We start from the raw sequence: 121,896 nt of genomic DNA on the forward strand, positions 1-121,896 counted from the left end.
CCCATGGCTGCAAAAACAGTAACTGGGAGGGTGGCATTACTTGGGGTGCCCATGATCACCTGTGACTGTCTGGAGTACTGACCATGCAAGATGTGTCCACCCAGGAACTGCAAGGAGCAACCGAACCTCTCTGTGTGCTTGAGCATCGCTGGGGGGAGCGCGGGGTCTGCACCATCCTCTGCAACGCCAGGGCAGAGGGAGTCCTTTGCCACAGGGAGGAAAAGTCAACTTGTCTGTTCCTTTTAGACACCAGAGCATTACGATACACTGTGATTTAACGGGCAGATGGCAGACCTCTGCTCCCTGTGAGAAGAGTGCAGCCATCAGCTCCGTGACAGGCAGCGCTGGCCTGTCAACGGCAAATACCACTGTATTTTGCTATTTTTAAGCTTGACCGCACAGCTAAAGGGGCTGACAAACCTGTCCTCCTCCAAAATCACCATCGGGCAGAGGAGACCTCCTTGGATGCCCTGAATGCCACCAGAGCCACTCTTGGGGTTGGTGCGAGCAGGAAGGCGGACAGGATTAGTGCTTTGCGAGTCCAGAGCCATAGGGAGGTGCTGAGGAGCTCCTGCCAGCTGCAGGAGGGGCTGGCTCCTACTTTCAGCTGGATAACCAGGGGGTATTATGCCTTTTAAACAACCTGCAGCACATCCATACCGTCACTCTTCAAGCAAGAGCATCAGTAGAGTTACTAGGAGCCACCACAGGGCTCCTCACAGCCCTGCCACATCTTGCAGGGAAGGAAACTATCATTTGAGGTCCATTTGAATGCTGTAAGGCCACATGAGAATTACGGTCACCACAAGGTCTTATTTCTTCATATAAATATTTGAGATATAAATATTCTCTCTGAATTTCCTTTCATGTTTAGCAGTGAATGTCACATGTATGTAGCCGGCTCCCTTGCTCCCAGTTATGGCTTAAATATACATAAATATGAAAATGTGGGCAAATATTTACAGACAATAAATGCTAGGGTGTTTTAATTAACTAGTGTTTCATATGCTTACAAAACAAAACACAACATTTTAGCAATAACTAAACCCAGGAAAATTACAACTCATCTCCCTTACTCTTCTCACACCTAGCAACTTATTTTGGGGCCAATTAAGAAGTGGCAAATCCAGGAATGGGAGAAGGAAAAACTTTTTCTCCCACAGTACATAATGAAACTGTGGCTTTTACTGCCACAATGAACTGCAGATGCCAAAAATGCAGCGATGTTGACAGGGCGTGGGTATTTCTACGGACAGTAAGAATGGCCAGAGCTATAATAGTTATGAATGACAGGAATTTTGGAAGAGAGGAGGACCTCCAGCTGCGGTTGCAAACCAATCTTTATTAGGGATTAAGAAAAGACCTAAGGTGACAGTCAGGTTATCTGCTTACAAGGGAGCTGCATATAACTTTCCACCTTCCACCCAGCACTGGAGAGACCAGCTGCAATAACTGGACATAGGAGCTGATTCAATTTTTTTTTTCTTTGTCAGTTTTTGTGAGCTAATCCCAGCTCAGCTGCTCACATGAGTAACGCTCACCCGTGTGTGCAGTGCCTGAGCATATGAAACATCAGCCTTACTTAGCAGAAAAAAAAGCCAACCATCCTTTCGTTGCTAAACAAGGCATGCTAAGAATAAACAGCATACCGCAGCTCTGGAGCACACTGCCCAAGAAATATAGCTGGGGACAAGATTCAAAAGAAAAATATGCAAGAGGCCTAAAAGTGTCTGTCATAAAAAAAGACCTAATTAATAGGTCTCTGAGCAAACACAAAGGCCAACAGGCAAATAATATAAACACTGCTGCAAAAGATCTACGTGCAGCTCTCTGCAAAGCATCAAAGCAATTCCTTATTGCGCAATCAATACAAAAGTGATTGCAACTCAAAAAAAAAGAAACAGAAGACAACAAAAAAAAGACTGCTCCTAAAGAAACAAAAGAGCTGCCCAACTTAAAACACAGATTCTCCTTTATTTCATTATGAAGAACTGGAACTACAAGCCAATGACTTAAATGAAGGGCAAAAACATCAGAATCAACATAACAAGTATTAGCATTTATCAAAAATGCAGCAGACAATGCTTCCTTCCAGCAAACTTCTAAATAATTCACACCGGATATAAAGAAGCCAATCTTGGGAATACACTGTGCCAAAACAGCCAAGGGAACAGTTTCTCCCATGACCTAGACAAAAAACGCAACCCCAAAATAGAGGCACTGGCAAGAAGCATCGTGTTTAAAACCCAATTCCAGCAAAAGCCATCATTTAAAACCAAAAACTGCCTGGAGGAGTTCAGCCGGGCAAGCGTGGTCCAGGCTGGGCTGGCTGGGATCCTGCATCCCACAGGACAGCCCTGGGCACCCAAAAATGCCCTTTGCTGGGAGCCAAGTGCCCTGTGCCTGTCCCACCGCCCGGCTCGGGCGTCCCCACTCCCCCAGCACTACCCGGGCAGGGGAACAACCCAACAGCCAGCACTGCAACAACCACAGCTGGCTGTGTTTTGCTCCAAAAGCACCAACTATATTTTTATCTTACTACAAATGACACAGATGCAAGGGAAAACAGGGGCTGACACTTACAGTGTCTTATAGGATAAAAAGGGGCTTTGACTTAGGGTAGCACGCGGGGCTGAACCTTAACAACTCCCCACGCAGAAATCCACAAAGACACATACGCTGCTGCGCCCACATGCCCCATCTATAAAATTTGGCACAGCTAATTCGCAGGCAGCCCCCGGTGGGCAGGACCAGGGCTGATGGTGTGGGGTGATGCTCGGGGACCACCCGACCCCGCTGCTGCCCACCCACCCACCTCGGCCCACCACCGCCAAGGGAGAGGGCACTGGCTAGGAACGTGCTCCAGCCCCCGGTACCGGCAATGTGTGTTGCATGGGGTCAGAAAAGATGGAACCAAAGTTATTTAATAAAGAGATGGAGAAACGTTGAGAAAAGCTAAATGATAAGTACGTGGGAACGTGGGCCAGGTGTCGGGGTGATGCTCCCCCACCCAACCCGTATGAGATATAATCGAAACACGGGGATTTAAAGCCCTTTTTATTTGCTTTCTGAGCCACAGGCGTGCTTTCGGGTAACATATTCCACCTTTTTTTCTGCAACTACGAAGGCTACAAACCTACTTCTCCCCCCCCCCCCAGCAGAAGCTGAAATCCCTTTTAGGCCTCTCCCCCCGCCTTGTGTTCAAAGCCTCGAACACCCAAAAAGTCACTCTGACCCAGCGGAGGGAGCAGCACACACCGGAGCTGAGAGGAACCGGAGGACGAGTGGGCCCCGAGCACACGGTGGAACCCCCGGGGGCCTGTGAGGAACCCCCGGGGGCCTGTGAGGAACCCCCGGGGGCCTGTGAGGAACCCCCGGGGGCCTGTGAGGAACCCCCGGGGGCCTGTGAGGAACCCCCGGGGGCCTGTGAGGAACCCCCGGGGGCCTGTGAGGAACCCCCGGGCAGGGAGAACTGCGGCCGGGGGGGGGGGGGGCGGGCAGCGCGCTGTGCAGCTCCCTCCCCTACAGCCTGCGCCGTGTGTGCCCAGCCCCTATAGCCCACACTGGGCGCCTGCAGTGCCCACAGACCCGCACCCACTCAGCCCTCCCAGAGCCCACCCGCTGCCCACCCGCCTAAACCCACGGCCGGCACACCCCCCCGCATCGCGCAAGCCTAGTCCCTGCGGGCCGCTACTGCGCATGCGCGCCCCCCTCACAGCGCACACCTCCTCTCCCCCCCCCGCACAGACTCGCAGGCACGGCCCTGCGCATGCGCGCCCGCCCCCCAGCACCGCCAGACCTCCGGCCCGGTAGGGGTCGCTGTGAGGCGGAAGTGCGCTGCCGTTTCCGCCCGTCGCGGCTGAGTCACTGGGCCGCGCCGCCGCCCGCCCGCCGCCGCCGCCCGGAGCCGAGTTGCCCCGTCCCGTCCCGTCCCGTCCCGCCGCCATGCCGCTGGAGAACCTGGAGGAGGAGGGGCTGCCCAAGAACCCCGACCTCCGCATCGCCCAGCTCCGCTTCCTCCTCAGCCTCCGGCCCCGCGCGCCGGACCCCGCCGCTCGCGACGAGCTGATGGCGGCCGTGCGGCTCCACAGTGAGTGCGGCCTGGTGCGGGGAGAGGGGGGTCTGTCCGTCTGCGGGGTGCGGGGGAGACTCTCCCTCCTCCCGTGGAGGTGGGGCGGCTCTGTCTGTCTGTCTGTCCGGAGCCGGCCTGACTGTCTCTGTTCATGTATCCCAGGGGCCGTTGGCGGGGGGGGTGGGGGGCGTTTACACGTCTCCCAGCTGGAGGGCTTCAGTCTGTCCCTGGGGAACGAACAGTCCGGGAGCAACGGGGAGGGGGAGCGGGGGTTTGGACATACCAGCGTGGTGCCTTGTCCCCAGCTCTGGCCGCTGTTAGCATCATACGGGTGTGTTAAAAGGCCGGAGCGGAGCACTAGGGTCCACTGTGCTCGGGGTCGGATAAGTAGTAAGGAAAGCGCAAGTGGGAGAGGTGTAAAGAGAGCAGTGGTAGAAAAGAGTCGGCAAAAAGAAGTGTGACAGGCAAGGCCTGCTGAAACGCTGGCTCTATCATGTCTGGATTTAATAGGTACCTGATCATAGAAAGGATGTAGCCAGCACTGGCAATCAGTTGTGTTGTCCTTCAGTGCTCTGCTCTAGAAACACGCACGCACTTGTTGCAGCAGTTAACAGCAGAAGCCTTCCTGCTTTTTGTTCAGATATGGCCCCGTATTATGAAGCGCTCTGCAAGTCTCTGGAGTGGCAGATAGACACGGATCTGTTGAACAAAATGAAGAAAGCTAACGAGGAAGAATTGAAACGTCTTGACAATGAATTAGAAGATGCAGAAAAGATCTTGGGGGAGAGTGAAATCCGAGATGCAATGATGGCCAAAGCTGAGTACCTGTGCAGGATCGGGGACAAGGTTGGTTCATGGCAGAGGCTGTATGGACTCATGTTAAAAACACTGCATCGTAATCCTCTTAGCTAGGCAGGTTCCAGTGAGCACTGGGTGACTTACAGGGCATTTTCTCTATGGCACAACTCAGACATGTATGGGAGATAGGGAAGGGTGTTACTGAAATATTTAAATTACCTAGAAAAAAACCAAGTAGCCCTTGAAAGAAAACATTTTTTTCCTTGAAAAGGGGAAAAGTTATTTTCCATTTGCAGATGTTATTTTTCACTTCCCTTGTGTCTTTAGACTTTTCTAAGCTATTTACATAGTGCAACTTAATTTCAAGTTACAGAGTAGATTTTCATAGTCCTTAGATTTAAAAGATATATGGGGAACAGCTCTTTTAACTTGATTTAAACTTTGATTCTTTAAGATTATTCAGAATGCATAATGTTAGAGTTCTGTGGGAAACTAAGAATGTCACGGCTATGAGCAGAAGGCAAGGCATGTACTTACAACAGATGTTTTGTAAATATTCTAGGTACTTTTAACGTTCTTACAGTAGAAAATACTATCTTGTTAGGAGGGAGCTTTGACTGCCTTCCGCAAGACTTATGACAAAACTGTGGCACTGGGACATCGACTGGATATCGTGTTCTATCTTCTGAGGATTGGCTTGTTTTACATGGATAACGACCTCATCACACGGAACATTGAAAAGGCAAAAAGGTACTGCTTGGGTTGTTTGAGTGTACTAAAGCACTTTTGAGACAAACTGTAACAAAAGAAATGGAAGATAAATACCTTGCTATCAAGAAATGACTAAGACTGGTTGTGAGACAGAATCATAGTGATGGGTGGGTGTTACCTCATACTAGAGAGCTTCCTATTCCTGGATTATTTTTTTTATGAGGGGGAAGAGAAAAGAAAGATTTATATTTTGTGTCAGCTATTTTCTAGCAGCTGACTTGATTTTAATTTGTAACCCACCCTCCCACCCCCCCCACTTTTCTGTCACTGTTAGAAGACAAATAACTTTGGGTGCGGTTAGATTGTACGATAAAGTGCAGTGCAGGATTGCCAGCTGAATCAAGCTGCTGCCAGTACCACCTAGCTGGCTCTATGAAGTAGCAGCGTGTCCTCTAGAAGCAAGAGCCCAGTGTCAGCACAGTGTGCTTTGGTGCAGTTGTCCTTCCCGTCTTTCCTCTGCTAGCTTCAGTGTCTCCGTGCTCCCAACATTTCGAACTTCAGTGGTTCCTGTCGCAAGCTGCGGTTTCCAATCTCTTTGCTGGTGCTGTGAGACACCAAGGCAAGGGGTCTTCCCAGTTATCACGTTCCTTGAGCAATGATCTTTTGTGTTGCCTTCTTAGCAGATTTTGTCTCAGCCTGTGCTCCTGCTTGTAGCCACATCAGTTTTGTGTTAATGTGATTCTTGAAAAGTGGCACCTTTTAGATTTTTTCTATGCTGCTAGTTGGACAACTCTGATTTTAGCAGCATAGGCAGCGGAAATATGTTGCCACAGCTGAGGTTGACAGTACTATTTACCTGCACATCTCAAAAGACTGTTGTCACAACTTTAGAGGCTATAAACTTTTCCTTTCAGTTGAAACTTGCACTGCACAAAAGTGTCTGGCCTCTCCTGTCCCAAAGAAGCCACTTTCCTACCCCTGTCAGGTGTACAAAGCCTGGACTGTTTCAACAAGCTGTAACATAAAACAAGTTATTCTTTCTGTAATCACATGGTATCAGTTGATTTACTGTACTTGTTTCATATAACTTAATACATTTACATAAGTAAATATTTCTTTTTGTTCTATTTTAAGTCTAATAGAAGAAGGAGGAGACTGGGACAGGAGAAACCGTCTCAAAGTGTACCAGGGCCTTTACTGTGTAGCTATTCGAGATTTCAAACAAGCAGCAGAGCTCTTCCTTGATACAGTTTCAACATTTACATCCTATGAACTTATGGATTACAAAACATTTGTAACATACACCGTCTATGTCAGCATGATTGCATTAGACAGGCCTGACCTTAGGGAAAAGGTAAGGAAAGCAGATGTAAACACTGGTTCAAACAGACACGGTCCTTCTTTAACCTGTTTATCTCCAGGCTGAGAGTGATGGTATTTAAACATGTTTCTTTGTTTTCAGGTTATTAAAGGAGCAGAGATTCTGGAAGTGTTACACAGTTTGCCAGCTGTACGACAGTATCTCTTTTCTCTTTATGAATGCCGTTATGCAGCCTTTTTCCAGTCATTAGGTAAGGCTCTGTTTTTTCCTACAACACTATTTCAGGTGCTTCAGTTATTTGTTTCAGATCACCCACAACTTTTGTGGAGTAGCTACAGTCTAGAACTAGAGCTATTTTATGCAGGAAAAAAAAAAGTTTTGTTTTTTTAAAGAGTGACCTAAAATTTGCTGCTCTTTGATTTTTTTCAAACCAACCAACCTTTGCATACAGTGAGCTTTTTGAAATGTCCCTTCTGATTAAGTGGAAAAGCATTTTGAAAGTGGCTATGGAGCACTGTCTTAGCTGAAGAGCCGGGTCAGATGGGAGAGATTTCATCTCTGAAAGTTATAGGACTTGTAGTCTAAAGGCCCTGAAATCTCAACCTGTGAAAGAAATTACACAGAATGTTCTCATTGTTATTACCATTGGCTTTCTGCTCTGGTTTCTATGTAAAAGCGTGACACTGAAGAAAAGCTTTTAAAAAACCTCATTCTTGCCAGTTCTCAGACTGCTTGTTTTCCTTCTGTGAGATTTAGAATACAAGAAAATAAGATACTTAGAAAAAGAAAAAAAAAAGAACCCTTCATTTTGTGGAGGACTAGGCCTGATGAGATTAAAAGCTAAGGGCAACATTTTTCTATTGATAGCCTTATCACTAGCTGAGAACTAAAACTGTCAGGAGAAAAAGTCACTTCAGTGCCTGGAAATCCTTGTAATTAATTTAAGAGCTAGTACCAGAAAGTTAATCTTGCTTCCATACCCAGCTTTGGGTAACAACGTTTCTTCAAATAGTTAGGTACCAAGTACTGCTTGTTTCCCAGCACCACGCTGCTCCTGTGTGACAAGCAGATTCTGGCACTTGCCTTCTGTGCGGTGGTCCTCACGCAGCAGAGGGGAGACGAGCTCACATCCTGAAAGAAGGATTCTCTGCTGACAAACAGAGCCTCATTCGCTTTGCCACAATATTGTTTGTGTGTTATTACTGCTTCTGCTTCTAGAACTGATACGGATTACACAAATGTACTTCTCTATAGTGTAGAATACCTTTCATATTCTGAAATATGCAAGAATACAGTATAGTTACATTCACACTGATTACTTATTAACTGGTGTTATGTGTTTTATTTGCATAACTGATATTTCACATTTCTTAGAGATTACTGACACATTTTCTTTCTTCTTTTCTTTTCTTTTTTTTTTCCTTTTCAGCTATTGTAGAGCAAGAGATGAAAAAAGATTGGCTGTTTGCACCTCACTATCGATACTATGTACGGGAAATGAGAATTCACGCATACAGCCAGCTCCTAGAGTCTTACCGGTCATTGACGTTAGGATACATGGCAGAAGCATTTGGAGTCAGTGTAGAATTCATTGATCAGTAAGTTATTTGGCTTTTTAAGTTCATAAAGATCTCACTTTACATCTTTTAATTATTTATAATGATCCCATTATGAATAAAAATCTTTATTCTACTTTGATTCTAAAAATGCAAAGTTATGTTGCTATGGAAGAGCTTGGCTAAATGTAAGCAAATCTTATGTTTCAGCAAAGAAAAGAATTTGATTACAATCTGTCATGACAACTTTTCCAGAATTTCATTCACTCTAAATGCTGTATGAGAAACTAGTCTTTTATTAATAACTTTGTTCTTTATACTGCTACATCTATTGACCTCCATCTGCTATGAAACTTAAGATGTTAGAGGATGCCTTAGTTCACAACTATGCGAAAACTTAACAGCTACAACTTCAGGGATCTGCACATTTTATGTGCCCTACAAGTCTCCTTATGTAGTTTTACTTGCATTCTGGTATGTGGACAGGATCTGATATTTTTCACTTAAATCAAACATACCCTGCAGTCTCAGTTTGCAATTCTTTTCTAGTGTAAAACCAACAGATTTAGATAATGATGAAAACTAACTAATGTGAGGTGAGAAATTGACTTCGACTCTATGTATGTGAAACATGTACATAAAACACTGTGTTTCAAATGCCTTCACACAAGTCATTCTTCTTTCATAGAGAAGTTTCAGATTTCCTAACATAGAAAAGCGTTACAGAAATATGCAGAATACAGAAAATATGCATGAAATATTCAGACATTAATTAATAGGTGTTTCAAGAGAAACCAAATACCATTCAATTCAAAGGTAAATGTTTTAAAGTCATACTAGTTCTTATGCTTCCCAGTAATTTATTACTAGTTGTAACTTGTCTTACTGTTGATCGCAGGAATATTTTTTTCTACCATCAGTCATGTGCTATAGATCAACAGTGGTTTAAGCAAAATAATAATAATAAAGCAGCCTATTTAGAGGTACTAGAGAGTAGGGAACTATTAAGAGACTTTTCTAATGAATCGACTGACATCGAGATATTTACCTCAGGATAAATTCTGAATATGCACACTACATGACTGTTACCTTTGAATTTGAAGAGTAGTTGATGCTAAGCTAAGTGATAAATTTCATTAATTCAAGTATGACACTTTGGCCTGAGAAGAAAGTACTAAGACATTTTGCATTCAGATCACTAGAATAATTATTCTTGTGTGTAATATCTTATGCATCCTCATCTTATTAAAGCTTGGATACCTTAGGAAAATATATAGGCTGTTGCTTCAGAAACATAGTGTGGTGATACTGTTGTTTTGTAATAGCAGGTTCAGTGCTGTTAGGTCTACAAGTCCTTGGTGAAACATGATTTAACCAACTTGTGTTTTTTTCTTTACTTAGGGAGCTTTCAAGATTTATTGCAGCTGGGCGATTACACTGCAAAATAGACAAAGTAAATGAGATTGTAGAAACTAACAGGTATGCCAACAATTCCTAGAAATCATCTTTGACAGCTCAGTTGAATTCTATACATTTTGATGACACTTATTACATAAATGTAAGTGGCTTGGTATAAAACATGTTCTCACTTCTAAACTTTTTTTTTTTCTCACAATTCCTAGGCCTGATAGCAAGAATTGGCAGTACCAAGAAACCATCAAGAAAGGAGATTTGCTGCTAAACAGGGTTCAGAAACTTTCCAGAGTAATTAATATGTAATTTTTTAATGCAAGGGAATGCAAAATTTAGATGTTCAAAACATTTTGGAAGTAACCTATAAATATATTGTATAACTTGGTATACTGTAGGTAAAAAAATTACTAGTGAGAGAGGTAGTGCTTTTACTTTCCACTTCATTATGTAAACAATGTTCTGTTTTGGTGTATGGATCCCAGTTCATTTATTAAATGTATGATACAGTTGGTCATCACTTGTAATATACTTTGTTCCTTTACTTGACTGTGTATACAGCATTCAATATTTAATAGCAAAGCAGGGTCAAGATCCGTGAACAGAGAGAACTAATGGTGACTCTACACTTGCTCTTTTAAGACTTCTGTATTTGAATCAAAAGTGGAAAGAATCAGTTGCATAATAGTAAAGCAGCCAAAAATTTTAGCTGAGGTGGTGCACTGTCCAGACAGGACGAACTCTTGTTACGAGAGGATTACAGCTTAAGGGAGAAGGAATAGGGATGAAAATGACTGCGGTGAAGCAACAATACAACCACGAAAACTGTAAGGACTATAACTTTGGGTACATCTTTAACTGAAGTAGCCTCTCCCTTAAAATGTCATTTTTGCTAGCTGTTGAAAAGAAAGTCAGCACATAAGCAAAGCATTAACAGTTGTAATTACTTCCTCTGTTAGATTTGCAGATGTCAAAATTATGATAGGATCAGTGGAAGATGCTGTTGTAGTCTGACACAACTGATCAAATACCATAAGGGGTTATGATTTCTTTCTTCACAGCTGCTGAGGAATAAATGTTTCAAGCAGGCTGCTGCCATCCTGATGACACGTGGTTTCTGGCCGTAACAGAGCCTACAGTGGCAGCTGTTTAGCCTGCTGGCTTGGCTTGGCTTGTGGTTTCTTTTTTCCTCCCAAAGAAAGTCTGTGACTTAGTTCTGTTAGCTGTTTGATGCCATTGCACTTAGCAGCAGAATCCATTTACTGTCTGTATTCATTGCGGCTTTTATCCTTGAAGTAACACCAACAGGTAGATACACCCACAGAATGATCCTGATGTTTGGAAGCTACTGTGCAACAGCTAGGACAGCATGGAATTTTACATGCCCGCTCCTCTTACTGCAAGATCATAGAGGATCGCCCGTCTTTGAATCACTGTCACCTGCCCAAGGTTAGACTCCTCAGCTGCATTAATAGGGTCCATTAATATTCTCTGTTGCACTGTTCTGAAATCCAAAATACGATCTAGTGATTTTTGGTTTTCTTTCTCTACTTACTAGAAGCTAGTAGAAGGTATTTTTGTTTTGTTTTATTTCCAAGTAGCAGCTATTTAGCTGGAGTTTAAAGATTTAAATTTCAGACAATATTGATTAGAAGAAAATTCTGATCTTCACTTTCTTTAGAATAGTGAGAGTAATAAAGGAGAACCCTAGTTTGTTTACCATGTGGTCAGCTATTTGATTCTGTATTTTGTGTATGAACACACATATCACTTCTTACAGAGTTTTAATTAATTTAGGCCAATATTCAGACTTCTCAGATTATTGCAGTGCTCTCTGTTTTTCTAGATCTGTTCCATATCAGATAAAGTACAGCTAGCTAGGAGTTCTGGCTGCCTTTTGGTAACAACTTTTCCACCTTCCAGACATGCAAATGTTAAGCTTGTCAGTAAACCATACAATACTACAGAGGGTATGGGCTGTAGGCTTCATTGAATTGAGGGATTTCATTTCTGGTGCAGGGATGGATTTTCCTTTCCAATATCTTGTACTTGAACTGGCCTTTATTAACTAACTATATTAATGCTTTGCAAAATAAATCTCAGGACTTCCATTCAGCTTATGTATTACAACATATACTTTTAGCTGTGAGTTGAAGGGAATAGAAACTTACTAGGCTAACATAGGCTTCATTCACTCAAGAGAAATCTTGCTGCTCTTTTAGTGTAGGTAAAAGCAACAGAAAGAAAAAAAGAGAAATGTCTACTTTGTGAGGAAAATAAAAGTATTACTAAAGATTCTTAGTGTGCTGTAAAATATTTGCAGAGCTTTCACTTTTTATTTTGTACTAACCATCACTATCACCTTGTGGGAGCCAAGCATTTCAGGATCTGATGTTCTCTGCTGAGGTAGATGAAAAATCAGAATGTTCAAAACACAAGTACACATAACCTACCAGAGCAAAGTGAGAATTCATTTTCGGTGTGCCTCCAAGAAATTAATTTTATTGAGAACCTTTGTCAAGATGTCAGCATTATCTAGAAAAATGCTAATTGTACAAGAGACAATTTTTGAAGACCTCCTTTAAAGATCCCAACTTGCCTTGTTCATTTTCTGACCTCAGCCTATGTCCTGTGAAGGAGGAACCTGCAGAACTTCTTGACAAAGCTTTTTGGGCCAAGGCCTGGCAAGAAAGTCATGGCAATTTTACCTGAACAGGTTTAAGGCTTTCAGCAGCAGTTCAGCCTCTCAGCTGTGCCAAATAGTGGGATAAAATTCTGGACAGTTGTAGGGAAAAGCAATGCCTCCTGAGGTCCATAGCTGGATGCAGAGAGCATAGTCAGAGCAGCATTTACATTGCTCTCCTGAAAAAAGCAATCATCTGGTATGTAGTCTTTTTCCAAAGAGGGGTCCAGGGTGGTCAAGCCTTGTGCTGATCAAGGACATAATTTTTTTCTGTTCTATCATTTTTGACTGCCTACTTCCAATTTCCATGTCAAATCAGAAGCAGTAGGATTTCTGCTTCTTTTAAACCCTGAAGTAACTTCAAGTTACCTTTCACTGACCTTTGGTCCTGTTAGTTTTACCTTTGGTTTATTTCATCTCATGATTCCCATTTAACTCTGATATTGTGAGTGGTGCTCCAGACACAGCCATTCATGCCTCAGTCTTGACACTCTTCCACAGATTTATAGTCCACATGCCAAAGTTGTACATTCTCTCTCGTAATTTAAGCTTGTGCAGTTCCTTCAACTAATGCCATTCTCCAATTTCGCTTCGGAAGGCTGACTTCATACGAGCAACAAGATGATAGCCAGAATCAGACGCAGATTTCAAGGTGCAGCCACACCACAGAAACACTTTCCACCTTGCTCTGCAATACGTTCACTGCCATTAAGCTGTGGGAACGCAGGAGGGAAGGACAGGAGATGGGGTGTTGTAGGGTTTGTTAGTAAAGCTCTGCTACAAAGTGGTTGAAATCTAGTCTGTGCAAACATTCTTTGGCTCGCCTGTCTCTGCTGACCTGCCAACAGCTCCATTTCTTCTCTCACTGAACATTGGGCTCTAGAGTTTAAGGTCTAGCCTTGCAGACAAGAGACACGGCACTCGCTTTTGGAAAAAGTCACCTGTTGTGGACAGGAAGGGATGCAGGTGAAAGGAGCTCAACTGCAAAATGGAGGACAAAGAAAACTTCCAGCACTGTCAGAGAGCACCTAAACTGAGCAGCAACGCACTGTCCCTGCTGATGCTGAAGAAAGCTTTCCTAACAATTTGGCTACAGATGTCAACTCCAGCCATTTCTCATGTGCTTGGACAAAGCTTTTTGACTGCATTTCTCAGGCCAGTTTTTGTCCTTTGCAATAAAGTTTGAATCCAGGTTAGTTTGAACAACTTCAGAAAAGGTTTCTCGAGATTCCCCTGAAGGTTGGTGGGCCAGAAAAAACATAACAAGCATATGCCGCTTTTCCGCGACAAAGATCCCATGCTGCTTGTTAGGAACAAATCCAGCAGCTAACACAGTTCTGAGCCAAAGCACTGAGAAAAGCATTCAGTCAAATTAAGAGTCCCATGGTGGATCCTACAAGCCACGTGTGTTTGATTATTTGTTGCAGCAGAACGTGATAATAATGAACCAACAGGAATTTGCATTTAAATACAGCCAGTTGCAAGCCCTTATATCGGTTGTTTCAGTAGTTGGCATAAGTCACAGCGGCCACGGAGCCCTTCAGCCTACAAAGGCAACGGGGGCCAGGGCTGTTCGCTGTCGACTGGGCTGTACGCAGCGAGGGCACGGGGCCAGCTTCGCACCCCTGCCTCCAGCGCTGCACATGCTGCGGGTGCAGGGCCAGGATTTAGGAGATTTTCTAGCAAACGCAGGTTGTAGCCTTTGAGCCCAACACGTCTCCACCAGGAGAAGGCTGACACGTTTGGGTCCGAAGGATACATCACCAACTTCCATTTTAAATGCAAAGGGCATCCATGATAAGCACATGTGCACAAAACCATGCACACAGGGAGCCGCTGACATTTGGATTTGCATTGCACGCACTATCAGGCTCAAACTGCTACATCACCAAGCAACTCTTCCTGGATAGAAACCGGAATATTTTCCTATGAGACAATCAGTGACAGAATAGAAACTGCTTTCTACCCACTTCGGGGAAGTCTGTTTACAGGGCTCTACTCCAGCCCCTGTTCAGAAGGCATTTTCATGACAAACCCCTTTACTGAACTGATCAGTCACTGGGAGAAGCGATAATTCCCCGAGCAGCTCTGCGCTCTGCTCAAGGTCAGGGCTCCCCGGCACTGCGCCGCAGGGTGCTGGCAGTGGTGCCCAGCACAGCAAAGGGACAGGGAGGACACTCCAAACCTGCACAGCTCCGGGTTACACGGGATAAACACACCTTTTTTCCTTTTTCTTCAGCTTACCAGTTTTAGAGGATACAGGACTCTCTTTGAAATGCAGTTAAATGCAGAATTAATCCTTCGATTCCGAAGCAGACGCAGACAGCCGAGTCACAAACTTGCCTGAACGCGATGACAAGCGGAGAGCTCGGCTCCGCTCTGCGAGCTCCTGTCTCCTGCACGCCCCGTGCTGCCGTCACTTGCACAGCCCAGCACAACCAACTTCAGTGCCAACAGCTTATACACGATGGTGCAGACATTAGAAATTCATACTGGAAAAGAAAGGTATTTGCAGGAAGGCGAGACAAAAAAGAAATTAAAATCTTCAATCAACACAAAAGGTAAATGTAGAACTATAAGTACTACTCATTATAAAAAGACAAAGCAAAACCTGCTTGTCGCCTGAACCCCATTTATATCTTGTAGCATTTATTCCAAATATTAAGGAAAACTTTGTTCTGTCATAAGAGGGGAAAAAAAAAAAACCCAAGCCCAAAAAACAACAGAAGAAGAGGAGTAGGGAGAGAGAGAAAATGAAGGAAGCACTGCCACGGAGGTAACTATGAATTCCCACTGCACTAACAGGGGGTTTTACAAACCGCTCCTCAGCACATGCTAGTCCTGAGTCACATGCAGAGAAAAACACTGCAGGAGTATTTAACCCATTGAATTGACACACTGGATCTTTAAACTGTGAAAATAAAGAAGATACTTTTTTGGAAGTAAAAGAAAAAAAAAAAAAAGGAAATATGACCATTCAACATACCGCATTGGGGTTGTAAATGCTGCTGCTCATTATTCTATTTAGAAAACAATATAAAGCATGAACTTTAAGTAACAAAACGTCCTTTGCATGGGAAAAACACTGAGGAGTTGATACAGGCACCTCTCAAAAACAGGTACCAGAAACCCTGTAGGATGTAAAGATCCAATCCTACTAGGCTGGCTCTGTAACCGCTCTCGCGATGCTGACATACAGTGACAGAATTTGACTACATCCAAGTCTCCGAAATTAGTTCACATAGGCACCGATACAGATAATGTTTTCCTTTAATGGTGAATGATTTTATAATGAAGCAGAAACATATAATGTATTCCATGCAACCAACCTCATTTATTGAAAAGTCCTAATTTTATTGCCTTGTTTAGTAACATGTTTGTTCAACAAACTAATCTTTTTCAGGAAGCAAAGCACAACTTTTTCTTATAAATAGTATAAATTATTTTATTTACAGAAACTTGTTACAAAACAAATAGACTATATATTTATTTTTCTTTTAAATATCCAAAGTAATTTTTCTATCCCATGACATTTGTTCATGTACTATACAGCAGCCAACACAGAGTTCAGCTGATCAGATGCTCTTGATTATGTATACAAATTATCAAACTATTCACACATTTTACACAGGAGATTGCTTTTAGAACCAGGCTCAACACCGAGCAAGATGCTTTCAAGGCCTACATTCACATTGACATTATGTAGTGCTCATTTTAAAATTATCTTTAAAACGTAAAATATCTTGCACAAAAGGTAAAAATGATTATTTTCTGCGGAACAGTGAAACATTTAAGAATCTTTCTAAGCCCAATTCCCTCCTCCAGGACAGAATGAGTGAAAGACGAGAGAGAGATTCCTTGGCAAGAGAACTCTTACAGGAAGACAACTGCCTTAGAAATGTCATTTGGAAATCACTTTTTTTTTTTTTTTAATGGTTTTAAGAGGTACTTACTTGTTTTTTGTTTTGTTTTCCTGGAATATCAACTGTTTTGAACATTTCTAAATTATTTCATCTATGAATACCACCCCCCTCCCTGCCTCCCTTCCCAAAATGAGACAGTTAAATAAACTGCTGGTTAAAACCATATTTCAAACCCTTGGCATTATATTAAATATGAGTTATCAATGGGATTGTTCCAACACAAGGTATTCTAATTAAAAGATTTTACAAAAGTTACCAGCATCATTCGCTTTCTTTTGTCAACCCATCTCATTAATTTCAGAAAAAATACCTATATATGTATGTGTATATATATACACGCACACATACATATATATACGCACACATATATTATATATAGGTGGAAAAAGCAAGCTCCAAAATTTCAACTGAACATTCAAGTCTTTTAAGGAGAAGCTGTCTAAACAGTCCAAGCTTAAAACTAGTTATATCAGGCACTTTCAGTTTTTCCGTTAGTTTTAAACCACATGAGACCCACACAAATGCGCACGCACACACACGCACACAAACACTAAAAAAAGAGAAGCAGTGTGTCACTTAACTAAATGTAGTCTTCTGGGAATCAGGCAACTGATAAGCAATGCCGTATCGACCATTTCGGCTCCAGTCCTGCGCTCGGGTTCCCGCGGCAGAACCCGACCGCAGGACCCGGGCAATAGTTTGCATGTATCCACTCCCAAGACATGAAAAGGGACACAGCTTTCACAAAACGGAGGCATCCCTTAAGTTGCGAAGTAGGCATGTTAACTATTGGCTTGGCAGTGAACCACTTCAAATTATAAAAAGGTATTTGCTTTTTTTTTTTTAATTAATTAATAAATAAATACTAGATGATCTCAATTGTACCAAAACTGGATATAAGAAAAAAAGACCTGTGCAAAAATACATATTTAAATATGTACAATCAATTAACAAAATATGTCTTCTGAAATAGGGATACTTCAATATTTATAATAGAACAAGAAATTCCAAAATAAAGATACAAAAGTATGCTTTTTTTTCTTGTATAATTCTTTGTTCATCATTGCAGCAATTTTTTAGGTTAAGAAAACTGCAGGAGTCATAACGAGAAGTTGGAAAGACTATAAAAACTGTATCTCTTAAATTAATACCAAAATCTGTCTAGAAACAACCCAGCCACTGCAAATTCAATTTTGCAAGGAAAATTAATTTTAAGCTTCCTTAATTATTTACAGTAAGAACTATGTGACAATAAAAGCTTCAGGTCAGGAACAATGTTCTGCTTATAACCAAGATCTAAAACATAATATTGAAGCAGGTCTATGCTCAAGGGCAGACAGAATTTACGGTGTTCTAACTCTTTACTCCCAGTGGCTTAAACCCACACGACGCAGGTGACTGCAGACGCTGACTCTGTACGAGCAGCGACCAGGAATTCACTTTTTAACACGTCTGCATGCTATCGAAGGAGCACGAATTTGCCCTCATGCTTTCAGATCAACAGAACCTTAAAAAAACAGAGGAGAGTTCAATCACAGACTTGCTAGTGTTCAATCTTGCCAAATTTTTGTTTCCTTTACCTTTGTGTCTATCAAGAGTCAAATTGCACTTGTGACTGATGCTATCCTGAAGTGGAAGCTCTGCCCCAGGGACTTCATCAGAGCGTGGATTTCACTCCAAATGTGCAGGATTTAATACGCTTTGATTTCTCTTTGTGGCATATCACTTTGGTTCCTTTTACGTTAAACCAATTGCAGTTCTAACAATCCTTTCAACAAGGGCATCTTATTAAATTCGAATCCTTTTGTTCCTGAAAAGTTGTCTATTTTTTTTTTAAAGTTTGCATAAGAAGTGTCTCTAGTACGTTGCTTTCTCAATGTGATCTTTTGTATCAATTCAAAGTGTCTGCATAGAGGCTTCTTGTTGTTCTGCTGTGTAACAATGATTTCATAGCAAGTTCAGGTTAAACTGAAAGCATCGTTAGGTAAACAACTAAGCAACTGCTACTCAGAGTGGCTTTGGATTCCCTGATGTACTACTTGCCACCAGAACTGGGGAGAAGGCTGGGCTACGCGAACAATTGGACAGGCTCAGATTGTCTCTTCTCAGCAATAGCTGGTGCCCCTTTAAGGCAGAAAAAATATCTTCTTGGTTAGGAATTTGTTTTCCTTTGCTTTGCCCCCTTAATAAAAGTTTAGTCAGTTTTGAGACTTTACCTGATGTTTAAACACTTAACGAAAACATCCAGACGAATCAAATCATAATACAATAAGCCCTTTAGCGGAATTCACTTTTGAGGTGTTTTGAAGCAAGACAAACTATTTCATAAAAATTGACTGGACTATATAAAACTGTGTAAAGCCCCCTTTATTCATAAAGCCTGGGTAGGCGTGGGATGACTGTGATGCACACTTCTGCGCTTTACGGTGAACTCTGCTGTCAAATTGGCATTTATTCCAGAATTTTGAAAAAAATCTGAGTGGTTGAAAGCATAACATGTTAACGATTTAGTTCGACAAACAAGGCATAAAGAAACTGACTTTTATGGTTTTTTTAGAAAATATTTAAATACTTTAAATACTTATTTTTAAAAGGGCTATTTTTACCCGCTGGAAGGCAAATCCAGCCTAATTTAACCAATACAGTTGTTATTTTTTTTAAATAACAAAGGCCTATGGTATACAGTATAGGTCAATAAATACGTTCTTTGGGCATATAGTTTTAGAGGTTATTTGCCTTTGTCTGTTTGATGGTTTGGGATTTTTTTAAAAACAAAATTATCTTACTTTCTTCTGCAATCAAATCTTATTCAAAAGAATAGAAAACAGGTTTTGTATCATGCAAGTATGACATTTTTATACTTGTTTTCTGTTTTCTGATGGCCTCAAACAAGTTTTTCTGTTTTTTGTTGGGTTTGTTTTGTTGGTTTGGTTTTTTTTTTTTTTAAACTCCTGATAGCTTCTTATCCCAAATTACTTGCAAAAGGCTGGGCAAAACACAGACTATTTTTTGAATTGTGCTATTGTTATATTCCATTAAAGGAACATTGCTATAAAAACACTAAAGCCATATTCCCTTCTTGAGGGCTTCTTTCCATTGTGCCTCACACATTCTTCCCCCTTGTCACGGGGTCCTCGCCATTGAGGGTGTCTGTCTGGTTAGCTATCACCTACAAAAGACACCATCAGTATAAAAATAAGTCCACAGTAACGTTTATTTCCCCCCAGAAAACATTCGTTTGCCCAGCCAATCTATGTCAAATAGTGGCAAGATGATGTACTCCTGTAAGTAAAATCTCACAGATTTGTAGCAAACAGTCCAGACCACCGTTAACACTGATAAGAGCAATTATGTGGCTGAACTTCATCCAGTGTCCATTTCTAGTATATTCGCTGCTACAGACATGGCTTCAGGGAAATTCCTTGTTTAAGTGACAGTCCAGTAGATTTCCACACCTGAGGACCATGGGAAGTTGGGAAAACTCAAGGCATCTTGGAGTCCAGAAATCCAAATGGAGGTTTTGCTTGTAGTGAAAATTGTCCAGTTCGTTTCTCACCACGGTGCATTCAGCTATCAGGGACGTGCCTTTGGCTTTTGAGCAAGCAAAAGAAAGAGAAGGGTGAGTGAGCCAGGCTGTTATAGCAGATGCCCTTAGACATTTTTTGGATAACGAGATATTTTGGGGAGAATCAGCAGGCACAATGCGACACCACTAACATGCGGTTGCCTTCTCTGAGACTTGACAATTCTCAAGCTAAAGCTCTTTAAAGTTACAATGGTTTCAGACATGATTTCCTTCCTTAATTCACTCAAATTACGTTTCTCCTTTATTTATATTGCATAGTTGAAATAGTAGCTATGAGAAAGGTCCAAATGAATTCAGCCATCTGAAGGCTTTTTTTTGTTACAGTAAACAAAACATTATGGTGAAAATCTTCCTCTATGGCTGAAACTGAAAATTAAGAAACCATTCTGAAAAAGCTCTTACTGACCTCCTAACTCTCCAGGTACACAGATTTCAGGTTATTAGCACCAGAGGCAACAAAAAGTTTCTTTGGTTCTCAGTCTTGAAAAATCTAGTTCTAAAGCTACTCTCTAAAATTCCACATTCTACACTCTCCTCCAGCTGTATCAAATTATTTTTACCCCTCCAAATGATCCTCCAAGTCAATTTGAACAGTATTATTAAGAAGTCTGAGCTACCAGTTTCTAAATTATCTCTCATCCTAACTTATCAAGAACTTTCTCTTCCAACACACTACTTTTCCACTGCAATTTGTTTAAAAAATCAAAACCCCAAACTCATTTTTAAAATGGGATCTTACATATTCATGAGATCTGCTTCCTTTATAGTAAATCTGTTTGCTTTACCGACTCAAAAGGTTTCTATCTTATTTATAACATTTAATCTCATTATTACTACGAACTTAGCCAATGACACCTTGGGATAATAAGCTTATTTTATCACAGTATCACAGTTCTGTTATCAGCATCATTATGTTCCACTTTGTAGAATGTTTATTAGTGACACAGAAACAAGAAGTCAGGCTGAGACATGCAGCTCAGTTACCTGGCTGGCTGGCAAGATTTACTTTTAAAATTATTTTTTTTAAAGTGTGAGGACTGAATTTCATCTGAGAGCAATTCACAGGCAACATCTAAGGAACTTGGAATGTCATATTTAAGGTTACTTTAAAAAAAAAAAAAAAAAAAAAGAGCTACACTTTATGAGAGAGTTTATAAAAATCTTGTGTAAATGTACTATTAAAACACTGAATAGTGGACAAATAAGAGAACTATCTTTTACTTGAATAAGACCTGGATTTGGCTAGCTAATGATGAAGAGAACACATGTAATACAAGCATGTGAAGAGGCATGTTCATATTGGCTTAGTTCGAGACAAAATTTCATACCTGATGAAAAAGAGAATTGTTCATCAGTCCTTGCGTCCCTGGGATTGCACCAGTGTGTTTTGCATGAACATTGTTCACCGACGTCAATTTGGCAACTTTGTTTGATTTGCTGCTGCTGCTGCTGCTGTTTATGCTGCTTGAACCAGGTGAGCACTTTCTTTTCTTTCCTATTAATTTGTCAAGGGAAGTATGCGAATGTGAAAAACTGCTGTGTGAATTTACAGTCAGCTCGCTGGACTGATGAACAAACGGCCCCAAGGAGAGCGTGGAGTCGCTGCTGTTCATCATCACACTCATTCTCTTTATCGATTCTGCAGGGCTTCCAGTCGGAGGACCCCTCCCTGATTGGTCATGTTTGAGGCTAACAGAGTTAGCTTTGCTAGTCATACAGTTGAGGCCAACGCTGTGGGACGAAGCTGTCACCGATGGATGATAGGAGGTCCCAGAGTTTCCAGAGTTAACCACACAGTTTTTTCTGAAGGACTCTGTGGAATGAGAAGGTGCTAGCAGTGCGGAACTGTTTTTACGCTTCTTTCCTGAGCCGCTGCTGCTACTGACGCTGCCGGTACTGTTACAGGTGCCACTGCCAGCAGAAGATTCCTTAGGTTTAAAAGATTTGCTGGATTTCATTTTTTGAGGTTTGCTGGGCATAGGTGAAGGTACAGAGGAAAGCACTGTAGGTGTTGAAGGGGATGAAGACACTTGTCTTGATTGCATACTGCAGACAGGATCCACTGCACCCAAAGTAGCAGGATTGGCATTTAGTGTCGTTCCATGTGATGGTACCGATTTATTATTCAGAGACACACAGGAAGGAGATACCAATGCTGGCGATGACATAACCGTGGTGGGTAAGAGGAAACCTGCTGCACTGACACCGTACTGCGAAGCAGGCGTCGAGTTTGTCCGATGTGGTGCACGAATTGATGCTGTGTTACTAGATGCTGGAGGAATTTTCCTGCAGGTGAACAGAAAAACAAACAAAAACCTACGTAGCTACCATTCTTCAGAATAATACCCAGTCTAATAATGCTACATTGAAGTGATTGTATCTCGAGGTTGATTAATGCCACCAAAATATTTTATTAAATTGTTAGTTGTTGCAAAAAATGTAAATCATAGACTACCAACTTTTGATCCAATTAACCTGAACACACAATTACTGTTCTTTAACTAGAATCACAGGCTTCATGTATGTCTACAAATACCAAGAAGAATAAGAACTCTTCTGCTTCTACTCACTTCCACATCTGTGAATTAAGATGCTTCTCCAACATGAAGTCAAGTGCACATCGAATATGGTTCCACCGCTTGTCAAACACGTAATAACCTCTTCCAATTTGCCGACTACCAAATGTGCAAAACTGAAAAGACAGATTTTTATTGGTGTTTTCTACATTCAGTAACAACTCTCTGAATAAAAACGCACTTGTTTATAAATAAATATTGCTAAATGAATATGCTTTTACATGTTTAAATCAAGGATAAAAAAATATAAATTAGAATTTTTATTTCCCTGGTATAACAACTATTTTAAATTTCTGGCATTGGTATATTGGGATCATTTTCTTTCCATCTGATACTCCCATACGTATGCCCAAAAGCAGCGGTCAAACTTGAGTCCCTCCGACTAAACAGGGAAAGACAGTAGTGTGTGTTTGTGTGTGTGTATAAAAACCATAACATAAATATGTAACATCTACTTCTGAGAAGCTATCAGCTATCTGCTTATAGTCTCGTTTTTAAAAATAGGAGATAATATGATATACAGGCTAGGCAATAAAGCTTGTGCTTTTAGTTACTCACTAGCTTTTGTCCAGAATTAAATATTAGAACAACACACTACTGCTACCGTTACTGTGATGACTGACACCTTGTGTAAAAAATGGGGGGAGGGGGGTCCAATAACAAAATCTCACCAAAAAGGCACTGTTTACATGTCCTTATTCTAAAACCACAGCCCTTTAGAGCAGTTACCAATTTCATCTTCAGTATTTTGGCATTTTGATTTCTATTGGATTGGGGAAGTGAGCTCCAAACATATTTCTTTAGCACGTTTAATTTGCAACTACAGTTAAACCTTCACTGCCTAGTAGGCAACAAAATAATTTTCTTAAGATCTAAGAAAAAAAATAAAAATCACATACCCAATAGAAAACCACCCTTAAAACCCCCAAAGTAATTTGTTTACAAGTTCAGAGCCAGTGAGAGACCAAGGTTAACTTTTACTTAAAACGTACAGCGGCTGGTTGAGGATGATGACCTGAATAATGACAATCCAGTTTTTCAACAGGCTCTTCTTTTTCATCACATTCTCCCTCATCACTGGATAACCGAGATGCTGGCTCAGCTGCAGGCAAGGGAGGGTGAGGGGACTCGTGGACAGAAGGAGACTCGCTAGGGGCATTTCCACTGTGCTGGGCTGGACAGCCTGGAGGCCTGGGCAAAGCAAGCGGTAGAGGTGTTATGGAACTAAGTCTAGTTAAAATTTACAAGCTTAAGTACTTACTATTATTGACAGAAGGAAATCTATGTTAACAGACTTCTGATATTTCCCACAGTCTCATAACACATGAACTGAGAGGAAGAACAGGAGGTATGGTACCCCTGGAAAAGCTGCATTGCCCAATCGTTGCTGAACTGCTTTCAGTGATGCAAGTCAACTTTTACTATTTCAAACACCAAACCCTCCTCGCTAGGAGTTACAGCTCAGCATGTAATTGCTACTTGCAGTCACCAGGGCTAGAGCAATAATACTGCCCAGTCCAACAGATCCATATCACTCTTTCAAAATCCACCTGATGAAGCTGCCAGTATTAACTTCATACCATAGATCTGCAGATTCTTCCTTACCTTGGAAGACTGGGGGGGTGAGGTTTGGGTTTATTAGGTAATAAAGGCTTTGATTCTGTAAGAGTAACTCCATGAGAATTTTGGTGCAGCTCCTGGGAAGTTTTAGTAGGTGAGGGATGTGGTTCCCTGAGAGGGGGCATCTGCTGATGATGATCCGAATGTCGAAGAAGTTCCTTTTCCCTGGTTTTGCTTTTGTGCTCAGCTAGTAACAAATCAAATCGTTTTCTTCGACCCTGTACAGCCCTCCGCTGGGTTAAGGAATGTGTCTGCAAAACCATGAATAAATCATTAATCCTAGGGTATTAGATTTGTGGAAATCAAACACTCAAAACATGTGTCCAGAGCTCTAAAACAGAGAAAATCATCACACTCATGGTTTAGCAAACAAATGGAAGAATGACTTCGAAAAACTTTAACATTGTTTGGTGGATGGTTATATCCCCGTCTGATACAATATAAAAAAAACCCAGAAACTGAATAAAAGGCTGCTTTCAAATTTCTTTAAAAAAAAAAAAAAACTGCCAAATTTCTTATAAGGTTAAGCCTAGAATTGAAAAACCTTTTTTACATTGGTATTTTAATTGCCAACTAGTGCACAACCAAAAATACTAAATATTTACTATCACTTATGAAAATATTTAACACAATAATGTTTAAAATCAGACTTCTGATGCACACATGAAAAATATTTATAAAAATACTTTGCTTCCTTCTATATACTAATATATTCCTTGAAAATACCTATTTGATTACATTAGTTAAGGAATGAAAAAAAAAAAATACAGCAGAATCCAGAGTCAGACAGAAGTCAAGGTCCTTTGAGTGTCCCAAATGCTACACATAGTAAGATGTATATGTGTATATATATGGCACAAATTCTAGGTAAAGTGAAATAGATGGAAGTTATTTTTCTGAACTGTTAAAGTCACATACAACAATACCTTTTTTTCATATGGCATAAAAGGTTTGATTTGGTTTATTTTAGTAGGTAAAAATTATTATCACATAATTCAGACACAAATAGCAATTCCAAAAAGTATTTTATGAGTAGGTATAATACAAGGAATTGCTGAGAAATGTTTTTACTTTCTTTCTCTTTTACACTTTTGATTTGCCTACTTCTCTCATAAAATCTTGAAGCTTTTCCCTCCTCTATTAGCAAAACAATTGCCTCCCCCCTGTAATTCCAAAAGGGCAATGTGTTCAAGTTCAGTTCCTCTGGGTCATTAGTACCAGTTTCACTTACCTTTGTTCTGCAGGTGGTTTATTTACCAGATGCTTCCCCTACTGACAGTTTAGCTGCTTTGCAGGAAAGTAGCTGAATATTACACAATTGCAGGGGATCTGGATTTTTGGTTCCTCTATCACTATCACAAGTGCTCCTCTATCACAAAGTGATACCCCTCTGTCCCCCAAGATTTTTGAGCCAAAGGACACATTTCATCTGACTGAAAGTTTTTATGGATTGTTTCATTTAGTGTTTGACCTCTAGGCATACTCCGTGGCTTTTTCAGAAGAGTCATTTCTGAGTTGGCTGTAGTTGTACATCAAGCAGCACTAGCATCTACACAAATAATCTGCTAAGTAACTGCTGCAGACTCTGCTGGGGGGAAAGGGGAGGCTGTGAGAGGGGAGGAGCTCGATTTATTTAAATCCTGCATAAACAAATAATATTTTAAATGCTTATGAGGAATTTTAAAATTCATGATCTATGACCCAAAGGTTATCCCCCAAAAGAAGAACATGCTGGCCCCCTACTACCTACACGTGGAGTTACATAATCTGTCCCACGTCAACATCAATGTTTAAAGGGTTTACACAAAAATACAAATCTCCAGGTTACTTTAAGAAATATGTTTTTGAATAAATAATTACCTTAACTCAGAAAACAATTCATTCTTGGTTCTGGGCAACATGTTTTGAGAGGTACCATTTACAGTAGTAGTTACTGATGGCAAAAATTTGTAATTTTCTGTTTTCTGTCATATTCCTTAGGAAATTGAATTAAAACTTTACATAATCTTATTCTGATTAAGATATCCTACCTTGCATGTCAAAGACCTAGTACAAGGTTTCCTGGTTTCCACATCAATGACACCACAGTATATATCAGGATCAAATTCTCTCTCTGCCAAAGGTACACAGTATTGAAAAGTTATCAAAAGACATTTTGAAACACTAACATTTATTTTCATTATAAAAATTAACCATATTGGAAACTGTTTTCAAATGTAACACTGGCAAAGGTATAAATAAAAATACACAGTAAAATTGTACATATAAAGTCTTCTACACTTTCAGCAATTTTATGGTGTGCTGAAATACAGATCTCAAGTCTACAAACAGAATGGAGAAATTTACAGCTGTAAGGGACCCCAAAGCAGGAGTAAATCTTGCATGTTAGGATTAGAGGTCACCACCAATATGAACTGTGACAAACAAATGGTGTTTTTTTGGTGTTGGTTTTGGTGTTAAGAACTTTTCTACCATTCTACTAACACTCAAAGTTACCATGTTTAAAAAGTGTGAAGAACAGACTGGATTTACATTTCTTAGTTTATGAGGTGCTAGTTGTTCCATTTTCTATGTACATTTGGACCTTCCATATAGAAAGAAGGAAAAGAAAATATTTGAAGATAGTAAAAGAGCATAACTTTAAAACTGTAAGAACTGACAGGCCTCTCAGGTCTGTATGGTTTCTGAAAGCAACAGCTACATGTCAAGTTGTTTGCGTCTTTAAGAGCATGTCAAGTTATAGATTTAAATTCTAATATATAAAACATACCTAATTACAAGTTACAGTGTTATAGAAGTGTTTAATTTACTTCTGATACTTATTTTTATATATTCTATTTATGTATTTCTATAGATACACTCCTAAGAGGAATACAGCAAATAATAATTAAGAACAATTACCTGACAATCTTTTATGTAAAAATTTCCTATTATTTGTATTTTCTTCAGGTTTCTTTTCCAAAAATGGAGGCACAGAGAGAAGACCTTTACCATTCAGTATCTGTCCAGGGGAAGGCAAGGGTGGCTTTGGTATTGAGGGACAATTAAGGCCAGTCTTTATTGAGGAACTCACAGTAGTAGAACAAGTTGGACCAACAGCAGCTTTCAGTTGGGCACCATCTATCTTTGGATGAATCTTTTCCACTTTGACAGATGGAGTCATACTATTATTTATGAAAAACAAGGAGGGGGGGGAATTGAAAATTATAGTCATAAATCATAAAAAGTACTTAAAATATGTTATTACTCAACAATACTCTGATCTAGTCACAATGCAAATGTAGATCTGCCTCCTTTACTACCAGTTTTCTTATTCTTTTTTATTTTCACATCTTTTATGACGTCCATAATCTCCTCTGTCCTTTTTTCCCCATTTCCTTGTAAGTATTCCAGCAAGTCATCAGGGAGTTCAGAAACCGTTATTTGGATTCACAGATATAGTGTATCACCAAAGCAACTGGAATGGGCCTGTTACATCCAGTGAGAAATTCCCCATTCTGCTACAGGGAATTATATTCTCAGTTCTGCAATCTCACACATGCAGGTCAAAAATCACCTGAATCAGAGCTAAATCTCCCTTATGAGCAAAGTATGCAGACTAGATCAAAGAATTAAGAGCCCTTAGTAAAACGACCTTTATTTATAGTTATTTAAGACACAGCTTTTCTTGTTCAACATAGTCATGTGTATTTTCTATAACGTTAGACTAGGCTGCTGGACAAGATCTGGAGGAGTTTAGAGTCATTATCTCTTAAACCAAAAACCCTCTGAAACAAAAGGAAATTCTATTGATATAGCAGTGTCTATGCAACTATTAACATTTAATTCTCTGTCAAAACGCATACTCACATTTTATCATGGGGAACTTTGCTATGCTGTACCGAATGCATTAACCTGTTGTTTCCGCTGATCTGCAGCTTGTCTTTGGGTGATTTCAACAACTTGGAATTTGATGATGATGCACTAGTACCTCCACTGGATGAACGGTTGCTCCCACTTCCACTGCTACCTTTGTTTTTTGAAGGGAAAGATGAAATGAGGGAAAATACTGAAGAGGAGGGAGGAGTCAAAGGCGGCTTGCTGGAGGAGCTGTGTCTTCTTTCTGAAACGGAGGAAAAAAAAAGGGGGGGTTTTAAGCTCCCATAAAGAAACAATTCTTAAATACTTCATGTTGTCATTTACTCCATTAACATTTTTCCTTTATTGGCTTGGGAGGTCCCCTGCCACACACAGAGCACAGAGGATTCAAGCCTCACTGCAGTCCATGAGGCTCCACTCATTGCGGGTCCCCAGTCAGTTATGGGAATCTCTTTTAACTTTGGGAGCTACATTCCTCAGCCACTAAAGCTTAGCTTTTCATTACACTTCCCGCTCTCTCTCCATCTTAAAGAACAAGAAAAAGTGAGAATCAAACCTAGACCTCAGGCACACAAAGCAGAGAGACACCTATCCTGAGGCCAAGCAAGCTTAAATATCAGATTTCCTCAAAGAATAACAATTATCTCTAGGTATGTCCCCTAATGGTCAAAATTACATCGGAGCCAACATTTTAACTTTCACTCCATGACAACCTTTTGGTATGGTCTACTAGACCTTCAGTGTGGAATAACCCTGAGAACAGCAGCTCAAGTATTGACCTACATTGGGTTTTGGGCTGTTATGGCTTTTTTTGGTTTTGTTTTCCTCTTATTAACCCTACTAAATTTTTTCATAGTATGACCAGTTTAGGGAGGATTTCTATTTAGGAACAACATCAAAAGGAGCAACAGATATTATTCCACCAAAAAAAAAAAAATAAAAAAATCTGAACATTTGAATTAAGAGCGGCCAGGTTCCATCAATGAATGTGTTGGAAAAGAAAATATTTAATCAACATTAAACCATTAACATTAATATATTGCTAGCACCATTTCGGTTAAAATAGTGTATATTATAAAGGTAGTTCTTTGGAACAATGAATTCTCAGACACAACACACCTGATAGCTTCAAGGAGTACCCAGCTCTGCCTACACATGGACATGTTAATTGACCATTTGCTGGACTGATACTGGGACACCTGTGATTCCTCGATGACCTGGGTAATCAACACCTGCTTAGGAGACATGCCTGGCAATCAAGTATATGCAAACCACAGATCTAAGAGAGAACCAAGAATTAACAGGTCCACCAAGGGGGTGGAAAGGCACCTTTCTCTTTGGCAGTGGTAACACCTCTTTCTCAGTCACGTATTGCTAAAGGTCCCCAAATCCACCACTAATCAATCCCAGGATCAGTTTACAAATTTTGACTTAAGTTTAATTAAGCTGTGAAAGAAGCAGGCTACTCAGTAAGTTACAACTACAGCCAAGAGTGAAAGTCAAGTCCAGTGCAACCTGTATGGCAGTCCATAATGCTCTGGAAAATGTAAATTAATACATCTGTGTTCTGCTTATATGACCTATTCTCCCCCCAATCCTAAATACAGCCATCATATGCCACTCAGCTGCTGACCAACCAGGACTCCATTCGTAGCTGGAAGCCATCACCAAGACAGCACCAACCCCGCACCAGCGTGGTCAGGCACATCACCCGCTGCACGGCTCCTGCCAGCAAGACTGTAAGAGAGTGCAACAGCAATAACCAGGGGCAAAAAGTTAAGCCGCTCCAGCAGTGCAAGAGGAAGACATAGGAGTCTAACATCTGGCAAGCTACTTTCTTACAGAGGTGGGGAAGCAGCAGTTCAAATATGTTCATTAGCTTGGGAAAAAAAAAAACCAACACACACGCACAAAAAAAAACCCCAATCCCCCCAAACCCAACGCACAGACCTTAGACTAGGAAAGTCCAGTCAAGAATTATCTCTGAGACTGAGGCAAGTGATGTGTGTTTCTCTGTTTAACTGCAAAATGGGTACAAACCACCTAACAAACCTTCTGCAAGAGAGTCATCACTTAATTAGTATTCACCAAAAAGCTCTGAGAGGTCAGGTGAAATGCTCAACAGAAATATGTAACAAATGCCACAACTTATCACCCATCTTAAATAACTGCTTTAAAATTATAGTATTTAGAGCAACTAGTTATCTGTGATGTTCAAAATCATCTACTTAGTTTTCTAGAACCAGATGCCACTGAAGAGTTTGTAGTGAAGTATGCTGGCATATCTATGTTCTAATAAATGGCTGTGCTTCTAATATGACATACTGCTTATTGCCAAATGTCTTTTTATAGCAATGGCAAGAATCCCTGAGCAGCTCTGATAAGTTACTATTTGAGGGCCATTAGTTCAGCAATGCTACACCCTGTGAGATTACTCTGTGAGATAATGAGAAAAATGGCTCAATACTCTTCCACCTCCTGTATATTTAGAAAATTCAAAGTCCAAGCTCTTATCACAGTTACAAATAATCTCCAATAAACCAGCGGATGACTAATGCAATCTTTGGGAGTTTGTTTTGATTTTTTTATATTTTTTTTTTAAATTAAAAGAGAGTGTTACTTCCTTGGAGAAACCTGGCAGATGAGAAGAGAAAGAACTAGAATAAGATCGAGTACCTCCTTGTGTCTCATCATTAGGAATAAACTAGACAAAATATTAACTTTAACTGATAATGATACTGTTCTCATACTAAACTGAGATGTTATTGACTACTATTTGCGTGAATGTTTCATAGCACCAGTCTCAAATAAGCGAGTTAATATAAAAAGAAAGTGTTTTAAACTGCTGATAATCAAAAAAATTGACCTAAGAGAACTAAGGCTAATGGCTGATCACACACCAAGACTACAGTCTACCTGTCAGAAAGAATTTCCATTCTACAGACAGATGTATAATTTTGAACACACACACAGGCACAGACAAGAAAAAGCCAAACAAGTTTTTTCTAGAATTTTGGGACAATTTCTGAAAGACATATTATAACATTGTGAATATGTGAAACCTTCACTCGCTCCTTCCGTATGTAACCACGACTTGTGCAGTTTATTAACAAAATGAGAAGACTTTTCAGCTAATTTTTTCATAACCTGCCTGGACCTGTTTCATGTTGACTTATGTCTAAGTAGAGGTAGGGCTGCTAGTAGGATTTGCTTATATTTAATGTTTCAGTCTTTTTGTAAAATTCATGTTTTTAAGTGAAATCTGCTTAACATCTGTTTTGTAAACCATCTCAATACTACTGATGTCTTGTCTTATTGGAGAAAGATAGTATTATTTTTGAGACCAGACATGTTTTAAGCATGGCATACTTGATCTAATGAATGTATTTATTGACAGACTGACATAGTCTTTTAATGGAAAAATTACTATACAAACTGTCACTGAATAATAAGGACCACCATGCTTATTATGCTAAGCACATGATAATGATAAATTCTACTAATCATCTGCCAATCTAATACGGTTCCCATTTGCCACTAACTCTGACTCAGCCTGAAAACATTTAAAAATATAATTATCTCCAGGTGTTCAGTTTTCAAATTTTAAAAGTTAGCACTCGCATCCCTTCCCTTCACATAACTACTGAAAGAAAAACAATTTTTTAATGTCATGATTGCTTTTACAACACATCAAAGTGATATTTCAAATACTTCGCCTGTGTAACATGGTTCTAAACTCTAAAATTTGGGAGGAGGATTTGGGGAGGCGTAAGGGTTGTTTTTTAACTATCAGAAATGCGCAAATTTGGGCTTTGGACAAAGAACCTGAAAGTCTTCCTTGATCCCACAGCACTGGGTAGAATCTGCCCTAAAATGAAAGCTGCATTCAACACTAAACCTTAACAGATAAGATCTTCCCTAAGTATCTTGGCATTTATATAACATATTTGTGATCCTAAGGAGAAGGGCTGTACAGAGAGTTTGAAAGCTGTGAAAAGAGATGGCATCCCAGTAAAGGCTGTCTCTGCTCGGTGACTGGGATAGCTGTTAACTACCAGTTTGGAAAAATGTGGTGATAAGTTTGTGTGCTACTGGACTTACAGCTGAGCAAGAATGATATATGCATACTGCCAAAGCATACAGGACTTCCAGATAAAATGGATATTGACAATTTAAATCTCTTCAAGAGCTTTTAATAAACGAAATAAAACACCAAAATTATTAAACAGCTTCACTTAGCCCTTAGTCTGGCTGTCAGTTTTCTTGGGTTTAAAATCTTATTTTCCATTGTATATTTCCTACTCAACATGCATTAATTTCTGACAAAAGTAACCTGGAAAAGAAAGAAAAAGGGGGGGGGGGGGGGCAGGGGGAGAAGAGAGCTTCTCATCATGTTTCGCCACTACTACTTATTCTTCCAATGGGTAAACACTTAGACCTGCTGTGATCTATAACTTTATTTCTATATTAAAATAAAAGAAGATACCCTTTTACAGAGAAAAATATTGTGCTTCTCATAAAATGCTACTTTCTTTGCTCTACGCTTAACAAGAAAAAAAATTAAGAGTAACAATACCTTTAAAATTTTTCAAAATGTTCCTCCCAGGTCTAGTTCCCAAAAATCTAGGAAGTGTTTTGTGCTGCTGTTCATTCTCTCTGGGCACCAATTAATAGCTTCGGGCAGCAAATACAAGTTGTACAGATCAAATTTCATAAACCCATTTTTTATACTGACTTCTTAAGTACGGGGCAAAAAGTCAAACTGACCTGTGTCGGTGCTAGCAGAGCCATCATAAAAAATGATGCACACCCATTCAAACACACACAAGTTTAGTTCAGTGAAACGTGTTGCAACTTCAGTTAACGTTCAGAAAGACAGTTTTAACATAGGTTAGCCTAGGTGTAAGAGTATCATTTAGACTATAGAATTAAATGTTACCTTTATGCTTTTTTTCAATATACACTTTATGTTTAAGTATTTATTATTCCATTTATCTGTCACACCTAAAGTATAAGCATGATAAAAGTGCAACTTAAAGCAAACTTATCTTTTTTTCCATCATACTGATCTACTGTTTGACTTGTCATTTGAGAAATTATTTAGTACTGCCATCTTAAAACAAACATCTTTTACCTGAGGATAAATTTTTTTTTCTGAAAGTATGACTATTACATTTCTAGAGGAATTGTGGAGACCTCATTTACTTGATCTTCTAATTTCTCTAGAAGGATCAGATCCATGACATGACAGGAGAGCACAGACTGGGACACTGCTATGGAAGGGCACCTCACCATAGCTCCAGATTTTAGTCAGCAACCAACTAAAATCCCTTTTGCAGCTCTGCCCCAAATGCCTGTGTTAGGCTCCGATCCACCATCACTCTGACCTCACCATGACAAAGAAAAAAGAAAAAAGATAAAAATTAGATCCATCAGGATTTTGCAGGGGAAACTCAGGAGCTAAAACAATCACGGGCATAGCAAGCAAATTACTCTTCTTTTGATGCCACCGTGGCAGGGTGCAGCTGCTTGGGAGCAATCGCCTGTGCGGGATCTTGATCTGCTGCTCACTCACTTATTGCTGCTTCATTATCCCGCTCTAATCACGGGGCCTAGATACCAAGGATTCTGCCTTAATCTTCCACTGATGTCCCTTTAATCATCCCATCAGTTCTGTTTGCACTGTAAATCAGGATGAGGTCACTCCATCTTCCATTGTGTGGTGTTTAAACTTACACTCTTAGCTGAACAGACAGCATCTAAACAAAGTTCTATTTTTCACTCCAGCAAGAAAGTTACAGAAAAGAATATTTATGGAGTCCAAGCTATCAGTATGACAGACTGCCAAGGCTTGATTGGCACTAGTACAATCTGTCAAGTCTCTAGAGAGAATTCTTCTTACTATTTCATAAAAAAAACATTGCTTTGCAACTGGCAGCTGATATTATTGTTTATCACTCAGTGTTAGCAAAACCACGAAGAGAATCTGACTGATACTCATGTATGCTTATGGCACTCCATTCACAGAAAAATAACACTTCAGCAGAAGAGAAAGAAAAAAAAGAAAGGAAGTCTATAATTTACATTGCAGCATACAAAATGCAAGTCAGGGTGGCACATACGTAAACATTACATTGGTTTATGTACTTACATCACTTACCACAATGGTCTTCCTTATCTTGATCAGAGTTCTTCAATAATATAAATAAATAGTAATAGGTATAAACTATTTACCTGAGAAATAGGTTTATATAATATCTTTTATACAGACTATGGCCAAGTTAGCAACCTTATGTCCTGTGCTTCCTCACTTTAAAAACATTCAGCGCAATTGCAGGACAGAATGTTTCTATTGCCTGTGTAGATACCACCATGTGAAGAGGCAGTTAAGCTACAATGATAAAACTTTACTTAAAATGTGTCTCTTCTCAAAAATCCATTAAGATGCAATACCTAGCCAATTTTGAAGAGTATATTTTAAAACCCACAGTTTACCTCCACAATTTGATATGTTAACAGGTTTGCTTTGCCTAGCAGAGATTTAAAACGTGCTGGTTTATATGTTTTTACATTACACGTTCACCACATACATCCTACAGCATTGTCCAAAGACAGTCTTACATTTACATTGAGATAGTTAATACCCAAGAAGATAAAATCACCTTCTTAGGACCAAAAGATAGAATTCAAGTTGGAGCCACACATTACAAAGCGAAACAGAACTACAGAGATCGCGATTTTTAAAATTCCCTTTAAAATGTTCTTTCATATTAAAGCAATCTGTGGAGGCTTCAGCTTGGTAAGTGCCATGAAACATCTACACTCTCCCACAAGAACTCAGAAAATTATCTTCCTCCGAGAAAACCCTTTGTTGAAGCCAACCGACAAATAAAGCAAATACATCAAGACCTTTCTAATTGCTGATTGGGTATGCTCCAACATTGTATGTCAGTTCCTAGGACGTTTTTACTTCTCAAATGAGGGCTGTATCACCACTAAGTTTTACATGTCATCTGTTTTCTGCATCTTTGTTTAACTGCAGCATTGATGCATTTACTTCCCGCTCTGCTGTCCAGCACTGCTCGTCAGGGCAAAGGTCCCATTGTTCCAGGTACAAATTCCTGCACCATTCCCTTGTCAATCACCTCCAAAACACACACTAAAAGTCTCCCTAAAAAGCATATAAAATCTGGCTACGCTTTAACTTGGGTGCACTGATTTCTTACAAAAACTCATAATTACAGAGAACACTTTTTTTTTTTTTAATACACTTTGGTTACAAATGCTCAATTTAGAACCCAAAGCTCTCATATATACAAATATTCATGTTTCAGTGTATCATTCCGGTTCCAAAATCCTTCCATAGTAATTCACACTGATTTAAGATATGTAAATAAAACATATCTGAATGTTTACAATGGTCCAGCACAATTAACTAATCTTCCTCATGAAATCCAAACTTCAATGCAACCAAAAGCCACTGATTGTTTTGAATGATGTGTTTGTAACAGCTACTTTAACTGAAAGTTTCATGTAAGCTACTTCCTACCAGTCCAGACATCCTAGACTGACAGATTTTAGCTTGACTTTCACTTCGGTTTGTTTTTAAAAGCAGGTTTACCAGAGCACTTAGCATAGGAAACACGAACAAAGTTGGGAATTGGAAAACATCCTCTGAGAAGTATTCTGGCTTTTGTCTTCTCCAGCCTCACTGCGTTGCATTAGGTGTGCCACTTCAACCCTCTGAAGTTTCCCAACATTTATATTTAGATATTTGCAAATTATTTACTCAACTCCCAAGAGGTGTTGTGACGGTTAGTTAGTTAACCACATCCCTTTGAACAGAAACAGAACACAAACGTTAGCTATTATTTTGTTCATTTCATTACAGTAGTTATAGAGAAGCACTGGCTACTTCTAAAACTGTAAAACCAATTACTCGACTTCTGAATTCTAAATACTTGTTTATAATTTTCCTAGAGATTTACTTTTGAGAACTGAAATCCACTCACAAGTGATCAGTGTGCAGAATACATTAGATAAAGGAGCGTGAAATTCTGCGTAAGCAGGGTCACAGTTTTCTTGCTGTCATTGAAGAAAACAGAAGGAGGAGTAGAAGATCATTTTCACTAGTAAGATTCTGAATGCCAGCTTCAATGCTTTAAAACCATATTTCAAAAACGAGACGATCCTGTGACTATAATTTAGGGTATTTAAATGATGCTCTTAAAAATGGTACAACTACAGCGTCACCAGGATGGTCTTGTAATTCTCTAATAGCACAACGCTAACTGGGCAGGAATGGCCATCTCCACTATGGTAACTGCTGCAAAACAGCCCCAAACCCAGCACACCTCCCCTGATCTCCAAGATTACCACCACAGAGAGGAGAGCAAGGAACAGATTGCAAACAGTTATTAAGAACGTAGCAAAAAATAGCAACGCTAAAATGTTTTAAAATAAATAACCTTCCAGTACATCCCTTTCTCCACTGCTGCCTCTCAACAACTGTCTGTACATTACTAAAGCTAGTTTTTCCATTTTTCCGTATTTGTTACTAATCCTTTCAAAACCCCTTGTATTCAGCGCACATGAGTTCTGTAATCAATTTCTACAGGATTTAAAATTCCTCTTTAAAATACACAGGGTTTGCCCCTGAGAGATGTAAAATAACCTTTGAAGCATCAGCCAATACATACTGCCATCCCAAGCCTGCGGACAGACTAGAGTTTTACTGTGTCATGCAGTGGCAAACTGGAATTAGGGACGCTCCCGTCAGGTTTGTTTCAGCTATTCAGAGTCCCATGGAGACCAGTAAAACCCTCAAGTGCAACGTGGGAAAAACTGATAGAGGCAGGACATCAAATTATTCATGGAGCAGAACCACAAGCAAAATGAAGCCAGGGAGACTGACTGTTGGGAGGTCCCCCTTCATCACCCTGAGAAGGATGTTTTCCCCATCCTTCTCCATTCCCCTCTTTGCTCAGGTAAACCCAAACACAAGGGCTTTAACATCTCAAAAAGACTCTGGCATAATATCCAAGATCAAACTTCTGGTACGCTTTCCCGACCAACTTGCCAAGAGGTGGCGGAAAGGACAGATTTCTCTCCTGGGAACTGGCCCTGGCCCTTTCGGTCAGTAGCTGTCTTGTAAATCTGTCAAACGCTGGAATATAGATATTGCAAAGTTATTACAGAAGGACACTAGAGTGTCTTAGATGGTAATCGGGCCATGGAGAGATTATAATGTCCACATTATGAGCACTAATCTCTGTGTAGCCTGTTGATGACATGACAATACCTGCACTGTCTGATTAAAAAGCAGGTATTGAATAAATAATTCTCTTGCTATTAAAAAAAATGTTATTGGGAATAAACTTCAGAAAAGCCACAGTGATAATAAACAAAAGCATTCAAACAGGCAAAGGTAACCAGTACAGATCAGCAGCATGCCAAGATGCGGTACGGGTCAGCTTCCTCAAAAATACAGCTGGAAACTGTTGTCTCATATCTGCTTACCCTGAATGATATTAAAGAAAAGCTTCAGTTTTTCAAAACAAGTGTAAGCAAATTAAAAATAATAATTTAAAAAAACCCCATTATTCTAAAGTTTAATAAAAAGTTGAGTAAACAGAAGTTTAATAAAGGACTGTGTGTCGAAAGCACAGGAATAGAGAACTAAGGGAAGAACCACCACTTGATTTCTAATTTTCTCTCTCTCTGCCCATTTTCTACCCAGAAACCAGGTTTACACCTTTAACACCATGTTCTTTCCCTTCAGCATTAACAACACTCCTTACAAGACCTTATCACATAGTATTATAATATTGTGTAATGTGTTCAGATGAGTTCACATATCCAAATGCCTGTCTAGGTTTCATCTTGCTAATGCTTTCTATTCACACCACAATCAGGAATTTTAATGTTTTCCCCTGTAGCTATTTCTTTACATGCAGCAAACTTTAATCGTTGTATGTTGACTGTCAGACTCAGCTCCGCTACAAAAAAATATGCTGACATTGAAAACTTGCTTAAAAGCTGTTAGTGAGCCAAAATACAAAGGGGGTTACAGGCTAAGTGATAAAGTTCTGGAGGTGGGAGGAAAAAAAAAGAGGAAAAAAAAAAAAGCCTTGAAATGGAAAGCTCTCCTTGTGAAAGAGATCAAGAAGAATAAATTGACTTTGTTTTGAGCAGGGGAATAAGAGAAAATATCACAGGATATACACAAAAATAGCAGTGACAGCTAAGTAAATCACATTCTTTGATTTTGTCATTAAGAAACTACAGGATAAAAAGACATCGAGCACAAATATTTCTCTTACATACTGCACGACTAACTAGTGACATCCACTGCCACACGACATGAAAGCTTTGTAAGAGTAAAAAAAAAAAAAAGATAAACATGTGCATGGCTACTTAGAACTAGCCAACTACAACAGCCCCTCCTCTCCCCGAGGTGTTGCTGCTTCACAGCGGAGATGAGGAAACGCTGACCGATGGAGCTGAGAAGGAAGCTCCCGTCGCTATCTCTGACGTTACCCATCTCTCACCTCTGTCCCCGTGTACAGCGCCGACCACGCACACCCTATGGATGCGACAACTCATCCGCTTCCCTACGGCAAACGGGACAAAAGCGTTACTGAGCCTCTATACTTACGGGCAGCGTCCACTTGCAGGAAAACCTTGCAGAGAAATGCGAACAGTATGAGGGATCCAGGCTGGGGTTCTGCCTGCATGGCTAACACCCCGTGTTCTGTTCTGAGGTTTTAAACACAAAATTTTTAACTTTTTCAAGATGCAAAAGGAAGATAGGAAGCAAACTTGTGGTAGGGTGAATTGCAATATTTTTAAAAGATGTTTCAACAGCCAAATAACTTTCCAAATTTTGAAATCTCTTGGAACATAAATACTCAATTTGCAACACCAATGGAAAACAGAGAATAAATAATTTGTTTCTTGTTTTAAGTCAGATCCTTACATTATTTTACCCTGATTTAACATTTTTAGGCATTAGTCATTTTTCAATTATAAAAAAGGTTCCCTACAGCTTATTTCATTAACACTAGTCAATCAAAATTGGTGTGAAACAACCGTTTTCATGTTTAAAAACACTGACCACGTTAACTATACACTAATTAAAATTTTACTGCAGCATTAGCACAGCAAAGTCTCAGAGAAATAACTAATATAGTTAAATGAGGGCACGAACCTACCGTGCTTGCACAATAATGTCTTTCAAATTAAATAAACCAGCCTTTTCACATTTCACTTTGAAAGAATGGAGCAATGCTGTAATTAGGATGTGCTACCTAAAATGTTTGTGCAGGTTTAACCTTTTAAATAAAAACACAACCGCACTTGACACATCCAGGCTGCGCCTGTGTTTCCCGTTTCCTCCACAGACGAGATATAGCGGCACAGACCATCCTGCCCGCGGCCAGCCATCCGCAGAGCCGTAACAAGGAATATATCTGCCCTCTGATTTATAAATTACACGGATGAGCGCGCCTAGGAAAACAAGCTAAAACGAACATGCTCTTAATGGTTTCTTTCTGTAATTAACACTTTGATTAACAGCTGCCAATTTACCTAGAGGCCCGACAGCACTGCAGTTGGCTGTCGACGCTTTTATTACCATTTTCTCCCCTTGCACTCTCCCCACCGGAGCTGTGGCTTCAGAGCGCTTTTGGGGGATTTTCAAGTTTCTGCGGGGAAACGACCAGGGAGCCGAGGCTGCCCCCCGCGTCCCCCCGGTCGGGTACTCCTAGAGCCGAGCTCCGGGGAAAAGCGGCAGAAAAGCGGCAGCTCCCAGTGCCCAGTCTGGAGGCACCAGTATCCCCAGAGCTGCAGCTCCTTGGGCTGTCGGTGGCCGGGAGGGGATGGCCCCTGCCACCCCGGCACCGCACCCGAGGACACTCCGGTGAGCTTCTCCAGCAGCAAAAATTCATTCTAGTATTTACTGTTCTGAACTTCCAGGTAGGTCTCGACATCCTACATTTCCAGACTCTGAGGTCTGAACGTCAAGGTCTGATTTCCACCCAAAGTCAGCGCATGGATACTAAAAATTTAATTTTTACCAAATTACCAATTTCTGGTCTATTTCCTAAGTAATCACGCATAAGAATTACAGTGTATCTGCTGATAAAAAAAGAACAGGAAGAAACAGCTTGTGGCTTCTGCTCGTTTTAAATTACCATAATCAAAGCTGAAATTTCTGGTCTTTCCTCACTTATCGAATTACTCCCCAATTCATCTTTAAAACCAAGCAAATCACTTTTTCCACTAAAATAAACAGTTTGCCAAGAGGAAAGACAGTTGGCTTGTACAAACGCCTTTGTGTATTAGTATCGATGTGCTAGCATATTACTTTCTTTTCATTAAGAAGAGTTAAACAGAAGCAGGGAGCACCATTTCAGCAGACTGGGTTTTGTTTGGGTTGTTTTTTTTCAAGTAACATACAGAAACCAGGAGACTACTGTTTCCACCAACAAGCTTAAAAATGAATACTAAATCCTAAACCACAAATGCTAAATACTAACCTTCCCATGTCTATGCACTCAGAATATGAAACAGCAACCAGGTCTTGCTCTGAATTTCAAGAGAAGTTGACAGCTCAAGTCACCTACCCATTAATTGTTACGGACAACTCAGGAATACAAAGGCATTTCCTTGGATTATGCTGTTTTTTAAAACACATCTCCTTCCATTGCTAAAATTAGTACCAGAGGCATGCATGTTTTTGGAGGAGTTGTTTCTACTGTACGCTCTTCTACTTGACACCCATAATTAAAACTGGGTAAGTCTCCAACAGATTTTAGTGGTTCACAAAATTCTTGACTTTAAACTACCATGTGGGGAACGAGCACTGATGTATTTGTTGTCTTAAAAACTAGAGTTTATCCTTCTTTAGTCTTTGATTTGGCCTACTCTCATTCTAGGACCAAGAGGGCAAGTAACTTCTGTTTTGTTGCTTGTTCCACAAATAAACGGACCAAGACCAGGCACTTCAGTTCCCACATGGAACAATACAGAAAGCTGTCTTCCTTCTGAGTAAGAGTGAGGACAAAGAACCCAACCAGTAAGAAACCCCAGCAGCTGGGCATCAAGGCAGGAGCTGGAATGGAAAGGAGAGGCATGACGGTACATTCACACAGGGAGAAAATGACAACAGCCCACAGGAAGGCACACAATGGCAGAGAGAGAATGCAATGGGATTTTATGCTTGCTTATGTTATAGTAGTAGCATATATGCCAACTGTCTCAATCTGTGCGTTTGTTTTTATTTACTCTTTTCCAGCGACTAAAGGCTTCTAAGTAACTTTATACAGTCAATATTCATGGGGTTTCACCTTGAAAGGGATTGTGCATGTGCCACAGTTAAATCATATGCTGCAAGTGCACTCTGACAAATACAGAAGTAATTTTACTTAATACAGTAAAAACAACCCATTATATAAGGCAATGAAATGATGAAATTCTTTTCCTGGGACTAAATATCACAAGAGGTTTTAAGTTTTATTTTCTATCAACACTACTTAAAGTCATTTAAAAAAAAAAAAATCCCCACAACACTAACATCGTTAGATTCAATATAAACACTTATACCATCAGTTAATACCCGAGTTCAGAGGCCTAAAATTAGCCCTGCAAGCTGTGATAATACTTCGTGCAGATACATACACAAAGGGACATACACCTGCACACACTGCTCGCTCCCAGGGAATGAGGCTGGAGTGACGACACTCCTGCTCTAACATCAGAAGGACAGCGCAGGCAGGGCAGAAGGGAGAGAAGCAGTTCAATGCGAATCACTGCAGAGAACCTAATTTCCAGGTCTTTGGTGTTGCCAGAGCATCCAAGACAGACACCTTGACTTGTGTTGAAACCATTGCAATGGAAGAAAGTTTGCTTCCTGCTACTCAAGATAACGTAAAGAACAGCATCAACCCTGTCCTTTCTTTGTTTCCTCACTGAACACACGTAACATGAAAAGATACTTACACCATTTGTGATGCTACCACTATGCACACACATACAGTAGCTCCCTAGTATGAACGAGTACTGCAGAATGTTAAGAAATGGCGGGGGATCATTGTACAACCTGAAGTATTCCGCATATTTTGCATTGCCAAGAAAATTGTTTTTAAGATTGGCTAGAGAATTTTTAATCTTTTACTTACATTATACTTTCTTGTCTGGTTTTGTGAAGTGAGATAAATGCAGCTCTACCATGTCTCCTTCCACTTGTCTAAATTTTAGTATTAGCACAGAACTTCTGTATTTTGTAATTAGGTTCATTTTAAGAAAACTGAAGAGCTGGATTTGAGATGGTGTGCCCTCCCACCCCCCTGCTGAGAAAGGTTCTAAAGATACTGGGGTTTATCATTAGCCTTAAAATCAGGATTCAGACAGCAAAGGTGGGACCTCTCAGTGCTCTTACAGAAGGAAGGCAGCAAGATCTTCATTGGCCGATCATCATGTGCACACTCCAGCCTAGCTGTGGCATGCATATGTCTTATTAAACTGGAAGGCAAATTAAAAAAGGCAAAACATGACACAAAACCTGAAGCTATGTACGTGCACAGAGCAGGAGGTGCTGCAACAGGAGGGAGAGAGATGGCAAAACACACAGGACAAAGCCACAGACGACCAGGCTTCATTATCTCCACTGCACATGAAATAACTCATTTATCCTTTCTCAAAATTCAGCAATCTCAGGCACCAATTTCACAATCACTGCAAGCTGGCTGGTACGAGCTAATACTGCCACAGCAAAAAGCGTTCCTGCCCTCTCCCCCAATCCTGACCGCTCAGTTCAAGCCTTCGCACCATCTGCTCTCTCTGTAACAAAGAGCAAACCCATCCGTCCAAAGACCTGACAGTCTCACAAACCACATGCCTTCTTGTGCCAAAGCTAGCAATTAACAGAGCGAGGACTAGCAAGAATTAAAGTGTGACTTGATCCCAGGGAACAGGCTGGAGGCCTAAGCAACTGGGGATGACAAAGAAGGGGGTTGTGAGCTGCAGTCATGATTAGTCTGCCACTTCCTAGAAGTTTTGAGGGGTACGTAAGAAAATTTAGACTTCCACGGAATTTCATCTGATTGATATCAACACTGCATAAGCTGGGCTTGCTTACACTGCAGCCTGCTTATGTTTACATTTAGTACTGCCTAAGATGGTTTTGTTGTAAATATTATGCTTTAAAGGGATTGTTTGGTTACTGGCTACTATTATTATTCTTCCTGGAAGGAAGAGAATGAAGGGCTTTGAGTCAACACCAAACTTCTCAAAGCTGATCAACTGAGAACTCCAGTGTGGTTACTTGGAAAACCGACTTTGCTGCTATGGGGGGTGCACAGAAAGAACCCTGCAGTGTGCTATGTGACACCACGAAACCAGCCTTAGTGAAGGGAGCAGCAAAATCGTATAAAAAGTAGTGCTACTGACTTGTATTTAAGGCCGTGGGTGTCTTTTTTACCAAAGCTGGAAACGAGTGCTCTGAAGTACCATCATGAATTAAATTCCCTGAACCTCCAGAACCACAGGGCAATGGATTTCAAAATCAGTGGATTTTTCTCTCTAGCAGCTGCCACTTTGGAGAGTGTCTTATATTTGTGTTTTCTGTAACACATATCAGGCAAGACTTCTGGTTTTGGCGTTTTCTTTTCGAAGTGGGCATGCTTAGAAGTTCCTCTGGTTTCAGAAGAGTGGAGCAAGCCCAAAATAAAATGGATGACTGAGTACAGAGGAACAACTTGACGGGCTTGTTGGTGCACATTCAAGTGACTGCATTTTATGCCTTAGTATCAACTCCACTTACACAATGTGCTTGTTTATACCAGAAATACAAAATATAACTGCTACCCATATAGCACATGTGTACACACAGAGTGCGAAGGTGTCTATATAGACTTATGCCATTTTCAGGGACTTAAAAACAGAAAGACATTTAAGTACATTAGATTTCAAGCGTGCAGCCACAGCTATTGTGGACCACTGCCACGTGGACAACTGTAGGAGGGCAGAGGAAACAGCAAGCAGCCCAGGAGCTCATCAGGGCTTTCAGCACGTCCTAACTATCTGCCAAGCCTCCAGCCTCCCTGGGTACATTCTTGTGATCACAAAGGTGATAGGTATGGTTCTAAAGGTCAGTACTCATCCTCATTCTGAACACTGACTGATCCTATGGGGGGTTGGGCTGAGAAAGGAACTGGTCACTACCAAATTTAAGTGACGCTGGCTGTCATTCTCAATGCATGACAATCAAGATGTGAGCATCAAGTCTTGCAATATGACACACATATATAAGTTTATATCATTTCTATGGCTATCAAAGCAGTCACAGGTATTTTTAGAAGCTGGCTGGTGGATAGCTTTGTGACCCACATGATGACCTTTGGTCAAAGAGTAGCTGGCACTATAACGGGGAAGGGACTGAACTGTAGCAGTTTAAAAACCTTTCCTTTGACCTTAGAGGCCAGGAGAGGGCCAACATGGCACGCTTCCAGGCATATACATGGTTACATGTGGCTTGTCAGAGGCTGTAAGCCAAAATGAAACTGAAGAAAATGAGTGCTAGCTAGGCCCATGCCAATGATGAGAAGGGTCAGAACCTTACAAAGTACTGTAAGGCTTCTCATTATGATCTAGAAAAGTGAAAAAAAAAAAAAAAGAAAACAATTACTTCACTAAGTCTACCCTAAAACAGCAGAACATCAAAATACTTAGCCTACACACTCAAATGAAGACTTCAGCCACATAGTAACAAAGGAGACAGCCAATTTTCCTCTTAGCAAGGAGAGGAGCCATGAATTCCATATGATTATCTATGGACAGTAATGAACAGCTCTTAAAACTATCAAAGTATAACACACAAAACTTCTGATCAGCTCAAGTCCAGCTCTGGAAATAATCCACAAACATCTGAAAATTTCAGGTTCAAAGGTAGAAGGGCACACTGAAAGGGGTACACCTTCCACCTAACCCACAGAATTAGCCGCAACGCACCACAGAAACTAGGGCTTTTCCTACCGCCAGACACGACAAACAGGTTCTTTGCAGCCAGCGGGGTCACACATAGAGGACATGGCACAATACTTCTGCCTGGTGGAGGAAGAAAATCTTATGGGGTAAAAACATAAGAAGGTGATCAGGCTAAAAGAAGAGGCCTCCTTTCAAAAAGCTACTCTATATAGAATTGTGAGTTAAAGATTTTCTGACAACCTTGCCAAACAATGAGGAAAAACTCAGTTATGTAGGAACTGCTTCAACTCTCCAGGAGCCTGGTCTAATTGCATCCTTTACAAAGCAGTGTAAAGAGTGAGAGTTTCATACCAACATGGGCAACTCATTATCTGGGGAACAGAAGACAGAAAAGAGAACAAGAATCTCTTGATGATGGCTCTTCTTTCTCTAATACAACCTGGGGAAACAAAATGTAATTGCAATCTTGGCAGCCAGCAGTGCTCTCAGACGTTGCAGAACTTGTATGAGGCAGCAGAATAGGCAAAGTTTATCTGGAGTTTACATATTAGACACACTGATGGCTTTTTCTCCTACATCACTTTGCTGTTGTTCAAAGAATTAACCTGTTGCCCTGCTGCATGACAAACTGGAGGAACGTCTACATAAATTATAGAGTAAAAATATTGATTTTCTATACAAACACTACTTTATGGCTTTGTTTCATCAACAGCAGATAACAGGGTTTGGAAGTATTTTGGATGTTAGTGCCCAAGATAGCTGATGATGGCCTATTTAGTCAATAATAGTATCACAGACTTATGTAAAATTTCTTACCAAATTTATCTATTTGTTTGTTATTTTCTACATTTTTAAAATATATTTGTAACTGTTTTCCAGTTTCAGACTGTTATGGAGCTCTTACAGAGCTGGGTACTGCAAGAGCTAATCCAAGACTGCTATTGGAAAGCTGTTTGAATCTTTCTTATGGGTAGACACAACAGAACATTTAGGAATATGAATTGACTTCAAGGCCATTTACATTACTTGGACATAATTATTTAGTGCTAAACTGAATTAAGCCTAATGAGGAGCTTAAAAAGTTGGCATTAATTATGCTCTTTTGAAAGTGAATTTCAGCATGCAATTTTTTTCTTAACTTGTTATGTAAATCACATGGTTATTGATTGCTATTCATCAGTAAACTTAAGGTTTCATTGTATACAAAGTGTTATACACTCCCTCTTCTGGCAATATCTTAAAAAACACACGTTTCTAGACTTGATGTGTATCACATTAGATTTTAAGAGTATCATATTGCATGGAAGAAAAAAAAAAACCAAAGCAGTATCATGTCAATGCCTGCAAGTTTGTTTTTAAAAAGCCAGCAAACTGTTGAGCAAAAATGAGTAAATAAGTAACAGGTGAAAATTACTTGACATAATGCCAAGTAAACTAGGTATCAGCTACTTTGTAGCTGTGCCTAAAAACAAAGTGTTATTGATTTCTTCTAATTTGGCATAAGAATAATATTGTCTCAAGTTTTTCCAAAAGCACAACACTCACACACCTGGTTACCATTTGGTGCACTATTGCTCTAGGTGAGAATATAGCTTTCATAATGCTGCCTACCTTTCCTGAGGCAGCAGATGAAGAAGTTCCTACAAAACACTGCTTTTATGTAGGTCCAGCATGGATAACTTTCTTCTGTCTAGTACACTACCTCCTTTTTTCTCCACTTGTAGAGAGCTGGTGGGCATTCCTCTTACTGCAAAGGCTGCTGAAAGCTACACGTACATCCTACTCTCTAAAAAAATACTATTTAGAGTACAGAAAATGAGAATTTTAAAGAAGTGTAAGTAGTCTAGCAAGAAACAGTAAAAGGGATGTATAAGAAAACAAAATAAGATGACCTACTAATAAGTGCACATGCATGCACATATTCATCTCTTTCCTTGATGGTCAGTGCCCGATAAAGCCAGGAAAGGTGTCTCAAGTAGGACACACTGCTGTTCCCCCCACCCTCCACCAAAATGTGCAAAATCCAGGAATGTCATGTTGTTACACAAACCACACTAGCAGCATTGCAGCCAAAACACTACGAGGAAGAATTAGTGAAAAAGCTTTTGTCTGTTTTGCCCTGTTAAATGTCTCCTCCTTTCTTCCACTTTTCCCCCTCTGTACAGAGTAATAAAACCAGCACCGTACCTACTTCGTTCTCCCCCCACAAGGTCATTTTCTCCTACATTCCTATTTAGCTTCCTCCTTATTGTCTTCATCTATTTCTTTTTATACGTATTTTACTTAAGTTCTTCATTTTACATTTCCCTTTTTAGCTACTCCCCCGCATCCTCTCTTTCCCCTCCTTGGACACACACCCACCAAGACTGCAAACCACTTAATTCTAGCTGCGCTGAACCAGCCCTGCCAAAGCTGACACCCTCCTGCCTGCGCTAGCTGGCCACTGCTGCCCCAGCCAGGTGCTGCACAGCTCTGTGCTGGGAGCCGTGGTATCTTGGCAAAAAAAAATTAACGTAACTGATGGTTACTGATGAGATTTCCTACCTGACCTTTATAGCTGTGCTTGCAGAGAAAAAGAGACTATGTGCAAATCCTCTCTCTTCCAAATGCGGCAGTTCGAGTCGGCTGGTGGGATGAGAGGGTACAGTCTGTGCAACTTGAAACTATGTGCTTCCATGAAAAAAAAAAAAAAAGCAACAAAAGCCAACCCAAACTATTTTCTTCGTGACAGTTCAATACTCAACATTGTTTTACAAGCTTCCCAGAATACTCCTCCCTGGAATAATGAAGTGCTGTGGTGTTCATCTGAGGTTTGCAGTTCTTGGAATAATCTATACAGTTCATCAGAACACATACTTCTCCCCCCAAAATAAATGAGGAAGTCCTTATAAATAATTGATTTGCATATGGTTAGCTTTTGAAATTAAACCACTTCTAAACCCCACCTTCCAACACCCAAGTTCACACCTCGATGGCTCTGACACATTCCCAACTCTCCTCCTCAATGGCAGAAATCCTGCCCTTTTTTACTCCGGTTCAGGCTTCTTTCACCTCCCCAGCTCTTAAACAGGTTGCAGCTTCATTCTTCTGCACTCAGCTTAGGGCTGCGTGCCAAACCCTGCGTGCCCACGGCCTGCCCTCCCGATGTGTGCCACCTCCTCTGGCTGAGCTCCAGCTTGAAGGAGTGGCTTAGGCATTAGAAAGAGCCCTTTTAACTGTGAAGGAAACCTTCCAAGGATGTGGAGCACGTAAGCTGATGCAGAACCGCCTTCCCTGAACCTGCACAAAATCTGAAACGATGATTATGACAGCTGTGTTCTGCTCCACGTGCCATTTGATCATTCAAAATGAGTTCTGAATGGTGAAACTTAACATTGACTTTTAGACCGCTTAACTCTCCCATTGTCAATCACTTTTAATTGTAGACCTGATGTGACTACCCCAGCTGGCTTCTTCCAAATACACTCAACAGCTACTTTTTATTAGAACTATTTGTTCTCTTCAGATCTTACTTCAATCCATTCATCAACGTACTAACTTTCTCCCTCTTGCTGAACAACTATTTCTGTAAGCCACAGTGAACGCAGCACTGATTCCTGTTTTCCCACAAAGATAAATATCTTTGTTTTTCTTTCTTTCCACTTGTTCTTCCCCTGTCAATGTTTACCTTGAAAAGGGAGCAGTCAGTCCCCATCTCCAAGTACCTAGCAAGGAGATCACTATAAAGGAACAGGGTTTTCATGGAACCCTTGTATAATTTTGTATGTTAGACTTGTTTTAAATACTTTAACATTTTAGAAATAGAATAAGAAGATATTCTGCCAGTAATAAACCACAAGGATTTCTGCTTGTAGGTCTTCTGCTACAGCAAAACAGTATGAAATTTGATTCATGCTAACCAAAGGTACGAAAAGCCAAAAGTACACAAAAGCACTTGTAAGGTTGTAATATTTTAGCACACACAGTGCTGTAGGTAGAATAACATGAGTTACATGGTAAGCGGTAAACTGAACAATCAATTTCTTTTTTAAATCTGAAGCTGAATATTACATTTTTTGTTTGCTAATACTTAAAATTGCTTTATGTCTTCAATCAGAGCTTGACAAATCCAATGTACCCACAAAAAAGGAGGACGTTTTACTAGAAAACTGCCATCAACTTTTCAAACAGACTCCCTATGCTTTCATGCAATAAACAAAGACCACAGCCATTACGCTTACAAAAATAACCTTCTGCACATGAACCGTTTGTGACGTTACAATTAACCACAGCACCTAACTTCATCGCTCCTTAAAATCTGCATGGCACATTTGGTATTCAGCTAATGGCTTTGGGGTACACATTTCAAAGCCCGAAATATATTTACAGAGTTTCTTTCCAGGTGGTAATACTTTTGTATTTAATTATGCATTATTTAAAAATAACTAAATAATCAGCTGAAACATTTTTTTCTGAAATGAATCCTGTGCTGACCTCTGAGCCCATTCCCTTTTGGGAATATGCCAAGTTGATTCTTGCAAAAGCTACAGAATTTCACAAATCTCTGCCAAGAAATTAAACTAGTTGTTGCTGGACCCGGAGATTAATATCCAACTGCTGGAACCTGGACTGCGCGAACTACTGTGAGAGGACTATGTATTTAAACAGAAGCTGCTGAAGCTGCCAATGATAATTTGTTAAATCATATACATTAACTCGAGCCATAATATGCCAAATGCCACCTGTGCACATTTGGCAATATGCTTGGCAGATTACTCCAGCACATCTGTGACACACCGCATAATATTCAAGTTTTATTTTGGTTATTAGACTACTACAGAAGATTACTGATACCCAAGAAAATGTTTTCATACTGCTTTAAAAAGACATCAGTGAACAGTGGACACTTAATTACTGAAACAAATTGCTTGCTGCCAAAAGTATGCAGGCCATAATGAAGGCTTATACCTCCAAAACATGGATGAGCTCAGGCAATCTCCTATGAGGGGAAAAAAAACCCCCAAAAACAACCCCAAAAACCAGACAACACTCCCCCCCTCCCCCAAACAAAACAACCCACCCAACAACAAACCCCCCAATCCTCAGGTCCAATGGCTTTGGAACAAGATTCAGTACATTCTTTTCTTTTCCTCTCTGCTTCAAATGCTGCCTTGTACAGACACTTTATCTTTGACTTTGTAACCCATGCTAAACACTCTTTCTAGTCTATCCTAAACAAGCAACATCTGCACAACTTCGAAAAATAAAATTTAAAAATATTAAGTACTGACATTAGATTTTTCAGAACAATTAGCTGCTGCCAATTTCAAGGTAACAGAAGAGGGTAGGACAAATTTATATTCAATTCACAATATGTCAGAAGAACTCAAATATGTAACGCTGCAGGGACTGTAATACTTAAATTACATATGATATAACATCCAAAATACAACAGCATATTGGCAGGCATAGTTATCGGATCATTTATCCCAATTAAAATCACAACAAATATCACAGTTTTTCAAATCCAAGCACTTAACACCAACATCAAAAAAATCCCCTTATGACTAGCCAAAGTAGTAAACCTGCTAACTAAAGGTGGGTGTGAGAACTGGCTGAGAGAGGAAGGTGTATGGTTACACAATTAGATGAAGGAGATTCACAAGAGACCTTACACTGACTTGCAGGATGGACCCAAGTAACACAAGTGAACATCTCTTCTCTACTGCCAGGATCTGCCCCTCTGAGTCTCTCTAGGCTGAGTATAAGGTCGTGTGATGACCTTCTCTATTCCAAACTCACAACCTCCTGGAAATCACAAAAGGTGGGCAAATCTGTATTATTATCCCATTTCCAAATCCTATGCTTCAGGTTTAAACATACGCTGATCGGAAACTGAAATGCTTAAGCAATTCCCCACCAGCACACAGAGCAGCAGCAAGCAAAGCTGACAGTAGCTGCTCACCTTTGCCACTGCATGCCAAACCCATGGAAGTTAATCAAAACACTAGACATAGCTTTTTAATGACTCAACAGCCCAACGCGCTATCATCGTCTCTTTCCAATACGTACCGTATTAATGGTTTTCACAATCACTACATGACTCACAGGCACTCTCAGTTTAAGTTTTGCAGGTAGCCTTCATTATTATTGCTGAGAGTTTAACCTCACTTTGTATTTACGGAAACCAAGGCACAGAGGAAACAAACAACTCTGCAAAAAACCTAGGAAAAATTAGAAGGAAGAAACCCCACATCTCTACACTGATGCTACTTCCACATTGCTGAGTGATCTCCTCGCTCTGAGCCACAAAGCAGCCCAGATGGTGCAGAGAAGCAGCTCTCCTCAGACAGGAGGCTGATAACCACAGGCAGATGCGATAAACCCATGGAACGGCTGAAATACCAACGAAAGGTCATACGGCCCCAAAACCACGTCACTTCAGGGTTTCTACCAACAACCTGAAATAACTGTCGCGATGGCTTCCTCAAAGAGCAACCTTTCGGTGCAGCACGAGAACCGTATCTAGCACGTTTTCGTGGGAAGGAGAGAGAGGAAATAAAAGGGACACAGGCACATCCCGCTGTCTTGAGGAGCCTGAGAGTTAGCAATTTGACAGGCAGCAAAGTAATTTTTACTGTAAGAATTTATATATTGAGAGTAGACTGTGCAGGGCCATAAGATAACCACCTGATTTAAATATAGAGAGAGGGTCTATGTGGCATGGAAATTGGAGAGGCTGGCACATGATCATCCAGAGTGTAGAGAAATACGCCAGCTGGAGAAAAATACTGCGTTTTCTCAGAATAGGTCATCATGATAGGCAATCTCAGGTGCTTCACCCACAAGACTGAATGCCTGAACATTATATCTTTTTTCCATCTTTCACCACAGAGTTGATCTTGAGCCATCCAAGGAAGATGCTGATACCATGAAAGCGTAACCATTCAAAAAGCAGCAGGAAGAATAGTAGCAATAAAGGACTTAAATCACTTGTCCAGCCCCACAAATGAAGCAGCTGAGATGTGACTGAACAGAGGATTTGTCTTGAAACAATTCCTCCCCGTCTGGCTGGCCTGCTCCTGCCCTGCCAGATCCCCAGCATCACTGCCACCCTAGACCAAGAGGGTAAAATCGTTCATGTACTGACAGTCAGTTGTTGTACACAGGCTCGAAAAAATACCACAAGCAGCCTTCAGGTATCTCATTATATTAGATTGCTTTTTAAAACTAACCTACACATTGTGATTTGCATACCAATTACGTCACCAAATTTTACAAATCAATGATAGCATATATACCAACGGTACAGAATAAATTATTAAAATGGCAATTCATACTCCAAACGCATGCTTGCCTCAAAAAGCAGAATTTAATTTTGAATTAATATCTCTTCTGGTCAAACCCATGATATATAAAAGTATCAGTTACATACAAAAAACTGTGATTTGTATCAATAAAGTATTTTACTAAAAAGGTCAAATATTCTGATGAATGAGGTTACATTTAATTATTTCTAACTACTTGTGGTCCAGGGAAAAAAGCCAGCATATGTCCTGCAATGCACTTTCAGCCTACCTAGTTAAGTGGTTTATCACAAATATGCTTTGGAAGAAATTAATTAGCTCATTAGGTTTAGCTAATAGTTTGTTTAGCCTTCCTTCGACAAAAGTGACATTTTAAAAGAGCATATTCTACTACTTCAGAAAACAAAATCCCACATGACAAGTTTCAAAGAACACCAAGTACAAGCGACACATACCACCAGGAGTTGTAGAATATTTTAAGAGATTACTATTTCTCTGGTAACAATTAAAAATAACTTTAAAAGACCCTAAGAACATCACAAAAAGGTACAGCCTCATTGATGCACTGCAGTTTTTCAGAACTTGAAATAATCTCTCCTTTATCAATCCCTGAAATAATGCCACAAATAAAAGACCTAATTCAGGGCAAACTGACTGCAATGAATCCAAAGAGTGGTTTACTTCCTTGCTATCATGATAGTGTACTTGTTGTTTTAAGAACCGTGTGTTTTGAGGACTTCAGCAATTTCCTTCTCCTGAAGTACACTGTGTTTAAAAAAAAAAAAAATACATCATTGCCTGGTAATCAATCACCTGCCATATTTATCAGCTCTCACATTCAATTTGCTAAAACAAGGGACAACTGCGTAAGAACTTCAAGAATGTGAAGGCTGATAAAAAGCAATGAGAGCTAGCGCTACACAAAATCACCAAGTCAGCCTTCTTACCTTTCTGAGGCTATTAGTTTGGCAAACTAAGGTCCTTTAATGACAGTCACCCCACCCAAGCCTGTTTTTCTCATCAGAATGACCCCGCCTGTTTCCTCTGTACGCCGCAGCCCTCACCAAGCCTCTTCATCATTCAGAATAGGCTTAAGAAATACTAAGAATAACCTTGTTATTTCCATCCCCTCCTCCTACATTTCTCTCGAAGTATGAATCTGCCACTGATGTCAGGTTTACATTAGAGGAGGTTTCATTCATGTTTAGAGATCACACTCCTAAAATGTGATACAGAACAGGAACATTATGTTAGTATTTATTCTTTAATTTTTTTAACATATTTTCCATACCTTCATTTTGTAGTTCTCTCTTCACTGTGTCCCTTTTAAATTGCAAGTAGTGCTTAAAGAAGAGTTTGAATTAACTTTGCATAACAAGTTTAACACCGGTACAAGCAGCATTACAACACCGCATGTTTTCATGTCCATGGTCAAGAAGCAATGCCGTACCTATTCAGTTCTTGAACTGTTTCTTCAACCTGCCCATAAGGTGGTCATGCCAACAACTAGGATACTGGTTCCTACAGTACAGACACCTGTTTGTCAGACAGTATTTAGAGATCACCTGCTCATTTCAGAATGACAGCCCAAAGTGTCTGCAGATATCCACAGCTCTCCATCACTACCAACCTGAGCCAGTTCCATATTACTGACCTGAAGATGGAAGATTCAATATGCCAACACTCAGAACTGGGTACCATCCAGTCCTCCCCCATAAATTTATTTTTAACTGTCAGAATCAATTTAATATCATATTTTAGGAGAACTTATTGGACGTCCCAAATTGATATTCAGTGACAGGTGAGGAATCACCCTGGCAAGGGGTGGACTTGCTTTTGGCTGATACAAAGGCTTATAGCAACAAAGAGTAAGAAAAGCTGATGCCCTTTTCTTCTTCTGGCTCCCTACAGCTCTGGAGACTTACGTCCAGAAAACTGTGGGGGTTTTTAAAAATTTTATTAGTACTGTCATCCACAGAATAACAAGCAAACTAGTAAGAAACCTATTCAGATTCTTCTCTGAGTCACTCTGTGAGACACAAATCCAGCAGCAAGGGTAGAGGTATAACCCATAAGGCATTATAACACAAAAACAAACAAGTGAGAGGTGGAAAAGAGGGAGAAGTTGTTCACACTCTGCACAGCATAGGAAGACCCTTCCCCACTCTCCAGGAAGCAGCAGAAGCGAGTGTATCTTTTCTTGACAAAGGGCTGGATTATTTAAGATGCAAGAAAAGTTATCACATTATCCCTTGTTCTCAACACTAGAAGAGGCTCCCTACCCAAATCCAGCATCTTCTATCCTTTTAAACACCGAGGCAATCAGTAGGTGCACTGGCCTAGAAAAAAGGGAATGTGTACAAATACACACACACAGAGGGAGGAAGGAATAGTTCAGAAGTCTATCTTTTTTTATTAGCACTTGGTCAGAAAACATCTCATGAATTTCTCAAGAAACAAAAAGCTGAATTCCAAAAACCTCCTATCCAAATATTGGCATGAAATTGTTTGAGGTTTATTTCTAGTCTTGAGAGGAGTGTGGAAAAGAACTGCCAACCTCCCCCAGTTAGGTTTGTAGGAAGTAACTGAGCACTTGAACTTACGTAGCACTTCACATTTTCTCAGTCCTCTATAAACACTGGCTAACACCAACCAACACAACAAGAGCTTCCTAGCAGAGTTTATATACAAAACCATCGGACCAGTAAAACAAACACAAACTGATACTTCTGAAAATAAATAAGCAAGCTTACTGGCCATTGGAAGCATACTACGTTTTATAACAAAATTTGTACGTTTAGCTCTTAGCTTAGGTTCACACTGTAACAGAACCCGCGTAAAAATAATCTGTACAAATACACAAGGAGAAATGACACACACAAACACACTACACATACTGTCTGTGAAATACACTATATATGTCATTTCAAAATTGAACTGTATGTATGCAGCATTTCAAGAAGGCATTAAAAAAATTAAAAGGAACAAGATCTTTACGTAACTGCATTACAATGTATATAAAATGATTAAACACAGGTTATGTTCTTTGACATTATTTATAATGTAATGATCTATGTACCATCAATTTTTAGAAAAATTGCCAGGCTTAATCCTGATTTAACCTCACGCTTAATTATTAAAAATAGTTAAGCACTTACCATAATGTGATTGAAATGCCTGTGGTTTTACGACCTGATTACAGTGGTTACACATCACCAAATAGAAATCATCATGAGCCGGGCAAAGACCAAATATTGGCATATCTAAAAACAAAAAGACAAAATGGCATCTCTCAGCTGCTGACAATTATTGAAAAACAGTTTAATTACAGAGCCATGACACTAGTGTTGAAACATAATTTTAATACATTTGTATCAAATTTGAAAATGAGGAAAAAAGAGCATATAATGCAATAGATAATTTTGTGCTGGAGTATTACAAAAGCAAAAATCTTCCTACAAAGATAAATGTAAAAGGAGCGATTACTTGCAGAAAACATCTATTAGAAAACTGATTTAGGACTGATTAACTTACACCAGATGCAAGAATGTAATAAAAAAAGACTGACTTCAAATGGCAAACACAATGTAAGAGGGGATGTTTTATGTATTCTGAAAGGGGTTTGGATTTTATTCCAATTTAAAAATGAACTTTATTTTCTATTTAATTGTTTTAAACCATTTTAAACACACAGTCGTTTACCAGGCAGTATTACATGCCTAATGGTTTTATTTGTTTAACAGTGCATTATAGTCCAGCCATCTGCTGCCAGAGATCTGTGTAATAGCTATATTAAGAGAGAGAAATAGAGATAACAGTATGTCAGAGCATGTGTGGATTTCAGAGATAACACACATACTTGCAGACTTTTACTAATAAAATTAGTTTCTACAATTTTGGTTTTAAGAATACAGTTTCTTAAGAAGAGAGTTTAACAGTTAAAACTGCATTCAGAGACTACTGGAGCATTAAATACAACATTTACTACACAACTTCAAGGTATATTACATTTATATAACTAAAAATGTTATTCAGTCATAAGACGACAAAAAATAGGAAACTGCAAACATAATAGTATAAATTCATTATTGCCAAACACATGGCTAAGGGATCCATAACACTAAAGGTTTAAAACTGATATAAGAAAACATTTTTTTAAAAAAAAACAAACCTCAAGTAATAGATTTATCTTAACAGTAACTTAGAAATTAAGTTAAACTTATTTATCTCTGTGCTAGAATTGACCCTAGAGTTTTGTTTTAAAGCTACTAATTTGCCTATGTGTATTTTTAACAACATGCACATTTTTGTTCACTAATGGAACACCAATTATGAAATAAATTGAGTGGGCTGCACTTTAAGAGTGAATGTGCCATAACGCAAGGTAACTGCTGGCAGAATGACGCTGTCAGCCCTGTAGAGCCCCACGGACTCCACTTTGTTCCTCCCAGACAAAAGAATGTATCCACACCGAATGGCTTCCAGAATTAAGGGCTCCCTTTGTAGTAAGTATCTTCATCATAACAATTTAATTACTTTTCGTTAAAAAAAAAAAATAAGGTCTATCCCAGGTTTTCCAAAAACCTTATCAGTGCTACCTTAAAATTAAGCACGATACCTGCAATAACAGCTGCAACTGGATTTACAGTTGGATGCAAATACAATGACCATGGATATCTGACATGGCTGTGATAGATCAGAGCTACACTTATCTAAGTCACAGGCACCTTTTCACAACTGAGGTTACATTAAATAAATAAATAAAATTATCTGATTTGCACTGCATTAAGTAGCAAGTCTTGCTTATTTATTTATATGATATTTATTTTTAAAAGTATGAAGACCTCAGGCACACCTAACTTGCTGCAAAATAGGCAAAACTAGTAAATATATGGGGGGGGGAATCAGAGAGGAATAATAAACTTCTCTTTTTCAGTATCTACTTTCTGTGATGCAATATCAAGCTAGGTAAGAAAAAAAAAAGTATAAACTTAAATGTCATTGCTAATATTTCATGCAGGAGCTCTTCGGGTATGCCTGCGTAAAAAGGTTTCCACACGGCAAGCAAATACTCCAGGGTCACTTCCATTTGACTACTAATACACCGTGATGAATGGGACAATAACAGTGTGCACTGCCTGCTATTTACATTGTTAATAGCACACAGACAGGCTACTACTGTATAACGTCTAACAAACTGTAAATCCACACCCTGTAACCTGTTCTCATAACTGTACCTTTCAGACAACACTGGATTCACAGACTTTACACCAGCTTGTACAGAATGCAGGGGGGAAATTGTTAACACGAGAAAAGGATTGCCTACTTTTGTGTCTCTTGTAAGATAAAGCACTCATTGACACTAGTCTGAGACATCACGCTCACTCCATTGAAGTACACTTTATATGAATATTTGCTGGCAATACAGAGCTGCAATTTTAAACAACTGAAACAAAGTGGCAGAAATTGATGTTTTCCTATTTCAGTTGAGGGATCCCAAGAAATCCAAATGATTTACGAGTGTCCTTTACACTGTGAAGCACATCTTCAGAGTTTTAAAATCAAAGCTCCAAGTGACAGAAAGCAGTGCCAAAATACTAGGGAATACACAAACTCATAAAGAAACATTCTAAGAGTAAAACCACTTGACAGAGAGAAAAGGATTTATCACAGAATCATTTAGGTTGGAAAAGACCTTTAAGATCATCGAGCCCAACCGATTTGCTGCACACCCAAAATCACAACCATGATTTCAAAGGAAGTCAGACACAAGACTTCAGCCAGATTACACAAATCAATGGAAAAGATCTTCTACCCCCGCAGTACTCTCCTACAGTACTGATAATAGAGCAGCATCTAAACGGAACCAGCAAGTGAAGGTTAGAGTCTTAAATGCAGCTCCTTTATTTTACCCCATATGAGGAAACAAAACTATAGCTTTTTATTATCAGAGCATTTATTTAAATAGATACAATCAAATCCTTTTGTCAGAGAAACCCATAGGGTCCCAAATAACCCTGGAACCTGCCTGTGCTGAGCATTGCATGAACACACAAGACCAGCCCATAAGGGCCACAGACTAGATACCAGTGGGCAAAAAGCAGTATCAATACTTCAGAGAGACCTGAACATTAGTTCTAACAATGTGTTTGAAACTGTAAGGAGTGGGACCCAACCGAGATCAGTTAAGACAACTGCAGGAGACCTGAATCCACACTTCCCAACCCAGGAACCTCAGTCTTAGGTAAGCTCCCATGTGTTTAAATGTGCTTCACTGTCATTTTAGTCAAGCAGAGCAAGAGCAAGTTTCAGGGAAATCTTATTTCTGTTTCTGCGTTCCAATGGGGCAAACACCTATGCGTCACTGTTATGAGAATGACAAATTAGACCATGCAAATGTTAGAGAATAATATACAGAATAGTTTAACAAAACTTATGTAAGAAGTACGTACCACGAGTAGGAGATGGATGCCTATTTTTCTGTTCCCCTCTCAACCACTTATGAAAGTTCACAAGTCTTGCAGTTGATATTCTAATGTCTAATACTTTATACCTTTTCCATTTAATGACATGCAAATTCTCTATTTAAAAGTCTAATGAAATTTATAGTATTTCACCAGTGTCATTTCAACTGCACTGTTCCTCTGAGTTTAAAGATCACTTTTTGAAATGCTTCACTGTAAATGTAAAGCCTGTGCCTCTCAAGGAAGAGCCTAGCAACCATGATTCATATGTTCCTCTTTCAAAGCTGGGCTCATTTAACTCTATCCATCTGGGAATGTTTTTCAAGGTCAAACTAAAAATTTAAACTAAGACCTCAAACTTTCCATTTATTCTTCCATAAATGCAGTTATTTAAATGGTATCAACATAGAAATACAGTTATAGGAGCTGCTAGTTACATTAATTCTATTAACGCCATAAAGAAAAACAACTTCATTTACCTCCATAATATGAAACCTCTGAAGGTTGTGACCTCTAGAATTCACTTCTCCTTTCAAATGTAACTTGGTTACAGTGTTTTTAAAAAGGTAACTTTAAATTATATACTGCTGTACTCTTTACCAAGGCTAAAACAAGCCCGTGCCATAGGCAATTCTGAGATATCTTAACTGCATTATTTGTTGAGCATGTAATAAGGAAAATGCTTCTTATTTGGAAAAGGCCAGTATAGCATCTTTCCTAATAAAAAAGGAAAACCAATAATGGACAATCTGGCATACCATACATTAAGTAACATGGAGCTCAGCACGTCTACTCTGAAAAACTTTCTTAAACTGAGCTGCCATCTCCTCTTCTCCGCAGGGATGTAGAAGCACATAAGTTAATTCCTTAGGATTTCCAGCATTCTCTTTCAGGACCATTACACTCCAGAAATTCATGCATGTGGTCATTAAAAGTAACTGTGTCTGTGTCATCTCAATTCTATTCCTTAACATCACACACAACAGAACAAATAAAACAGGCTAAAAACCCCACAGTTAGAGAACAGGTCAGCAGTTTGCGTTTATCAAGCTACTAGATTCAGTGACTACCACAGCTCTGCTGCATACTTTTACAGGTTTGTTTTGTTTGTTTTTTTTTTTAAACACCCAAATTTATCAAATTTCCTACAAGTCTTGTTGTCCCTTTTCAGACTGGGACCATTGCACAGTCCATCTATCCTAGTGTCTAATAAGACAACATCCCTTTAGAAATGAAATATCACCAAAAAAAGTAAGGTCAAGATCTTCTCCAGGACAGCAAACTCTAGAGGAAGACAGTGAAAGGAGCCCTAATCCTGGCTGTTTGCAGACACCAGAGCAAAAGTTTCCCATTTTGCAGAAGTCTGCTCACCACGACTGAAAAAAACCAAGGAGGAGAGTGAAAACTGAAACAGAGGAAGAGAAAGCAAATCTAGCAAGGGCAGAAGTGAAAGGGCAAAGAACAGACTCTATCAGAGTGAGGGCGAAAGAATAGAAAGCTTGGCCAAAAAAGTGACAAGAATACATCAGAATACTGCAGAAATATTTTTTAAGCCAGAACACTGCTAATGCTCACTTCTTCTGTATCCACTCCCAACATAAACAGCTGCTTATTATTTTTAAAAGTCTGAGTCTGATTTATCACAAACATGTATGTACTGCTTGCCATTTAGTGTAATTTGACAACGGACATTTCATGCTGATGTCCAACATGAACAGTAAAATGTTTTGATCCCCACAGCGTAGCATAACATGCCTTCAGCACACCACCAACCTGATTATACTTCCAGAATATTTTTAATCACTATAGTTAATATTAGATGCATTAAAAACACAATGCTCTAGACTATTAACTTCACACTCACAATAGATATATCTCCCTATTATCTTTACAACTCCCCAAACACAGAATTTATTTTTCTTTTTACTGGGGCCTGATCCAAATCCACCCTAAGTAAATGTACCAACTTTTATCGATTCACTAGGCTTTCCATTAAGACATCAGGGAACTGTTCTGGAGGTACTATATAAGGAAATTGTAAATAAATCCCATTTTTTTGAAATGTTGCCAGATCTGGATTGTTTGAACTATTTACTTCATGGACCAAGTACGTTCAAATAATGTCCACAACAACTATCTTGAATACATTTGCTCCATACCAGCGGTGTTTTCTCTTCTCATTAGAAAAGAATTAGTCTTGATCATACTAAGGTAAAAAAATACGTGAGTAAACCTCATTTTAACTTGACTTAACTGGTAGATTTCTTTCTCTAAAAGCATGCTTTTATTAGAACTTTTCTTTAAGATAACACAACTCTTCACCAGCATCTAAAAAAATTTCGAAAAGGGGAGAAAAAAAATACACAGCTGCAGTAACTTAAAACTAGTTGACATCTTAAAGGAAAAGAGGTTTTGTGCCACCTCCCTGAATTTGCTTATAACACTTGTGCTGGGTACTGTCAGATCCTGTTAAAGTAATAAAAATATTTCTATTGTTTTACCCTTTATGGTTGCGGAGAACATGAACGTCATTTTAATATCTGAAAGCAGACAAAACCTCCCAAATTACTATTTTTAAGAGCTTGTGATTTGGGGGAGAGGCATGAAGAGGGAGAAGGAAGACGACTAACCAGCACTGACAACCACATGAAACAGCCTGCACCAAACGCGGGCAGATTTCAGACAGAAGGCTGAGCTTGGTTACAACCAGACCAACGGCTTATAGTCAGCCCAAAAAGCTAAAATTCTGCCAAGAAATCTGCACACGGGGTGAATCCTGCTGGATCTGTTGCTGATATTAGTTGTCAAGAACAAGTAATCTTCAGGTGCAAGGACGATCTTGGATGTAAGCCTGAGGCAGCAAGCTTTCTGCACAAACAGCACTACAAGGTATCTTAACTTAGTTAAGTAAAGCTCCCATCAATTCTAAGTCATATAGTCCCTTATTTTAATTGATAAGAATGTTTAAAAAAAAGTGATCTAGGTTAACGTCTCAAAACTTACCTTTCACACAGACTTTGCTTTCTGCAACTAAAATATTATTTTCTACACAATATTCTTCCAAACTATTTTCCAGAAACACTCAAGTGCGTATCATTCATGAACACATATGTGGTTTCGTATACTTACCAATGTTGAAATGATATTAGACTACTGGCAATTTTTTTACTGTGTACTATGCAAGATGAACAAAATAACTGAAACCATATAATATTCAGAGTGCTCTGGTTTACACAAGTTTTAAGCCAAAAGAAGAGATTCTAGTAAAATATACATACTTGAGGGTTTTCTTCAAAATTTCAAGTAATGAACACTTAAGTATTAATAGAACACAAGTATTTTATGAACCATATGTGCAGGCATAAAAATTTGTGCCTGCAAAGAACATATGCATAATCAAGCAAACCAAACATAAAATGATCAAATTTACATACAGAAACACTTCTTTTAAAAATCTGTCCCATAAGGCTCATGCTCATGTTGCCTCAGATACAAAAAAGCTTTTAATACGAAATAAAGCAAAACAAATGGACATTCTCATACCTAAACTGTTTCATTTAGGTTCAGAGGGGAGCATTGCTAAAGTATTTTCTGCAAGGTTATCTATTTTTAAACTCCTTGCCGACTCCACTCTGTACATTAAGCAACTTACATTTTTTGCACATACAGCTTTGAAAGCCCAGCTTTTTGATGAGACGTTTGAAAGGCACAGCTCTCCTTGGGTTCTGAGCACAAGCGCATGAACTTTGTTTCACCATGCAGTTGCTGACTGATCAGATGAAGGAGGGAACAGCTGAAGACTTGATTAAATGTTTTTACTGCATTTTCCACTTTGGCAAATATAGCAATTACACAGCATTTTATTGAAGCCCTAAGAATATGCAAACCTCAAAGTTTTGGCTCAGAGCAATGACTTTCACTTCAAGACCCAAAAACCCCCCAATCTAGTTTAACGAGGCACAGGAGCCGCATTACAAGATTTGATCACTGTCGTAAATCTTTACTAGTGTTAGAACACTTTGTCTCTAAAAGCAGAGTCCTCTGTCCAGTCTCCTTTTGGAACCCGAGACAGTCTATTTTTCCAAAGCTAAGGTTCTGTAGTTTTTACTTTGCTTTCCCAAATTCAAGGTGGAATCTTGCCCAGCAAAACCTGAAAGGGTGAAGAAGGACCTACCTCTCCTGGCTCACGTTTTCCGTGGGTCCAGCCATGCTACGTTTCCAAAATCCCATCCCCTGCACTGCCCCCTCCAGCAAAAAGGTTTGCCACATGCTGCAGGCAGCAACGCTCCTCCGTGCATACCCAAGCAGCAAATCCAAACACCAGTCTTTTTGCAAGGCTACGAGCACATTATCGCTGCAGTTCTCCTGTGGCCTTTCTTCCCTCTCCCTGTGAGGATGCAGAATGCAACACTGACAGTCGCTACGTCTCCTGTTCTCTAAAATTTAACAGTCAGGAAATTTCTGTACCATGCCCACCGATAAAAACTGAGCAGCAGATACCAAAGAGAAGTGTGTCAGGCACACATGCACCTGCAGCCTAGCGTGCAGCTGGGTGTTCTAATTTTAGGCTCGCAAGATTTGAATGTTCCCGTAATTATATATAAAACACATATTAAAGCAGACATCTAAGTATTTAGTTAAATTCTTTGTATATGAATTCAGCTACACACAATCTTTTGGAAAAATCAAGCACAAAACATATGTCAAATTGTTCATTCAAAACTACTAAACAGGTTTGCTAAGTTTATTACACAGAATAATACAAAATTTCAGTGAGCAAGTTTACAGAAGATTGTCTACAGAAAGACTGATTAATAGATTTCTCAATGAAACACAAGTAGCATATTTAAAGCTTTTCAGCAGATGAAAAAGTCTCCCCCCCCATTGTATTCTGTTACATCAGGTTTTCATCAGCAATTTGAATGTAGTCATCTGCAAAGACTATTCCCATTTAGTCATTAATGAGTTTTCAGAGTTAATATTGAAGATATTTTAAGTTCCTCCAGCCAATTTGTATAACGTCATGCAAATGCTGAACATACAATTTGTCATGTAAGAAATCTTCAAAGTCATGCATTATTTTTAGGTGACATGATCTCATCGTGCCACTACTGTATTTTAGGGAAGCCAACAAATTATTTATGTTTTTGTGTCAAACAAAACACAACAAACCCAAAACCTATTTGTTACATATCCAGTCCTAAAACAGCTTAAGGTACTCTCAAAGTTGAGTTTAATTTTGCGATTATGACACAAAAATTAAATAGACTTCAGGAAATAAAAAACTTGGAGTTCACACAGTAAAATTAAAATCTCCACTAATTTAATATGAAAGTGTACACAGAAACACTTCAATTATGCAGAAAAAAAGGGTCTATTATGGGGGGGGGGGAATAAGTTCTGGATAAGCAACTAGTCACAAACATAGCCTCAATTAAAATTAAATAAATTATCCACAGAATAGTCTAAATTGTATTTTAAGTCATATACCCTAAAGCATGCTACTGTTATGAATTGTTTTAACATCAACAGGTTCGGTACTTTTCTCCTCTTTCACACACAGCACTCTGGGTACATTGCAGCAGCCGTACTTTTGTAGTAGGAAAGAGGAAGTTTGTTTCATTTAAACCCAAACTCATGGTTTACGTAAAACTGCTCATTGCAGAAGTATTTTCATACATCGTGACTGCAAATGGTGAACATTTTCCAAGCTCCTCACCCTCTCCCATCTCCTACCTAGACATGCCTTTGGGGGGGGGGGGGGGGGGCGGAATTGGCACGTGGTTTTTGCTGTCTTTCCCTATGTAACCATCCATATCACAGCAATGCAACTGGGTGCTGGCTGTAACTCGGCACCGGGTAACTGAGGAAGTAGAGCACACGTTTTCTTACTAACTAAGAACTGGAGGAATACAATGTACCCATAACTACATCTTTTGCCATTGGAGAAAACAACACAATTTAGTAATAATAAAAAATAAACAAAAAAGTGGCATCAGAAACACCAGAGTCAATCAGTCTTTAAAAATATAAAACTTTTTCAAACCAGTAAAAATAAGAACTACAGACAGTTATGCATCTCTTGCACAATGGCATTATTGCAATCTTCATATTAAACACATCATCAGTTAACACGTTATTTTCCCTGCTACGTTAGACACGCATAGTGCTCATCTTTCAACCTCTTCTACCCTTTTCCTTGCTGAACGCAGCCCCAACTCCTGTGTGAGAGCAGCATGGCATGATTCTCTAATTGTGCAAAGACAATGCAACTTTGCACAAAGAATACTCTGCATACAGTTTATATCATGCACCTGACACCTGAGGGAGCAAATCAGCATATGCCAAAAAAAAAATTTAAGGAAAATAATGCAGATGACCTGTCAACTGAATTCTGTTCCAGTATTTTCTTTTATTAGGCAACCCAACTACCTAAAACCACCCCACCCCTGCCACTCCCATTCTCCATGCACTGGAACATCCACTTCAAAAATAAGACTGTTTCAATCACGTCTAATATAGCTATAAGGAAACTGATGCCTGCCGATTTTCACATACAGACTTACATTTCTGTACCCCTCTCAATTTGGCAGGTGCTATTAGTTTTTCCATTTAAAATTTACTTCCTTTGCTTTACAGATTTACTAGCAGTTCGTTTGATACAATTAAAAAAAAAGGCAACTTGCACAGCAACAGGCATTAAATGTACTATAGCAAAAAAAACCCCAACCAAACAACAAACCAGCAGTACTGTGATATTTAATAAGATTAAAAGATAAAGTGGAAAATAAAACAATGTTTTTGTTGTTATAGTGCAGTAAAAGAGCTAACCCACTTCTTATGTATTTGGACACACATGTAGTGACACAATTTTATACTTGGCTATTACATACCTTTAGACAAATAGATAAGACTATTTCAAGTATCTAGCTGAGGAACCAGTAAACTCTAAGACTTTACTTCTCACAGTTGATATATTCCAGCACATACAGAGCTAGTCATCAGAGCTTCCCTTCCAAGAGGGGATCTATCTGTTCAGAAGTGTTAGGCTTTAAACCAGTGTGAGTTGTCCTCTCACACACAGTTATATTAACTAAATAGGTAAGCACTGAAGAAAATCAGGCTACCTGTTCACAGTGTAAGGTTAGTAATTCCACAGGCCCAGTTCAGGCTAAAAACTCTTTAAGGAAGTGAATTTTTTTTATTATTATTATGGAATTTCAAATTCTTCTAAAGAAGAAATTTAGGTTTTGCCTTTGCACATCATCCCCCTTTTAGAATAAGCCCATCACTCTCCTTATTTCAAGATGTATTTCTTCACTGTTAAAAAGTGATTCGCCTTATTTTAGGAGCCCACCTTCAAAAAATTTTCCAGAATTCCATCTCCAAACATTACACATAAAATACATACCTGTTACAGAATAAAAAAAGACTTTGAAAACACTGGGTGAACAAATCTGTACCAGCTATTATTCTTTCATATGTGGCACTAGTTCTCTGTTACTGAAATCACCCATCTTGCTCTTAAACAGAAACAGGTTGTGAAGGACTGCAAATTTTAATATTTTTAAATTTAGATGTATTCAAAAATGAAGATCCCTTAGATCTTACTATACATGAAGAAGATCTGAAAGGGCTGACATGCTTTAAAGTAATTTGTCTGCTCTTTCATGGTCTGGGCCTCTATAACATAACCGGAACACCAGCCCACTTGTGATGTACACAGAAGGTAATACCTTCAGCAAAACAAAACAAAAGGAAAGGGGAGAAGAATTTGCTCAGACTACTTAATGTCCTGATTTGGCTGGTTTGGTCTAACTCACATTTTTGCCCCACACTTCTAGGACTACTTCTCTCCTCTGGTCCCTCTGCAGCTATCAGCGCTCCTGTCACACTTGGGAAGAAGGTATATGGATACGTATGAATGGACCTAAATACACAGGGGGAGGTGAAAAAAAAAAAAAAAAAAAAGAACTCTTCTCCCTTTTGTAGGCCAGCTAGGAAGCAAAATGCTCTACTCTTGGGGAAAAAAATACTGAATTGGGCACAAGTTCTAATTTTGAGACATCTCACGTCAAAAAGGACATAAAAACAATAAATCTGATTATACAAGCAGCAAGACAAAGTCATCCTTATGCAGATATAAGAAGATTAGACATATTCGGTGTATGACTGTGCAATGAGACACAGGCAAGTGGTGTCCCGTACACCCCTGAGAACCCCACAAACCTCAAGTGGTGGTCCCGATGCATCGTGTTACAAGACTAGGCCTGTTTGCAAACGTTTGTAGAGGAGATGTGATAGAAGATGTATAGAGTCAGTATTAAGCAAGAGGCACAGCAAAGAACATAAAGAGTTGCTATTCAAAAAAGCCACGGAAAAGAACATTTCAGAGCATTAGTTAACTGCCCCTAGATGACTCAGGATGACAATGCTAAGTAAGATTAAATAGATAACAGAAAATTGAAAGGTGAACGTTATCCTTTGATACTATAATGAATTTGTAGAGCGTACCACCCTCCAGTACACTGACAACAAATAACACCATCCACCTTCCTAAAACAGACAAAAGATAACTACTGCAAACATATCTAGGATAACAAAACCATGGTTTACAACAGAAGCGGATCCTTTGCCAGACGCAGCAGTTGCACGCGCATGAATTTCAGGACCTAGGCTGAGGTCTTCAGCTCAAACCCGCTCGGAGACGACGGCAATCTCTACTGGTGCCTATCCAGGGTAGGCAGGAAGCCAAAGCCACTGCTGCCAAACTCGTCGAGCCAGTCTTCCCAGCGCTGGCCCACAATGCACCGCTTTGTGTTTGGAAATAGCTCAAAAGCTTTTGCTTCCAGCAACAGTGTGGAGCACTTGGGGAAAGATGCCAAAGAAGTCCAAGAAAGGGTATCGCAGGGCCACCATAACAGTACGGACACCCCAAATGCTCCCATCAGTCGGTGACATCACCCTGAATCGCTGCGATGACGAACAACACAGTGCTTCCTGTGAAGCCTCGATCTCACAACATTACTCACAGGAATGCAGGAAAACTCTTAGCGTGATTAAATTATAAATAAAACTGCTGATGCTGCACCTTACCATCACGTCTTCCCATTTTACCATGAAGAGCACCATCTAACCCGACTGTGGTTTTGGTCCGTTCCCAGGACAGGGGCCTTCCTTCACATCGTTGTGGTTATCGACGATGACTCTCGACGGTGTCAGCAGGACAGAGAATTGCAGCATTGCACAGAGAACCCCTTTTTCATCCCAAGCCGTTGTAAACAAGCCTCAAACGAGACACACTGACAGCACACTGAAGATTTTACTCCTGTGCTCTACCTACTCTGTAGATAAAAATAGCATTCTTATCTCCAAGGCTATCAAGCTAACACTTCAGATCATTAAATTCAGGCCACAAAAACAACAGAAGAGACTTGCAAGTTTTATTCCAGCAGATGACACAGTGGTCTATGGCCCTACATTTCAGGGCACAACCTGATAGCCAGGCAGAACCAAAAGGAAATTTCCCAAACAAGGGCCCGTGCGTTTTGGACTTCTCCAAACACCCCATGGAAATAGTGGTATTGAAATAGCCAGGCAAAGCAAACTAAGTCAACTGGCTATTAAAGCAGGTTTTACAGAAGGAACAACAGATAAGGAAAGGGCTCTGCTCAGCCTAGATACAAAACATAATCAAACCGTACCAGGTGTAGTTCAGACATCGGTATTTCCCCCAGTCTTATAACGCAACTGGTATTAGAAGTCTTCCTTCAATCACTTAGCCACACACACAAAAAAAAGTATCTAGGACAAAAATTTGCAACCTATTACATAAGCACGTATTTGACTAGCTTTGGTAGGCAACACAGATATATTGAATTTGGCTCAAAACTTCTCCTCTGTAAATTATGAACTACAACATGGAACAGAAGCTCCTTAACAAGTGTGATTTCTAGACAGTTGCTTTGGGTAACACAACTTACACAGAAATGAAAAACAAAATTGCTTTCCGAAATTCATCTTTAAGTACTTTTATGAAGTAAACGCTGCCTATCAGGAAATTCATTTAAGCCTTTCCTCTCAAATACTTCCATTTAGTACCAGCGAGAGCAGAACGACTGCCATCTCTCTTAGCAGAGCAGAACAGACACATTCAAATACAGATTCTACGTTTTAAAAAAACAAATTATCTGAAGAAAACATCCTAAAAACCAAAATTATATTCCTTACAAAGCAAAGCCCAGCAAAGCCTTCTAGTTGTCAGAGGCAAGTTAAACTCTTTTAATACATTTCTAGTGTCATTCTAATTGAACAGGAATGAAACGGACAATTTTAACATCTCCTGGGAAAATTTATTATTTTGAAAGCTGCTTTCCAAATTACTTTACATGGCTGTCTCAATAATCCAACACCCACACTGTCTGACTATTGGGAACACTTTTCGTTCCTTTGACATACCCATCAAAAATACAGCCAGTTAACCCAAATCTTTGCAGAGTTTGAGGCCTCTGGATATTCCACACTACTATAGATTTGTTCTGAGGGGATAAGAAGAGTATTTGGTATGGCTTACATTTACGTATACTGTATAGATGATGTCTCTTTCTCCTTTTGGCATCATTTTCAACAGCCCTCCAATAAGAGATAAAAATAAATGACACCGTAACTCTTCCTCAGCAGAGTAACCCAGATTCAAATGGTATTTTCTCCAGTTCACAGTTACTGGGAACCACCTCGGGATTTTCAGCCAAAGAAACTTTTGATTTCTATTACTTGGCTTTCTGATGTAGCTAATTATTGAAAATAAATTTTAAAAAAATACTAACCAATGTGTTAAATAATATAAACTAGTTCTTACTTGCTGTTTAGTTTTCACAATACACTACTTACAACTGACCCTGATTTATACTGTAGTTATTCACTGATACATCATCCCTAACGCACTTAAAGGTAACCAAGATACAAGATCTATGATGCTATACTATCATGTAGGTAGCCATGTAAAAATCAGATCAGATTCACTCTGAAAAGATACATAATCAACCACTGTCCGACAGATTCTAGGATTACCAGACCAAATACGTGCAGGAAAAATTCAGTATCTTCTTTAAGCAGCTATCACCTTGTTTTGGAAACAACTTTAAAGTTAGAATGCAACCATTATTTCACAAATCCTTCACTCAGCAGAGATGGAGGAGCTGCTTAATCCAGCATTACTGGGAGGAAAAAAAAAGATTGTAGAACCACACCCTAGGTGTAAACCAATACAGATTTTCTTCTGTATTTTAGCCTGAAACAATAGCCAGAGGGTGTCACTTAGGCTATACACACCTTGACAAAGCAATGGCTACAATATCTAGGGGCTGACAATTAAAATGTTTGCATAGCGAAGTACTTCTCTGCCGACTGTCTGATCACAAGGTTGCAGTGAGTGTGGCTGTCGCACACATGCAAACTCTCCCGCCCGCCAAGCCCCATAACCTGGTCCTGCGTCCTCCCTCCAGTCACAAGCAAAACCATGTTGACTTCAGGGGCTCATGGCAAGACCTCACATCCCCCGATATCACTAAATACACTAGCAGAACTCCAATTTTCCCACCGACAACATCTACTACATTGTTTATGCAGTCAATGAAAAAACCTGTAGACAGAAAACTGAATTTATGAAGGGCAAAATACAACAGAATTTGACGTTAAAGGAAAACAAACATCCAATTTACTGTGTATTCAGCACATTATTTGCTTTTCAAATTTAACTCATTAAAGTTTCTACACTTCATTTTAATGCAAGCTGCTATAGAACTTTCAGGCAACTATATCAGCATTAAACTATCCAACAAACTTTCTTGCAAATAAAACTGAGGGGGCTCTAAATTTCAGAACAAAAGCACACATCATGGACTTACAACCTCAAAGCTGCTCCCTCTTGAATTTTAGCCCTTCAGCTGCTTTGTATACATTTTTTCAGTGCCAGTTGAGATCACTGCATTTTCTATCACACTATGAACAGTTGATGAAAGATGCAAGTCCTGCTTAGTCACAGAAAAGCAGATCGAGAACACTGTGTAAGTTTTCTGGCTGTTATAATCCCATCAGAAGAGAAGAGAGGCATAACCAATTATCCGTTTCACCTTTTACTATCAATGAAGTTTGTCTATGGGCTACGCTGAAGCTATCAAAAGTTGAAATCGGGGCGAGGGTGAGCTTGTAAATAAAAGATTCTTCTCATGGGAAAACAGGTTACCACAAAACAGCTTATTCCACAAGGGCTGACAAGCAGCATTTACACACAAATAACTGAGCATCTGAGTATTTCTAATCTACTTGAGCCAATAACCTGGAACATTTACCATCACAGTGATCGTTTCCAAAGCTAGTGATCATGCCTCCAAGTGATGTGGGAGCAGCTGCATGTGCAGTTTACTTTGATGAAGTCATACCCCGTAGTATCTGGGGTTACCACGAGTATCTCTCTCACCACGAGAATCAGTCTGACAGCCACTGCACCACCGGTCCTGGCTCACAGCTGCACACAGCCTGCACAAGCAGGAAGAACTTTTGACTGTGCAAAGCCTTCTAGCAACAAGAACACCAATTACAATAAATTCATTGCCTTCCATGACAACTGCTTTTACAGTCATGCTACTCTGCTCCATTATACTTTGAATTCCCTGTGCCAGATTTTAACACTTGCTGCTAAAAACTTAAAGTGCAAGTACTCACCTCTGTGCTGTCACCTAAGCAGTAAGAATGTCTAGCAAGTAATGTTGTGTATCATACATATGGGCAACTTCCATAGCAGTGGTGATTTTACTCATTAAAAGGGAAGAGAAACAACTTTTAAGCATCTTAAAAACTATTTAGAATAGTTAATTACAAATCATATACTATAATGATTTGTGAAAGATGAAATCTTTTCTGTCATGTAAGTGATAAGAGATCTCACGTATCCCCAGCTGGCCTTTGGTAGTTACAGCCATAGGCTAGGCATAGTCAGAACAGGTGTAAGAACTCTATGCATTTTCTTTTATAGATCCACTGCAATGGAAGAAATAGCTTTTAAAACAGTTACCTTGGAGAGAGTAATCTGCATCCTCTTAACCCAATTTATTTAAAAGTACCCTTCACTAAGCCTTTTTGTCTTTCCTGCTCTACTTAGATGATAGTGTTATCAATTCATGTGAAAGTCGTATTGCTACATAATATTTATCACATTGTTCTTCTCTCACTCAGCATTTGTTGCTCGATATAGAACAGAAACTATACAAAAAGCAATATTTAATCAAGTATTATCAAGACATCACCTCTTCTGCATAGGGATAACCTAGCTAATCATACATACCACTTAAGAAGCATTAGATAACAGTGAATTCCTGACTGTTAGGTATGTGTATAGAAAACCAGTTCAAAGGCTCTTATTAAATAAAAAATTAAAAAAAAAAATCCTGCTTTCTCACATATTATGGAGAGATTGAGGCAGTTTTGTGGCAGCAGTTCCAGTGAAAGTCCCCAAGGCCTTGCAATATCACACTAATACTATGGTAATATTTAAAACTCGCAAAGTATCTTCAAAGCATAAAAGATGACACTAACTTGCAGTCTAACTTCACAATATTCTATTTATAACATGTGACTCATCTCGCCAGAAATAATTAAATATTGTAAACAGAACTTAGATTTAAGGGAAAAAATAACAAGAAGAGAATGAGGGACAGTCACTGCAGATAATCTCAAAAGTAGCATCCCTTCAAATTGCATGTTTTTCAAGCTATCTCATAAAATCTCTACAATTTTCTTAAACAGTTCAATGCACTTTTAAAGTCTCCTTGTAATTGTTTTACAATAACCAGTCCACAAATCCTTAAAACGCTTTGTGTAAATAGTCAATTAAAACGCAATGAAATGAAGAGGAGATTTATCTGATTACAGACTCTGAATAGCTATGCAGTATGTCAAAAAAGAAGCATGGCACTTTGTACTGCTACCCTAAAATATTTATTTCAATCTATTAAAAATTCTCACTGTATTTGCAGGCAGTCAAGGACTATAGAGCCCTCTAAGCATCTTTGACATGATTTAACACAACAAAAATCAACTCAACTGAGCACCTCCCAAGGCTGAATAAAAACAAATTTAAATTTGAAATAAGATGCTGTCTCTTACTTGTATTTACAACTTAATATTGGAATAAAAGTTTCACAAATGCTTTAATTATTTATTGAACCTGCTGCTGGGAAAATTTGAGACCTTGGGTCTATGTGATAAAGATGCTTCTAGTGAGGGCTCACCCTCCTGGCCTGGTCCCGGATTTCATTGCTCAAACCTGCCCAGCACGGGCTCAAGAACAAGGGTTCATTGCATAGCTCTCAGTACCCTCACAGCTCTAGTAACTTCCATTAATAACAATTAATATAATCAAATCTCAAAGCTTCTGCTGAATGCCCTAGAGGTCCACGGAGTCTTTTCCCCACACCCCCTCTCCCCTGGACATATTAACTGTCCAAGACCAGAAGTTCAACTGTTATCAGGTGACACGATGCTGAACAGAACTTGCTCCCACCTGCTCTTCTGACAGATTCCTACAGTCACAAAGTCTTCTGGAGTGTCTTCTGAAGGTGCCCACCAAAACGTGACAATCTGCATTCCCACAGAAAATTCAACACTTGCTTTATTAAGACCAGTATAGTCTAAAACCTGTAAGGCTGGTATCATGCTACATCACCACACAGCCAGCATCAATTCTGACCTGCGATACCTCCAAACACCATCTAATGCATCAGTGACCATCACTCAACTAACCTCAACCTACAATAAAGTAATTGCCTCCTCTGCACCTCCCTCCATGACCATCCAGAGGACCATCTCATCCAAAATAGCTCAGTTATGTACACAGAGCAATCAGAAACTTCCTTGGGATTCTCACAAACACCAAGTACAGTTAGAACAAATCACTGGCAGACTAAGAGTGGCAAAGACCTCTCTTCAGCCAAGATTCAACAATCTTGATCAACAACAATTAATCAAATTGAGTTCAAGACCCAAGTTACAAATGTTCTGTCCTCCTCCTCCTATACTTTGTTGTCAGCTAGCTATGAACAAGGGTGACAGTACTAGTGAAGCGCTTGAAATAGGCAGTACCAAGGGATTCACCCCTCAAAGGATGTAATGCACACACACCCCCACAAAAAAAAACCCAACAAAAAAAGGGACTGTACATGTAACTGAAAGAATGAGATGCTTAAGCTCAAGTAAAGACACCCCATGGTTTCAGCATGCACTGAATATGCCATTAAAAGCAAACACTCAAACAATTTTAAATTGTTCAACCAAATCTCCCTTCTGTTCTCCACGCTTTTATTTTCCATTCTGAGATGCTACAGCTCCTTTTGCATTTGTATTATTATACTTATTTCAAAATTATTTCATGAGTCTATATAATAATCTAACATACTTTCACCCCAACTGCTTCAAAAAGGTTGCATACATTAACAAGTATTACTGCAAGTAATGATGATCTCTGTTAAGAGCAGATAGGTTCTTTGTCTCTCCAATACAGCCTTGGGGGTGCTGGTGGTTTGGGTTTTTTGTTTTATTTTGTTTTGTATTTATTTTATATTTGGGGTTTTGTTTTATTTTATTTATTTGTTGTTATTTATATAACTGGTAGCAATTAGAAATTTACTGTGGGGAGAGTCAGAGTTTCTTGGCGGGTGAGCGAGGGTTAAGCCCCCAGTCCCAATAAACAACTTTAGACTTCGTTGTACCTACTCAAGAGCTTCTCTACTCTTCCACAGACCAAAATGAGCCAAGCCGTTGTCAAATTTTGCAAGAAGCAAAAGCTCACTCTCTTGAAGCCTGTCAAAGTTACCAGGAATGAACTCTATGCTTACAAACACAGTTCTATTTAGAGATCATCTTCGCAACAATAACGGGCTAGAAAATTTTTTAAAAGCAAACCAAATTCAACACAGGTTAGCGAGAATCTCCTGAAAAACAAACTTGTTTGCTGAAATGTTTCAAGCACTGATCACAAAGTCTGACACTATGAATCATTTTCTTCAAATGAAAAAGTATCAGATACTACAGACACTCAATCTCCTTTTGAGACCTGCTGCATCTCCAAGATGAAGTGAGTGTATGCGAGCACGTTGGCTGCATCTGATGGCACACGCTCCCAATGTCTCACACAAAGAAGTTTGATAGATGCACTTCAGTGAAGTTTCATTTTAAAATATAAGAAAAAAATGCATGAAGAGGACTAGATTTTCTGCCTCGCTGTTTTAGAACGCATTTACAAATTATATGCTATACTTGCTTCATATACCTGCTGTGTGGCACGAGAATCACACCTTTAGCTGGTTCACAAGCAGTAAGTAATTAAGCAACTGTATGAGCTAAAAGATTCTGTCATGTGAACTACATATGAAAGTAACTGAAGTACAATTGCTTCTAACATGCTCTTACATTGATAGTATTGCTCATCACAAGAAGATTTCAGTGTACAAAGTTAAAGTAAATTTTAAAGCATACTTTAAAGTAAAATTTTCCCGTAATGATGTATGCCCCTTTCTCATTTCCATCTGTTGGGGATTTTCTGTACCAAAAGCAAGCCAAGTCCATTGGGCCTGTACCTTACACCTGCAGCTCTAATTTCTACATCAAAGCTCAGAGTGGACTGTTACTGCCTCAAAAAGCAACATGCAGGAAAGCACCCAGACAGTTTCTCACTTTTGTGAAGGTCTGCAAGGATCCCAGCAGGAATGACTGCATATTACAGATTAGCAGAATAGAAAGCATATAAAAGCAGTGAAAAAGAAACAGGGAATTATGAGAGACAAACATTGGGAGTTTGGGAAGCCCAAATTCAATTTCTAGCTCTTACTAGAATGCGAGCTTGGTTATGTCAAGAAGGGTTAGATACAGAAAAACGTGTTTGAGACTATGAACTAATTTTAGTTTCCTGATCCCTACATGGAACTGGCATCACTGACAGGTATTAAGGACTCATCAGGCTTCACAACCACCAGCATGCTGAGAGAGGAGCTGCCTGATCAGCAAATAGGAAATGCCAGTGACAAAGGTGTGTCTGAAATCCTGCCTCTCTCCACAGCTTGCAAATGTAGTCCTGGAATTACACGTCCTTTATTTCTTTAAAAGTGTAACAGGCATCCTTCTTTTCCTTTAAAGCATAACAAAAGGAGAAGCTGGTAATGCTAAGCCCCTGTTTAATACAGTGTTACAACAACAGGAATATTCACTCTTTATTCAGAAGACCCAAACTCTACTGCCTGCAAGCCTGGAATCCACCCCTCGCCACCAGGCAGGATGACAACGAAGCTATTCCCACTAGAAGACGCAGAGAAACAGCGCGTGGGAAAGGAGAATAACTACAACCCATAACCCAGTGGGTACACAGGCCGGTGGGAGCCTGACCTGAAAGCTGGCAATTGTTAAATAAAGAAAATAGTTCTTGGTTTTGAACCCAGTTCTAGTAAGTGGGCTGTAAAGCCATGTTCCCTCCTTCGCTCCCTCTCCAGGCCATGAATATTTAATTCTTTTATGCAAACTGGAAGAGTTGCAATGCAAGGTTAAATTAGCCTAAATAACCTTGAAGTCCTTTTGTGAAGTTGGGCCTCTGAGTCAACTCCCAATCTGCAGAGAAATAACTTCCTTACACAACAAGTTCTGTTGTTAGCCATATTTAAAATACTGTGTGGTTCCATGACAAAAATCTTGAGGTTAGAGTTGATTAGACAAAATTTGCACCTTCAGTTCACCTTTCTGTGTTAAGATCCACGGTTTAGACAGTGCCATTATTTAATAAATGTTTGTTCTTCAATTTTAAATGCAAAATTCTTCCTGGGAAAAGCAATCAGTGACAGTATTCTCAAAATTTTATTTGATAATGCAACACATACATATGCTGGCATGTTTTGCTGCTCCCCTAGTTCTTTAAGTGCAAATTTAATTAATACTACTTTTTCTTTTGCTTTATTTTGCAGTAGGCCAAGCTCCCTACAGACTAGCTACAGGTATACGCCAAGTCAGTGTCTCATTCATATGTCATAGAACAACCAAAATAAATAGACTTCTGGAAGCCTGTCAGAGCTACTAAGTTTCACATTTAATTCTCAAAGTGTTTTATGAACTTCCTACAACTCATAACCCTGCAAATCATTCACATGGTTGGAGTCAGTGCAGAGAAGCTGTGTCTCAGTGGTCAGCCTATGCATAAACAGTTTCATGATCTCTCTCCAGAAGAGGGGTGAAGAAAAAAAAAAAAAAAAAAAAGATTATTCTTCACCCTGCCAGCTAATCTTTAAAATCTGGAAACCTCAGATGCTTGCATTTTATGAGGTAGAAATAAGAAAGAATGTTTGAAAATCCTTATTAGTAAAATCTTTGCTAGGATAATGTGTGTGCTTATTGTTATAAATGCTGTTGTAGCACTTGAATGATTTGCCTATTCAGAAAAATAAATTAAATATCCAACATAACTGTTAGACTGGAACTCAGCAATGAAGTAATAAAGTGATTTTTCAAATACCTAAGAACTCACTCGTACATACACTTAGAAGATGGCAAAATGGCACAAGTGACTCTGAATGCAGCAGTATAGCTGTCTATTACATCTTTCTTACAGGCCAGTGACCACCGACTCTGGTCCTAGAAACTGATTTTTTCAAAATTTTAGCAACACTAGGAATTCTACAATAAACAGACATTCTGATTCAGCCTCAATACGGATCACTGCCTCCCAATCCTACTAGCCCGTGCCGCCTTGCTTTAGGTTTCATTTGCTGTTTGTAGCTCACAAGCAGGTAAGTGCTAAATCAGATCATCTCCTAAGGTCCCTGGCAAGTCCGCCGTTCTGCGATCATAAACCAAGTTTACAAACTCTGTCTTCCATTTCTAAGAGCGTCAAATAAATGACTCGGTCTAACTGATCTAGTATTTAAAACAACGAGGCCTATTCTGTGGCACACGTCTCAGAAAGTCCGATGGAACCAAGCTAGTTCCAACTATATTAAGAAAGTTTTAGAACATTTCTCTACTATAAAACAATTGTTAAACTGGAAAAACAAACAAACAAAAAATTGAACATCACAAACCAGACCCATCGCTGTTTTTTCCCACTCCCTGTTACAAAGTCACCAACGATCTATAGCTTTCATTCATCATCTGCTTACAACTTCAAGTAGCATTGCTACTCTTGAAACGAAGTGGGCCATTAATGGGCTTTTGCTAATCACAGGTGAAAGGTCACTGTCATTTAGCAGTACACTAAGAAATAAACATAACATCTTGACATGACAGAGAACTGCATCAGTGTTCAAATACTGACATGGATTATATTAAGAATCAAAATACCTTAGCTCAAGAGAAGATATTATCAGTGCTGGTCACACAGTTTTCTCAGGACTATTTATAGTCTTAAAGAAAAAAAAAATCCAAGTATAAACCCAGTAAAGACACTAAGTAACCTATGCCCTACCTTGTAGCTTTGAGATTATACATTAATTTAATAATAATGCTATTAACACCACTCACTGACAGGCCGCAAGTCCCAAATCCAAAGCGACGGGATTGAAGTTTCCTTTCTCTTTCCCGTGCACGTCCTCTCGTACCTAGTTACGAGCAGGAAAACTTCTCCGTGCACTTTTCTTCGAGAACGAATCGCACTCACCTTCTCGGCAAAGTCGCATCGCTTCTCGGTTTCTTCCATATTCCTTGAAACTTTCTTCTAATGCTGTTCCTAAAAGCAAGAAGCCACAAGACCTCCGTCAGCGCACAAGTCGGACTGACCGCTAACCCGTTCCCCCCCAGCAACAAACCAGCCCGTGGGGGACACGCTCTCCTACCGCTGCGCCAGCGAACACGGCTTCGGAGACACCGAGAGCTGCCGTCCTGTCCCCCGGAGGGGGCTGCGGGGCCGGCCGAGTGGCTGTCAGCGGAGGGGGATGCCTCACCTGAGGCTGGAGCTCTGCCCCCCCCCACCCTCCCCAAGCCCAGGCTGAATCGAGGGCAGGAGGTGCCGGCCTCCGGGGACCGGCTCAGACCTCTCCTCGCACCGTGTCCCGGATTACAGGAACTGGGGCAAGCGCTGCCCGCTCCGCGCCGCTCCCGAGCCCCAGGCCCCGGGGCTGGGGGGGGGGGGCGCCTCCGCTCTCGGGGGCCGCGTACCGGACAACGAACTCGGCCGCGACGTTGGAAAGAGGGGGGGGGGAGGGCGGGGAACGGACGCAACCTCCGCCCGCCCCGGGCCCGGGCCCCGCGGCGCCCTCCTGCCGGGCACCCCGCCGCGTCCGACCGGCGCCCCGCCGTTCCCTCCCGCGGCGGGGCCGCGCCCCGGGGCACCCCCGTAAGCCCAGGGGGGGAGCCCGGTCCGGTAGAGGGGGGGTTGGTGGGGAGGAGCCGTCGCCGCTCACCGTCGTTCCCGTGAAGTTTAGCAGCATCGACCCAGTGGCTCCAGGGCTGCCCCAGCATCGCCTCGGGGCTGGGCAGGGACCTGCGCTCCCCGACGGCCGCCATTGCCGCTGCGGTGGCGGCGGGGCCGGCGCCGCTCCCGCCTCCTCCGCCTCCGCCTCCTTCGCCGTGGCGGGGCCGCCGCTGCCGCTGCCTGGCCGCCGCCGCGCTGCGCTGCTCCCTTCTGACGTCACCCGCGGCCCGCGCCGACATTCTTTCCGCTGCTATAATGTAACGAGAGGAGGAAAAAAAAAAAAAAAAAAAAAAAAAGTCATCGGGCGTTTAAGGTGGCGCCGCGCTTTTAAGGAAGCGACCGCGCCGGCTGTCAGCCCGTTCGCTCTCCTCCCCCGCGGGGAACCTGCGGCCCTGGGGGGGGGGGGGGCGGCGACTCACCTCTGCGGCGGCCCGGGGGGCAGCAGCCGGCTGCCCATTATTGTACGGGGAGCGCTCCCTTCCTCTTCACCGTGTAGGTGAGGCGCGTTTGTGTGTTTGCGCTAACAAAGCGGCGGAAGGGAGGGAGGGGGGTGGAAGGGGGGGGTGTGTGAAGAGAGCAGGGCTACGCCGCCCGCCAGGCGCTCCCCGGCTCCATGAGCCGCCTTTCTCTCTCCTCAACCGCGACCCTACAAAAACAACGGCCGCATCACAACCCCTCCTGGCACCCGCTGCCCCGGGAAGGGGGGGGGGGGGGGGGCGGACCAGCGACGCGACGCGGCGAGGCGGAGCCGGGCTTAGTGCGCCCCGCCCCTCCTGGCCGGTCCACCTTAAACCCGGCGCCTCCTTAAAGGCAGCGGCGAGCAGGAAACTCGCTCCGGGCGGGCGGCGTCCGTGTCCCCCCCCCCCCGCCCCGGCCCCCCCCGAACGGGGGGGGCCGGGGCGGGGGGGGGGGGACACGGACGCCGCCCGCCCGGAGTTGCCTTCGTTAACCTCGTAACCTGTCTCCCGGGGGGGGGGGGGGGGGGCTGTTCTTTTTAAACAACAGCTTTTTTTGTTTGTTTGTTTTGCCTCAACTTCGGGATGACGTCGAGCGGCGTTAAAAGATGCTTTCGTGCCTGAAAACTCTTCGCGACAAAGTTTAAGCTTTGCAAAATCAAGTTATTTGATTTAAAAAAAATAAATAAATCTGGGCTTAGAATCTGTTTATTGCAGCGTTTTCTCTCCAATCGACTAAAATGTTCAAGTAGCAATGTCAACCTCGCAGGCCATGATCTGCAAAGATTTCTGGCCACGCTCGATGCCACTGTCAGTAATAACATCCTCGATGAACAGGCAAAAAACTTAATAAATCTGATCTTCTATAGGTACTCAGCCCACACGTAAGCTCAAGAGCATGGGACTTGTGCCGTCAGCGCAACCGCTCGCAGATCCCATACGTGGATTTGCAAAACTAGACAGCAGAAATCAAAACTGTAAATAAATTTGTTCAGACCACACGGTCCCAGTCCTGCAGAGGTGTATATACGTGCGGGCTTAGCTAAGGCTTCGCTATTTTCATTTAAAGTGTGGAACTATACAAGCTATAGATGTTTCTTTCCAGATTTATGCATATAAAAGATGTATAAATACAAGCTCATCAGACAATTGTCATATGAGATGGGATAGGTTGTAATTATAATAGTTTCAGCGTTCCACCCAACTGATAATTTATGTCACACTGAGAATGTATCTTGTAAAATTGTAGATCTAATACAGAACAGCTAGTAAGACTTTTCTCTCCTCTTGATCACTGCAAGTCTAACTTAATTCCTTAATAAAAGGCAAGCACCACAAGATTTAGATAAAGAGAGCAACAATGACTTCTGCTGCAGACAGCTGTAGCAGGATTAATTAACAAAGGCTATCAACTTCTTGAGCTGGGCCCTGATCTTTCAGACGGTTACACTTGCCCTTAACTGTACTGTAGCTTCCCAAAACAGTAAAATAACTCTTCATCTTAGTCTGTGCATGAGTAAAGGTGTTTATGGAACCAGCGTCTGATGATAAATGATGAATGGAGGGCATTATTGTTTGATTAATTATCAAACAGTATACTTTAAAATACAGAAAGCTACTTCTAATTAAAGCTGAGAACGTCACTGGAAGAAAAATGTCAGTCAGGTGCTAAAGAGTTTCTGAACAGAACCTAAGCTTTTTTTGTGGTGTAGAAGCCAGACAGGAAAAAAAAAAAAATCTATGACTGATTTCTTTCAAGCTTAGTTCTTCGAGTACTCCACAAATGGAGTCCATAGCTGAATTCAGACTCCAGCCATAGGATAAGGCAAGTTACAGACAGAACAACATTCTCTGTGTCAAATATTCTGCTTTATATTACACACTTCATGCATACAGCTCTCCTTTGTTCTGGAGAAGGCTGTCAGAAAGCCGCCTCAGCTGCAGTTTGAAAAAGAATCCTCCGTACATCCGAGTGTCTATCAAATTCGTAAAGGCTTTTCCTATTATTTATTTTACTTCGATCGTAAAGCAAATGTAGTGATGGGTGACCAAACAGAGCCATAGAACACCATCATCTACCTTTTAATAGTGACAGATTTTACCATGGAATATCAATTTAATGTTCACACATCACACGATTCTTTTCTTTAAATATTACTGATGTACGTATGTCAAATTACGCAAAAGTAAAATGGCTTAATTTGGGAAAATTACATTGATTAGCTAGCTACTTTAACAAGCCAATATATTACTGAATTTTCAGTTTCTAAGGTTGATACTCATCAGGTTACTCAAAAGCGCCTCTTGCTTTAAAAGTGCCAGCCAAACAGGTAAAGCACACATCACTTATTTCATACAGCTTTATCCCCTTTCTTGCTCGTTTTTGCTCTTTCAAACTGGTTGTTGCGTTTTTTTCCCCTCCCGCTTTCACAGCTTTTCTTTCTTTCCTATATATTCCCACTCAAGATCTAATTCTGCAGTCTGGGCCTCAGGCTGTCCTTTAGTAAACCTTCTTCCGCTAGTAAGGTATTTTCCCACTGTGTCGTGAGTACATCAGTATTCCAGTAGAGGGAGGAAAGTGGCAGCAGAAAGATCAGTTCATCAGTTCAATGCACAAGGCCGATTAGTCAGAGAGCAGGAATAGGGGCAGGTGAAAAACTAATTTTACAAGGACTGGAGGTGGAGAGAATTTTCTTTTCCCACTAGGTCGAAATATGTGTTTGGGTTTTTTTAAGCACGCAAGTTCAATTCTCTTAAATTGTTTCCATAGTGCTATACATGCATGCATTGATGATTTTAGGGAAAAGTAGGGGAAACCCTGAAAATCCATCATGTTAGAAGGAGATCAGAATTGAAAACACACGTACAAGCTGTAGACTTTGAACAGAGATGACTATTACAAATCCGAGACATCCAGGTCAGGAATATGGTCATCCAAAGCTCCCCTGGCAATCAGCGGAGACCTGGGGATACTTTTGGGATCAATTTGGTCCCTCCCGGTCCAAAGCACTTTTTGAAGAAGCCCTTCTCTTCCCACTGACCACGGAAGTAGTCAAGGATGACCATACAAATAAATTAGGCACCTGCATTAGGCACCCAGAATTAAGTGTGATGAATCTAGTCAGGAGCTGGCAGAACACACAAGTGTGGAAGACACTGCCTAGAAGCCAATGCTCCTTTAAGAGAACAAAAATGGGCCCAGAAATGCTACCAGTTCAAAGGGCTTAACTGAGGAATCTTAACCGAGGAAGCAAAATAGCCCAAGAAGTAGCACTGGGACTGAGACAGTGTGTGAATAACCATAGACTGTTTGTACACGTGAATGAGAACAGGTATTCAGAGAACTGAGAGAACAAACAAAGTAAAGCTCGGATAGAAAGTGGAGAAGGAAAAATGTGAGGCAGGAAACAGCGGATGATGCAGAGAAAACAGCCAAATAATGGGATGAAGAAAGCATAAACAAACAAACAAAAAATATAACACAGACTGCAAAAGGAAAGAAAGAAAGGAGTCAAGAAAGAGGAAACAAAACATAGAAAAAAGGACAACCCACAGTTTTAAAGCTCACTAAATAGATTTAACAATGTATTACACATGGTTGGCGATACTATGATTAAATGTGTGCCTGCAAACAGCATGCAACTGCTTAAAACTGCAGAGGATGGTTATTTTGCAGCATGACACTGCAGGCATTTTTTCACCTGTACCGGCAGGTTTCATTCTTTTGCCAGGTGGTCCGGGAAAGCTGTTCAAACAGGGAACACCTACCTCAGCTGTTCAGTTAGAATCTGTAAGACAGCCTCCGTACAGAACCTGAGATATAATAACTCTGAACTGGAATGAAGAAGGAAGGATGAGTCTGCGGCCGAACTCTTTTAAGAACAGAAGTACAGTGATATGATTCACCAATCATCTTCTGCAATGAAAGTGAAAGGATACAAGAACTGAAGTGTGAAGGGAAAGACAGGGAGAACCTACAAGGGCGTCACTTTATCAGTACCTCGGAAGAAAGAAAATAGTGAATTCACAAAAAAGTCTGTCAAGGAAAAGATGTGAGGGGCATTACAGCATTAGAGGAAATCAAGTAAGTTAACTCTAGCCAAAAGGTATGAAATTATTAAGAAGGGCTTAAAAACTAAGAACAAATATTATTAGTGAAAACTTGCTGGTAGATGAGATTCAGGATGAAATGACAACTCAAGTAGCTGATATGCTGAAGTGAAGTCCTGACCCTCCCATCAGCTCCTGCTGACAGCAGTGGAACTGGGAGTACCTTTTGTGCATTTTAAGATACGTCTCCAGTATGAGAAGTATAAGAATGTAATTGGGCAAGAACGGAAGCAAGAGATAAAAAGTTCATATGAATCAGGACGTCCAGATGATGAGAGAACTATCCAGCCATAACAAAACAGACCATTTCATTTAAGCCCCACTATGGAAAAATATTAGTACATTAAGAAAAACGCATTATGGTAATCTGTAGCTCGCTCTCCCCTCCAGTGAAATCAAGCAACTTCTCCCTTTATAACTATACACAGGACTGTAATCCTGCAGAATAATAATCAAGAGCAGCACACAATAAAAAATTATACAACAAACCATGCCAGTCTATTATCCTTTTTCCCACAGATCCTGGGAACAGGTTGATGTGTATAATTTTATTTATGAGTAACACTTCAAAGGGGGAGCCGAAGATGCTCAGAAGTGCTGGTATACAGCTACATTAAATACTGGAATATGAAATTATTGTGGATACCTGCTATAAACCACCTGTACCAGGGCAAAGAACAATACTGTTAAGATTAGAAGACTAACTTAAAGTATCCTTTTCTGAGGAGAAGGCATGGGGGAATGGAGGCTAATAAATATAAGTAAATCTGCCAAGAATTCTGCATTAGGATGAGGATGCAATAGACGCCCCTATATGTTTATCCAAACATCACAATGACTATACTGATGATAGTATAACATTTTTACACTCAAATTATAGCCAATGTCATTTCCATGTGTTAATATACAGTACCTAGCAAAACACTGCAACCAATTCCTTCTTTACTTTATTATATGCAAGTCAAATTTCTGCAAGAATTGATGACACAGTGATCTAAAGCACAATAAGGAGCATAAGGAATACAGGAACACAGATCTTTGCCCTGCTTAGATGTCACTAAGTACTGTCAGTTCTTGAAGAGAATGTTACAGAGAAAACACTGAATAGTGACACAAAGTTTTCAAGTGTTAAAGGTAAATAGGTAAAACTACACAAAATACATCCAGTTAATGATTTGGAAATCAGACTAATGTTTATTAATTTTACATAAGGTATTGAAATCACCTTTTGAATTTGGAAATGTTAAAACAATTTCGGCAACCTAACTATGCAGATGAATCATTTTAATCAGAGGAATCAGAAATGGGTATGACCTTTTAAATTCTCATCTATACACAGAGAATATGATATTAAAATTTAGAATGATTAAAATACACAGCTGTTCAGGTCAATCGTAACAAAACATTAGTGCTGAATTTCCATTTATTGAAATCAAAGCACTTAATGGGAACAGTTTGATAGCAATGATCTTCTGATGGCACCTAACTACCACGCAAGGTTTCGTAACCCTGCCTGGTTTCTTGCCAGCTTGTTTACATGGCTCCTTGGCAATCCATTGAGGCAGAACACTCTGGGTCCGAGCACAGCCCACGGGGCCCAAGAGTTCCCTGAGACAACAATGATGCCTACCTATGATGTGAAGCTGCCCGAGTCCTCATACCCTCAGAAGCTTGACATGCTGATTAACATCAAATCAAGGATCCTGAGAACCCTGGCACAAGCAAATTTAAATTTATACCATTCTTCTCACGTTTGATTGCTGCTTCCTGATGCTACCTGCACTGATCACATGCTTACCAAGTTAGCAACAAAATATCATACAAATTGAACATGGACAGGTCTACAGGACCTGACAGGATGGATGCAAGGGTTCTTAAAAAGTTAGTTTGAAAAGTCATGGATGTGAACCATGAGATTCCTGGCAAACTGGCTGAACTGCTGTGCTCAAAGGGTAGTAATGGCTCAAAATCAAACTGGCAGTCAGTCACAATGGAGTTCCTTGGGGGTCAATACCAGGCTCAATCCTATTCACTACCTTTTAAAATGATCTGGATGATGGGAATAAATGGATCCTCACCAAGTCTGCAGATGACATGAAACGTGGAAGACACATAGATACACCCGAAGGAAGTGTCACTATATACAGAGACTCTACAGGCTGGAAGACTGGGCCAGTTCAAGCGACATATTAAAAACTGGACAGGGTCCAGCAGAGGGCCAACAAAGTGATTAGAAGGTTGGAAAACTTACTGAAGAAATGCTAAGGAATTGGGTTTGCTCGGCCTAAAGAAGAGAAGGCTCAGGTGGGATGTAATCACAGTCTTCCAGTAAGTAAAAGATAATTATAGAGAAGATGGAGGTACTCTCTTCACAAGAAACACAGTGACAGGGCAAGAGGCAACACACACAATTTGCTTCAGAAGTTCTGTCTGGATACAAGAAAAAACATATTCACTGTGAGAACAATTAAATATTGGAACAGGTTGTCCAGAGAAATGGTGGACTTTCCCTTGCTGGAAATATTTAACACTTGGCTTGACCAGGCCTCGGATAACCTGCTTTCAACAGAAGGTTGGACCAGATGATGTCTAGAGGATTCTTCCAATCTAGACCTTCCTGTGATTATATGGAAATCTGATAGCTGTTGTGGCCCTATTTAGTGACGAGGAGCAAGGAAGTAGATAAGAACAACACTAATTTTTGCAATCCCAGGCACTGTGGGTTCACTAATATAGCCAATTCTCAGGCTGCTGGAAAATCCAGGGAAGCATTTTGTTATAGAAACTTCAGATACTACAGCTTCCAATGTTACATACTGCAGGAGCCACGCCATGACAAACATTCCTGACTCTTCCTGAGCCCAGGTTAGCTCTGCCACTTAAATAAGTTCTGCAGACCAGCTCCATGCTAACTGTAATGGCCCTTTCTGCTGCAATCTATTTTTAAATATATTAAAAGATGATTTGCACAGCAAATACTAGCCAGGCTATAACAGACTAGATTCTTCAAGTCCGTGCATAAGAAAAATGCAAACTTAGAGTGAAGTCTTTTCTTTTGTGATGTCAAGCAAAAATATACAAAATGGTGAAATGCACATGATGATAAAGAATAGAGGTAAATGTAAGGGAAACCGAGAAACAGATATTGTTTCAATGAATTAGCAGTACCTGATAAAATAATCTGCACTAGCAGCTTTTTAGCCAAAATTTCAATTTATTATCATCACTTTCTCTTTTTCCTAATGTTCTGCCAGGAACACTAGTCATGGAGAATAACCCCACTGTGTTAGGCAACTGTGCAGTCCTTACCTCAGTTTACAATTCTACTTTCTGAACTTGTAAGATAACAAAACTGATGCAGCTGGTAGGCTATGGTATATACCAGAGCCTAACAGCCTACAAATGCTTTAAAGTATCATGAAAACGTGGAAATAGACAAAAATAATTATTCAGAAAAAGAAGTTTACTTCTTCTAAAATATAATAAATAAATTAAAAATATTGCTTGTCACATCTTACTAGTTTAAATCACTTCATCTAAGTGATTGGGAGATATAATCCAACTTACTTTTATTTTTTTAAGTTTGACTGTTCCATGCATTGAAATCCCTTTAAGTTGATTGTAAAGTTGCTTTACTTCCCACTGAAACATATATTAAACACCTGCATTTAAAAAAAAAAAAGTCTCCCCACTGCATCTGGTAACACTTCAGACTTGCTTTGCAACCCTGCTAATATCCTGTTCTCCACGCTTCTCACATCTAAAGTATGTGAATATTATGCTTAAGGAAAATTTTTGGGTAAGCATGTCACAGTACCTTGAAAGTATGGTGAATCGCTGGGTTGATTTATCAATTGATCTTCATCTGTTCAGATTTTGGAAGCTTTCTCTAACTTGTACCTGATTAATTCTGAAAGAAAACAAAAAGAGTACAGCAGTAAGACATTCGAAACCTTATCTCCATTTAATAATTATAAATGTATTTATTTAAAAACTAATACGAAGCATTTTGTCAATTTTACAAATACAGTTTCTGCAATGGATTTAAAATTGAAAGGTAAGCAGAGAGCTGTTATGGACTCTTATGTACAGAGCAGCTCTTTAAATGGCAGCCTGACATTACCAGAAAGGTATGCATTGGATGAAATCTCAATCTTCAGCCCAGTTACTGCACTTACATCGACTATTACTGACCAGATTTCCAAGCAGACGGTTGTGTCTGTATCACAAGCTGGTAACACAACAGCGCTGGATTTCCTGCACAGGATTTTTCTAGAATATAGCACAACTCCAACAACAGGGGCTCCCAGTACGCAGTCATTGACATTTTTACCACCATGTCATAGAACATGGATAGCTAAAAATGATCCCTCACGTAATAGTTATTAGTGACTATTACTGTATCGCTGATGAAGAATTTAACAAAAATTAACAGAGATGTACAGATTGAGGCCTTTCCCACAAAAGGAACTTTTATCATATCAAGCTCAGGTTTTTAAAATCCTTTCATTCAGTGCTTATAAACTTACTGTTTATATAAATCAAATTTAAGCCCAGTTTGCTTTGGTTTAACATAAACCAATGCCTAATTGGTTAAAGCTACACCAAAGCCCTGTTAAAAAAAATTTCAACCATGCTTGTGCACAGGTTATATTAAAGATCAAACAACTGATTTTTATAAGTGCTTTGAAATTAAACTGGTGATTTTTTTTCATCTACTAAAAAGTCATGAAGCTAGATATAAATAAGCCAATCTAGTGCTGGGACCGGGTGACACTTCAGAGAAAACTATTTTTTTCCCCTCCAAGGATTAAAGTCCAGACAAGAGGAATGCAGTCCAAGAGGGCATCCAAGCCGTCCCACAGGCTGTAGGGCTCTGCCCCAATGGAAGGTGCAGAACGAAGCTTTTCCTGGCTTCTGCTGCTCCTCTGGGAAGCTGTCTGCAAACTGAGTTCATGTCTTTAAAGTCTTCTTACACAGTGAGGATAACCCCCTTTTTTTTCTTTTCTTTTAAACTGCAGCTTAGCAGCTGACGCTATCTTGACTGAGATCAGCTACAGATATATTTACTATTTCTAAGCTTTACTCTGCTCAGTGACATACTTGATCCTAAGAAGCACATCCGAGCTTAATTGTATTCTAGTTACTCCATAAAATCCAAAATTTTCTTGTCTTCAGTGGACAACTATTGAGAGCAAGTCCGGTATTATTTTCTCTCTCTCCTCTGCAGTCATCGTTCTGCCTTATGGTTAATAAAACTGATGGTTAACAAATTTCTACACTAGTCAAAGTCTCAGAAAACATTGTATTTCCTTGTTACACATACAAATCTCATTGAATACTACAGTATAAAACTTTCTCTTCAACTCTTGCTGCTGCTTACTGGGAAAGGCAATGTACTGCTTGTTAAAAATCCTTTTTCTCCTTTGTTTGTTTAGGACAGGAGACTGAATTCATATGGACCATCCCCTTCACAGATCATTCAATGTTTATCCTCAAAGTCCCGATCCCTTCAAGCATATGACCTCCCTGCTGTGGAAATAACTCACTCCTTCATCTCTACCCCAGTTTCTTTAGGGGATATGAGAGTTCTACGTGCAAAATGCTCTTTCTTTTATCCTGACGTAAATGTTCTTTGTTACATAAAAAGCAAGTTCCATTGCTTCATGCAGAAAACAAAAACTACTTATAAACCAGAAGACGTCTCCAAAGACTTAAAAATCTAGAACTAAGGCAATAAGTGATAAGTACAAAAACCGGACCAGATGAGGGTGAAGGAAGTATCAGCAAAACTTTTATTCCTATACAGGAGAGATCAGAGCGTACTATGTCACCACCTGTGAATTTTGCTGTAGGGATTACATCTGGAGCTGAGTCTGAAGGAAGTTAAGAGAATAAGTTTCAAAAGAGTAAAGTGACAGCTTAACGACCCTTTAAAGAGAACTCTTTCACTGGATAATGGGTGGCAAAGAACAGGAATGATTCTTGTTGAGAATTTACAGCAGGTCAATTACAACCACAACTGTCAGCAAAGAGTAATGCAAGGAAGCGATCGGATGATTGAGAATAAGTCAGGAGGAGCTCTCTCTCCAGAAGGTAAGCACTTTGGTAGCCTGGAAAAGAGAGCGCTAGTTCAAAGATGGAAAGATGACAAAAATAGTCAAAGCAGCAATCCAAGAAAATGGAAAAAGGCCTGCATTTTCAAACCAGCGAAGCAGACTTGGCATTATGTCACTCTCGATGCCTGACTATAAAGGAAACTTGGTTGCTATTTAATACTTGGAGAAGTTACTGATATGCAAGACAGGAAACCACAGCCTGGCAGAGCAAAAGCTCTATCTCAGTCAAAATTGTATCTACGTAGACTTATATAATATAGGCATAGTTATGATGACTAATGTGTATTATCCATTTAAGGGAAACATACTTACATGAAAATTATAATTACAAAGCAACTCATTAAAATACAGGAAAGTAAATGTATGTGATAAAGCATCCCTAACTTTTGAAAGTATCGAAACTAATGCCTCAGCTAACAAAACTCCTTCAACTTTTCAGCTGTCAGAAATAGGCACCAAAGAATGTGCCTAAACTTTAGAACATTCTTTCTCCTTTGTTATCTACTAAAATCCAAATCTAAGATAAAATACAATGCCTACAATTATATAAACAAAGATTTGGGCATGCTAGGTATAATCACCCCAATACTGGGCTCCATTTAGACATTTTGTTTATGGGGATAACCTAATGAGGTCTTATTCTGCCCCTTGGAAAACTGGGTGCAGGAGGAGTGTGTTGAAGGAACACGAGCTGGCTGGCAGAAGGCTAAGGGCTGCTAGTAAGAGTAAATCAGAGCAATTCTCAGGCTGATCTCATTTGCACTGGAGACTGACTTGGGACCCGCCAACTACAGAATCTCAGGGGGTCAAAGGTGGTCTAAGAACTCTAAGCTCTACCAATACATAATTGTCCCTCCTGTTCTCTTTGGGAGACACAATTCTCTACATCTTCACAGATTAAAAAATAAATACCAGCTACACACTTCAAACAGAGATTAGATACCAAACTTCTGTAAATACCAATTACAAAATTGCAGCATCTCAAGATTTCACATAGCTCCTACATATACCAATATAAAATATTTCTCAGAATTGCCCAAATATTTACTACTATTTGTGCAAACACAAATGCAACAGAATATTCGGTACAAAATATAATAACGATATGAGTTATTTTGAAACCATTTCCAACATGCATAGGTATCTTCATAGATAATAAGAAGGGCCAAACTTAAATAACTAGTATCTTAGTTGCTAAATAACTAGTATCTTAGTCAATGGAGAAGCAACACCAGCTTTTGGATAATTCTAAATAAACTGATAAAAATTGCAGAATAATTATGCACAGCAAAGTGCACTTGAGGGGTCTTAACTTTGACTACTATCATTTTCCTTTGTCTAATGGCAACAGCAGAAGATCTGCATTCATTATTTTGCTCAACAAACCATGTTATCACTAATTTTAGTTTTATCTTCCAACAATTTCTGTTTTAACTAGAAGTCTTCTTTAGCAGTAAGATTAACAAAGTCACAAGAAGCCTTTGCATATTGCAGTTCAACTGTTTAAGTACAACCACACAAAGCATAGAACAGACAGGTTAAAAAAATGCTTGCTTTCAGAAATAATGAAAGATATTCTATAAGCGAGTATCTTGTCTTATATTTCAAAACACCTGCATCTTGCAGTATGATTTATACCACCATTTGAAAGTTCAATCCATAAAACACATTAGCTTACTGCATCTAAGATAAATAAGGACAGTTGAAATTATATTTATACATTCCTTTAAAAATTGTATTTATATACAACTGTAGAGAAGAAAAAGGTATGTTCTGCATTTTATGCCACAGGAACATTTCATACCAATTACAACTTGTATTACATCAGAAACACAAACAACAAAAGACTGGTAGCAAGCAGTAAGACACTGGACATCAGGATTTTCCATTTTTTTAAATAAATAACACCCCGATTGGCTCATTTAAAAGGGTGCCTGAAGTAAAACAGTAATGTTAAAACGAATCTACAAACATGTAAAATAAACATAATTTTCAAGACAGAAAGGCACAGCTAATCAAGACAATGCAGAGTACATGATTAACATGATTTGCAAAATTTATTACTAAGCTTCTCTGTTAAAGGTAATATTATTCAAACTACACCATCACAGTTATTGCAGATTAAAGATTTCAAATTAGCTCCCCATGTATATCATTATTGTGAGTGGTTGCATTTTATCTGTCTAATTTTAAATTACTGCAGGCAGATGAAAGTCATCTTAAAATCTGACTCATAATTTAGGTACCATACCACTAACCTTAACAGAGATGCTGGCTCTTACACAGGTACAACACTATTCTCAATGTAAACAAAGGACACTGGCATGCACCCCAGGCTAAGGATGTCAGCATTTTTCAAACACCTTTCTGACTGTTCCATTTTATGGTGATGCAATATGACCTACATTTTCAATGGCCAAAGAGAGACAGAGAGATAGAAAGGGAGGAGATAGAGAAAAGAAAGACAGACAGACCTTTGCTGTCCTTATCCTCCATTAACTACAGCTTTAACTGTCCCTCACGGAGATGGTAATGGGCAAGAATAAAAGCAGAATAACCTTACAGTAAATTCTGAATGAGAAGCTGAAAGATAGGCTAGTATAAGAAATAGCAAGATTTTTTTTTTATACAATTCTGTGAACAAGTACATAGTAATACCCTCAACAGCAAAGAACAGTAGAATCAATAATTTTATAATCAGTTGCCAGTACAAAGCTGTCTGTAATACAGATGCTTATTTTACCACCTTATATTTCCCATCATGTTCCTACCGCTTCATTTCTACATATTCCCTTTAGATCTCAAAATGAAACACAAAATAATCCACATCATTATCGTCATTTTAACAGACAGAGAAATTGAGGAAGAAGGAGTGATTTGCCCACAGTTACTTACCAGGCCCAAGGCAGGGTTATGAACAGAAAGCATCACTCTTCATTATCTCTGCACTGTGCAATCTATTAGGGACTGTGATACCTGTCATCCTAATACATAATCTTGACATAATACCAAAATTATCTCTATCTTGTCTTCCTTGCACATGAACTTCACATAGAAAACTGTACTAGATTACTGCTAACTCTCAGAAAGCTTTCACTCACAAACGATACACCACATTTCTCAAATTGGCTCTGGAAATGCACTTGACTGTGAATTTTAAAACTCGGCATAAAATGCCCGTGAGTATTTTTCACTATAAACATGTAAAAATAAAGACCTAATTAAAGCTTTCGTTGATTTTTCATTCTTCTGCAACTAAGGCACCTTTTCTTTCAAAAATCAGCAGTTTTCCACAGTTAAACTAGTACATTAAGAAATGAAAAGCTTGTTGCTAGGGTTCTATTATGCAAAAATCAAGATCATCTGATTTTCGGTTACTCTTTTTTAGTGCAAAAAAAGTCTTGCAGAATATTTTCAAAGCCCTTGCAGGATCATAGCCCCTTTACTAAAGCTGGTAGTTAATACAATAAGCAATGTAACAGTAAATCATTTTCATATCATTGAAACTGAAGGCCAAGACTTGATCTTAAGTATACCTCTGTAAATCCAGAGTGGCTCCAGCGCCTTCCGAAGAGTTTCTTGGGATTTGCACATACATAAACAAGACTGTAATTTGGCACTGCGTTTGAAACCAGAGATCAATAAAATATATAGATTAATCCCTGGTTTTGAACTGTATTTATTACAACAACTGCTTTCTTATCAAGCAGTATTCATCTCATGAAGTGCAATCATCCCTGTTGTTCCTTTGCTGGAGCGCTGCTGCCTTTTCTAACTGCAATGTTACATCAAACTGTTTAGTAGTGATGAGTTAGGAAGGCAAACAGCACCTATATGAAGAAAGGGAGAGGAAAAAAATCAAAGCTTATCCTGCTTTAAAGAGAAGAGACAGAGTGCAGAGTCAAGAGACAGATTGCTAACAGGTATGAAGGAAAGGTATTACCTGTAAAATTATGGAAGGAGTTTAGAAATTAAGAGGAGAGGATGGACACGGGAAAGGGAGGATGGGGGGCAGGGGCTAGTGGAAGACACAACGCCTTAAGCAAAAAGAACTATTTCTCCAGCAACACATGCCCATGTGACTGTGAGGAAATCCTCATTTGTTAAAATGAGATTACAATCACACATTCCTCCACTCCTATTATCCCTGGTTGCACCTTGGTCAATCTATTTTAGTCTTTGAAACTTAATTTAGTGGGAAACTGGTATTTCTCCCATTATAAACAAATTTATTTCTGTTAATCTAGGACAAAGTCTTCCTGATATAAAAGAAATCTCTTCACTATTGTCGGCATTACTAAAGCTCTCTTGTGCATGTTTCACTGCAACATTTTCTCAGTTTCTCTTATTTTTGGCCCTTTTTTCCCTTTCTTTCTTCATAGTATCTCTGTTGCAGTTCAGAAGGGAGAGAAGCTGAGGTGACACTTTTATTGCTGTCCAACACCATAAAAATTCCAACTGGAGAAGCCAACTGGTGCAGAGACTTGCAGGGTCCCAGCCAAGCAACCAGAACAATCCTTCCCTTTGCCTACCAGTGACTGCCATCTAGAGTCAGAGCACACCACCTCACATGAAACACAGTATTGGTAACAAGAAGGAGAAAAATGTTAGAGTGACGAGAGAAATGTTAATCCCACCCCCAAAAAACCAAGAACTCACATTCTAGAAAGTTACAACTAGCTTAAAAAATTAAATTATTTGGGTTTCTCTTCTTAACATGCCTTCTGACTTATGAGCATTTGGCCCATGTCTCTCTGCTTTTCTCCAAAAACTGCAATTGTGTTTTGTTATAAACACTCAAGTTGTACATGTGGGGAAAATACATATAAAATAGCACTATGCTGCTTTTAAAATAAATCCTGTGTTACAGATTGTTTGCTAAGAAATATGCTAGGCCATGCTAAGAAACTCTATACAAAATTTCATCATCAGCTGAAGATGCAACAATCACCTTTCACAGACTACCTGTGTAAAAATGCTGACAAAGCTTTAACATTAATGACATTAGAGATGAAAAATGTCTTTCTAGTGGCATCAAACTTAAATTAAAAACCTTAACATTTTCATTTTAAGAAATGCATTCGTACTGACCCAAATATACCAGTGGCTTAAATGTCTACAAAAGCCTACCCAAGCCAACAACACTTCTTACACACTGTAAATTTTGTAAATATTTATATATTATATTAATTCACGACTGTTTATTATACTATATAAAAATCATAAGTTTTTCTAACTACTACTACTTAAAGTAGCTATTAATAAGGCACTCAATAGTCAAGCATTAATCAACCAACCACTAGATACTCTTTAACTGAATAAAAGAACGGATTTTTTTGTTATTATTTACCTGGAGAATATAATAATTTGCATTTTAACATACTCCCAGTAGCAGGTACCTTCTCTGCAAACCATACACAGATATGAAGCTACAGCTGTCTAAGTAAGTGCTAGCATATTCTTTAGCTATTAAAATCATTTATTAGCTATGGCTAATAATGTCTTGTGAAGAAATCAGTTCTCCAGTTTCCTCACTCTTCTGCTCATGGTCAAGAAGACTGGTAATGAAGCATTATAAAAACCACAAGATTTATTCTCACATTTATCATTGCAATAGACACACAACCTCCAGGTCACACAATATACCTACTTTTACTGCTAGTCCCACTAAGAAATTAATTTTTCCTGAGAAGATACATATTCACAGATAAAATGAAATTACGTGGGATTACAAAGCTTGCTGTTGAACATGGCTACCTACATATGAACCAAATGTCAAGCTGTAGTCTACTGAAATCAGCAATTTGTACCTCGTGCATGCACGCAGCCAGCTGGAACAATTGCTCATTCCAATACACACTCAGGCCACACTTCTTCCCTACAAGGCACTCCATGAATCCTCTTATTTTTTTCCAAGTAGAATAACAATTCAAGAACTGGCCTGGATGCAACATTACAGCAGAGAAGAGTATTTAAATGGGAGGAGGGCTATACTCACTATAGCATGGTCCTGGAGGATGACATGCAAGAAACACCCTGCCAAAAAACAAACCCATTGAAAACATATAACTTTTGCTTGACAACTACCATAGCCTTTCTTACAGATGTAACAAATTCCAGTTGAAATAGAACTGTTAAACAGGTCACAGAGGTGGAAATAGGTTTCAGCATGTATCCATTACATACTCTGATCCTATTAAAATCTGTGCAATGTGTAGAGGTCTGTTAACCAAAGGAGAGATGGAAGGAACCTCCAAAGGTCAGACAGTCCATCACTCAGCCCCAGGGCATGATAACTAAACTATCTGGTGGGAACAATACAAGTAATCAAACCTGTTCTTAAAGACCTCAGAGGATGGAAGCACCACTGTCCCCGCAGGTGATTATTCCAACTTTTCAATACTTCCACTAGAAAACTGTGTGTGTCCATGCTAAATCTTCTTTGCTGCAATTTGATCTATTTCTTCCCCTACCTGCCATAAGCCCCCCAGCTTTGCAATGCTCTTCAATATATGTCTTCTCACTCTCTCAGTCCCCTCTTACTTAAAGAATTGCCTTCTTTTGGCACTTGCTTATGCACCATGTCTTTCAGATCTTTAAGCAATTGCACTGGCACCTCCATACTTCCTCTTCCCTAATTTCATTCAATACAGACCCTGTTGTCCTACCTGTGTGCAATTAATTAAAACTTTATCTCAAAACTACAGGAGACTGAGCGGTCTGATTTTCAGAAACTTAGGATCCTTAATAATGTATGGATTTTTTTATCTAACAAAGTTTAGGAAGCTCAGCTGGAACATAGTAGGCACTCCTTCCATATGTAGTGTTTTGTACTTACAAATAAACCAAGCAAGAGTATACATGATATTCCTACCACTTTAAAAATTCAAGTCATGTTCCTGAGATAATAAAATGTCATTATTGTGGTGTGAGCACAAATATAAAAAAGAAGTTGGCCCCACTGCCCTGCAGCAAAACTATGCACTTTCCCGTTGATATCAGAGATGGTGCACAAAGAAGAGCTGGTGAAGCACTAGAAACACAGAAAAATACTTGCCAAATAGCAAGAAAAATTAAAAGTAAAAAGTTAATCTGAAAATATTAAAGTAAATCTTTGCAAAACATGACCACATAAAAGTGAGGTTTTTTCTTTATATATCCTCCAATATTATATTTATGTGCATAAACTCTCAGTTACATTTTCTATTTTTGAAGTATTTCTAAAGAAAATTTCACTCTTAAGCTTTAAACTCTCCGATAACAACAGACAGCTATATCACAGTCTCGACATTCCTCTTGACAAAGACACTTGCCTGGGAAGATCTTTGACTTGACATCAGATGATTTTTGGCAAAAAGGATCATGGAATTTCCAATGACTCTTTCCTCCTTTCTCAACAAATAGGACAATGGAGCCTAGCAAAGTCTGGGCCCTGCTGACAACTGGATTAGCAGAAATCATTCTTCTTTAACTACACACAGTTAAAGTGACACACAGTTAAAGTAGTATTTTCCTATTTCTATAGCTTTGTCAAAAAAAATTCACATTTTGATGTGAATTACTGTAATACATTTCTCAACCACAACAAACAGTCCTGTACCGTACCCATACCTACTAGAAGCTGTCTTGTGCTAGGGCTACCCGTTACTTATTTTTCCCCAAGCAATGACAGTATTGCAGCTGCTTAAACACAACCACCTGCACAGAAGCTAAAAGAGAACAACTGCTTATCTAAGAGGGCTATACTTGCCGTATAACTTTAAGAGGCCTCTCCAAGAGAGCAACACATTCTCACAGCATCCATCTCCACTGAAGAGCAACAAGGAGAACCACCACCAGAAAAAAAGATACAGGATAGCAATTATACTCACTGATACTAGCAGAAAGAGAAGAAAATGCAGGTTGCAAAATGGCCGTCTTAGAGTTGTAACTCTCTGTGCCAAATTTAGTAGGCCAGTCCTAGAAAGACACGATGGGGAACAGACTCCATAAAGAGGCAATTACAAATAAAGATTTGATAAGAATAATCCAGTCTTTAGGAAATTCGTTACCTGTATTATCATGACATCACAAGTCTACGCCAACATTTGAGAGGACTAGTAAAAGTTCAAAACCCCTTCAAGAGCTTGCAAGACAAGGACAGACTTCGTTAACATAAACATTTGAAAACAGCAGCTCTTCAGCTATTTCCTTCCATTTGTTTGATGACATAAACTATAGTTACTGTCAGTTGCTCCTGTTTGTGCAAGTCTTTCACATAACAACAGGAAAGAAAAGCTTTACCAGAAAATCTGACTGTAAATATCCTCCTATTCCAATCCGGGCCAAGTGTCTGCAGCTCGAGTACAATTTAGGTACTTTTAAAATTAAATTTCAATTCATCACCTTTTTTTAAAAAAATTTCCCATACATTTTATTCTAATACATATGCGCACAATTTTATTTCAGGATATGTTATTGTTCAACACCATCCTAACTTTACATATATATATATATATATATATATATACACACACACGCACACACACATACACAAAAACCACAAGCAGATCTCAAAAATGAAAAAAAAACAACAAAACAACCCAACCCATAACTGCCAAAGCGACACTGGAATGAAACTGAAGTGAAAATATTTACAATGAACCATAAAATCACAGGTGCATACTTGTAGTTATTATTAGCATGGCTTTGGTTTACTCTCATCTCTTACAAGCCAATCTTTATTCAAGTTATAAAATCCAATTTATCTGCCTTACCTCTTTTATTAGTTCAATTCTCTCCATGTATAATCAACATTTAAATTTTTATTAAAAATAAAGGCAAAAGGCAGAGAACCAAAAAGAACTCGTGGTTTTCAAACATTCTGCACTAATGTTTTGCAAAAGAAAAAAGAACAAGCAAACCTGAATGCTTGTTTATACCAAGACTCTGCTAAAACATTATTATAAGAAAAGTTACCTTGGGAGTTTTGTAAATGCTATTAAGGGAAATAACATTTTGGGCTTAATGTTTTGTGCACACATATAGCCACTTTCATATCTCAACTAAAAATTTACATATATATATATATAAAAATACATACATATACACACACACTTTATAGATAACTTACTTTGTGTCCAATTTCTCTTTTTCCCAATGTTTGATATTAATTTTTCTATTTACCTTTTGGAACTCACCAAAACAGTTTATGAAGCAGATTATTTTATTCCACAATTTGTTTTTTTCCGTTTGCCTACACTTTCAAGTCCAAATTCTCTCCCAGCTTGCAGATAAAATTTGGAAATCACTAGGAAGGCATTCATACATCTTTGAACAGAATCTGATCTGCAATGCAAAAATTATCTTGCATGTTCTTCTCTTGCTCTTCTGAAACTACTAGCTTGCTTTTATGGATTATTTCCTTTAACTTCTTAGTCCTCAGTCATCTAATAACTCTGCGTTGGGCTATACCATCGTGTTCAGTCTGTCTTCCTGACAGCAACACCACCTCATACTAGTCAACAGCCTGGTGATTACAAAATTCACTCTGATGGAAAGAATTATGGGCATTAATCCCCTCAGGAAGGAGGATAGCTGGGTTGAAGTCTCCCACACATGTGGTGAGCAGTCTAGCGGATAACAGCTCTGCTAATGACGAAAAGGGAACCAGAACCATTGCCACCTCCTGGGTTTTGAAAGCAAAGATTGACCTTTGCTCCCTTTTTGAAAGAAAAGGCTTATGATCCTAATTTCAAGAGAGCGTGAATCCAAAATGCTCCCTAGAGAAAGGTGCTTAGCCCTGGATATAGGCAGGATTTAAGCATATTCCTACTTTGGCTACTGCATAGAAAATGTGCAGATTCATCATGTCCTTCAAGCTGCTCCAGCTGGTATCATTTTAAATGAAACATCAGCAAATGCTAGAGCATTTGGCCCCCTCCACCTTCATGGAAACATGACCCAACAGGCCTCAGCCAAAACAGCCTTCCTTTTGGTACAACCAGCCTGAGAAAGGTAAAGAAATGACATAACCTGGATCTGCCTGGATCTGGTAACTTCTGGATCTGACAGTCTCTGCTGGAAAAGACCAGTTATTTTCTCATCATACATTTCTTGAAATATTTGTTATAACCATCTGCTTGGATGGCAACTGAAGCAATAGTTTAGAAGCTACATTTGGCCTACTATGAAAAAGAAACTGAGAGCGTGCCTTCCTCCTAAGGACACAACTTCTCTTTGGGGTTATACCCTGCTTCTAGCCACTATTGGCAGGATAACGATGGTCAGAAACAAAGTTCAGTGTTTTCATTCAACATATGACATACTAAAACCTAAAACTGAAGAGACATCACCAAATCGTGTGACCATGCCTCCAATTATTTCTGTTTCACTGCTCAGGCTTGTACCTCACTCAGAAGTCAGGGGGTGAGAACATGCTTCGGTGTATCATGTTTTATGGGAACTGTAAATTGTAGCTGTGCTTAAACACTACCCACTGACAGAGTTACTTTATTAAAAGAAAATAAACCATAAAATCATCCAAAGCAAAATATAAACCCAATTTAAAACAAGAAACATATGTTTATCAATATAGACCTGATACTCTCTTTCTTCATCTTCTGAGATAGAAGAGTTTCTTCCAACATCTCTCCATGATGTGGCCAAGCTCAAAGCCTTGTAAAATTTCTAGGTCTTCTTTTACAGATTTGGACTGCTTTTAAAAAAAAAAATAAATAAAACAAAACAAACCCAACCAACTTTTATTAAACTTTGAAAAGCTGACTCAGAAGCTGCGCAATAGCTCTGATTCAGCTTTCTTAGCCGAGTCAAAGCATCTGGCCACGTGATTCAGAAAACGCCGCTCTGAAGTCGGGCAAGAGCTGCTTTCCAAAGGAGGAAATGCCTGTTTTCCCTTGTAATCTTTGTGCAAAATTTCCTCAGCAGCACTAACAGTTATTTATTTAAACATGATACAAGTAAACACGATATTCACAACCCTCTTGTTGTTCATCCAATGTTTCAAGCCAGTTAAATACAAACATTTACCATTTGGCCCGATGCCAACAAAGACAAATTCTTCTTCTCAGTCAGTGTAAAAACTTCATTCAACATCCACCCCTTCCTCTGAAAACTGGCACACCACTGATGATCTTCAGAGCACAATGTAAATACTACCAAACCCATGAATTGAAGGATTGGGGAAGGAAAAAGAAAAATATGCTCTTTTTTATTAGAAAAATAAAATCAAGCAAGCCACACTGAAAACATCCTGCCAACAAACTAAGACGCTACTAGATAACGGACTAATCCTGCCAAAAATAATTCCAAAAGAATAAATGGCTGCTTCCTTACAAAATACACAAAACACGAAATGCCACTGTAAAATTACCTGACAGACACTTTAAATCACAGAATGCAGACACCGTGTGGGATCTCCGAGGCATTGCACAGGCAGCTGAAGTCTATGGTGCTAACAATTTTTAGATTAAAAGAAAAATCTAACCATTTAATCTGTCTGGCAGCAGCTTCATGAGACTGAGTTTCATGAGATACCTGTTAAAACACCTTGACTTTCTTGCCAAGTGGGAACCTACCAAGTCATTGGGAATAAGTACCATGACCCAGTGTACCACTTCTAACTTCTGGTAATTCCACTGTCTCAATTAAAGCACCTTTTGACATGCATGCAAGGCATGCTTTCATTTGCTGGGCACATCCCTGCACCTGTAAGCTCAGTTTTCTACACGGAATACCTATCACGTAGTTTCCACCTGAGTTTGACATGCTTTAATAAATTAGTGACAGATCACCTTAAAATGTATAATAATTGATCTTCAAGCTTCATAAATATTCAGTAGGATCCAGATACGAAATGTAGAAAGCTGTTACATAATTCCTGTGAAGATATCTGAAAAAGGGCAGTATCAGAATGCCACCTATATAACCTAGATTAACCAAGAGACAGAGCCCTTACTTAGGAAAAAGTTATTTAAAGGCATATATATATTTAAAAGGATCATGCAGCACTATTTTTTTTTTAATTACTAAGATAAGCTTCTGCCTCCCTTCATGAGAAAAAATAGTACTAAGAATGGAATGTCTTTACAACAAACAGAGTATTCCTAGTACTTGTATTTTTTCAAACTGCTTCTGTCAAAAATTCTGGAATTTTACATCCTTCTTTCAGTTACAAAATGAAAAATAAGAAATAAAAACAATCCTGTAACACACAACTTCTGGTTACATTATTATCTGATAGAAGCCTGGTTTTTGAAGTACGGTATTAACAGTACATTTAATCAATCTTGGCAACACAGGCAGTAGACAGCAAAATTGATTACTGTTTGGATAATAAAATGTTACATTCTTAAATTATTATTATTGCCACTACAGTCGCAACAAGTATTTTCACTCTCCCTTCTCTCGTTATGTTGTAATTCTGTGAAAATGTGCTAGCTCTGCAGAAACACAAGGGTCCATGTTAGGAAAGCTTTTTACAAGGCTAAGAAGCACATTGCTTAGCATCTAAAATAAAAAAATAACAAAATAAAAAAATTTAAAAAAAAAGAAAGAAACCCTACTACTTTTTTACCCCAATCACTGGACTGAAAAATTTCAGGTTTATCTGCCAAAAGTGAATATTTTAGTATCTGCAGAACTATACAGCCAGTGTCTAAGAATTTTTACAGAACGAGATGACAAGCTCTTGAAACACCGATGCTAGTTTTCAGTAAACACTGAGGCTAAAGAAGACTGCAAAGAAAACGTAGCACTCTAACATAATTTAAAATGAGAAAACACGGTGATAGCAATAGGTTAGCTTGATATAAGTCTTGCACAAAATCATGCTACACAATCAACAACGAAATAAAAGACAGCGGTAAGAAGTAATGCTAAACAGGCTTACAGAAAATAGGTCTTGCTAAATAAATTTGGTATGGCTTTCTGACAAGAATATAGGTTGGACTGGATAAAAATACCTTGTAGTTTCTGACCTACTATACTTAGATCTCTGTAAGATTTAGTGCCACGCAACAGTCTGATTTAGAAGTTATTCAACACGAAGAAAACCTGGAATCTAAAACCACCTCATAAATTATTAGGGAGGCTTAGGAAAAATATTTTAAATCCACCTCATCAATAGTTAAGGCTGTTTTCTTAGCTCTAAAAATCATAGCTCATTATAGCCTGGAATACTATAAAAAGCTTCTTCCCCTTTAACTTTTCCTGCAGTTGGAAAAAAAATATATATACACAGTTAAAGAAAAGGGGACAAGGTATAAAGACACTTTAAACTTTGACTCTCATAGATTTTTTTTCAGGAAAGGAAACTTCAACATTAACAGATTTCCTCAATAATAAAAAAAAAAAAAATACCAAAACCTGGTGTACTTAAAAGCCATTTTTTCAGAACAAAAAAAAAAGATACTAATGAAAAATCTGAGACAGTTCCACACACGTGTAACATCTTGCAGTGCTAAACTTACCTAGCTTATACTTCTTGTATCCAGAGTCACCTGGAAACATTACAGAGGATCATTTAACACTTTTGACAAGGACAGGTGTGCAACATATTATTATGTATAAGCTGCTTCAGGGTCTTACCATATGGCACACATAAAGGATCTCAAGGAAAGAGGGAAAACTACATCACATTTAGCTTGGTTGAAACCTTGCAGACACGGGTATTTATTCCAAAGAGCTGGCATGGAGTAAGGTGCTATACCCTGTGCAAGACATTTTTTCCTATTGCATGAATCTCCAATACTGATGCCTTAAGGAGGGCTCAATGCTACTCAGTATTTCTGCCAGTCAGTGGAAGGATTATATAAAAGACTGTAGCTGATAGAATCTGCACAGAATAGGCAAACTGGTGAAGGACAAATAAATAAGAGTAGGTCAACCCTGCTCCAGAGATCTACATCATACGTGACACTGAATTAATGGAAAAAACATGCTTGTATACAGCCCAGTGCAACAACACACACTCCACACATGTGAAACAAGGGTTGTTTCATACTTACAAGATGAGGAACTCTACTTGGAAATGGAGCAAATGGAAAGAAGACTCCAAAGACATAGTGAACACTCAAGTGCATATAGAAACCCAGCAAGCTGGAACTGGCTTCCTGGGCAAAAACATCTCGTGGATGTTTAAAATGGCAACATAGAGCAGGAAAGAGAACAGGCTATTACATCAATATGTAGCCTTAGTGAGATTCTTGATGATGTATTTACCAAGTTCTACTTCTCATTCTAAAGCAGAAAAATTAATGAACATTGATGATGCCTGAAAGCCCTGTCTTAAAAAGAAAAATAATGGCTTTGTTCTCAAAATTGTTCTTACGAGCCTAAGACCCAGAACAGAGAATTTGTAAGAATCTTGTAATTAGTAACACGTATGAAGAACAGCACAAAAGTCATTAAATATTATTAACTAATCATATGGACTACTGTATTCTAATTACTCAAGGACTATCTACTTGTCATTGTGGAGAGTTTAATAAGACTATCTGACCAACACTGGAATGATGAACAAAAAGTGAGAAAAGATTATATTGGATTAAATGACAGAAAATAACACAGAAGTATTCTAACATGACTAAATAAATAATTGTGGGTTTTCACCTACAATAGTCTTCAGTTCAGACCAAGTTCCCTCTGTGGCAGAAATGGAAAGGACTCGGAAAACGAAAAGGGCTCAGAGAAAGGCAGAAAAATTTGAGTCTTGATAAGACTGGATGCTTCAAGATGCTTAAGACTTCCAAGAGGTGATCAGTGGGTAAAGAGGGAAAGGCAGCAAGAAACCACACTGTATACAATTTGTGTAGAAAAGTCCAGCTAGGTCATCTTCTCACCCTTTCACAAAATACTAGGGCTATATCATAGCAACTAAAGGCTTAGGAAAAACAAAGTTTTTTGTCAAACCAACTACATTAAATGGCAACAAATTCAGAGTTCAAAAGAGTGAGCGTTTTTAATAGCGCTTAGTAGCTCATGAATTCATGGCCCATTCTTTGGCCCAAACTTTGTATAACTGAATAGAGAGTTAGGCTTTCACATAAAATTATATCACTCGCCAATCACATAATAATACATACAAATTTCAAGAACAGAAATGACTTATCCAGGTTTTCTATGTTAGAAACTCTTTATTTCCAAAAGTTCAGGCAGAGCTTTAATGACCACTCCCTGTAATGCTTTCCCAATAGCACCTTCCCAAGAATCTGACCAGTTGCCTGTTGAAGACAAAGTACTGGCTTGAAACAATCTACAAATCTGTAAACAGCTGTTAAATGCCACTACCCAGAACAAAAAAGCACCTCAATCACTCACAGCTCTGAAACCAGGAAAGCACAGATTATACCACACATGCACTTTCTTCTTTTCTTACCCTGGTTTTCCCCAGGACCCTAAAATTGTCAACACAAAGTGCTGAGCAGAGCAAGCTACTTAAGTGTCCAAACCAAAACGAAGAGGAAATAGGAGGGTGTCAGGCTCTGGACATACGTCTCGTGTACCATGATATGTATATACAACGATAACGCTGCCAGTTTTAGCACTGCCCAAGCGTCAAAGTCTGTGGGCCAAAAGCCTAAAACCCAACGCTTGGCATCGCTAACACCTTAACATCTCTTTTCTCCAGACACCTCTAGCCCTTTTTTCCAGCGCCACCTTAGTTTTTCAGGGTAGGAAGAAACAACTCTTGCTCCCTCCCGCCGGCGATAGCCAAACTCGCCAGGAAGCGCATCAGAAGAACGATTTTTTTGGCGCACCCCGGACCCTGCCGCTCGTCCTCCCGGCGCCGAGCGGGGCTGAGCCCGAGCAACGGCCCAGGGGAGGCCAGCCCGCCTCCCTCACGCCTGGCACCAGGGGCACGTCCTCCGCACCCTCGCCCGTGGAGCGGGCACCGCGGGGCCGGCGTTCCCGCTCCCTCCGGCCGGCCACCGCGGCGGGTCCCGCCATCCTCGCGCCGCCGTCGCCTCGGCGTGGGCCGTCCACCCGGCTCCCCTGCGCCGCGGGGCCCGTGAGGGGAGGACGGGGCCCGCCAAGGAGCGCCGGCGGCCCCCCCGGGGGTAGGACGCGCTGAGGCGGGAGCGTGGCGGGAGGGCGTCCGAGGCGCACCCCGGCCCGGCGGCCTCCCCGCCGCGGCGCGTCGAGGGCGAGGGAGCATGTGCCGGGGGCATGGCGGGGCGGCCCGGGCGGGGGGCGGCGGGGCCGGGGGCGCGGTGGCGGGGGCGGGGAGGTGGAGCCTGGCTGCGGGCGCGGGGACCGCCGCTTCCCTCCCCCGTCGGCCCCTCACCTGGCGGGGCCGCCCCTCGCCAGGGGGCCGGTTCCACGCGGGGCGCAGGCCTCGCCCGCCGGCCCTCCCCGCCGCCGCCGCCGCCGCTGCAGCAGCAGCAGCCGCCGCCGCCGGGCCGCGCGTCCGCCGCCAGCCGGCTCAGGCCCCAGCCGCTGCCGCCGCCGCCTCCCCCTCCATGGCCGCCGCTCTCGCCGGCTGCATTGTGGGAAGCTGACCTCACTCGCTGCTGCCGCCGCCCCGCCGGCTCCGGCACTCGCCGCCATGGGGGCCGTGACCGACGGTGAGACCTCCCTCCCTCCCTCCTTCCTTCCTTCCTTCCTTCCTCCCTCCCGCCCCGCCGCCCCGCGCCCCGACCCCTGCCCGGCCCGCTCGGCCCGGCTCCCCTCAGCGCCGGGCCCGCCTCGCCTCCCGCCCGCCCTCGGCGGAGTCCCTCCCGGCGCCCCGGCCTCAGCCCTCTTCCCCGCGGCCCCCCGAGCCCGACCCCCGGCCTCTCACCCCGCAGACGGGCCTGCATCCTGGCCCCGACCCCACAGCCCCGCTCCCGGGCCCTTCGTGCCGGGGCACGCCCGGGCCTTGGGCGCCCCCCGCCCCCAGGCCTCTCCGCCCGGGCCCCAGGGTCCCTCAGCCCCGCGGCCCCGGGACGCCTGCCGTTGAACAGAGCCTCCCGGTTTAGCCCCGGGAAACGTGCCCTGAAGGGCCGGGGTGACACCCGCGCTCGGCCCTGGGATGCGGCTGCCGCTTAAACGGGAGTTTTTCCTCAGATGAAGTTATCCGCAAGCGGCTTCTGATCGATGGCGATGGTGCTGGTGACGACAGGCGGATCAATTTGTTGGTGAAGAGTTTCATTAAGTGGTGTAATTCCGGATCTCAGGAGGAAGGGTACTTGTTTTCTGGGCTTTTCTTTTTTTTTTTTTTTTTTGTCTTGCAACTGATCGGCTTGCATTTCAGTGGAAAACTGGGCTTGATCCGTTTTGAAAAGATCCCTGTTAAAATGTATACATCTGCTTTTCAGTATGCCTCTGTGGTGTTTCCAGTACAAACGCCAAGCACTGTGGTAGGCGATGAGGACTAGAGACAGGTCAGAAATTACTGAAGGCTGCAGGGTCTATCATGAAATCTGCCAGCGCTGCTTGAATGCCCTCAGGATTGTCGTGCCGCTGCGTGATCCATCCAGGAGTCCCGCTATTGTAACAGGATCATGACTCGAATATTTTAGTTGGCAGTTCTGCATTTGTTCTGTTAGGGAAGGGTAGTACTGCTGGCATTTCTGCTGCTGCGGTTCTCTTGTTTTTAAAAAAAAAAAAACAGGCTAAAGTAGTAAGAGATGAGTGACAACGTGGTGTTCTGCTTTGGGGTCCGTACTAGTACCGGATATAAATTCCTGGAGGACACAATATAACGATTGTGTGTACAGAGAAGCACTGCTGTATTAAAATACTAATCTCAGTGGTCCCAGAGTCAGCCCTAGCTGGAAAGTTTATAAGCCCTGGATCAATCTGCCCATTACTTTAATATACACTCTACACCTATAAGGACATGATGGTGGAATTAATGGGTGCAATGTTTCTAACAAGAGTTTCAAAAAATTATATATTGAATCTTGGAAATATTTTATTTCTTTAATACTTATTATTTAACTGTTCCTTACGCTACATGAGGCTTTGCATTCTTGTTTTGTAAAGGTAGAGGGTATTTTTATGCTGCATAGGGATAAATATCTTGTCTGTTTTCAGTTACAGCCAGTACCAACGAATGCTGAGTACTTTATCACAGTGTGAATTTTCAATGGGAAAAACTCTTCTGGTGTATGATATGAACCTGAGAGAAATGGAAAATTATGAAAAAATCTATAAGGATATAGGTAACTATGAGAAAATATTACTGGTTTCTGTTTGACAATTTCTCTTTTATGAACAAGCTTGAGCCAGTTCTGGTGAGCATAATATATTCCTATGATGAGTGGTTTGTTTTTTTCTTTTTTCTTAATTGATAACACTCAAAACATGTGCTGTAAGCATCTTACCAGTATATAAAATACAAAGAAAAGCTTTTTTTAACCTATTGAAGTGTATGTAGTTTTGAAGCTGATGGAGCTAGCAGGCCACTATGTCATAAATGGCTTTTTATCTTTTTCTAATTTAGCAGAATGGCTTGTTTACATGTATTATTTGATTTTAATATAACTCTGTATATCTTCCTTTTTTTATTTTTTTTTTTATTCAAGAAAACAGTATAGCTGCAGCACATGAGAAGATTTCTGAATGCAAAAAACAAATCCTCCAAGCAAAAAGGATTCGGAAAAATCGCCAGGGTAAGGAGCAGTATCTGTATTTACACTGGTCCGTTTCATTATTTTGTTATTTTTTAAAATACATTGTATCAGAAAATAGATCCCAAATTTTTGAAAGTGCAAGGGAATATACTGGCATCGTGAATACTATAGTTGGTGTGGTGGGTTCCACACCCACTACTGAAAGTTTTTGGTGGATGAGGCAGGCAAGATGGAACCAGTAGATCTCAATGACGTAGAACATCAGGAAAACCTAAAAAGTTCAGAGAAATGTTTTCAGGCCAAAGAAAAACCCCAGAAGCATCCTATCACAATTCAGGTGACTTGAGAAGAGCTAAAGCACATTGTTAACAGTGAGACAAGAGTTGAAGATACTTACACCCAGCACTGAGGATCATGCAAGTGTATTCCTTCAGCTCTTAAGGGAAAGTAATGTCTTGGCATACACAGAGACAGTGATGCCAGTTACACACCCAGCAACTCTGTATGTGTCCTTACTGAATACCTGTTATGGGAGGTGTACTTTTTCCCCTAGTCTTAAAAGTATATGCTGATAATTTAAATTGAAGCTTGAAGCATTTCCCTGTGGTACTGTCTTATCAAAAGATTAGCAATGATAAGAAGCAAGAATTTGTTTTTCTTGATAAATGAAATGCAAAAAGAAAATGATTAAAAGTATAACAGATGAAACGTTTTAAATACAACCGTTTGATCAATTTTGTGGATAATTGTAGACTCAACTGGAAATTAAAAGAACCTTAACCAGTAGGAATGTAGAGTTCTTAACATCTTCACAAACATAGGCCTGAAGTGTTTGCTTTTTGATATGTTCTGTCCAGCCTGCAGCACAGATTTTTCCATGTGAATGAGGTAGTTGGCGTATGTACAATCTTACTATCAGGAAGTGGCTGTTAGATGCCTGTAAAACCATGATGATGTTGTTAATGTGTAATACAGTTTTAAAAAAATAATCCTGTTGTTTCTCATGCAGCATTTTATACTTTTTTTCTAAAAATCTGAAATGTTTATGTGTAATATCTTATCAACACTGTTGTCTGTACATATAAATTACATTGTATCTAAAACCAATGCTTATGCATCATATACAAAAGACCAAGTGCTAACTAAAGGTCATGTTTTCTGGCCTTATCCTTTACGAATCACTAGTGCTGAGTAAGTTTGACTGAGTAGATAATGGCCTACAATCATATCTGTAGTTTACTTAAAATCTCTTCTGATGTAATCATCTACTTTGAAATGTTATAGCATGGCATAAATTATACATATTTTTATATATGTATATCTGCAGGTACTTTTTTATATATATAAGGTGTTGTGTACAAATTTGAAAAATGTTAAAATGGTTTTTCAAGAAGGAGAAAGAATCCGTAACATTCTACGGTACCTGATTTTTGGTTCTTGAATCTATACTTTCAGAATTATTTAGACTAACTATTTAATTTTCTTTCAGAATATGATGCATTGGCCAAAGTCATACAGCACCATCCAGACAGACATGAAACGCTGAAGTAAGTACATCAAATTATAATAAGCCAGTAAACTAGAAGTCACCAGATTTGACAGTTCCTTGCTTTCAGTTTGACCTTTCCTTGCTCTGATGTAATTTCTTTTGACACAAGAAAAACTTGGGTTTCGTTTTAAAATTGTGCCCTTATCAGCTTTCTTTAATTGATCTCCATCTGTGTGGATTCAGACACATTGCCAAGCATGTTTATTTGAATTTTTTTCATTGTTAAGGTGAATAAGTGAACTCAGATGTAAATGCACATCTAATGTCAGCTTACCAGGGATGAGTTGCTCAGAAAAGAGAGGTAGTGGGGAAGTGCTGTAACGTGCACCAGCAAGGGATTCGGTAGTTGTGCAAAATACATAATACACAAGCAAGTAAGGTGGCATGAGAGAAAGCTCTTAGGTTTTCTTTATGTTTTCCTTACAGTAGTTGTTCCTGCATGCCTGGTTATAAATTACTACGTTGTGTACCACAGTATAACCTGCCCTGGCATGCAGGTTATACCTACCTGTTGTCCAACTTGTCTTGCATGTAACTTCCAGTATTGCTTGTGCCATTGTTGGATTCCGATCACTATCTGTGCTTTTGGGTCATTTTGCGCAGTTGTGGAGACATAATCTTTTTAACTTTATCAAGCTACAGAAGCATTCCTGGACTCATTGCATCTTTGAGTTTGTTCTTTTTAACCTGATTAAAGGGGTAGCACAGGGTTATTGTTTTTATTTAAGCTCAGTTTGCACTTATCCTGTTGCCTACTTTCAGAGAAATTGCAGAGGGAGGCTGTCTTTTCACATTCCGTGGCATTTTACAGGAAACGGAAGATTTTTTTTTTGTTACATTATTACCCTAGGAGTAGGAATTTTCTAGCTATAAACCACTGAGAATATTTCACACATTTCTTTCTTGCATGTTGTTTTTCTGTGCCTTGATTTCATTACCACAACTTTGATTATTACAGGCAATTCTCATGAGGCTTGACTACTTCTTACTTCATTAGTCAGCATGTGCTGTTTATCAAGCGAGGCTTCATAATAAAGAATTACCAAGAGTGAAGTTTTTCAGATAAGTCAACTGATTAACAATGGAAACAACTAAATGATAATATTTTTTTCTTAGAAGATGCCAGGTTGTTTAGGTTTGGAGGGGTTGTTCTAGTTTTGCTTAATGCATCCAAGCGCAAGTTTCTTGAGCAAAGCTAGAAATGGTAAGTTACGGCTAGTAAATTTGGCATTTTGTCTTTTCTTAAACCTAATTTTATCATCTCTTTAGAAGAGTATGTTACAGTTAGAAATACCAGTGTGTTTATCCACTGGAAGAATGGCTACAATGTATGCCCTTTTGTCCTTAATCCCTCATATCTGTAGTCAAAGACACAGGCTTGAACTATAACAGAGTATGATCCCCCATTTTACAGATGAGGAAAGAGGACACAGTAACAGAATGGAGCATTTTTAAAGGGACCTTGGTTTGTAGGTATTTTAGCTTTAACTGACCTTTCCAAGTGTATAGACTTTAAATATAGGAACTTGACGAAGTTTTCATCCAGTGTTTTAATTACAAGGCTTCCTTTCTCTCCAGTTTGAGGAAAGTATACAGAAAATCGTACTATGACCCAAGAAGGACCACTCTTAAATCAGAATGGAGGAAGCCTCACTAACAATGTCACACTTTCCATGGAACTCTTAATCACTAAAAACTCTTGAGAAAACTTCTTGCAAGGAGAAATGTCATGGTTTATTGCAAGAGTTACATTTATAGTTTTTGCAGGTTATGTGGTACAATAGGACAAAGTTCAGAAAAAAATTTTCCTTATGCTTTTAAGAGACTGTTTCTTGGAAAAACTAGTCACACAGCACAAAAGAAGAGAAGCTGTTATCGGCTTAGTCACAAATAATGCACAGGAGCCAATTCAGGGAGTGACAGGAGCTGAACTACTAAATGGCAGTGCCCACAGTGTAATTAGACGTAGTATCAGAAGAGCTGTTAAGAAGACCAAGAAATGACACTGAGTCTTAGAAAAAGAGATCCAAAAAATGAGAAGGCTAGGCAAAGATTCTCTGGAGTGGAAGGTAAAAGAAGTAGAATTCCAGATGTAGCTTTGGATGTTACCAGAAGAAAATTGCATGTCTTCTCACAGTCTGCTTATACCTGACAGCACAGTGTAAACAGCAAGATTTGGCCAAATGGAAGTCTTTCAGAAACTAGAAACCAAATACTAGCGAAATCACTGTATGAGCCTATAAGCTGTTAGCCTGTTTCCATTAAAGGAGGGGATAATGTCACACCCAACCCTCTTTCAGGCATTCCCCTCAAGGTACCAAGCATACTGGCTCAAAAAAAGACAACACCCTCAGGCAGCACTAAAACAGACCATTTTCCCAGCCATCATGAGATACTTAGGAATGGAGGCCATTTTGTGGTTCCCTGCCCAGACTAGTTGCAGCAGCTGTCAGTGCTTCAGAAAAAAAGAGGTTTATTTCCTTGCTGACCCCTATATGGCTCCGCCTGCTACTTAATCAGGGATGGTCAGCCTCAATCCACTTCACCTTTAAAGAAACAGATTGTTCTATAATTTATGCTCCATGCAATGAGTAGACATTAGAAGAAAAGTAGAAGGGCCAAAGCGGAGGTTTGATTGTAAGAGTTGATGCTCCATCCTCATTTGAAAGCTAGTGTACATTATGGTACCTGTTATTCTTTGCCCTACCTCAAAAAAGATTGTGGTGGTCCATGGTGGGTCCAAGTGAGAACAGAAAACAATCAAATGCTTGCAGAATGATCCTGGAGAGGTGTTGAAAGATGATGTGTTTCAAAAGGATATGAATAATAATGAAGATTATAGGTGTTGCATGTTTCCTTTATCTCTTAATGCCAGAGGCAATCAATTAAAATAAAAACTGGTATTTGAGAAGGAAATGAGTATTTATATGGATCACAGTGTTAAATTCTGTGTGCCAAGGCATAAGCTGTATCTTGTAGTTTCATCAAAAACATGGATTATTCTATGTATGCCTATTGTAAAGTCTACATGTTATCCAGTACTCTGTCTGGTCAGGCCATTGTTGGAGATGAGGTACTTGACTGTGTTTGGTCAACTGTTGTGTCTAAGAATTGTTGTGTTTGTATGTTGGGTATGTAGGTTTATCAAATATGTTCTTCTGCTGATGCTATCTTTTTATTTAATCTATTCATGTCAACATAAAAAATCTGTGAAGTAGCAAAGCCTGTGAAGATGCCATGGGTCTTTAATGTAATCCACTTCTTTAACTTTCACTGTATGGTCTAGTTAATAACATGTTTGAGACAGGACTGAATTGTTACAGTCCAAATGCCCAGTGTACAACTGTATTCTAGCTTGGAGGTCTTGTTTTCTGTAAAAGACCTTAAATTACAAGTTTATGACATAATAGTTTAACATTTATGTGAAGTGGCCTTAGCTCTATGCCATTTCATTTGTTATGCTTTGTTTACCTATGCTATTTATTTAATGGTTCTTTTTCCTCTAGTTAGTTCAAATCTATTTTGCAAGAATTTTACAGAACTTTTTAAAAAATACTATGACACTTTATTTTTCAGGCAGCTAGAAGCTTTGGGAAAAGAACTGCAACATCTTTCTCACATTAAAGAAAATGTCGAAGATAAGGTAGGTTTTTCATAGAGATTGTTATATAATAATTTATTAGGAACATAATTAATGGAGCATCTGCTCTGTATGTGCTCTCTGTTTCCTAAAATATATATTTTATTGTTCCAGCTGGAGCTGAGAAGAAAGCAGTTTCATGTTCTCCTGAGCACCATCCATGAACTTCAGCAAACCCTGGAAAGTAAGTGGTGTTCTTAGGTAATATATATAACTGGGTTGGGTTTCAGTGGATCAAAAGGAATCACAACTTCCAACAGTGTGCTAAGCTATGTGCTATTGAGGTTGGTGACCTCTTGCATCGGCAGCATTTTTTTCCCAGTAGTAGTCCAGAGCCTGAGACTGCTCAGAAATTTTTTTCTTCTACAAGCTAGCCACTATGTCATTTCCTGATTAGCTTCAGATTAATCTGTAGGCAGCAGACTTCTTTAAAATGTGGGGATGGAGAATAGCAATGTGAGCTTGGGTTTTTTTAAACAGAAAAAAGTATTTCTTACAGAAGAGTATTCTTGTGCATGGTTTCCAAACTTATTTGTATAATTTCTGTTTCGGTAGTTTTGAACATGTCACTGCCATCATGGTATTGTTTGAGGCCTTACTAAAAAGAAATTGGAATACAGGAAAGCTAAATGACTTACCTACTCAGACAGTGAGTCTGTCATAGCGTAGGGACCAAAACTGTCATATACAAGAGCTAAATTCAGGAATTTAGTCAAACTCATCTTTTGTCATACAAATACTTAGTATTTTCAAATCGGCGTTTACTTTTCATGCTCTAATATGGATAATATTGTTTTAAATATTATTTGCTGGATTTTTGCCAAGACAGAATAATTGGTATAGCCTTTGACGTGACCTGATTAACATACAGAGATGGCTATAAGAGCAGACTTTCATTCTCTAAGGCCATCTAGATCTTCTTAAGCAGAATGAACTGTTAATCCTAAGTGCACTTTACCAGAAGGTTATTGTTACTTGTTACTAACGCTTCCTTAAGTATTAGTCTCTAAAATACATTTTCGCATGAATGTATAGATTACCTTTCAGCTTCTAGTATTTTGTGAAGGAAGTAACATTTTAGTGGAAGGCACAGCTTCAGTTTGAGATAAACCATTAATAGGCAAAGAGAAAGCATGTAATTTGAAGCAATACAGTATTGTTTGCTTGAATTGATACTATAGGGTTTACTCCATGTTTCCTGTAATAGCTGTTACAGATAACAGCTTTAAAAACTTGGAAGGATTTTTTTCGTTTGAACATAGCATTTTATATAATGAGATACTCAACTACACATTTAAGGCAATCAACATAATAGATTTTAAGTGGGACACAGCTCTGCACTATAGTCTGTAAATATAACCAAGCATGTTTGACTAACTAATATTGAATTTTAGATGATGAAAAACTTTCAGAAGCTGAAGAATCTCAAGAAACCCAGATGGAAACAGAGGCCAAACAGTAGATGTAATATGAAGACTGACTATACTATTGAAGAACGTCCAAGTGTCTTCACTTGTGTTGAGACCAACAGTAAGAGAGACAGAGCCAAAAAAGTTTTCTATTGCTTCTGTGAATTTTTATACAAAAATACTTGGTTTGCTTATGCTTCAGGGCAAAAAAAAAGTTACAGATCTGTGCAGACAAGCACTTTGTGTTAATCCACAAACTTTGTAATTTGTGACAAATATATTTTGTTTTACAAAGGATGAAGCTTCTGCACAGTACTTGTGAATTAAAGTGTTAGCAAAATGTTGTCAATAAAAGGTGTCTACAAGGAGTTTCCTATTTTTAATAGGCATTGAGCCTAACAGTAATGGCTCCTTTTCTTACTTGACATTGGACTGAGGGTAGTGCGTCTTTTCATGAGTCCCAGCTTCCATAGACTAGTCCAGATGGGATCTAAAAATGAACTAAGTAGGGTCTTAATTTTTCAAAGTAGCTGCCATTTTAGAACTTACCTGTGACTAGACTAGAATTTGCTAGTTTCATGTAAAACAAATTACTTCTATAGAATTAATGCTTGTCAAGGGGTGTAAAACAACAAAAATCATGCTGTACTAGCTTCATTTTTTTCCTTAAGGTGATGCAAAGAACTGCAGTGATCTGAGCCTCGCTATGCTGTGTTCTGTGCGAGCACATCAAAAGTCACATTTTGAAATAACACATTTAAAACTGCAACTTAAAAGCTTTGTTCTTATAGAACCGGGAATCTAATCCTGATACCATTTATAATCTGCTTCTGGATTTTATCTGTCAGTTGGCTATTATGAAATACATCATAGTTCCTGAAACAGATGGTGGAACCCATCCTTTCTCATGGTGACAAACCAAAGCAGTAGAGCGGCAATCATGATGTTAAAGAATCTCAGATACTTTTATTATTAATAGGGAGCATGGAATCTATCCACCTGGATCATCCCACAGTTTGAGCAGTCTGTTGGGAGGTAGGAAATACAGGTTTCAACCTTCCCAACAAGAGGAGAGAATTGAATTATGTTCTAAGCTTTTGTAAGGCGGGGAGGAAGGAACAAGGGGCTGCAGTAGGTCCTATCATGACCTGGTAGCCATGTTCTAAAACACCTGTTACATCAAGCCTTCCAGTGGTTTGGGTAAAGGAACACATTTTGGATCTCACTCAGACCGAGTCATAAGCATACGTGGTTGAAGTAAAATAACGATGTTATACAGAATAGAGCCGCCTCCTCAAACTAGGTGCCAGCTCAGGGGGATTTCCAGGATTGTGACTTTGGACTTTTATAGTCTAAATGCCATACAATTCCCATTCTCAGTGGCTGTGGGTCTACGTGCGTTGGGCTGAACAGACATATCTGAGCTTGTTTTGCTTGCATTCCAAGTTTGCAAGGCAAGCCAGCTGAACGGGAAGTCGTACAACTTCGGTAGCGCAGTGCAGCCCTGGACTAATGAGCTGTCAAAAGTCTTCTAGTTCACAGCTGTTCAACTCGGAACACAGGGGAAGCTCAGGTTTGCCTGATAGAGCCTGTGTAGACATGCAGTGCTTCTCGTGCACTACAAATTTTGCAGATTGGGGAGGGTGGGGGGTGGGTAAGCAAACAAAAGGGATTTAATATGAAAAATACGCTGTCAAAAAGTATTTAGTGTTCTGGTTTTTTTCCCCTCCTAACAACAGTGAATAGTAAAATACATTGTAAAGCAGCGATACTACATTATTGCCAAATTAGGGAGGAGTCACTTTCATGAATGTATCAATTATGAAGACCATAAATGACAAAAGTCTCAAGACACATTTAAAGCATATTAACTTTTTTTGTGGTTGAAAGGCTCTCCGTGAGCTGCCTGGATTGTATTTTGGTGCAGAGGTGGATGACGTTTACCACCTAAAAATGGTTTCTGTAACAGCATTGTCATGAAAACCTCAAATTTTTCCATTCATTGTTTTACACAGTTCTTTCTTTGGAAATAACTTGGATCACTCGTGTATCTTATTTCAGAACTTGCGCTGCTCTGTACAGAACCTGACCAGAAACATGCCAATGCATGAGTCTGTCCCTCTGGTAAGGAATACATACGCAGAAACAAAAGTTGTACGGAAGAGAAGCAATACAAACGCACGGCAAAGTAAGGAGTATATGCTAGTTTGAATTACAGTGATGCAATCATGAAAAGCCACTACTGCCCTAGAAAACCAAGTTGCCCTAGCACAGTATGGCAGCAAGAGAATGATGTCACCATACTGTCTTGGAGAGCAACCAAAAAAAAAGCAACATCAATTCATTGCAAATGCAGCCTCAGTGGGACATTGGAAATCTTTGCTCCTATTTTTTTCAGTATTTATACCTCTAACCTCTTGCACATTAGATTTGTGCCAAAAGAGAAACAAAACCAAATGAAACTCTAATACCAGGCAACATTTAACCTGCTCTGTTATTAAGCCCCAAGTTCTGGGTTCAAATCTGCTACACATATGTTGAAAATAGTTACCTGCATCTCCTTTATTCTTCTGTTGAACGTTTCTTTGTGTAGTATTTCCAAGGCACAGATGATAGTCGCTGTTTCATCCCTGCCTGGAAAGCTGTCCTCTATGATGCTGCTGCTGCTTACCTGCATTGACTCTAAATGTACAGGTGTAAAAATCTGTACATATATAAACTCAGGATCTCAACAACCACAGTATTTAAATAAGAAATCTTCCCTGTTCTTACAATTTGCCTTGTCCCTATCTGAGCTGAAAGATTATTACATGTCTAAATGCTCCATCTTAACGCCATTGCCATGTGGATGCAAAAATACAAGTAGAAAGATGCTGAAGCGGTAAGCTGACATTTTCTACGCCGGGACTTGTTTTTCTGTCCTCTCCAAACAGGAGAGCGGTAGGGAGTGGAGCATTGGACAGAATTGGTAACTTTGACAGAATTTTTTAAAAGAGATTTAGCAAGCTCCGTGGAGGGATGGGGGAAGGAGGAGAAAGAAGGTCACGGTGACACGCTGCCAAGTGATGGCTATCTCTGAAAACATGGCAATTTGAAGACTGCTGCTGCCAGCAAAGAAAATTGCAAAAAATAGATCCCAAAGATTTACGAGATGAGATAGAAATTATGAATTATTTTAGATACTCGTCATGTAAGTGTTCCTGCTGTCACAGCTGACTTGCACCATCTTTTCCCCCACTTCTTTTCTCAGGTCTCAGAAGGTTCTTTTTTTGTGTAAGTTAAAAAAAAAAAAAAAAAAAAGAAAAATTCAGAAGTACAGGCAAGTATTGTTAGTTTTGCTCTGGGAACCTGTGTAATTTTTATTTTCTAGAATACATGCATTAGGGAAATCCTATACTAGTGTATAAACCACTGCAAATATATACACCCAAAATGATTCATCGCGGCGCAGACCAGCGCCTATGGAAGCATAGCAGAGGCAGGACGAGTCGGGGAATACTTCATTTCCACCTCACCGGCGCAAAACTTTAATTCCAAATTCCCTGCTTTCCTCCCATCGGCGCAAAAGTAATTCCAAATTCCCCGCTTTCCTCCCATCGGCGCAAAACTTTAATTCCAAATTCCCCGCTTTCCTCCCATCGGCGCGAAACTTTAATTCCAAATTCCCCGCTTTCCCCCCATCGGCGCGAAACTTTAATTCCAAATTCCCCGCTTTCCCCCCATCGGCGCAAAACTTTAATTCCAAATTCCCCGCTTTCCCCCCATCGGCGCAAAACTTTAATTCCAAATTCCCCGCTTTCCTCCCATCGGCGCAAAACTTTAATTCCAAATTCCCCGCTTTCCCCCCATCGGCGTGAAACTTTAATTCCAAATTCCCCGCTTTCCCCCCATCGGCGCAAAACTTTAATTCCAAATTCCCCGCTTTCCCCCCATCGGCGCAAAACTTTAATTCCAAATTCCCCGCTTTCCCCCCATCGGCGCGAAACTTTAATTCCAAATTCCCCGCTTTCCTCCCATCGGCGCGAAACTTTAATTCCAAATTCCCCGCTTTCCTCCCATCGGCACGAAACTTTAAATTCCAAATTCCCCGCTTTCCTCCCATCGGCGCAAAACCGGCAGCGGACGCTCCACGCCCGGGCTTCTTTACCCCACCTGCCCCTCTCCGCTCTGCACCCCGGCCCCGGATCTCCCCCCCGGCCCCAGCGGCAGACCCCCCCGGGGGGCTGCAGACCCCGCCGCTCCGCACCGGCCCCGCTCGGGAACCGGCTCCCGGGGTGGCGGCGCGGCGCGGCCGGCAGGGGGCAGCAAAGTCCGGCCTGGCCGCCGGCGGCCCCCGCGCTGCGGAGCGGGCGCTGCGCTCGCCCGGCGGGCCCGGCCGGAGACGGGGGCGGGCGGCTCGGAGGGTGCGGGGACGGGCAGCGGTGGGTGCGTTTCCCCGGCCTCGCGAGTCCTTTTTCAAAGCTTTTTTTTGTCTTTTTAAGGTTTGAATGTTCCCGGCGCGCACAGCCCCACCGCTGCCCGGAGCGGTTCGGAACCACGGAGGGGTTTCTCTGCTCACCCTCCGCCCCGGGCTGGGTTTGCAGCGTCTCGCCTGCACCACCCTCACTCTCAAAGCCTCTCCTAAAACACCCCGAAATACATAAAACGCTGCCAAGGAGCAAAAGGTGCAATGCCGAAACCTTTGCTCTTTGTAACGCCCCATGACGTGGCACGAGCAGACGGCAACCAATGCTTAATTCTCCTGCCGATGTTAAAGAGCAGACAGATACCAAACCCTCCGAGCTGCCCCTCGCACACAAGGGTGGGAAGAGCAGAAGACCCTGACGGTGCTTGCAGCAGGGGTCAAGCACCCTCCGGCTCCTGCCTCCAGCACACCCGGCCCCAGCGGCCCAAGGACAAGGCGAGAGCCATTTCAGGATCATTCGATACCAGGATGCTCAGAACTTGCAGCATCAGGGTGAGAAACTTGGCAAAAGTTTACTAAAAGCATTATACTGCATGAGAAGTCCTAAAATAGTCAACAGCCCAGACACACGCATTTTTAAATTGCTCTCGCATTAAGGAAAAACAAAAAGCAAACCAACTAAACAACCTTTTTTATGCTTTGCCAATTCGCTGGCAATGGAATAGTCACCACCAAGAGAATTTAAAATGATGGTCTATCTCCAAGGAGGAAAAGATCGTGCTCTTCTCAACAAAAAACTGTTTCATCATAAGTACATGCTGGAAATAGCAGCGTGTACTGCATGTAACTTTAGGCCCCACTAGTAGCCCTTTTGGAACAAAAAACAACATATAATTTATGGGTTGGCAGGGCAAGTTGTCTGCAGACACCTTCCCAATGACTCTTACATCACTACGCTTAAATCTCCTTATGTGAACCTAAGTGAAATTCATCTTTACATTGAACTTGCTGCACCAAAATCCCCATGCATTAGCTCCTATTCCAAAGAAAATAGTTTCCCTAAAGCCTTGTATTGTTGCTGAAAAAACTCCCAAACAACACTAAGCTTCAAAGCTGAAACCAAAAGCCTCTTGTTGCTTACCAAGCACAAGAGACAAGTTTAGACACAACACACGGAAACAACGACCACTGTCCAGAGCAGCTTCTCCCAGTCACATTCAGGAAACTTTTACAAGGTGGTGGAGATTTGAAGGGGGAGGCGTTCTAACTTATTTGAGAGGAAACCTGGAAAAAAATAATTCATGTCTTGATTTCTTTCTTTTTCTTAGTGCCTGTTAGCATCAATATCTTTTGACTTACTCCGCATGAATTGCCAGAAAGCTTTTGGATCAACTCTGCTTCGCTTTGTTACTGTGACTGCTGGGACCGGAGGGCTGTGGAGCACTGGGGCCACCACCTCTCCCAGCCATGTCATTAGTGTCCCCCATACCCAGCAAGGTGCAAAACCGCAGCAGGAACATCTCCCATAGTGGGAACATCCACTACCTGACTACACATCCATGAATGTCCCGGTGTTGGGAGACAGGTAACAGTGGAGCTTTTCCCTGGGCTGGCCGATAAGTGCTGGTTATTTTTCAAAGCTTGTAGAGCTGTGTGAAGTCTCTGCCCTTCTGACATACCAGCGTGACATTTTTTTGAGGTGACTGGAGGAGTGATTGAAGGCAAACTGATGGACCTGATGACAGAAACCTTCCCTGGGAGACCTCTGCCTCAGTCAAGTAAAATGTGAGCATCAAAACTATTTGCTGGTAGTTAACAGCAGTGGGATTCACTGAAAGAATGAGAACTTCTGCATCTCAGGACTCATGCTGTCAGGGGCACATGTTCATTCAGTTTCTCATATATAAAAGCAGGTTCTTCCCAGCGCTTCTTGGCACATTGATGGAGAGAACAAAATCCCCAGGCCCAACCTTTCCTATCCCCATAAAATCCAACAAAGCCAAGGGAATATTTCTTCCTGTACATTGTATGGGCTCTGGCAATGCCCATGGGTCCCTTTACTTGTGTACGTGGGGCAGAGGTTGGCAGCGAGGGGGGACAGGGAGCCAGGCTGGCCGCACAGAAACCCTCTCCAGGACATGCCTGAGCACAAAGGCTGTGCCGAAGAGCTGGGGGAGCAGAGCGGTGTATTTGGGGTGTGTTTAGGTTGGACTTTTCAGGACTACTCATTCAGGAGGATGCTGTAAGAGACAGCAAATCCCTCTTTGAATAGACAGATTATAGTCATATTTAACTTGTGCTTAAGTTCTCTCCCTTTCTCCTCCTTACTGCCTAACTCATCAAACCTGCCAACTGCTTCACT

The 121,896-nt window shown here is 40.1% G+C and overlaps 3 protein-coding genes across 5 annotated transcripts; 2 read left to right on the forward strand and 1 right to left on the reverse strand.

Moving 5' to 3' along the window:
* The first annotated feature begins 3,839 nt into the window (after positions 1–3,839).
* Positions 3,840–10,385, forward strand: PSMD6 (proteasome 26S subunit, non-ATPase 6). Its single transcript, XM_075052989.1, has 8 exons — positions 3,840–4,090; positions 4,713–4,918; positions 5,475–5,620; positions 6,716–6,935; positions 7,044–7,152; positions 8,332–8,500; positions 9,860–9,937; positions 10,081–10,385. Exons 1-8 carry the CDS (start codon positions 3,946–3,948, stop codon positions 10,175–10,177), a joined length of 1,170 nt encoding a protein of 389 aa, XP_074909090.1. The 5' UTR covers positions 3,840–3,945; the 3' UTR covers positions 10,178–10,385.
* A 6,940-nt stretch (positions 10,386–17,325) lies between these two features.
* ATXN7 (ataxin 7) lies at positions 17,326–106,380 on the reverse strand. 3 transcript variants are annotated; one of them, XM_075052985.1, is made up of 13 exons: positions 106,260–106,380; positions 87,673–87,765; positions 79,280–79,540; positions 78,538–78,606; positions 55,545–55,649; positions 28,106–28,358; positions 27,158–27,420; positions 26,287–26,369; positions 24,242–24,507; positions 23,629–23,827; positions 22,631–22,752; positions 21,389–22,346; positions 17,326–20,065 (listed from the first exon to the last, which is right to left on the reverse strand). In XM_075052985.1, the coding sequence occupies exons 3-13, from the start codon at positions 79,527–79,529 to the stop codon at positions 20,048–20,050; spliced, it is 2,586 nt and encodes an 861-aa protein (XP_074909086.1). In that variant the 5' UTR covers positions 79,530–79,540; positions 87,673–87,765; positions 106,260–106,380; the 3' UTR covers positions 17,326–20,047. The 3 variants fall into 3 exon arrangements, with proteins under 3 accessions (XP_074909086.1, XP_074909087.1, XP_074909089.1); XM_075052986.1 differs by lacking the exon at positions 106,260–106,380 and adding an exon at positions 97,846–97,911; XM_075052988.1 differs by lacking the exons at positions 87,673–87,765; positions 106,260–106,380 and adding an exon at positions 79,710–79,843.
* A 24-nt stretch (positions 106,381–106,404) lies between these two features.
* THOC7 (THO complex subunit 7) lies at positions 106,405–115,497 on the forward strand. The gene is made up of 8 exons (XM_075052990.1): positions 106,405–106,539; positions 107,021–107,138; positions 107,993–108,120; positions 108,484–108,570; positions 110,021–110,078; positions 113,657–113,723; positions 113,835–113,904; positions 115,115–115,497. The coding sequence occupies exons 1-8, from the start codon at positions 106,521–106,523 to the stop codon at positions 115,180–115,182; spliced, it is 615 nt and encodes a 204-aa protein (XP_074909091.1). The 5' UTR covers positions 106,405–106,520; the 3' UTR covers positions 115,183–115,497.
* Positions 115,498–121,896: the final 6,399 nt, after the last annotated feature.

Source organism: Buteo buteo, chromosome 21 (genome assembly GCF_964188355.1).
Source record: "Buteo buteo chromosome 21, bButBut1.hap1.1, whole genome shotgun sequence".
In the NCBI taxonomy this organism is placed as follows: Eukaryota; Metazoa; Chordata; class Aves; order Accipitriformes; family Accipitridae; genus Buteo; species Buteo buteo.

Coding starts and splice junctions, on each gene's coding strand:
- PSMD6 (XM_075052989.1), top strand. CDS start 3,946: ATGCCGCTGGAGAACCTGGAGGAGGAGGGGCTGCCCAAGAACCCCGAC. Junction 4,919..5,474: donor TGTGCAGGATCGGGGACAAG/GTTGGTTCATGG, acceptor CTATCTTGTTAG/GAGGGAGCTTTGACTGCCTT. Junction 8,501..9,859: donor AGTGTAGAATTCATTGATCA/GTAAGTTATTTG, acceptor TTCTTTACTTAG/GGAGCTTTCAAGATTTATTG.
- ATXN7 (XM_075052985.1), bottom strand. CDS start 79,529: ATGTCGGCGCGGGCCGCGGGTGACGTCAGAAGGGAGCAGCGCAGCGCG. Junction 78,607..79,279: donor TAAACTTCACGGGAACGACG/GTGAGCGGCGAC, acceptor TCTTGCTTTTAG/GAACAGCATTAGAAGAAAGT. Junction 24,508..26,286: donor CTAGGTCTTTGACATGCAAG/GTAGGATATCTT, acceptor ATGGTTTTGCAG/ACACATTCCTTAACCCAGCG.
- THOC7 (XM_075052990.1), top strand. Junction 108,121..108,483: donor AAAAATCTATAAGGATATAG/GTAACTATGAGA, acceptor TTTTTATTCAAG/AAAACAGTATAGCTGCAGCA. Junction 113,905..115,114: donor ACTTCAGCAAACCCTGGAAA/GTAAGTGGTGTT, acceptor ATTGAATTTTAG/ATGATGAAAAACTTTCAGAA.